The 114714-nt window shown below is 32.7% G+C and overlaps 2 protein-coding genes across 2 annotated transcripts; one reads left to right on the top strand and one right to left on the bottom strand.

The window, feature by feature from the left end:
• Positions 1-7270: 7270 nt before the first annotated feature.
• Positions 7271-17548, bottom strand: MS3_00002915 (uncharacterized protein). Its single transcript, XM_051210570.1, has 6 exons — positions 17456-17548; positions 16634-16817; positions 16370-16590; positions 14063-14290; positions 9569-9760; positions 7271-7702 (listed from the first exon to the last, which is right to left on the bottom strand). The coding sequence occupies exons 2-6, from the start codon at positions 16786-16788 to the stop codon at positions 7368-7370; spliced, it is 1131 nt and encodes a 376-aa protein (XP_051070577.1). The 5' UTR covers positions 16789-16817; positions 17456-17548; the 3' UTR covers positions 7271-7367.
• Positions 17549-53868: 36320 nt separating this feature from the next.
• On the top strand, positions 53869-112332 carry MS3_00002914 (uncharacterized protein). The gene is made up of 5 exons (XM_051210569.1): positions 53869-54052; positions 83209-85023; positions 93175-93293; positions 104291-104531; positions 111755-112332. Exons 1-5 carry the CDS (start codon positions 54004-54006, stop codon positions 112063-112065), a joined length of 2535 nt encoding a protein of 844 aa, XP_051070576.1. The 5' UTR covers positions 53869-54003; the 3' UTR covers positions 112066-112332.
• Positions 112333-114714: the final 2382 nt, after the last annotated feature.

Genomic DNA, 114714 nt, shown 5'->3' with positions numbered 1-114714 from the left:
CAGTTGAAAATAGAAATACTATTTTACTGTCATTCAAGTAAATTGTATTGATAAATAACTCTCCTGGAGTGAACAACAAACTTTGGATGCATCTGACGAGTCCCAAATAGGACGAAACGCTCATCTTTGATTCCACTGATAGCCACTATCCATCAGTGCTTATGGTGGTTGTTACTCAAGGCAATATCGAGGCATCTCGCACAGGATACACATATGCCAATAAGAGACTGATTAATGGCAGTCCTAAACATCAGAGGGAAGATTCAAACAACCAATACAGAAATGAACTGACTATTATACTTTCATTTAATGTTAATATTCATCGACTAAGGTGGTTGGGACATGTATTACGTATACCCAAACCCTGCCAACTTCAACGGACGATGTCGTCTGGTGTGGGAGTATATTGGGAGAAATCTAGGGCTGGCCAGATAAAGCATGACATCAGTCGATGACTGTTGGATTGTGCCATCTTGGTAGATCCTGATTACGTGGCTGTGGTTATAGTAACCAATGGGTGGTGTGGTGTGGTATGACTCAGAATCTGTTTGGATGGTATGGATGCATTCACTTATTACCTCTCCTCAGCCCCTACTTTTCAAACCTATCTTTGTTGATTTCGCTAATCGGTCTTTTCTTCTATGGTCATACTGTCTATGCCTAATCTTCCTAGTTCCAATGTTACTGTTATTGCTTGCACTGCTCTGAGTTTTGTTAAGACGATTTCATCTGCAGTGCTGAGATGGTGTAGAAACGTGGATCGATACATATATGTTCTGGCTTCTATGGTGTACATGATAAACTGAGTGACCAAATGTTTGTATCTAGTTTTATAGAATATAACAATATCGAAATAAATTTTCAGTGGTTTTATTTTTATTGTAAACTGAAAAATGATTTTCATGAGACAGCAGTTGCTGAACCTTATACTTTCTTGTCTTTGTGTTCAGAACCAACTGAATGAAATGATATTGTTTTATGTGCCACACTAGTTATCTAAATCAATAGGGACAAATAATATAGTACTAAGTCCTATATATCGAAATATCAGCAGTAGGTGATCTGTAATATCTATAATTTGCATGGTGAAGTATATTTAACTACATAATCACAAATATAATGAAATGTGTGTTGTGAGTAAGCATGAAGTGCTCATATGGTAAAGTTGATAATTGCTCTGAGGGACTAACACAAGCAGTATACTTTTTGTGTGAAACAATCAGAAATAAAATCATCATCATCAACATCATTTTGTCCCCGCTATTTAATCATTAGTATTACACCATCATGAATCTAATAGGGATAAATTAAATAACACTAAATCTATCTACAGTACTGTATATGTATTTGTTTACCAGCTAATAACTGTCCTTATATAAATTTCGCGTTTATTTATTCAATTAAATTTCGATTCTTGTGGTAAGATATTTTTACAATAATTCTCAAATATAATTCTGTGGCCTAAATAACCCACTATTTTTGTCGTTACCAATGTAGATTACAAAACAAATCGATAGTTACTAAAAATAACTCAATCCAATTACCTACTTTATATAAGTAGTTTGAAGAGAATCGTTTTATTGTTTAGTAAGTTTTGTGCATAAACTTTACACATTAGAAAATTGTTTGCTCTTTAGTGATTAACTCTAGAGAATAATGTTGTTTACAATGCAGTAATGTTCTTGTATTTATAAAGTGGTTATTCAGTTCATTGTTTAAGTGTTTATAAAATGTTTGTTTGTTTTTTCGTTGTTGTTTTAAACAAAGTGACTTGAATGGAACGATAAGTCGATAAAACACTTGATGATTCTACTGATAATGTTTATGTTGCTGAATGCATAAGTGATAAGTAGAATGAATTTCACATGAATCATTTATTAAGCACATATAAAACTGGTTTATACTATAGTGTTTGTTAGAATTTAAGGAATTCTTCAGTTGGAGTGAAGTGAATTTATTATTTCATTTAATTGATGATTATAATTAATAAGAAACATTGGTTTGGATTAAGTTTTTTTTCTGGTTAGCATTTATTTATCGAGTTAGTTTTTACGGGATAAGGTCACTAACCCCATATCAAACTCTCCTCCTTTATTCCGGCTTGGGATTGGCAGTAGCCTTAGAGTGGCTTCAAGAAAAGTTGATATAGAAACATTGAAAAACTATTTTTATGGACTTTATGGGATCATTCAATTTGTATAATTTTTCAATTACACATTAGTATAAATATAGAACTTTCATGTTTTCTAGTGAACATGCTAACATTCATTTATTAAATGGCTTGTATATTCTGATTTAGCCAATGAATAACATAGCTCAACGCCCAGTGAGTACCATTATTCAGTCAGCATCTTATTTTTGAATTCGGTCACAAAATGAATAGTAAACGATTCAGTTAAAGCTTAACTAAACACACCTTAAAAATGAGTTATATCAGTTAAATATTATGAATTGAGCTGTCTCATATATATATATATATGTGACCGAGATCGGCTACCCCAGCGCTTTCATTAAGAAGTACATGTATGATATAATAAAGAGGTCGGAGATTTCGACTGTTCGTAAGAAACCTTTATACATGAAAGTGCAATTCAATGGGGATGTGGCTAGTGACACTCTGAAATATAGGTTAACCAAAGTAATCACCAGGACATTCTACGCAGCCAATCTTGCGTTGACCTTCTCTTGTCGACCAGCGATGTCTACTCAAACGAAGGATAGGTTACCTGAGTTTGCCTCTTCCATGTGCATTTACAAATTCAGCTGCTCCTGTGGAGATAGCTATATAGGGCGTACTACCAGGCAGCTTAACCAACGAATGAGTGAACATCTACCAACTTGGTACATAAAGGGCCAGGTAAAATCTATTCGCAGTTCTATATTGGCACATCTCATTGATAGCGGTCATGCTGTAGATAAATCGAAATCATTTCGAGTTATCTATCGTATACCTCCATCATTTCCCGACGGAGTCCGTTCCCGTCTCCTACATATAGCTGAAGCCATTGGAATTCGTACATATAACCCCAATTTATGTGTACAGAAGAAATACGTGACCTCCCTATGCCTTCCATGGTTGGTTATAACTTAACTAACAATTTTTTCTTATTAAAATTTTATTATTATCATTATTTATTTTATTCTATTTGTGTTATCGTTAACCTTATTTCCACATCCATTATTTGTTTGTAATTTTCCGCCTCTTTGTATTCTTCACTATCTAATTATTTACACACATCTTATTACGTAATGATTTTAATGTTTTGTGATTACTATTCCTAGTCTGTTTACCCATGTTTGACCTTCTATTCCCAACGTTTAACTATTGATAAGAGTTTTGTTATTGTATTTTATTATTCTTACTATTATCAGTTCACCTGTCTTCCTACTATAAACTTGTACTTTTACCTATTATGTGTAGAGACTTATTCCATTTCATTGTGATTATTGACCCATATTGCCTTGATTGGTTTAAAATTTTCGTATAAATATTCATGTATATTAGGGTAAAGCCTGATGACAATCTAATTGAAAACAATTGTTCGCTTATATGTGTTGTTCTAATATAATAATCCATCAAGTTTAATATTTCTATGGTATATTTGAAACAATATTTCATAATACACGATTCCAACGGAGTCGATAATTATTTAGAAAGAGATGAAAAATCCAAATTAGTACAAATTCCTCGAAATACATTCTATTTGCTAAAATTGACAAGACGAAATCGGAATATGTTTGCTACCTACTTTTAAATGTAACAGTAGTATACAAATAAATATTAAAATATATTAAATAAAGATAGATCTATTATTCACTAATCGATCTCGTGTGTGTATATTTTTAGCCTACTATTAGAGTGTTGGTGATGTGTTTATACTCGTGGGCGTTTCTAAGCCCAATCTTAACAGTAAATTGTGAAACAGTCGATGTTGTCTTTAGTCGAGTTGTAATTAATATTAACGGAAACTGTCAACTCGTTATTCGCTAATTTATTTACTTATATATGTGTGACCAGATTGTTCGAAATGTATTGCGCTATTATATCACGTAGTTCTGATAATCGTCGTCTTCTAACATCATTATCGAAGTTTATCAAAGGGATTAACCGTTTTAAATTTATTTACTTACACAAGTTGAAATCATGAGCCAATTGAAGCTAGACTACCATGGAAAACCTGGAAGCACTGGACGGCCGTTTCGTCCTAGTATGGGACTCCTCAGCAGTGCGCATCCACGAACCCGCCCCCCGCGGGATTCGAACCCAATTGGCTCATGATTTCAACTTGTGAAATTTCCAAAAATCTCCACAAAAACCCATTCTGATAATAATAATAATCACCTGCTCACTAGTGACTGACTTCAGGAGACACTCCTGGAGTTCTAGTGAGAAGTCGTTACCAGTGGAGTTCAACCAGGTCTGTTGTGAGATAGGAACTCACTGAAGACAATGGTGTACGGTGGCGCAACTTCGTGGATTGGTTGAAGTAAGACATTAACACCGTTGGATGCCGGCTCAGTGGTCTAGTGGTTAAGTGCTCGCGCGCGAAGCCAGTAGATCCTGGGTTCGGATCCCGCAGGGGGCGGGTTCGTGGATGCGCACTGCTGAGGAGTCCCATACTAGGACGAAACGGCCGTCCAGTGCTTCCAGGTTTTCCATGGTGTTCTAGCTTCAATTGACTCATGATTTCAACTTGTGAAATTTCTAAAAAATCTCCACAAAACCCATTCTGATTATTTACTTACGCCTGTTACCCCTCGTGGAGGAGCATAGGCCACCCATCAGCATTCTTTATATGATCACAGTTATCATAGCTATTTTGTATGTGGCTAGTAGTACATTGAAGGAGTAATGTTACCGGCAGATTGTTTATTTATTATGTCGATTCTAAAGAACTTTCAACCCCTATATAGTTGATAAAATTGTTAATTTTATTGAAATCATGAACCGATTAAAGTTGGACAAAGATAGAAAAACACGTAAGCTCTTTGTAGAGCGTCTCGTGGTATAAAGAAAGTTCTTTGGAGAACGTAGTCATAGCCCTACACAAAAGAGAATCGACCCCAGAATCTCCCGTCCCTCGCAGGAACGCATAACTCTAGATCACTGAGCATAAAACCCATCAGTGTTAATGTTATAATTTAACAATCCCCACAATCACACATTGAAAAATATCACGTTTTAAACAGTGAATAGCGGGGCTTATTCTTGCCAGGCATGAGACTGTTGTCCACGAAAGACAGTAGAAGATCATCGCGGAGTGTCGTGGATTAAGTGAGGTAAGACATTAACACCTGGGTGGCGGATTTGCGATTTAGAAGTTAGGCATAGGTCGTGAGTTTGCGTTTCAAGTTCGGGGTCGTGGATTTGCACTGTTGAGGCGTCTCACATTGGGATAAAACGGACATTCAGTTCTATTAATTTTTCAATGATGGTCTAACTTTGGTTTATGTTTTCAATGAAATTTAACAATCTCTACACTCCCATATCGAAAACTGACAGCGTTAGCAAATTAAATTGATTGTTTCACGGTCTCCCTTGGACAACCATTCAGGAGAGTATCCTGCAATGTAACAGGAAATGAAACGACTACATATGTTTACCTTATTTTTGGGCAATTTCAGAACCATTTATAATTTGGATGACACTTGGAGTCATTCTAATTCATCATTAAAAGGGAAATAACTTCTTTTCATAGCAAATTGTCAGGTGGTAAGATAGATTTACCTGATGGTTTTAGGTGTACGAAGAGATAAACGTTAACGCCTGAATTATACCTTACAGTTCTCAGGATATCGGAGAAATGATGCTTAGTTTGCTTGACATTTTCTTTCTGAATGGTTTATTTAAGAGACCTACCGTCTTCTGAAAGCAGATGGGATAACTTTCTAATGCGACAACTGTGATTCAATGAGACAGTTTCAGCCGCCTTGACTGTACGGAAGAAAACTTGATATCTGTCTTCCAAAGGGTCATTTAGGTGAAATTTGTTTTCTCCTGAAAAGTATCGCCTAGTGGTCGATTTTGTATTATTTTTAAAACGAAAATAATTGATAGAAGTGGCCTTGAATTATTCGAAATTCTTTACCTCTGTAGAAATTAGATTGCTTCTTTGCTGTACAAAGATTTCAAATCGGATTTTTTTGTCAAGTTTATACATGTCTTTAAAACATTACTAGCATATGGTAAAGCAGTCAAGCAAATAATCTAAATGTTAAATGTTTTATACTAGGTAAATGACATGATAAACCTTAGTCGTGTGGAACATATTTTCCTGATACCTAACCACTACTCACTTCATTATGTAATGGTGACTTACGTAGAAGTATGTTATAGGGGAGCTGCGTGCAATCAGGCAGAATTTCAGGATTGGTTCAAGAAATTTACTGTCCACCTAAGCTCCTTTGATTGGTGTTGACCATATTTTTGGGTCATGAAGTGAGTTGTAATAACTAGTAGGAGACTTTAAATGTTATACTTGATAATCGGTGATAGAAAATGACTGTCTATTTGTCATTTTTCTTCTTCCAGATTCCTAATTTTAAAATATTGTTTCCTACATTCTTTACTGAAATTCATCGCATCTGTTTGAACGGTAATGTTTATGTTTGGTCTTTTGTCATCATAAATATTTTTGTTAGCCCGAATCACTTACCGTTCATTTTGTTCATTCTATTTCAATATGTTGATGCGTTGCGATAAAGTGATGCAATCAGACTTTGTTCAAGGTTCCACATTGATAATGACTGATCGCTTACCCTTGTGGGGATAGAAATTGATTTTTAGGTGTCCTCAGGTTATTGACTGTTTGGTTTAGCGGCTTACGATTATAACTAGGCGTTCAAGATTAAGTACCAAAGGTTGATACTAAGAGCCTAAGGTAACTGATTGAGGATTAAGTATCAAGGGTTGGGGATAGAGATTTAGAGTGAGTAAATTTATGTTAAGATTCAGAGTTCAGAATAAGAACCGGTTTAATTTACTTGTTACTTATAACTTGACATTGAAATAAATGATAAGTATACAGGTTTAATATGAGTATTTTTACTTCATGACGGAGAATTTCAATTTTTTACCACTGTTTTGAACGTTCTAAACACTATAGAAAAGTATATTCGCTTTTTTAATGTGATGTAATGTGAAGGTTTTCCAATTGTGAATCCCCCACAAACACAAATATTGTTTTCTGTGTTTGCATTAGTCTGTACTTGTGCATTACTTTAATAGAGTATTATTGTTTAATTTTAAATAAACAGTGACGTTCAATACCTTATTTAGTAGACTGTAATGACATTACAATAAAACACAATTACAAATACCCTTCTTTAACGTATTTATATTTCGTAATAATATGTATGATTTTCTTTTAATTACTAGTAGTAACATGGTTGTGTACAAACTGTAAAAAGCGTTTATCAGCTAAAATTGGAACATGGTTAGATATGGCTAAGTGTATAACTGATGCATTAGGCCATTTATTACAATATTGTAAACTTTGCATATTCACTGTACCATCACCATCTTCATATTCTAACTTTGGTGACTGATTAGGAAATTCTAAGCGAAATAGACTTGGTGGTTTATAAACAAGTCTTTTTATTGTTAATAAACCGGAACTATAGACACAGTATACTTCGGGAATATCTTTAGGATAATCTAGTGTCATAAATTCACGAACACTTTTTCTATGTACTTGATAACCTAATAAATAAATGTAAATAGAAAAAAAACGAATTTTCAGCATGAACTGAAAAGACTGATAATATGGATTTGAGCAGGTTTAATATGATTTGATTGATTATTAATTTTTCAGGAAAACATTTCATCTCTCGTAAATATAATTAAAACGTAAGCATCAAGGTAACCAAAACACATTGTTTTCATCATCATCATCATCATCATCATCATCATCATCATCATCATCATCATCATCATCATCATCATCATCATCATCATCATCATCATCATCATCATCATCATCATCATCATCATCATCATCATCATCATCATCATCATCATCATCATCATCATCATCATCATCATCATCATCATCATCATCATCATCATCATCATCATCATCATCATCATCATCATCATCATCATCATCATCATCATCATCATCATCATCATCATCATCATCATCATCATCATCATCATCATCATCATCATCATCATCATCATCATCATCATCATCATCATCATCATCATCATCATCATCATCATCATCATCATCATCATCATCATCATCATCATCATCATCATCATCATCATCATCATCATCATCATCATCATCATCATCATCATCATCATCATCATCATCATCATCATCATCATCATCATCATCATCATCATCATCATCATCATCATCATCATCATCATCATCATCATCATCATCATCATCATCATCATCATCATCATCATCATCATCATCATCATCATCATCATCATCATCATCATCATCATCATCATCATCATCATCATCATCATCATCATCATCATCATCATCATCATCATCATCATCATCATCATCATCATCATCATCATCATCATCATCATCATCATCCATCATCATCTGGGCTCCTGAATTCTAGTCTAAACTAGAAAGATGGCAGAAATTCCATATCTAGAGCTGAAATATTTTCAAATGTCAAAAATGTATTTTTATGTTTGTTGGTGAACTTGATTTCTTAAGTATTTGGATTCATAAGGACCATTGACGTATCGGCTACCGGGTGAAAATAAAATATCTACATGTGGTTTAGCTAGTTAAATAAAATATGAAGAAACTTTTGATATTTTATTTCCAGATTGTAAATCGTACTTACCTTATCACTTAAAGCTGTTACCCCTCTTGAGGGAAAAACCCCTGACTGAGAATCGTTGACGAACTCTGTCCTGGACTGTTCCTTCAGTCGTTGCTAAGTGCTACTCATAATTTTGATATCTGCCTCTAGATCCTGACAACATGTCTCTTGAGGATTCCAAGTTAATACTTAGTCTGTTATGCAGTTCGGTACTTTCCATAAAATCTGTTCTATTCATTTCCAGAATCTTGTCCTAATTTTTTCCTCATCCGGTAGATGTTATTTGCTGGTTTCTGACATTTGGATATTGTTTAGCCCCTTGTGGGAGCTTTGTCCGATGGTGACGGTATTCTCAGATATTTCATATTGTCGAAGGCGATTTCACAAGTTTATCCTATCTTTTGCATGAGAAATAACTATTTTTAGAAGTGAGAGTGTTCTTCAAGCCCTATGTTCTTGGAGAAAAAGTACTAAATAATCGATCTTGCTGATATGAACAGATAAAGGTATTTCCATAGCCTCCTCTAAATGCTAGTAGTTAGACTTTACTACCTGAACACCCTTATCATAAATATCTTTGACAAGCCCACATGTATAATTCAATATGAGGACAGGGTAGGACGAAACAGTTTGTGAGAAAATGCACCCTAAGGAAAATATGAAGAATATTGACAGTAAAGTTGATGAACGATTGAATTTGTCAGTAGTATAAGTAAAATCTAAAAAACTGTTTAAATAAATATCTTCAATTCGATAAACTTACCTACTGGAAAACCTATATCTTGAAAAAGTGCTGAATAATCATGTGCTGTATAATTTTTATCCGGAGTAGTAATTAATACATTATTACTAGGCCATATTCTTGGATCAGGTATATTGGATATAACAGAAGAGAATGACCGTAGAATAGGTCGAAAACTCAATGGTGTACGATAAAATATACCGAAATTATCGCCTAAATAAAATTAATGAACGAAATTATGACCATAATTAATCTTATAATCAAATATGATTTTAAATGAAAACGTTGACGCAACCTATTACGTAATTAAATTGTATTTCATTCTTGAAATAATGATTATATACAATTTTATTGAAAATTGAGATCCATCAACAATATCATACTAAAGAATAAATATTCTTTACAAACAGATCACTTATATATAATTTAAGATCAAAACATGCATATATAATGAACTCATTTGGTGTGGAAATTTAACTATAATCAGTGTAATATTTACATGAAAGTTATGATGTAATTTGGTAAACAATAAATTACAAAGTAATAATAACTTAAATATTTTTCATCTTGAATTTCCATGTTTACTATAGTTTGTTTTAAAGTTATGGATGGAGTGTTTGTTCATCAAACTATTAACAATTCAATCGGTATTACTTTTCGCAATGAATAAAGAATTAATTCATTTCACTGATTGAAATCATGAGTCAATTGAAGCTAGAACACCATGGAAAACCTGAAAGCACTGGACGGCCTTTTCGTCCTAGTATGGGACTCCTCAGCAATACGCATTCACGACTCCGCCGCGAGATTCTAACCCAGGACCCATCGGTCCCACGTGCGAATGCCTAACATCCAGATCACTAAGCCTACATCCAACAGTGTTAATGTCTTACTTCAACCAATCTACAACACTGAGCAACACATCTACCATTGCTTTCAGTGAGTTGATATCTCACAACAAACCTGGTTGAACTCCACTGGTCACTGCTTCTTACTAGAACTCCAGGAGTATCTCTTGAAGTCAGTCACTAGTGAGCAGATGATTATTATCAGAAGGGTTGGCTGGAGTTAGACATTAACAGCGTTGGATGTGGTCTAGTTGGTTAAGCGCCTGGCGAGAGATTGATAACTCCTGGGTTCGAATCTCGCGAGGGGCGGGATCGTGGATGCGTACTGCTGAGGAGTCCCGTACTAGGACGGAACGGCCGTCCAGTGCTTCCAGGTTTTCCATGGTGGTCTAGCTTCAATAGACTCATGATTTCAATCAGTGAAATTTCTAAAATCTCCACAAAACCCCTTCTGATAATTAATTTACTGTACAAGAATTTTGTGAAATATTCTGATTAATAGATCAACCAAATTTGTACGATGGGGTGGGGGTAATAAGTGAGGCGAGAGGAATGATCTGATTTTGTATAGAAAAAGACAAAGAAAAATAATATTGTCAAAAAGAGCTATTTCAAATACTTTAATTTTTCAGAATCGATTTCATTGAATGACATCCTTGATCCATATGAATTTTATTATAATTAAAATGAAGATTTTACAGTATCTGGTTTCTATTGTAAATATCAACTTACATTGAAAGCTTTTTCTTGAGATTTACCACAGTTGATTATGCTGATCGCTGAGCATTGTTACCATAAACGATATTGACGAGACTATAATTTATGGACGAATCAATCAGGTATAAGATAACAGGTCTCGAAGTTTGGAGCGAAATCCACTCATCCATTTGGCTAAATAGATTCATGGCATTGTAACTGATGTCAGTTCGTCATAAAAATCCTAACCTTAACCATCAACTGTGAATCATAATTTTTTACACAGGTTTATAATCTTCATTTCGTCCTGGTTATTAGGCAGACATTCTCAAGGTCAGTCTGGCGTCACTCAAAGGTCATCCATGAATTATAGACTCACCACGACATTAATTTTCATTATTCATATCAACTATTTGTTTTGATTAGCATTCTGTCAAACATAACTTGGCTAAGTCGCTTACAAAACCATCTATTCATAACATTATAAATGAAATGTCTTGATCCATTCAGATTTAAAAAGAGATAATATACATCATTTTTTACAATTATGATTATTTTATCTTTGTATATACCACGTACCGTACATATCACGTCAATACACTTGATCCAGTTAAATTATAAGTTTTCTTGGACGATGTTTGCATTGTCTGGTAAAGTTTCACATTCTTACGAGTCAGGCCTTCCTATCATATTAGGTCAGGATGTAAGTAGAAACATTTTGTGTTGGCTATGTTATTATATTTCATTGTTCTTGCAACATTAGTAGTCAGTCCTGATGTCTTTCTGACGTAAAAAAGATAGGTCTGGTTGGATATATCAAACCGTTTTGTTGCCAACTCTTAATTATTTGGAATTGTATGGTTGCAGAAAAAGAGCTTAGTGGTCTTGACTGATGCTTCGATTCATTTTAAGAGTAGACTTCTTGGCATAGCCTTACGTTAGATAACCAGTGAAAATTAAAGAACATTGGCAGCAACTTCATCCTTAATAATGTTTATTCAAGACCCATCTTGGAATGCCAAGTTTGATCTTTTAAACAGAGTTGGGATTCAGTCCCCCAGAATTCTGAATGCAATTTTAATGGATTGCAAGTCGATTATCATTCAATGGTGGTTGTGATTTCGATCTCTTAACTGAATATGATCAATAATTAACCTTTAATATAAATTCCGTTTTGTATATCATAGCGCTACAGACAAACATTCACTAACATGTATTTGCATGTTAGATTTTAAAGAATCAGTAACACATTTTTACAAAATAATATTTGGTTAAATGTTTTATATATTCAGTCATTTTATATCACAAGCTGATATAAGCAAAGTATGATAGCAGACACAAACATCTAATGAGGTTATACAACAAAGAAAATCGATCTCGCCAATTCAAATGTATTCATTCTGTATATCTACACTTTTATTGTTGAATTCATTTATTTACTTTTCAACTGAGATCTTTTTGTTTGACTTATTGAGAGTGCAAGACTTTCACGCAGTCTCTATTTTTATGTAATAGACTGATCGTTCTTAAAAAACCTGGGGTTAGTTTTTGGTCGTTCTCATCAACTTTGTCGTGTTGAAGTTATGGCATGAATACTATAAACTCTAGGTTTTACTACGAGCTTCATACTATGAAGTCATCTGGTTTGGATCCAGTTATACACTTTTACTACAGCATTTGATTCAAGGTAGTGTGTGATCTATAATCCAGTATTCCTGACGAATTATTAGTTCACTTATATTCCATGGCTTGTACTTAACATTTCGGCTATATTCTGTCCTCCTAGGTGGATGGTTTAATTAATGAACATTAATTGTTTTTTAACGCTGTTGATATTATCCGAAACGACTGTTAGATCATCTAAATTAGACTAACCTTGCTTGGGGAACACAACACCAAAAAAGGCATCAATTTGAGTTATGAATCTTTTTCATCATTCCATTTGATCTTATTGAAATAGGATTTTTGTCAATTATGAGCTCATAGGTGTTACATAGTGAATTAGTTTCATATATTTAAAGATTATAATAATAATAATTTAAATGATACTATCATCACTAACTGACAGCAGTTCGAAAACTTGTGCAATCTAATCAGCAGTTCCACTGTAGATTGGCATTCCGCATGTATATATTACCTTTTCTGTTATTATCATGAAAAATCAACATTGCCAGTCCTTATTTTAAAAATTTGTTAATTTCCACTTGGCTTCAATAAACATATTTTCATTTTTATTTAGGATTCGAAATTTTCATGACTGATATTTAATTATAATTATTTGTTCTTAATGAAAATACTAGTTAATGGCTTCAGAATAACTGGTTTCTTTCAAAATAATTTCAATAAGTTTGTGTAATTGAAATCTACACTAATTATCGAGAAGATATTGTTACATAGTGAATGCTAATATACAGACAATAATTGTAATAAGACAACAGAGAATTTTCTTAACTGGTATCATGCATTTACAGATGTTCTTCGATTTTTGCTTCCAGGACTAAGTATCTCAATTCTTTGTTGGCTACAGTTGAAAAATGTTCCAAAATAAAAGTGATTATTATCTGTATATATTGATTGTTTAGATCTCTCCATTGGTGTGTTGGGCTACTACAGATCAATCTCTCTTGGTATATGTGCATCCTATGAGGACTGCATCTATATTACCGGTAAATCATAAGCATTTTAAGCAGATACGGATGGCGGCTAGTAGTGCAATAGGGACTCGTCAGATGTATGTACTTGGATCACAGATTTGAAGTGAACGGTAACGGATCTGGGTCATAGAGTGAATATCAAATGTAAGTTTAGGATATATCCAGCTGAAAAGTCCTAAGTAGGATGAGAAGAGGATCTTAAATTTCATTGCCATCAGCCATTCATATTCGCTTAAAATGAGTGGTTATAGTTCGTAAAAATAAGACAAATTTATTCATGAAATTGACCATTCAACTTTAATTAATAATTAACTTACCAGTTATCACGCTTAACAACGCTTTGACAGCTCCACCAAATGGTGCAGACACTGATATATATGATTTTATATATTTCTTTTTCCATGATTTTGTTTGTTTATTAAGAAAATTTAGCGTATACAGTGAACCCATACTATGACCAAGTAAAACCACCGGTCGTCGATTAGCGTTTGTGTAGGTCTCTTCGACCAATAATTTTAATTTATTCATAAAATCGGTATTTTCATCTAGCAATGGTTTTATTTTATTTTGCAAAACAAAATCAAATTTCATAGAAAAACATTTTAGTTATTCGAGAGGGGTTTGTGGATATTTTAGTAATTTAATAGTTGAACTCATGAGTCAATTAAAGTTAGACTACCATGTTAAACCTGGTTCGTAGATGAACACTGCTGAGGAGTCCCATACTAGTACGAAACGGCCGTTCAGTGCTTCCATGGTGGTTTAGCTTCAATTCACTCATGAATTCAACTATTAAATTTAGTGAACTACTTTGTTGAGTAATTTTTAAAAACGATACTATTTCATTTATAAAAGAGAATAATTTCATAATGTACTTAGAAAGAAACCTAATTTGTAAGTTATAAAACATCGGTAGATTCATTCCTTCATTCATTTAAACTGTCATTATTCTCATACCATTGTTGTATATTGTTTCAATATATAGTGCCCGCAATGTCGAGTCACCTAGACTGTTGGCCACATTGCAACATGGTCGGTAGCATTCGATCTACACTAAAAAAGGACTTGACACACATGACATTGATCACCACGCAGTGATCAATCAATTGTGATTACATCTCAGTCCTACAGGAGGTCAGTCGCGGCCAGGATAGCTCAGTGGTAACATCTCTGACTGTGTAGCTGTGTGACACGGGAACGAATCCGCCAGGTAGCACAAGTTACCTCAAGATTACAGGTACACCTTGCTTACGAGTGTCAAGTAGCACGAAATTCGGGTCCAGGGTTTCCTGTTGACTACGTCCAACCACCATCTAATGTTTTTTACACTTTTAATAAAGAGATATTTATGGATGATATATCCTTCTTTCGTTTATTATCTTAATTAATTGATAAAAGTGGGAACTATTTATAAGGTTATTCTTGAATACTTAAATACTGACTATTATTTTTGTTTATCTAATTACAATAATTACAATATTGTCTACTTAGTTAGTTTAAATTATCGCATCAAAATGATAAAATTAATATCAGACAGAACGAGAAAAGTTCATAGACGGTGCTACAATGAATCTTATAACTGAGTAAACTTATGTGTTACGATATTCTTTATTCTACATAAGTGAAAAATTGCAAAAATTCTGTTATTGATTTAAAATATGACAAATTAAAATTATGTAACTGGTACACAGGTGGTGTATGCTACTTATGTTAACAGATATAAGTAGTATGTAACACCAGTCAGAAATGGAATGCATAGTATCAGAAGGCTAACAAGATCGAATCGAAGTAAACAAAAAGAGAAGTAGAACCGAAGCGTGGCATGAAAGAATCGTATACAATATGAATGACAATCGATGGAAGTTTTGCAAATGAACTATTTAATGTATGGTTCTTATATTTTACCAAGATATTCTGTAACTTTGTAATGATCAATAAATTGGTTGTATCCACCTGACTTCTCATTTATTACGTACATACATCCTTTTATTTACTTGTATGTTTTTCAGTAAGTAATATGATACACTTGGGGATCAGTTTAAAATGAATTTAACTAATAATGGGGAATAAAAATTGAAAAAACACTTTAATTATATATATATTATTCATTTCTTAAGAAATTCAATAAACCATGCTTTCCTATTTTGATTTCCTTTGAAAATGTCATTGTTAACTAGTGAGAAACTTTCAAAGAGATTGTATAGGAAATATTATAATATAGTGTTTTTGTTATTATTAAAATCGGGAATGTGCACTCTAGTTCCGAGTTTATTAGTTCAGTGTGTTCATTATAAACTATGAATTTCCATAGTTTAATCCCCTGAGGTAATAATGTCAATATATGACGTTTCCAGTTTTAAAGCTGGTAAAAAAGTGGACATGAACTGCGAAATAAAATGTTTATTTCCGATAGTTTATAAACATTCACTGCACTATAATTAACAAGTTAACTGTTTATCAAGTTTATTTGTTCAGGATCTGCTATTTGATTATGTCTCAACATTTTAATAAGTGGACTATTCAGTTGTGATAGTAAACATCTCCAGTTTGTAATTTTATTTCATAGGACAATGTGCAATACTCAGAATGAATGAGAATAAATCTTCGATTAGATAAGCACTTACATGGTAATCTACGAAAATCATATGGAGCACCACGAAGTGTAAAGTTTTTAACGAAAAATTTATTCTGTAACAAAGAATTCACAAGGCGACCAAAATAATTAAAAAAACGAAAACCATTCGTCTGTAAATATTCAATTGTGTGTGTATCACCCCAACCAGGGAATATAACATTACATGCGTCAGTATTTTCACTATTCAATGTAATCGGATTAAGATATAAACTATTGGTAAATAAAGAATAATTTAATTTAATAATTAAATTACCCGAAATAATGTCGTAATTTTTCGGGAATCATCATATAAAATAGATTAAGCCATATTGGGAATTCATTAGATTTTGGTTGTTTTAGTTGACAATAAGCTTGAGCTCCTCCTAGACCAGGAATTAATATAATTGGATTTGAAATATTCTCATCCATATATTTGAGTAATATATTTTTTGTATGACCTGCAAATTGATAATCAAAAAACAAAGTCTATTTTTGTATTATTATGATTGTTGTTAAATAATTAGTTTTCATGTAAGATAATATTTTTTTCTCGAAATACAAGGAGTAAATGATATGAGAATGGAGATTTGTGGAGATTGTAGTGATTTTAATAGTTAACTTTATGAGTCGATGTACGCTAGACCACTACAGTGAACCTGGAGACTCATCCGAGTCGGATGGAGACAGTTATCCAGCTTAGACAATAGATAGAGTTTGTACAAGGTCATGGATTGATTAAAGTTAGACATTATCACCGTTAGGCGGTTAGCCGTCTAGAGTTTTAACGTTCGCGTGAGAAACTTAAGGTCCTGGGCTTGAGTCTCCTGTGCGTGATTGTGGATGCGCACTGCTGAGGAATCTCATACTAGGACGAAACGTTCATTCAGTGGTTCTAGGTTTTCAATGGTAGTCTAGCTTAGATCCACTGATGAATTAAACCATTAAATAATATAAACACTAAATAAATACAAACTGTAAAAGACAATAATATAAGATTGTAACAAGCATGATTATTCAATAAATTGCTCTTTCATAAACATCAGTATTGCCACCTTAGAACAATACGTTATTATCATTAAACAATACAACAACTTACTAAAATGATAAGAACTAATATAACATGCAATTTGTAATTTAGATTGTTCATCTTTAAAAAAAAGTTTTAGTATTTAGCCATGGTAATTTTTCTTTTATATTTTTTGTCTGAGCATATATCCGAGTTTTCTTTATTTTTTATAGTCGTTAAAACATCTAATCAAACATCATGCGATAGTTTCCAGTTTCATTTTTATTGGTAAACTGTAAATGAATTGATGCTGAATAATAATAATAATAATAATAGTAATAGTAATAATGGATTGCCATTTATTTACTGAATACCTATGACTTATTTCCACATGACATTCAAAGTAGATACAAAAACGTGATTTTAGAGAAAAAGATAGATATTACAAAATCTTCACTAGCCTTCTTTTAACATTTGAGAATTAAGATGTAAAGAAGTGACTGATCTCGTCAAATTAAATGATAACCAATTTTACTGTATATAAGAGGTACAAACAATATATTTCTAATTCGAGTTGGTTAATGACTGGCAATGAAATTGAACACAAACGTTTGGTGCTATCTGTGGCTCATTAGCTTGATGCAGTTTTATCCGAATATTTATGCTCATACTCATACTCTAACTCAGTACATTCAATGAGCTATTGACTCCAGGTAGCAAGTAGCTTGTTTTGAGAATCATTATTCTGTAAAGAATAAGAAATTATAAACTCTTACAAGTAAAATATATATCTTCAACCCTATTTTTAGATCACGGCCAGTAACCAGGTCAAAGAGCTAAATCTCTACATTTGAGTGCGTTTGAGTCTCAGTGGTTGAGACAACAATGACAGGTGAAATGCATTCTGAAACACTAGCTACAAAATGATACAAACTGTCACAGATATATTTTTCATATTTATTACTTATTTCTTAAATTCAACCTGATATAATGTTAGAAATTCAAATTATATGACAAAACATTTAGTAGCAACCTAAAATGTATATCTTCCCTTTGTATTCTTAAAACATAATCCTCCATTTATAATATGTTTTATTATTAAAAGTTTATTGTGGTAATTAGCATCTTGAAATTTCATATTGTTGTGAACGGAAAATCATAAGCTTTCATAAAATGCGAAAAACATACATTTAATGGATTATCTGCACATCTTCTTTCATTTGTCCGTTACATACTTCGAAATTCATTAAAATCAGTCGTTATTCCAATTGTTCTTTGATTCCCTCCCTGTTCTCTTCAATTCAATCTTATGATGGCAGGCATTCTACTCCTGATTGCTGCTACATACTACTCATATCTACCAACATAAGTATTAGACATCATCATGATCAATTTAAAGAGTGAGATAAATATGTATTAACTCAAGTTGTCAAACTATAGTAGCACGACTAGATGTAATTAACAGAATGAATAGTGAAGGAGTTGAAATAATCACATGAGCAACGAGAATTTGAAAGACTAAATATTGAGAACATAGTGCATAAAGACGAAATGTAAAGGTGTGTATTTGAAGAATGAAATGAAAGCACTGTATTATTGCTTGTTCTCTTCATAGCTACATAGAAGTCAACTGGTTTATTTCCCTAAAGTTCTAAAGATAGTTTAAAATTTAAGACATGAACATTTTGTCATTGGTTAATATGGCGTTTAGAATACTAAATCCTAGTAAAGTTTTGATTTATAAAAATGTATCAATAAACTGCAAAAAATCTAAGTAACAGTTCTAGAATATTGAGAAAAATTCAAGGTTAAACCGTAATTAATCTGACAATAAATCAAGAGAACAATCATATCAGTTGTGAGACAAATCTCACCAACAAGAATGGATGAAAGTTAAGCAATATTGTGGATTGTTAGACTTTAGTAATCCTATATCAGTAATCTGAAAGTAAAGCGATGGTCATGTGGTCTGAGGGTTCTGAACTCAATACCTGCTAGAGTTGTGAATTTATATATATGTCTGGTTTTCACTGGTTATTTATACAACGTGAGTCCATAATGTAAATTATGGTATTCAATATTTTACACTAGACGATAGTGGTTCGTTAAAAAGTGGCAAGTAATGAATAGTTCCACAAAAGTCATTTTAATCCAACTAACTAATTTATCACGAAGAACATCACATCTACAATGAATTAAGTATGGCGGTTTTTCTCATGCGACCAGTATAGGCAAATTAACAACATTAACATATTAACACACTTGGATGCCGGCTCAGTGATCTAGTGGTTAAGCGATCGCGCGCGAGACTGATAGGTTCTGGGTTCGAATCTAGTGAGGCGGGATCGTAGGTTCGCAATGCTAAGAACTCCCACAATAGGACGAAACGGCCGTCTAGCGGTTCCAGGTTTTCCATGATGGTTCAGCTTCAATTGACTCATGATCTCAACCATTAAAATTACTATAATATCCACAAAATCCCTTTTGATACAAATATAAAAAAAGCATAATACCGAAAAACACATTCAATCATTATTATTAAATATTCGCATTTTCCAATAACTGGAAAACAACAAAAACGTTTTTACTGATATTTTTCTAATTAACGTTAATAGCTTCATTAAAGCAATGGTAAACTAACAAATATAAACTTTTGAAATTTCACAAGTTGAAATCATGAGTCAATTGAAGCTAGACTACCATGGAAAACCTGGAAGCACTGGACGGCCGTTTCGTCCTAGTATGGGACTCCTCAGCAGTGCGCATCCACGAACCCGCCCCCGCGGGATTCGAACCCAATTGGCTCATGATTTCAACTTGTGAAATTTCCAAAAATCTCCACAAAAACCCATTCTGATAATAATAATAATCACCTGCTCACTAGTGACTGACTTCAGGAGACACTCCTGGAGTTCTAGTGAGAAGTCGTTACCAGTGGAGTTCAACCAGGTCTGTTGTGAGATAGGAACTCACTGAAGACAATGGTGTACGGTGGCGCAACTTCGTGGATTGGTTGAAGTAAGACATTAACACCGTTGGATGCCGGCTCAGTGGTCTAGTGGTTAAGTGCTCGCGCGCGAAGCCAGTAGATCCTGGGTTCGGATCCCGCGGGGGCGGGTTCGTGGATGCGCACTGCTGAGGAGTCCCATACTAGGACGAAACGGCCGTCCAGTGCTTCCAGGTTTTCCATGGTGTTCTAGCTTCAATTGACTCATGATTTCAACTTGTGAAATTTCTAAAAATCTCCACAAAACCCATTCTGATAATAAACTTTTGAGCTTATTATATGATAACTCCATCAAAATTATTCTGTATAAAGTAATTGTAAATTGTCGAGTGAATCAGTATCATTAACTCAGTAACCACATCATTTTGATCGTTAAATCTGAACTTGGTTTGAATGTTCAAAAGGTACGGATTACTGCTATTAAATAAAACATATATGATTTCAAGGATATTTCCAGCAATATATTAGACAATTTAGAAGGACATGGAGTTAGAATACTGAATTTACCTTTCGTTTGAATTAAACGTCTCATAATTTTTAAGGTATCAGTTTTAATAACATGTATATGGTAAAACTTGTTTCATTTCTGATACTATCCAGTGTTGGTAAAACAGAATCTAAGGTTTTCTACATGAAAATCACGCATGTCTTATTACCCACATTGGTGTTAACTAGTTTATTAATTTGAGAATTCACTCTTTAATCGGAATATTTGAACACTGTTTAGTCTGTTGTGTGATGTATATTTCTAAACCAAAGGTAAATGTATGGCGCCGTGAGTATATATATGTATATAACTTCGCCCGGAGTCTCTCCGGGAGCTACTGCCGGTCCCAAGCCCGGATAAAGCAGGAGGGTTGGGCATGGGGTTAGCGAGTCCATCCCGTAGAAAGCTAACCCGCTAAAAAAACGCTTACCAGAAAAAATTATTCAAACTTTTTAAACTCTGCCCTGGGAGTTAGGTCTTCCATTTAGAAGAGTTATGACGCCTCACGGTGAAAAGCGAGCTACTTCGGAAGTCACGAGGCCGATGCCCCTTCTGACAACCAGAGCAACCATTTATTTAGGTACATGGAATACTTGTACACTGTGGGACACGGGCGAGTCTTCCAAACTGCTGCAGGAATTAAGAGATAAAACCTAGAGGTGCTTGGGATATATATATATACTTATAAAACATTTTAGAGGTATGAATTTCTCTAAACTAGATGGCTTAGTCATGAAACTTTTATTATCTTCTTAAACATCATCATCAGGATGTACTTTAAAAAGAGAAATAAGTTATTGGCGTTACTTCAAAATCAATATGTTCTTATAAACTATAAATTTGATAATTGGTTTATACATTTATTATACTATACTGATGTTTCTTCAAAGTTGCTCCTAATAGTCAAGTGATATAAGATGAGTTCATGCCATTCTATTCAAATCTCTTCTCTTAGATCTTTTCAAAAACAATTTTCTGATTGAAATTAGCAATAAATATCTATATATTTTTCAGTAGAATGAATCAGAAAATTGGTTAGTTTCATTGACAACTTTGTATACCAAAATAATTACCGTTCGAAAATAAAAACAAGGTTGTTTGTGTAATTAAACTCATCTTTCTTCTTAAGTAGTATATGTACGTATTGGCGAAACAAAATGTTTTCTATCTTAATAAGTAATAAACTGATTAGTGGAAACAATACTATCAATCTTTTCTAAGGTAGGCATTTGTTGATGAGAAAGAGTAAAATATACAAATCATAAACTCCTCAGCAGTACGTATCCATGATTTTATGATAGAACAAAACGGCCATCTAATGCTTCTAGGTTTTCAATGCTGGTTTAACATTGATTAGCTTATGAATTCAACTATCGAAATTATTACAATCTTCACAAATCCCCATTCGGAAAATTACAAACTATCAACAAAGAAAAACATTTTTTTAATAAATTTAGCTTATAAGATTAGGAGTATTGTTTAAGTAGTCATATGTTGTTATTGTAAAATGAAAAGAAAATTAGTGTTTCCCTTAAAATAAACTCTTGATTCATATAATTTCACATAATCCGACCAATAATTTTTTAAAATTAACGGTGAATGGTCGTGGACTGTTGACATCATGACAACTTACCTATGCTATAATAGACATAATGAATATTAAATGTGCAATATTGTCATTTTAAATGTTCAGTACCAAACAACTGGTCATAAACGTCTCCATGTTTTACAAAATCATATTATATATGTTATGTATTATGTTATTTTACCAATTATTCTCTTGTGCTAAGTTATGGTGTATGCTACTTATGTTACCATATATATTTAGTATGTAATAGCCGTCGGATGAAGAATGCCTGTTATCAGAAGATTGAAATGATGCGAACAGGAAGGAAGGAGCAATCGATATAACAACAACATTAGAGAAATGATGGAGTATATAAGGGACAACACAAAGATATGCAAACCAGGTATTTAATATATGATTTTCATATTTTTCTGAGGAACTGTGTAATTCAAAAAGGAAAACAAATTAATGAAATGATTTTGTTTAAATATGATGATAGAGAAAGATCAAGAAAGGTGTGTAGCGTAATTTTCCCATGTTTAAATGTTTAGTTTAATGGTTGAAATCATGAGTCAACTGAAGCTAGAACTCTATAGAAAACCTGGAAGCACTGGACGGCCGTTTCGTCCTGTTGTGGGAGTCCTCAGCAGTGCGCATTCATGATCCCGCCTCACTAGTGACTGGCTTCAAGAGGTATTTCCTGGAGTTCTAGTGAGAATCAATGACCAGTGGAGTTCAACCGGGTCAGTTGTGAGTTAGTAAATCACTGAAGACAATGGTGGATGTTTCACTCAATTTTGTGAATTAGTTGAAGCTAGACATTAACACCGTTGCATGCCGACCGGTTCAGTGGTCTAATGGTTAGGCGTTCACTCTCGAGACCGGTAGGTCCTGGGTTCAAATCTCGCGAGGCGAGGTTGTGGATGCGCACTGCTTAGGAGTCCCATACTAGGACGAAACAGCCATGCAGTGCTCCCAGGTTTTCCATGGTGGTCTAGTTTCAATTGACTCATGACATGAACTATTAAAATTACTATAATATCCGAAAACCCCTTCATATATTAAAATGTATACTTGAGTACAATAAACTGTAATTACATTCCCTAACAATGTAATATCCTCACTGTATGCCGTTAATTTCAAAATAATTCACTTTTTGTTCATCCCGTAATGAAAATTATGTGAAACATCTAGTAACTGTTGGTGAATTGGCAAGTAAACTAGAACTCCCTCTCTCCTGTTCTTATTATATAAAGAATTAATTCCAGTCACTTCCGAAATCTTTTCACGCATTCTTAAATGTCAAAATGTACTGCAGCAAACTCTTAAAATTTTATCGGCTTGATTTTTGCGGTCATAAAACTTTCCAATTCCTCTCAGTCTAGCTAGGACGGAATTAAATAGTCTACAACAAAACGAATTATGCATCGAATGATGTGGATTTTTAACTCTTGTTGAAATTTTCACCAGCCCAATTAACTACTTTGCATGTGTTTGAGATAATCATTAATAGTGGACACCGCTTGCCGATCAGTAAATCCAAGAAGTCGGAACAAAGAATCGTTTGTTAGGATAACTCTTTTACGCGAATAGTTGTGAACTAATTAACAAAGAGGTATTATAAACCTACTATTTTGAAATTTCATTTTGAACATTGATTCATAGCAGATATACGTTTTTCTGAACTCTTTATCAGACAGAACGGTGAAAACTCAATAATATGCACGAAAACAGAGTAAATAGTGCGACCTAGTTTTTTTAAATTTGACATTGAATGTCCTATAAAAAGTTCTCCCAAACTCTCCTTATTAGTAAATATATAGTAGTGGCGTAATTTCGTGGATTGGTTGAAGTTAGACATTAACACCGTTGGATGCCGGCTCAGTGGTCTAATGTTTAGACGTTCGCGCACGAGACCGATATGTCCTGGGTTCGAATCTCGCGGGTGGTGGGATCTTGGATGCGCACTGCTAATGAGTTTCTTGCTAGGACGAAACAGCCATACAGTGCTCCCAGGTTCTCCATAGTGGTCTAGCTTCAATTGACTCATGATCTCGACTACTGACATTCATAAACAGTACGGCGTTAGTTGTCTGTAAAGTTGATAATGATTGAAGGGAATAACTTATTCTAATGGACCCAGTTCATCTCGAACATAACCAAATATTAAGTTTGCATGGACCAAAATACAAGCAAATGAGTAATCAATGTCCCTTATACACATAGATCTATTAATTTCAGATTAACATAAAATAATAAACCAAAGATTTTATTTTATATCATCTGGTTGTTAATGATGCAACACTGACAGATTAAATAATCAGTGGTAAATCACGACTTTCCAAAATACTCAATTCAAGCGAGAATGTGAGTAAATATCATTCCAAAAAAACCTATGATGTAAAAAATTTCACACCAATTGCCGTCACTTGAACTTAAAATCCTCCTGTCATAATATAAATGGAAGGAAATTCAAAATTCACTCATTGCATAAATTGTACTAGAACACGAAGGACTCCACGTGAGAGAAATATGATTTGTGGTAAATAGTGTTTATTACAGTGAACAGCGAAACCATTTGTGATATTTAACTCAACACTATATTTTGCTTAGGTTTTACACGGAATCTAGAAACAATAACCATCTAACTCAGTAATTTCATCCCGAAACGATAAATTTAAAAACGTCTTTCACGGTTCTGTTTATGACTAATTTCTGTAAGGCATATAGGATTCGAACTAGCCAGCCACCTTGCAGTTTCATCTTATGATGATGATATATACATATCTAACACTGGACATATGAACTTGAATGGAAAACCGATGATATCTCTGGATGTTGCTTCCCTGTTCACCAATGTATATTTTACTGAGACTGTTGATTTTCTATGCCAACAATTACTTGAGAAAAGATTTAAATTTAAATTTAAATTCCAACGTTTGTATTTCACATTGAATCAACATTTCTCATTGTTTACTCTAGTCAATCATGTGTAACATGTGATGTTTGTTTAACTTTCCAAATAAAGTTAATTTCGGAAAATCTTAACATCAAACAAATAACATTAATTCATTGTGGTGAAGGCTTTATTGTAATATTTGTTTGCAGTCAATAAATAATAATAAATTTAGGTAGAAAAATACAATATTGAATGTGCTCATTAGTGACTATGTTGAAGATGGATTTCCTGAAGTTGTAGTGAGAAGCCGTGACCAGTGAAGTTCAATACATGTCAGGTGGAGAGAGTGAACCACGTGAGACAATGTGTGAAGAGTTGTACAAGATCATGGGTCGATCGGAGTTATACGTTGTCACCATCGGATGTCGACTCAGTGGTGTAGATGTTATGCGTCGATGTGGAGAGAGAAGGTCGTGAGTTGGATTCTGGTGTGCAAGATTATGGATGCGCATTGTTGATGAGTCCCGTAATAGGATGAAATATCCTTTTATTACTTCTAATTTTCCAATGGTGATCTAGCTTATATTGACTCATGAATTCAAATGTTTAAATATTCAATGTACCTATTTGTATAATTAAATGAATTATTAAAGAAATAAATATCTGATCAGAAAATATAGGTAATTGATCATGCTCATATGAAATCAATTGTTTCCAAAATACATTTGTACTAAAACACGATTCATCATACCTTATTCATCAGGAATCTTTATACCGGGATGATAACTTCACAGATCGAAGTTGTGATATTCACGTTTTAACCGAGTCTGGATATTGTCTACTGTTCCCGAAAGCCAGTAAAATAAAGTCAGTAAATTGTACATAAATAGAAGTGATACTTAAATAGGAGCGATCGTTTTTGATAAACAAACTGGCACCAATGTACTGAACAAACATATACGGGAATGCTTGTTGTGTCAAAATTGTAAATTTTCTGCTCCTTACAATTTTTCTTAATTGATTGGTTATGTGCTTATTTACACATATAAACTGTTTTACTAATGAGGTTACTCTTATCCAGGTGGTTGAAATCTGAAGAAATTGACTAAGCTCAATCAAAACTGTGCGTGCAATGGTATAGAAGTCATAATATTTAGGTGTTAACGATTGTACATTATGAATTTCTAAAAGAATTTCTACTTAGAAGCGTATAATAATAAAGAATTCAGTGCATACATGATATTTAATGACGTGTTATACATTTTCCATGGTGGTCTAGCTTCAATTGACTCATGAACTCAACTATTAAATTACTACAGTGTTCAGAAAATCTCCTTTCTGATAATAAAATTATCATTGAATCAGTTTATTAACTTCTAAATGTCCATCTAATTAATATACAGTGTAATAGAAGAGTTCAATTTCTATTATGTCGGAAATCAGTAATCTGTTTAATTCAAGTTAATTTAATGTAACAACTGGATTCGGAAGATAACTGTACACATTTAAGAATTCATTTATCACATAAGTAATATGTTCAATATTAACGCGAATCTTTTTGAACACACAGAATAGCTTTCATCTAGAATGAATCACGATGTGAATACTGCCTGGAATGAATGGTTTATATCGAAGAAAATTTTTTTATTAGATAAGCCTTTATATTGTCACGTTTGATAAGTGGGATTTGTGCTTATCACAGGTAATAATCACTCGAACATAAGTAAAGTTTATCGGACTTGCCACTTACCTTACGAATATTTTAAATGGACATATGCAGTTCGTGTTAAATGGATAATAAATATGGTTCAAACAGTCTGTACTGCAAGAGAATTCTTACCAACTGATAAGAAAACAGTACAATTGGATAAAGTCAAATGTTACATAAATTTCAACAATTCATAGTGGACTGTCTGTTAAGATGATGCTAACCGTCCTCCTGATAACAATCTGAAATAGACCAACTTGTAAACGAACATTACTAATCATGAATGAATACTTTGTGTTAATCTGAATACCAGGGTGACCTGAATACAAATTATTATATAGGTCAACTTGATCACATTTATGCCATAAATGAAATGGAATTGGTAAACAACGGCTAATCCTGAAGTGTCCTCACTTGAAGCTCATCGTTGCCGGTAGTTTACACAAATATTACTGAGATCATGAACTGATCGATGTTAAACCACCATTGAATACCTGAGAACAATGGATTTCCATTAGTTAAGTATTATCATATATGATAAGTACGTGTTGTAAATCGTGATCTGATTATTGAATTATTTTATATGAAGTACCGTGATAAGTTCAGTCATTAAAAACAGTAACTTAGTAAAATGAAACTAATAGTTTTAGCAAATATATAATAATTTTTTATTGATTAATTTCTATGATAAACATCAGAAATAGGTTGTACTTATCAGATTTTTACTGTTTTCTCCCAACTATTGATTACATCTAGGTTGTTACGATTAGAAAATCTAGCTTATACTAGTAAATTGTTATAGACTCTTATCTGATATGTGTTAAAAAATTTCTGTATTTCCTACAGTTTTCAACAATAAAGTATCAATATAGATAATGAACAACTCAGACAATGTTATTAGAGATAAAGCATAACAAAATCATTCAGTTAAAATATACTTTGAAACTATAGTTAAAAGGATGAAGTACTACATCTTTAAAATATACATTGCTTGTATCAGGAGATTATAATTTGGAAGAACACAAAGAGTGTATGCACCTGCGCCATTGCAAACGATTTTGAGCCATGTCATTCAGGGTCGCTAACCATCGGTTGCTATCATCTCGCGGTCCCCAACCAGGTAGTCTACATCTACCAACATGACTCAGTTCACTTGTCACTGACTTCATGGACTTGTGCCATGTTTTGGTCTGGCCGCCCCTAGCTTTCTTCCAACCTACTCCTATACCACTGAACATAGCACATCCAGGCAGTCGGTTGTTGGGCATACGTAACACGTCTCCCAGTCATCTCAACTGATGAAGTTTCACTACGTCATCAATTGATTTGCCATCCTTACCTAGTACCCGTTTCCCGACAACTGCGTTACTTACTCGATAGTCCCAGGATATACGAGCAATATTTTGAAGACACCTATGATCAAATACTAGTAACCTACGAATATCCTCTACTCTTACCGGCCATGTTTCACTGCCATAAAGTAGGACGGAACGAACTGCTGCACAGTAAGCACGTCCTTTGGTTGATAGACGGATATCTCGCCTGCGCCATAAATGACGCAAGTTGGTAAAAGCTAGTAGAACCGTCTGCATCCGAGCTAAGATTTCTCAACAGTTTCAACTAAATGTTGTTCAGTAAACAATCTAACACAAATCGACATGTAGTTTGTAATAAGTTCTTTAAGTATCGGATTTATATTCGCGCCAAAACGTAATTGTTTTGACATGTTCTTTTAATTATGTATTCAAAATCAAATACTAACTTACTACGCCTGTTACGCTTCATGGAGGAGTATAGGCCGCTCACTAACATTCTCCATCCAATTCTGTCCTGTGTAATCCTTTCCAGTTCTTTACAATTGCTATTCATCTTTTTCATGTTTCATTCCAATTCTCGGTGCAGTGTATTCTTTGGCCTTCAACTACTACGTTTACCTTCGTAATCCCAAGTAAGCGCTTGCCAAGTGATACAGTTTGATGATTTCCTCAATGTGTGTCCTATCCACTTTCATCGACTTTTCCCAATTTCTTACTCAGATGGAAGCTGATTCGTCTTATCCCATAGTAGGCTGTTACTGATGGTATCCGACCAATACACACTCAGTATCTTACATAGACAATTGTTTACAATTACTTGTATTTCTTTGATGATGGTTGTAGTAGTTGCCAAAGTTTCAACTCCGTATAGTAGAACTATCTTGACTTTCGTATTGAAGATTGTGACTTTGATATTGGTTGACAGTTGTTTTGTGTTCCATATGTTCTCCAAGTGTAGGAATGCTATCCTTGCTTTGAAAATCCTCCCATTTACGTCTTTTTAGATCCCCCACATTCATCGATGATGCTATCCAGATACATGAATGTTTCCACTTGTTCTACATTTTCTCCACCAAGTGTGATAGAGTTGATATTCTGTGTGTTAAATTTTAGCATCTAGCTTGTTCCGTTGTATATGCTGAGGCCTACTGATGCAGAGACTGTTGCTACCCTGTTTGTCTTGACCTGCATTTGTCGGTGTGTATGGAATAGAATAGCCAGGTCATCTGCGAATTTTAAATCGTCTAGTCGCACCCAACCTGTCCATTGTATTCCGTGCTTTCCTTTAGTTGTTGAGGTTTTCATAATCCACTCAACCACCAGAGGGAAGAGAAGGTGTGAGAGTAAGCAGCGTTGTCTAACCCGGTCCTTACTTGGAATGCATCTGTCAGCTGTCCTCCATGCAAGATTTTGCGGTATAGTCCATCGTATGAATTCTAAATGACGTTGACGATCTTCTCAGATAAACCATAGTGTTTAAGAAATTTTCATAATCTCATCTTCTCCTATCCACACTGTCAAATGACATATTAGTCAACGAAATCGATGTATAATGATGAGTACCATTCAATTGATTGTTCAACGATGATTCGTACTGTCACGATTTAGTTGAATGCCGCTGTATTTTAAATAGTATAATTACGTACTTGCTGTCGTCCTGTGTATCTTGTTGTTTCATCCCCTAGTTACCAATGGTTAGTATTCCGAAAAGAGACTACAGTCTATTTTTGACACACTTTATTCGCAAACATGACGTCCTAGTCCTTTTGCTAAAAAAATACTTGTTCCAAATTACTACGTTATATGGATTATCTACCGTTCGAAAACTTTCATAACACTGTAGCTCCCGATTTCTTAGTATACATGTGTTGTTGTCAAACTGCTTATCAAAGACTACTTCGTGCTTACAGGATATTGCTCCAATAACAATGTTATGCTCAGAAATATATACATTACCTTAAATCTTTGTAATTAATCTTCAGCTAAAACAATTCACGATTCACATCTTTCTGAGTAATGCAATCTTATTGGTTTTTACATGTTACATTCCTTTTTCTATCAACTTGACTAATCTTTACATAATTAGGGTTACTTAATTAAAATGATGTTAAGTGTTTTTATTTTTACATTTGAACAATTCATATAATCGTGAATAAAAGTTAAGTGGAAACTTGTAAGTTCTTAAATTTCTGTCAACTTATTTACTTGTAATTACTTACAAGTAGTCAGTATCCAACCTATTCATATCATTACATTCCATCGTTGGATAGTTTCCAATCAATCATTCATTCATTTATCGGTAAGAAAGCTTTTCACTGGAATCACGTTTCATAAATTACAAAAAATTGTTCAATTCATCTTCATTTAAATGGATTTAACACTGATTACATTTAAGTGAGATTGTCTAAGAGATAAACTCGACATTTTGTACAAGACAGAAAAGTTTATAACTTTTAAAACAGTTCAGTGATTGATAGATAAACTGGGAGGGAGAGAGAGATATAGAGATAGAGAGAGAGGAATAAGGAGGGATTATTAAAGAAATGAGAAATAAAAATAACTAAATAATCATTGTTTTATGGACAGATGGATTACAGAAGATATATTGTCCTTTAAAGGTACAGTAATAATCTTCGTAAATGCTAGATAAGTAAATTATTGAACAGCCAGACAAAATGAAACGTTTTGTTTTAATAAATTTCAAATTTCATACGTACAACTTCGCAATGCTTATAACCATTGAAATGAACTGATATTGAAAAGAAAGTGAACTCACTCTCTTTGTTTAAATTTAGAAGTCTAGTAAATAAACAACTAGTAAGGAAGTGTTATTCCACATGAAGAATTAAAATATTATTCTTAATATACATGGTTACTTCAATTATAATGGTACAGTACTCAGTAACAGTGGCAATTCAATGTAAGAAAACTTTAATAAAGAGTTTTGTTAGTGTTTTTCATCATGACAGCTTACGTAATATGAATCAGACTTCTCAAACATTCAGCATAAGTATGTTTGCAATAATGATCGTTGAATAATACTAACATGATTTTATAGTTGGGCAGCAATGAATTAAAATGTATTTCATGTTATTGTAAATATATAATGTTATATTACTGTGTTGTACATTAGTAATAAAGCAATTTGTTAAAAGTGTACAGCTTTTCATAGACGAACAAATACATAACTACAATATTATATTTACAAATCATATTATTGTCAAGGAGTTTACCACTTGTTTGATTACACAATGTTCAATATCTCTACGTTTCATTTGTTAAAAAAGCTATGTATGTTTGGATTGATTGTGATCTCAGTCACAGGAAATCAACTATCGCGTGTTTTGTTTTCTTACAAGATGCATAGTGACTAGATCAGAAACTATTCATCTGCTTTATCTGACATGTGTAGACATGAAAATGTTCTAGGTATGAAAAATTAATAATTATTTCATTTCATATAGTTTCGGTTTAAACTTCCATAGTTTCTAACGGATAACAACTGTACTGAACGTTATACTCTTGATAACTACCAACTGAACGTCAACATTTTAATACTTACGTACTTTCTAGAGTTTGGATCGACAATCTTCATAGGTTTTCGGTGGCTTCCTTAATCTAAGTATACACGAAAATAAACTAGGGGTGAGGCGCGACCATTTGTTATTACTTATAGTAAAATATGCGGACAAATAAAAATATATTTTGTTTGTAAAATCATCAAATTTCAGGTATTTCCCAGAAATACGTTTTCCAGCTTACTTCATGATCAACAGACGAATCTGTATATATCCAATTTTGTCAGTCTGTACAAAAAGTTTACGGTCAGACTACCATTAAAAACCTGGAAACACTGAACAGCCGTTTCGTCCTAATATGGAAATCCTAACAATGCGCAGCCATAATCCTGCACGTACGGCTTGGACCCAGTCTTGCGCGAACACTTGACCGTTAGACCTCTGAGCAGAGATCCAACGGTGTCAATGTCCAACATCAACCAATCCACGATAATCTGCGACCATCTTCCATTGTCTTCTTTGGGTTACTGCCGCACACCCGACACGGCTGGCCACTACTGATCACGGCTTTTCACTACCTCTCGATGCTAGTCATTAGTGAACACATGATAATTTTCAATATAGAGTTGTGGAGATTATTCGATTTCATTGAAATCATGGAATTGTTAATATCAAGCAACAGGTAGCATTTTTAGTTCATAAAAGCAATTTAATTAAAATAATACGATTTCAGGACAAGTAAAAAAAGAATCATGTTAGATAATTTGCAATTGGCCAGCCCATATATTTATATTTTATCCTTGAAGCAATTAGTTGTTATTAAAAAACGAAGTAATACTTAGCTGGACTTTCCCAATTCATTACTCGCATCTATTTGAAAAAAGGTCATTGAGTCAAATAAATTCACGTTACTTGACAAAATTGATTGCTATTAAAGAGGATAATGGTTTCGATTTAATTTGAAAAGTAATGCAAGTTCAATAACTTTATTATCATGATCGTGGTGACTTTTTTTCATACCAAATCGATATAAAATTTCGTTGATCCAAGCGAGGCAACTGACTAATAAACAAAACGCATTTGCATCCAGCCACGACTTGAAGAGAGTTAAGTAACAAAACTTTGGACCCAACTAGTCACTACCCCCAAGAAGAATGCATTGTTCTTGATCAAAAGACAGTATTGATTTATCACTTACAATCGCTGATAAACTAATTCATATAACAAGAAAACTCTATTCAGAGACCCGAACTCAGAGAAGAGGTCTCCACTACATATGTCTAATTGTTTGATTCACTTATTCAACAATACATGCAGTAGCACGTTGGTCAGAAGAATAAAAAGCGTCTCATATAAGAAAATCTTTTAATATTTTATAACAACGAATAGCTTAACAACTATATAGATAGACGTATCACGTACACAGATTATGAACTGAATCTTGTGACAGAGTAATGATTAAGCGTAGGTAGAACAACTACAGACTGCCAATTTACTCGGAAACAGAAACGATTCATGGTCTCGGTCCTAATATATGTACGAGAAAAAGATCAGTCAATAACTTTACTGGCTTTCAGTTCAAGTCATATTCACAGGTGCAGATTGAACTGCTAGGATCCACGTGATAATCGTGATCAGTGGTTGGGGAGCTTAAGTAACATGGATTGCAGTTTATGATCCTGGATCACGTCAACACAATAAATTTTTCTTATACCTTAGATTTTGAGTTTTAAAATTATGTTATTTTTCATACTCCAAGAATATATTTATTTTCACAGTTAATATATATGAGTGACACTTTACTACAAATAAAAAATTAATACTCCTACTAACGCTATTATTATATTTACTACTACTAACATTACAACTAGAAGTAATACTAGTATTATTCATAGTACTGCCAATAGTACTACTACTAGTATTACTGCTAACACTAATACTAGTAACATAAATAATTAATTTCCTAGTACTTCTACTAGCAGTAATACAATTTTTAATTTTACAACTACTACCACTACTAAATCAGTATATTGATTCTAACTCTCCGCAGCCATTCAGTGCAAAAGTTTTCCCAGCCCTGAATCTATTCAGAAGAGCAACCAATATCATCACTTCAGAATATAGGCTTAATGAACAAATGGTACAATAAACATCCTACGATTTAATAATTTTCTTAAGAATATTATTAAAAACATAGTAAAACAAAACTATCCTTATATAAATAATAATTTTAATGAAAGATACTGGATTGATATTATAGATTTACCTTGACAGGAGAAATACAGTGGATCTTGACGTGGACTGAAGCCTTCTTTAAGACGACCAACACTAAGAAAAGCTTTAGTCAGAATAAAAGATAAGATCCCATCTACTTCTATACAGAATTTTGTCTACAGACTAGGTTTTGTCGAGTGTGATGCGTTGTACTTTGGAGAGTCTTCCTGTTAGATCTCGACGTGATAATCGTGTAGAATTGTGAAATTTACAAGTTAAATTAGCAATAGCTGCGCTTTCTATGTCCAATAATCATCAAATCGACATTAAAAATATCAAAATAATTTATAAAGGCTTTTCTAATTATAAAGAAATGGTGAGTAACCGAAGCGTTTCACATAATGCTAAACCCCTCTGCCCTCAATAGGAAAGAAGGTCTCCATATTCATCCAACTAAGACTGTCTAACCAAACAGTTCCAAATTTTGTTCTGATAACCTCCAACCACCAAACTGTCTAATTATTTCTGGGTATTAATAGTTTTTCAACTTGTATTATATTGATGAAAATTATTTTTAAATGATGGTTTAGTGTATATGAGCTTAGTATAAGAATCAAAGTTCTTTAATATATCTAGACCTAAACTAATACATATTTTAACTATCCACTCAAATTGTTTGAAAGAAATTCAGCTGGTAAGTTCGTTGGTAATGTGTTAACAAAGTTGGGTAAGATATACTTGAAATAGATGCATTGCCTAAAAACAGTGAACAGATGATCGTGATAATCATCAACGACTCCATCCATATCGTATATGGGACATGTATTATAAATGACAATGAAATATGGTCGTGAGTTGATCAAATTTAGAAATATAAATCGTTTGATGTCCTATCAGTAGTTAGAGGGTCACGTAGCCTTCACGAGTTTCGTACAGAACAGTTGCCCGCAGTCTTCTAATTTCCAATAGTATTTTTCAACAAAAACAATTCTGCAATAAAAATAAACCACAAGTTCAACAGTCTCCATAATTTCTTGTACCAATAAGGATGAATAATTACTTAATTATAACTAATTTATTTACACTAGGTGCAAAACTAGGCGTGATCACCATTTTGCAATTCGTCGTTCATGGATGAGTAATGGATAGAATAAGGTGATTAAAAATTCAGTTTTTACACATGTAATGAATAACATTTTCTGAAATGGAGAAAAAAAATATGTTTCTAACTCTCATCACATTTATAATGGACGCCACAAAGTTTCCCACAACAAAACCTCATTTATGTATTTAAGTGTTTTTTATTACAAAGAAGTAATTACATAAGCCGGTAAATTAGATGTATAGTTGTTTGCCATAGCAGTTTGATCATATGATATTGTGGATTGTGTTCATACATTAGGTGATCACTTAACTAATGCCAAATTAATCTCAGTTTCATTTATTCATCTGATTCTTAATCGGTGTAAATAAAAATGCACAAAAATCAATTTCGATTTGCTCTTTTTATAAAATATATTGCCATCTACCATCTATCGCTTCTTGCATTGGAGTTAGGCTAATTATGTTCATTTATAACAAATATAATGGATTTTCTTTACGGTGCTTATGAATAGTGGTTGGTGCCTTTGTGAGTAATATAAGTAATTTTTTCTCTATCCACCTATCAATATGTTGGTTGGTTTAAATTAATTTAATAAGTTTAAAGTAAACTATCCGTCTCAATTGGAATATGATAAGCGATTTGTTTTAAATACTTATGACTGGATGATTATACCGAAATAATCCTCTTATGATACTCATTCACTTATAGTGACTGACCACTAGCATTCCATAGTTCGAATAGCGGACATATATAAACCCTCATAAATTATATAAAAACCATATCCGTTGCATAGGCTAATGGCTATTTGAACTCATTAGCTCAGCCGATAACGCGTTGAATTTTAAAGGGATAGGTAATACATTCGTATTTCATTGTGAAAATGAATATCTAACTGAAGAGTCATAAATAAGACAAACAGCTCTTCCTTCATTGTTTTTAATAAACTAAAAATATCCATATAACTTTTAGAACCAGCAGCTTGATTGTACATTTTGTGTTAAGGATATTCTACTGTAACAAACCTTATGGTATGATTTGTAGGTATTATTGTTGCTATTAGATAAGTAGATACGTGATATTTTTGTATAGTCAAGGAACAATTACCAGGGAACAAATCAGTCTAGTCTATTTTTTATCACTGATACAGAAAAACACAAAGTTTTATTTGAAATGTACTGAATATGCAATAAAACTCTCATTAATAATTTAGTCATTTACTTTAGAAATAATACCAATTGAAAGTATATCATATCAAATTCTAATTTATGTCACCAAATAACTCATTTTCAGCTTTTGTTTTAATTCATTAATTATTTCAATATATGTACGATATTCATATAAACAAGCATGATATAAACCGGACAAGTATTTAATGGTGTGTATACACAAACATTCACGAGATCGTACACAATGAGCGCAAATACTCGATTTCATTTAAGTCAGGGTTGAACTTAAGTCAGTAGTAACTGGTGTCAGTTTATACTCATGCACGTATGAATAATAATGAATCACTGTATGAGATTATAAAATATTAACTTATTTTGATCATCAATTTAAAAAAAAATAACTGGTTAATACAATATGATTATGAAAACTATCCTTACTTTTGTTCGAATCTAGGTAAACTTATACTTCTTATGGTGATTCTGTATCCAAGTGTCATTATATATTTACTTATATATTTTCCAACTATTTGAATTTATAACGGTTATCTTTAATTTTCTATACATTAGTTCATCTTCTTACTTCAATAATCAATTCACTATAAAGAGAAAAAAAAGTTAATCTCATTTTGTCAATCAAACTTAATCCAAATAGTTGAAAATGTCAAACTTAGCCAGTTAGATGCATTTCAATTCCTTTTAGAAAATAACAGTAATTCTCAACTTATATTCTTATCATAAATAATCAAAATTAATACTGAATAATACTATTTGAGTAACACAATTGAGGCAGGTTTAAATTTTAAGTGTTTTTATCTATTCGATTTATGATAGGTGAAACCTGTTTTTCCTTAAAGTTTAACAAATGAGCATTACTTAATGTTTAGTGAATAAATTGTTTGTTTTTTTCTAATTATGACGTCTGTTATAATCCTTCTAATATTAATTTAACTTTATCTACTACATCTTCCTTTTCTTAAGATTAATTTGAACTTTGCAGACGGCTCGACTTCATTCATATTGTTATTTTTGAGAAGATAAGCGAGAACTTATTGTCGGTTTATGGTTCTCTAGTTAACATTAACACGCCAACGCTGACTATTGACAATTTCCGTCAGTAGTCTATTCTTTCATTTAATTGCCTTGTAGTATGATTGAGCTCACGTTTAAATTTATCCCCTTGTGTTCTTAATAAGTGATCCTGTACATTTTATCAAAAAATATATCCTTCAAATTTTCTCCATCAAGCGTGGTTTGATTGGTGCACGTTGTGTTGTATCGGAGAATCTTGCTTTTCCGTTTGTATATGTTGAAACTTACTGACTGTTTATTATCTTACCAAGTATCAAATATTTTGAATTTACAATTGGTCATTTAATGTATGGGATGGAGTAAACGATTAATTATTCTGCATGTGAGTCACACACGGTGACAGTGAGTTTCGAAGCCATATCTAAAACTGTCGTTATAAACGGTTGATTTGATTTAATATTTGAATTGTTATTTAATTCAAATGATTTTTTAAATTGACTATCGGTTTAATCAAGAAATAACTTAAATATTTGGTAAGAAATCCATTAATAAATGATTATTTTATTTAGAATATAAACGAAGCAATGAGAACGTAAGACTTTGGGAGCAGTTTTTCAAGGGCTCATTCTTTTGCATTTTCTTCACTGTACGCTTCAAATTAGTTTATCAAGTAGTGTGGAATCTAAAACGTTCAAAAATTAATTTCACTGAACAACAAACTTGCTACCACGAATATTCTAGTTGTGAAGTTATTGAAATTGATTTTTTTGAGTACGTTCTGATTTTCCAATCACTTGAATTTCTGATTATGAATGATGCATATTAGTGTCCTTGCTGATTTTCTGATTAGAGATTTTGGAACAGACAGATTTTGCGTAATTACTTGTTGGCATACACAGTGAATTCGTTGGTGGAAACACTGTTTGTGAGCATTGGTCAAACTTATATTTAATTCTAGATACAACCATATGTTTTTCACTCAACAATATGGGCATTAGGCTATTTGGGTTTAAATTATAGAGTTTTTTCATCAATATGCAAATCTTCCATCTATTGTCTCAAACTCCATTTTCCTTTCATTGCCACCACAATTACTCTCTGTTCCCACTCTCACTGATGATTCGATCTTCTCAATCTTCTGCTACCAGGCATTCCACTTGTGATTGGCGTTATATATATCGACATAAGTAGCATACGCCATAGGGTCACAGTAAATTTATCAATACTTTTCTCATGTAAACTATAACAAATTTCTTTTCTCAGTGGATTATTCGTAAATTGGTAAGAACCGTTTGGCTCAACTAATTTATTTTGATTATCGATTGTGTTGAAAAAAGAAAACAAATTAGTTCAAGCGAGAAAATTTACGGTTCTGAATTTCTTTGATAAATGTGTATGAAATTAAGTTTGAATTTTGTTAAAATATATTGGACTTGTTTATGTAAACTAATATTGACAATTGAAAGTTTAAAGTTTAAACGAGTTTTGTGTCATTTATGTTTGATAAATAAAAAGAGCATAAGATATTTAACAGAGTAAGCATATAGAAATCGCTTACATGAAGAGTAGATATATGTTTGATTAAGCGAAAATTTTAAAAGCTTCTTAAATAACAAATATGATGATGAAACGTTGTTTATGTATACACATATGTCCTTGTTTACAATGTTGTTCTGTTAAGGAAAAGAAAATACTTTTTTTGATAAATTTGATTTCATATACACAAAAATTTGTTCTATAAATAAAATTAATGTTGACTTACTTTTTTTAAAACAGAAACCGAAGCCTATGGAACAATGGGACTTAATAAACATAAGGGAAAAAAGCGAAATCCTGAAATTCAACACGGACAACACCAACCTAGTCACACTTGATGGAGAAGCTCTGGAAGAGATGGAAACTTGCAAGTGCCTGGACAGCATCGTTGATGAATAGGGAGTATCTGATAAAGACGTAAAGGGTGAGATTGGCAAAGTAAGGATAGCATTCCTACGCTTGAAGAGCATATGGAACACAAAACAACTGTCAACCAATATCAAAGTCACAATCTTCAATACGAAAGTCAAGATAGTTCTACTATACGGAGTTGAAACTTTGGCAACTACTACAACCATCATCAAAGAAATACAAGTAATTGTAAACAATTGTCTATGTAAGATACTGAGTGTGTATTGGTCGGATACCATCAGTAACAGCCTACTATGGGATAAGACGAATCAGCTTCCATCTGAGTAAGAAATTGGGAAAAGTCGATGAAAGTGGATAGGACACACATTGAGGAAATCATCAAACTGTATCACTTGGCAAGCGCTTACTTGGGATTACGAAGGTAAACGTAGTAGTTGAAGGCCAAAGAATACACTGCACCGAGAATTGGAATGAAACATGAAAAAGATGAATAGCAATTGTAAAGAACTGGAAAGGATTACACAGGACAGAATTGGATGGAGAATGTTAGTGGACGGTCTATGCTTTTCCACGTTCGGTAATAGGCAAAAGAAAGTAAATAAGTAAGTAGTTTTGTAACAGTATTCAAGAAATATTCAAAAAATGTCACAAGTCAGTCGATTTTTAAAAAAGCTGTTCAATGTAATATGTTGCAAAATCCAAGCCAGTTTATCAGAACATACATAAATATCACTGGATGAATAACATTTAAAGCATGTATTATAACATTTTGACACATAGATCCGAATGTAATACATTCAATACGAGGCATGAATATCCTACGTTTAGTTGCTGAATTGGTTGTAATTGTATACTATTTTGATGTACGTAGCTTGATTTAAACAATTATTCAGTGTTCTCTAATTTCCAGACTTTTATGTATTTTTGTCAGAGCACATAGCCTTGGTTTATAATTTCTTTAGATGTTAACGTTTCGAACATTTGCCCATTCGACCCGTTTTAGATATGAATAATTCAGTCTATCATACTATAGCAAAGTGGTTACTACAAATTTTCAAACTGTTGCACAAAGAAATTGCTAAGCACTATGTCAAGGACTCCATTAACTTTATTGATAGTGTAAAAAAATCGGCTGATCAAAAAAATTCAATAATATGCTTCTTATTCACTTACATTCTCCTACTGAAAACTGTTTATTTCTAGTGGAATAATCTAGAAACCTTAATTATTGTATAGGAAATAAAACAGTTAATGTTTGGATGCACGATGAATGCCCACTTCCCATTCAAGAGTTAATATTATAGAAGATTAGATGGTGTAGCCATAAGGTCACCATTAAAGCTTCTTCTGGCTAACCTTTTTCTTGTAAAACTGGAAAATGAGCCACTTCAAGACAATCAATCATCTAACATCTTACTAGTGCCATGTAGATGATACCTTCATAGTATTAGGAAATGAACATGAGGACAGTTTACTCAATATATTTAATAACATTCATCTATTATATTTGCGCTTGAGGAAAAACAGTGTAATAACATCGTTTCTAGACGTTCAAATAACATGAGGAGTAGATAAAACATTAAAAACATAGATACACAGAAAGTTTACAGTTGGACATTATACTCATTTCTATACAGCTGTATCAATCAGATATAAATGAAGCTTATTAAGAATTCTGACTCATTGTGATAGAATGATTTGCTTTATTGACATTATTGTAGATAAATTAAGTAACATTCTTAACCTACTTAGTAGGGATAGATATCCATCAAAATTGATTAACAAACACCCGAATGCCATGAAACGAGGACCGAAGGTAACTACCTTTCCGAAGAATGTACTGTTCATAGAATTAAAATTTCTAAATGACGCCACTGAGGAAATCGTAATTCAAAGGTTGTAAAATATGATGTAGAAGATATTTACTGCAGCCAAACTGAATGCGGTCTTCGACAACCACTCAATACTGAAAATCGTCAATCAAGACAGACTTTCCCGCCACATCCATGTAAATTTGTCAATTCAACTGCTCCTATCAAGCCAGTTATATGCGATGTAAAATTTGGTAAGCCTGTTATCGAACAGAAGAACACTATTGGTCTTGGTTGAGAAAAGAACAGGTAAGAGTGATTAAGAGTTCTATTCTCATTCACTTAGTGGACGGAGAATTTCAAGTCGACTTGAATAGACCTTTTAAGGTCATCCACCATATTCCATCAAATTTACCATACGATTTACAAGTTCGTCTTTTGCATATTTCTAAAGCTATCAAAATCCATGTTCACGAACCTAACCTTTGCATCCTAAAGAAGTTTGTACTACCACTCTTTCTACCTTACCCATCCATATGAAAGTGGATTTCACCTGAACTTCGATTAAACCCTTTCCTTTTAAAAAATATTCAAACGATTTACGAGTTTTTTCACTTACTTTATTTTATATATTCTCAACATCCATCTCTTGATTACTACAAAGCTACTATAATACAGATCTTTTGTTAATTCTTTTTACATATTATGCAATGTGGCAACTGTTTACCTTTTCAATTAATTACTTTGATTATTATAACCCTTTTTTTCAGTGACTCAATATTATTTTATGATCACTGTGACATCATACAATGATTATTCAACGCACTTACTCGATAAGTATTATTTCATGATTGTAAATCTTACATGTAAATTAGTATATATTGGTGTATATCAGTGTATCGCCTGCGGAAATTTAATTTTTCTGGGTGTGAAATTGTATTTTCGAGTACCCATGTCTACCTCATCCTTAGACCAATCAAGAACCTAGTCCTCAAAATCCAATCAAGAGCTTGCTTTCAAATGAATAAAAACTGCTAACTTCATAGGAGCAGGGTTCCACAAATTTTATTGACTCAGTCATGTCATTCAACTTGTCTATATCAAACAGCGAGGCGAAGAATGTTTCGAGAAATATTTGTTGCTGTTGGATTTCCAACAAGAGTTAACCAAACAATCGATAGTTAACACGAGTTGAGCTTCCTGACATCGCAAAGAGAGAGATTTTTGTATTAATTGTGTACAGATAACAAATTGTCATCGTCAGCATCCAACGACATGTTCATTAAAATGGAGGTATGTTTTTCTAAATATCCTATTGTAATGTTCCGATAAGCATAATGAATGGTAACTTTTGGGATCCATTTATGGACCATTACTATGTGTATATTTTTATCTTATAATTGTTAAATAACCAAACTATTCATATTCATGTCTCTCTAATTATGAGCTTTATTTTGATCTATGAACTATTATTACACGATTTACCACTCTTGAATTATGCCCTGTCTATTAATTACTACCTCCCTCATTCACAGCCACATTAGGCTAATGCTTGTACAAATGTTGTTTCCTATTTAATGGTACGGTGTGGCCTGTCAGGTTGGTATATAAACCCAGTATATTTGAAATAAATGATTCATATCGCAGAGGCTGAGATTGGAGTTCTGGACTTAACAGGCTGGGCTAGGCAGGAAGCAGGATCAATAAGAACTCTAGACTGCTCGTACGTGTTTTGGGCGTCGTCGTTGGTCCGGTTGATGATTCATTGCTTCTTAATTGTCGGTATCGTTACGTTAAAAATTAACAGGGCACACAGACCACAAGTTATAACACCTATATATAATAAATTAAGCAAGTTATTGGTTGTGGATGTCGATCGTTCGTTCATGTTCGTACGGTGAACTAATTGTTGGCCGTAACCAGAGGGTCAATGACTCATAAACATGAGTGACTGCTCGTTGTTCGTGAGTGAAGCCCATGGTTCCGTCGTCTGACAGAAGACCGAACGGACAGCATTCCTCCTTTACTGCTGTCGAGAGCTGCAGCTTTTGTAGTAATCGATTTCGTTCACAAAAATAACGGAAATCGAATCGTTGAACAGGATACCTGCAGTACGAGTCGCCGCATGTTTAGTGTTAACTTAATTGGTGGTTTTGAAACCTTCGCAGGGTACAGCTGTAGCATGATGTAGAAGGTCAGCCGCAGTGCAGTGTCTCTTGTACACGGGATTAAAAGAACATAACTTTCCTGTTTATAGATATCATAGGAATTGACGGCGTCTATAAACCTATTAAGGAAATACCAATCTACCAGTGAGTGACATTGTATGCAACAATGAAGGAGATGCCAGTAGCCTTTAAATGTATGAGTCGAGAGGTATTTGACCTTATCAGAAGGTTTTTAGCCCTCTATGTGATAATACTTTGTGTGATATGTGCGATGAGTACAACATATTTCTGATGATTATCATGAAAATGTAACAATAAAAAATTATCATATATTTGCTAAAAATTAGTGCTAATTTTACAATTTACTTTAATATTTAAAATATGGGATAAATAAATTCTTAAATGTATACGGTTATTTCCCGAGTCTAGTTGCTATATCAGATCAACTTGGGTTCCAAAGATAACTGATTTTGTGGATATGGTAGTAATTTTATAGTTGAAATCATGAGTCAATATAAGCTAGATCACCATTGGAAAATAAGAAGTAATAAAAGGATATTTCATCCTATTACGGGACTCATCAACAATGCGCATCCACAATCTTGCACACCAGAATCCAACTCACGACCTTCTCTCTCCACATCGGCACATAACATCTACACCACTGAGTCGACATCCGATGGTGACAACGTATAACTCCGATCGACCCATGATCTTGTACAACTCTTCACACATTGTCTCACGTGGTTCACTCTCTCCACCTGACATGTATTGAACTTCACTGGTCACGGCTTCTCACTACAACTTCAGGAAATCCATCTTCAACATAGTCACTAATGAGCACATTCAATATTGTATTTTTCTACCTAAATTTATCATTATTTATTGACTGCAAACAAATATTACAATAAAGCCTTCACCACAATGAATTAATGTTATTTGTTTGATGTTAAGATTTTCCGAAATTAACTTTATTTGGAAAGTTAAACAAACATCACATGTTACACATGATTGACTAGAGTAAACAATGAGAAATGTTGATTCAATGTGAAATACAAACGTTGGAATTTAAATTTAAATTTAAATCTTTTCTCAAGTAATTGTTGGCATAGAAAATCAACAGTCTCAGTAAAATATACATTGGTGAACAGGGAAGCAACATCCAGAGATATCATCGGTTTTCCATTCAAGTTCATATGTCCAGTGTTAGATATGTATATATCATCATCATAAGATGAAACTGCAAGGTGGCTGGCTAGTTCGAATCCTATATGCCTTACAGAAATTAGTCATAAACAGAACCGTGAAAGACGTTTTTAAATTTATCGTTTCGGGATGAAATTACTGAGTTAGATGGTTATTGTTTCTAGATTCCGTGTAAAACCTAAGCAAAATATAGTGTTGAGTTAAATATCACAAATGGTTTCGCTGTTCACTGTAATAAACACTATTTACCACAAATCATATTTCTCTCACGTGGAGTCCTTCGTGTTCTAGTACAATTTATGCAATGAGTGAATTTTGAATTTCCTTCCATTTATATTATGACAGGAGGATTTTAAGTTCAAGTGACGGCAATTGGTGTGAAATTTTTTACATCATAGGTTTTTTTGGAATGATATTTACTCACATTCTCGCTTGAATTGAGTATTTTGGAAAGTCGTGATTTACCACTGATTATTTAATCTGTCAGTGTTGCATCATTAACAACCAGATGATATAAAATAAAATCTTTGGTTTATTATTTTATGTTAATCTGAAATTAATAGATCTATGTGTATAAGGGACATTGGTTATTCGTTTGCTTGAATTTTGATCCTTACATTTATATTATGACACGGGGATTTTATGTTCACACCACGGTAATTAGTGTGTAGCTTGATTTATCTTATTTTGATTTTCTGAAATGTATCGATGACATTATGGTGATAACTTTTATCATACACACAAAGTTATGTAACTGGATCCTGTATTTGTTGTATTCTGAAGATATAATTACTTCATCTGGTCAATAAACAGAGAACTGTCATGTTATATGTAGACGAAAATCCTTCAATAACTTAAACATAAATAAATCAACATATTTTATAATGTTTCGTCGATATGCTGAAGCGTAGAGGTGAAGTGGACACGACGTTCTGAATTGTCTTCGATTTAAAATAATTTTTTCACATATGTTGAAACGTATTTGTATTGCCTTTTCATCACAAAATGGACGAACAAATTTCCCATTCATTGAATTATCAAATGTAAAATCTTCGTCTTAGAATTAGTCACCGATTCAAATATCAATCAATTAATTCTAGATGGGCGAAAATTATTCGCTCCAGAGGTATTATCTTAATCCTAAAATGATATTAATCAGTTTAAAATAATAATAATAATGATCAAAAGAAAATGGTTCATTCTATGAGCTGAATCAATGAAAAAATTCGTTTCACAAATTCCTCTATCATGTTCATATGTGCACAGGACTTTTATTTCCAGTCATTTAATTTGAATTCTAATAAATATATTATGTCACATTAATAACAACAAAAGCATTCTGTTTATTTAATATTCTTTGTTTAGTACAATACAGCTTTTTCAGCATATAACATTTCAGTGACTTCTTCTTACTGGTCTTAAACACCACAGTATATATACGTAAATAAGTACATGTATATATATACATAATTAAGTCAAAATTAGTTTAAAGAAAATAAGTTTCTGAATATACAACTCGTTTATCCTGTAGTATATGTGCTAAATACGGTACCATAGAGCTTTAGTTCTTTCCTTTGAGTGCAATAATTCTGTTTTAATACCTCTAGTACTGCCAGAAGATATACAAAAGCAAGAATGTAGGTGGAGTGGATGATTTACGTCCAGTTAAATAATCATTGGCATTATTTTTGCAAGATTTAAAATGTCCATTCACAATCAAACTCATAATGGCCTTAAAAGGCTCACCGTTTATCCTATTATTTGACTACAGCACTCAAATCAACACAGATTTCCACTAAAAATAATTTGGAAATTTATGGAATGATCAATATTAAACAAGAATTTATTAATCATAAAAGCAAGTAATGCGTTCTTCCAGATACATTTAGCCTCTTTATATAACCATCAATAACAATAGAACATGAGACGACAAAATAGAGACCAGAAGTAAAACACACAACAAGATAATTGACTTTTCACCAAGTTTTTATTATAAAATCTATAATATTTCAAATTTTATGCGATGCCTTCATAGTGTTTAGGTATTTCCATATATAAAGCTTAGTCAACAGTTTGATATTTAGCAGGATTTATTATTAGTTCATATAAAATAGATCATTGTTCAATGAAACAAAATCAGATTACTCTTATTCATTCTATAGAAGATAACTATCAGAAATAGTAAATATAATTAGAGTAGGTTATCTATTTCCTTATTTTATTTAAAATAATATTTTACACAGACCTAGTTTACTGGGTCATCTAAGGAAACCATGTGTTCATAATTAATATGAATAATTATGTCATTCAAGTTCGTAAAAGTAATATATATATATATATATATATATATATATATATATATATATCTGTCATATGACACTGAAATTATTACATTTGTTAATCCAACAAAGTGCAAACAATCCTGAGATCATAGAAACCGATTACCAACTATTTTATAGGGCATCATTATATATAGTAGTGATTCTAACTCTTTACTTGATAGAAGTGATTTCTCTTATAACATTGATGAAACTTATGAACATCTAATATGTATGCATCTGTATATTTTTTCAACAGTGGTTAGTTATCATTGATTTTGAACCTAAATGATTTTCGACAGTTTCTTTGTCGTAATATCTTTTCTCAATCAAGTTAATGAATTTAATTTCTTTGTCATTTTCTAGAAGACAGATTAAAAAAGGGAATAGACCAGAAATTTATACACTTTGTCTTGAATTTCACAGTATTCATTATTGTGTAGTTTTCGAAATTACTGTTAGCGTAGTGAACGAATACTTAATGGGGGAAACTAATTTTTATGGTTTAATACTTAATCACACTGTGGTTTAGTATAGTGTGAAAATTATACATCATTTACATATCTTCTTTTAACTGTCTCTTACAGCCTTCATTGTTCCTTCATCCCTGTTGTTATGTTGACTGCCTTCAGTTTTTCTCTCTCTTCTCCTCATTTTTATCTTCTCAAACTTCTGCATATAAACTTTCACTTCCGAATGGTGTTACATGCTACTTATAACTGCAAACATAAGTAGCATATACCACATTAGTACACGAAGTTACCGTGCTTGACAACTATTTAGTTTAAATATATTTACGATTTTAAACATCATTATGATGCTTGCATAATTGAAAATTTAATTGTTTAGAAGTTTGAATAGGCCGCCTTATGAAATTCAGTCAAAACATGGTTTTAACGAAATAACATCACTCAAATAAGTGAATAATTCAGTATTGTACATTCTGATGGCTTAGTATGTTCAATATACTGCATTCTAACACATTTGTCGAATTTATTTTATTCTTTAACAGAACATGCACTAAACAAGCTACACCCATCAATTCACAGTATGGTTTCGTTACACAATATACAGATATTAGTAAAATAACACTTAAGAGAATATGAAAATGATTTGATTTTCAAAACACATTCTGTGATATATTTTCATAATTGAATTTTAGTGGACGTTTTTTGCTGACTCGTTAATAATTAACTAATATTTGTATTATTCATAGGCGATTCTTTGAATATCAAGACCAATTGAAGGGTATATGTATAAATATATACATTTCGAATGATGATCTAGCTTATATAGACTCATGATTTCAAGTACTAGAATTACTACATTCTCTACAAACCCCCAATCTGATATTGACCATGTGTTCACTAGTGACTAGCTGAAGATGGATATTCTGAAGTTATAGTGAGAATCTTTGACCAGTGGAGAGAGTGAACCACCTCAGACAATGGTTGAAGGGTTGTACAAGATTAAAGTTAGACATTGATACTGTCGGATGTCGACTCATTGGTCTGCAGGTTAAGCGTTCGCGCGTGAGGGAGAAGGTCATGAGTTGGATTCTCGTGTGCAAGATTGTGGATGTGCATTGTTGAGGAGCCCCGCAATAAGACGAAATGTCTTTGTATTGTTTCTAGATTTCCAATGGTGATCTAGCTTATGTTGACTCATGAACTCAACTAACAAAGTTTCAAATGGTGTCGAAATTCAAACTTATTTATGTACAGACGTTTTTGATGGAGTTTTGTTCTCTGAGCTGGATGGTTTGTTCGTAGAGCTTTCATCGTTCTTCTGAACGACATCATCAGCAAAAACTTAAGATAGAAGTGAAGCACTCGAATTTCTCCACATGTGGTTCACAGCTTGTTCTGTAAACCTCGATGTTGATTGGTTCTTGTTGACCTTAAACCTGACATTGTTTACTTCTTTGTTTTGTTTGTATCTACCATTGGTACAGCAGCATCTCTCTCGTACCTAACATTTGCTGTTCAGCTTGTGTATAATGGGTTTCGCTTATTCTGAGTACTGCCAATTTGTATCTCATCAGCTTAGTTTTTATTTGACTGGTCCTCCCGGTCTTCTACACTGTCCGAAAATCCCACGTACCTATAAAAATGGTTGCTCTGGTTTCTAGAAGAAGCATCGGTCTCGTGACTTCCGAAGAATCGCAACTTTTCAGTAGGAGTCATAATTCATCCTTCAACTCGGATGGCAGAGTTTAATTTGTTTAATCTGGTTGGCGTTTTTTAGCAAGGTTATTTTCTACGGGATTTAGTTGCCGACCTTATGCCCAACCATCCTCCTTTGCCCGAGGCTTGGGACCGGTAGTAACCTTGGAAGAACTACAGGCAGAGTATTTTTACTAACCACTTCTCATTAATTTTACAAATAACAAAATGATTTTATGTTCACATCCAGTTTTAATTCCTACTTCTACCCTTATGTAACTATTTGTAATAATTAACTGCTTATGTAAATTCACTTTAGTTTTAACCTTAATTTTAATGATCTAAACGTTGTGTTGTGGTGTGTGCTACTTATATCGACATAAGTAGTATATGACGTAACTCGTGAACAGAATGTCTAGCAGTAGAGAGACAAGAGGATCGAACAGTAAAGAATAGGAACAGAATGCAATTTGTATGAAAAAGCAAGAACAATAAAGTCTGAGTCATTATGAGACAACTGATGGACATTTTGCAAATTACGTATTTACTATTCGATTGTTAGATTTTATTAACAAGTCCTGTAGTTTGTGTTAAATACATTCGATTGTCCCCACTGGTGTTCTTGTTCACTACAGTGTAAGTAACTGATTAGTGTTTTGTTAAATTGATCCATCACTGTCTAATTGGTATCGACGTTTTATTCACATATATTGGTGTAGGGTCCTGATGAAGAATTAATTAGAAAGAAATATCTATTGGCTCAACTTGTCTCTTGAATGTCTCAGTGGGAATATTTAATGAATTAATGCTAATGTTTTATTTATTTCCTTTTAGTAATTAATGCAGCGAGATTATTCTATGATGGTCAGTGAGAATTTATACTCAATTATTATTTAAGCAAAAGTTCATCTGACCTGAATACTTTGAAAAACATTCTCACACATAAAAAATACATAGACACATAAATCAGTGCACACACTGAATCTCGGTTGTTAGAACTAAATCAGTAACACGAACAAGACAGGTGTTATACTGATTTATACCTAGTAATCAATAAATAAGAGAACCTTACTTTCGAAGAAAGCCTTTCTCTCTCTAGAGAGCTCAATAATAATATTCCTATTTGTAACGTTGAGTGAAATCCTTTCAGATATCAGAATAAGTAACAGTTTCTTGAGAATAGCGATATTTGATCATGTTTATTCAAGTAATTATTAGATCACAAATTAAAAGGTCTATCCTCCAAAACAGCAGTTAGTTTGATGTGAGTCGGTAATCAGATAAACATACAAATAGATAATCACTATCTAAATTTTTCTAGCAAAAGCCAATGATGATATCAATTGAGAAAAGAGTATATCATGCATACGTTGTAGTAATAATGTTTAATACTAATAAATTTTATGAAAACACCCAGTCACACAACGCTATATAAGTGTTTTTGTCATCGTAACTTATTTGCATGGTATAATAATCTTAGTTGCGTATCAATACTTCATTCATTATGCATAAAACTTTATTTATATAGGAGATTGATATTATTGCTAACAGATTTTCAGAAGTTATTAAACAAACATTTTAGTTGATTTTAACGTTGAAAATTTAAAATAATTATGATCTATAGGTTAGGCGTTCGCGCACGAGACTGAAGGACCTGGATTCTAATCCTGCGGGAGGGATCGTGGATGCGCAGTGCTGAAGAATCTGGTTTGTTTTCTGTTACAGAAGTTTGTTGCTGATAGTGTTTGCCCAACAGGTCTGAAGTATCTTTCTCAGACACTTGTTTACAAATGCTTTTACCTTCTTGATGATGGTTGTAGTATTTTTCCAAGTTTCACTTCCATCCAATACAACTTTTTTATCATTTTTATTAAAAAGTCTGACATTGATGATGTGTGACAGTTGTTTTGAGTGCTTGACTTCCTTCAATTATACTATAGTGTCCAAGAAGGTTTCATAAGTCTCTTCTGTCCACGCTGATAAAGTCACATAAGTTTTATCAAAGCATTCTTATTAATTAATCGAGCTTTTGAATGTTTCATCATATTATATAAACTGATAGACGTTGTATAAAAGTCCTACAGGCATATATAAATTGATACATCCAGACAAACTTGATGTATTAAAATACATTTTATCATTAATATTAGTATTTTAAATACAAAATGTTTAATTATTCAATTCACATTAAACTGTTGTCAATCCTGTCATATTTTAATTAAATGGTTTACGATACGTGCTGAAAATGTCATACACATAAAATGATAAAAGTCTAATGCATATGGCTCTTCATTAAATCGATTTTAAACCTGGTAAATTGTCAGGAGACAACAGTTACCTCACGATTACTGACATACTTTATTGATGGTTAGGAAATAGCACAAAAAATAGATTTGAGGCTTCGTGTCAAACGCTTTCTAATAACAAATGGTTTAAGAATGTGTAATACTGGCTTTTCCGACTACTGTTAAAATTAATTATTTTTGGAGAAAATAATCTCGGTGAATTGTGGTTAAAGTTGTTCATGTTTACTAAAGGAGAAATGCTCATTCAGAAGTTTATTTAATAGTGGAAAGAACGAAGGGAAAAGAAAGATACATTTCTTTTCAATAAGTTGTATGATTTATAATAATAATTAAATGATACTGACCGATACATAATTTACATGTGATTATTAAAATAATGCCATAATAGCATTGGATGCGTACTGCTGAGGAGTCCCATACTAGGACGAGACAGCCATCCAATGCTTTCACGTTTTCCATGGTTGTCTAACTACAATCGACTAATGAATTCAAATATTAAATTGCTATAATTGTAATATGATGTTTGTCAGACTGAATAGTACTTCATAAGAGAATAAGGAAAATATTTTGGTAGATATTAGATTAATAATAGTTAAGTGTGGTTATAAAGGCTAATATTGAAGATTAAGTAATGACTCACAAGTTTTATAAAAAGTTAGGTGAATTAAATTATTTTTTATAACTTCGGTATGACCGTTCTTGATCACAGAGTTAAAGAGATGTAGTGCAGACTTATTTGAGACAACAAAAGTTTGGTTTCTAAATATGGATTCCAATAGCTTCAACAATACGCAAATGACGAATGTATGAATTTGATGGAATATGAAGGATAAAGTTTTATTTAAGGTAATTGTATTTTCAATTGAGACCAGCAATAAAACTGTTAATCTCGCTTTTAATTATCATTTGCTTAACCAGGTGGGATGATGTTCGTCGATATAATTGTAGAACTGTTTGATTGTACCCCATATATAACAGGGTCCACAAGGTCAGTTAGATTGGTAAATGCAAGGGGTTAAAGAGACCTGATGAACTCTATCCAAACGACCGAAATATTTTCATACATTCAGTAGTTTTAATCAACCAGATAAAATGTAGCTCTCGTACATGACATTTAAAACTGACTAATAAAATTAGTGTACACGATGTATTTTACTACGATTTGTTTAATTTGTTTTACGAAAATATTTAATCACAACACATAACCACTTTCATTAAAATCGAGAACCGATCAAGTTAGAAAAGGGACTAAAAATCTAGAAGTACTGAATTTCCATTCCGTACTAACATAGGACTCTTCAGAAGTGTCCCTTGATGGCTCCGCAAAAGACAATGAAACCCGGAAAATTCCGTCTCGAGAGCCAAAGCTTAGCCGGAATTCAACAATGTCAATACATTGAAGTTAGACTCTTAAACCAGTATCCACTGGTTTAATGGTCTGGATGTTAGGCGTCAGGACCCGATACTAAAAGTAAGTTGTCCCACCACATCTTGCATGGCCATGGATGCACACTGCTGAGGAGTCCTATACTAATGACAAAAAGAATGCCATGAAGAACTTTCAGATTTTCATTGGTTATTTAACTCTGATTTGTCCATGATTTCAATGAAATTCAACAATCTCCACAACCTTATATTGACGTTATGACTTATTAACTTTAACTTGTAAATTGAATTATATTAAACAGTCATGTTTAATTAAAAGTCTAATTCGTTTTTTAACAAATTTCCCTACATAATAAATGCGCTACATGTATTCCAGTTATTAACTAGAAACCGTTTTTATTAGGTCACTTTGGTTAATTTGTATTTTCCAGTAAAATTGACTGGACAACAACTAAATGATACTAAGTAATCTGTATTCCCTTTCGTATCAAAACTCAATTGATGATATATTCATACCGTAATTGACGAATATAATGTTTTTATTGAACTATATCGAAATTCACTTATCCAGTATTAGATCCTTTCAAAATGCTGTTATTAATAATAATGATAATGCGCTTTCAGATTCAAGACACTAACACAAATGCAAAATGAAACATGTTGGGTTTTCGTCTACTTTTCCCTTTATCTTCAACTAAGTTTAATGACTTGTTAATCATAAGAAATTCTTCAATCCACCATTTAAACTATATAAAAGAAAAAAATAAATAACGATAAAAATAGGTCATTCTGTTATGTAACTTGGAGAACACAGTAGATTACAAAACTTTTCAAGATTTTTCTTTTTTTTTTGTTTTTTGCTTTTGTCATTTATACTAACGGAGATAAATAAACAAAATTACCATACAAATGATCATAGAATCTGAAAGAAATTAAAGAAACAATCTCGAGAATGATGTATCAATTGTTTGTTGAGCTTAGGAGAATGTAAAGGATAATTCAAATAAGTTTATCAGGGAAAATCTAGGCTTTGTGTGGCTATATATATATATATAATGTCACTCTAGCTTATCTCTTTGCTTATCTAACCTTAAGTCTGCCACCCAATCAGTCAGTTTATAGTAATTATTTCTAACCAATAAGAAATTAGGAGGGATTATGCAAATTATAGGGAATACTTTATATTCTTATATTCTATTCGATTGTTTCAAAATTATACAAAGAGATAGTTTTATATTAAAATAAAACTTGATTTATTGTCTGGGATATTTTTTCTATGTTGAACATTATTTAGTGATGTTAATGAAACAATAAAAGTTTTAGAGAAGATCATTTTCTAAGAAAGAAAAAAGAAATGAGTCATCAACACTCTGAAAAATCTGTGAAGAATGAAGTATTTACTTGTAAGTTATTCTATTGAGCATACTTATCATGAAATATTATTCAATTGTGTTATAATGGTTTGAACTCCGTTCTATTATAGATTGTATCTTCAATGAAAGCAATGTATAATCATGATATGTTAGTGATTAATAGTGATGTATTCACTTACTCACATAACGATAAACTGGCTTACTTAAATTTAAATTTAATAAGATATAGGATAGTTGAAGACAAAATTATGAAAATTGCATGTTCAATATATGTGAATCATCAAACTGACCATCGCTGAGTATTTCATTTCAAATACTATCTTTCATGTGAGGTTGCGATACAGTGCCATGCTGATTGATGATATATGTGGTCAGCTATAGATGAGTAAAATGAAATCCTTAGTGAAAAATATACTGTTATACGTAGTACTAATCCACTAGGTGAACTTAACAATGTTCGAAAATGGTGGATATTGTAGCTTTATCAAACAATAGCTTGATATATTCAATTATATATGTTGAATATTGAAATAAACTGTTCAGTTTGTCACAATAGTTGTATAATAATAGTTTTTCAATTATATTACATATTTTTCAAGTATTAAGTGGTTAGTATATCATATATATGTTAAAGCAACCTATTTATTTTTTAGAAATGATTTCAATATACCTTACTACTTCAAACTAAGGCTTATGGTAACAGCTTGTTTCTTAGTTCTTTCTGCATAGTTCAATTAATCTAGTTCACCAAAGTATTTCGATTTATTCAGAACTCGGTCTTCACTCCATTGATATACATATTAATTGAAAAGAAATGTACAAAGTGATGTACCTTCTATTCTTTATTTAAACAATCTACTATAATTCACATAGCATGGGTTATATGATTTAAAGAATCCTTTCAACTGACAATTACTATGAAACGATTCGTAAAGAATTTTTCAAGAAACAAATGATTGTGATTGTTTTTGATTATTTGATTGTCAACACATTTCTTTTAATTTAGTTAGTATTCTGATCATACTTAATGTTTATGATCTTAATGCCTAAAGTTCCAACCATTATTAAAATGTGTAACTGTAATAGTGAGATAAGTGAGTCGAGGTCAGTTGTATTGTTCATGAGTTCTGATTTCAATTCACAGTTCCCTTTTAATTAACTACGAGAACATTAAAGTATATTATGTATTTTTCATTGATAATAATTTATGTCAATCAAATTTATCAAACAAATATTGTCTTGAAATAGGACAGTTATATCCTGAGTAGTAGTCAAGTATTTTGCAATGCAAAAGTTATGTTTAGTTAGTAGTATGACAAAAAAACAGTAATTCTTTTTTAAGATAAGTCATTGAAATAACTTGGTTTATTGATAAAATTTACGCAACATGATCATTTGAACATTTCACTAGTTAATATGTTTTAACAGCATATGATTTGACACAATCAATGTAAAGGTATACTAATTGAAGAGGTTTAAATTGCTGAGTTACTATTTACTTGGCTAATTATGAAAATTATTGTTTATTTGAATCTTCTCATTGATGTTGAGGACTGCAATTGATAAGTTTTTTGTTGGCATGTATGCATTCTGTACGGATAGCCTCAATATAGCCTTAAATCACAAGCATGGAGACTAGTAGTGTGACGTAACGCGCTTCATAGATTCCACCACTAATCACTATCCATCTTTGCTCATAATGCTTGTAAATGCGACCCAAAACGCACAGTATGCATATATACCAATAAGAGGCTGATCAATTGCAGTGCTAAACATCACTGGGAAGTTACAAATAAAACAATACCAAGTGAATATAAACTTCACCCCATTCCACAAACAAGTGGCTATCAGGACACAGTAGCTAAGTGGATAACGCGATGAAGTTTGAAGCGAACGCAACTGCGTTAGAGTCTCTGAGTGATCATCAACTTCGTAATACAAGTACGTCCAGCCGAAAAGTCTGGAATAGGATGAATCGCACGTCCTGGATTCCAATGGTAGTCACCATCTATCTATTTTGAATTTTGTACTGTTTTCTTTTGAAAACGAATCGTTACTTAATTACAGTTACATACAATTTTTCAATGACATTTATTCATTGAGCTGTTAAAAAATGGTGTCGTTTAATTCCAGTGAATTTACCACAGTTACTGCAAACTTATAAACTCCAGTCATTATAGATTCGTTAAAATTGATTGTTGAAACACACGAAAACTAATCTAAAACAGTTATTCAATTAATTCTAATTTTCAAAAGTTTTCAGTTTCCCTCTCCATCTCTTTCTCTCTCTTTCTCTCTGTTCACACTGAACTTGTTTTTAAACAAACAAAAAAATGTTTCATTTACGTGAATAAAAAGCACATTGTTATTTGTGAAAATGTATTTATCCATAATTGTTACATGCAATTATTTCTTGTTATTATCTATTTCGGTCGAATATCCATAATTCATTAATATAGTTTGCCCAGGCAATTCTAGTTTATCACAATAAATGAAAAATTGAATTATTATTATTATTATTGAGTTATCGGAACGAGATGATTTTACTCATGATTTATGAATCCCATTTATGTTGATTCGTTGATGTTTATTCAACGATAAAATAATTATTCGACAAAAAAAAACAAAAAAAGAGAAAAAAAAGAAAAAAGAGAATAATCAAATATTTCTTGTTTCTATGAAAGTTTGTAATAAAAAATTATTCGAAGTATATAATAATTCATTGTTTAATTCATTTATTTACTTAATTTCATATCGCCCGGTAACATTTCATCTTTGTTCCTTATTATTAATAATAACAATAGTAATTATTATTATTACTATTATTATTGGTAGTAGTATTAGTATCAGTATTGTTATTATTATATTCATATAGTTTATTTCATTCATATAGAAATAATTACAGTCATGATTAGTTGTGTTATACCAAGCGTTTAAAAATCTATTCCATCGGTAAGTCTAATGATTATTAGTATTAATAGCAGGAGTTGTATTATTGAAACAATATTCTAACAAATAAGACAATTAAATGTATGTTGTTGTTCTTGTTTATTTTTATCATAATAACTGAACTAAATTAATGCAATATGCTTTTTAATATATTTCTCCCTAATTATTACCTCCAAGAATAAGTTTGCTCTTTATTTTTTTCCAAGTAATTTGACCAAAGTATATATTCATGAGAGCATCTTTATTTGTTTTATCCATGGTATCGAAATGAGCAACTGATATAAACATTTCACATGAGATAAATTCAGAAATTCTGTTTACGTTTTACAATATTTTGATTTGATTCCATAAAGTCATTACAGTATAAATTGTTTTGTGTGCCACTGCACGTTATACCACTATTGTAATGAACAAAGACTTGGTGGGAATGGTCAATTTGATGTTCAGTACAAAATTACGGAGTTCTTTCGTAGAATGTGAAAAACTATACATCGAATACTTTATTTTCAAATCTTCTATCTTAAAAGGAATGCAAACATAATCATCCTTGAGACACTTTAGGCAAATTTTCAATGTATAGATCACCAGCACCTGCAATGATATGTTTACCCGACTTCTCCGAAGTTATCTAAACCATAGGATAACTTTTGTCAAGACGGTTTCAGTCTTCAACAAGCTTCGGCGAATAAGTAAGGGTTTGATATTGGGCTGTAACGCGGACTACAAGACTGACACTAAATGTTATTTGCTTGAAAGTACGAGCCTGTCTGAATATTGTAATGGTGCCAGTTTTGACAATGAACTGGTCTACTCCCACTAATCCACAGGTGTCTCCATATGGAAAATCTTTAGTCACTTCTACGTAACGACTCATAATTATAATTCGTTGGATGGAACTTGCGTAAAGGTCTTCCTTCCACCCTGGAATTTAGTGTTGATAAAAAATTTATTGTTCAAAACAAAATTACAGAGTTATTTCGCAATATATGAGAAACCATGCATTACATAACTCATTTGCGAATCTTCTATCAATTGTCTCTCACTTTATCGTTCCTTCATTTCTATTACAATTACTCTCTGTTTACATTCTCGTTCTTTATAATTCAATCTTCTCAACCTTCTCCTGTCAGGCATTCCACATCTGATTTGTGTTACCCACAACTTATATCTTTCAACTTAAATGGAATACAACACACTATGACTGTGCACAAACAGATAAAACGTTTGTTTCATTCTTGTCTAGTTAATGTTTTATATTATCAATAAATGCTTACTAACCAAATTCTCAGTTAATTTTAATGCCACTATACTAACTATTACTGTTTTTCAATTTGATTCGATGATCATCATCGACTATAATAATAATAATAATAGTTTTGTTTGTTCGTTTTTATCTAGATAGATTTATCAGTAGAAAGACGGTTATCGCTAGACTGCTTCTTTGTTAACGATTTAGTTTCAAATTCTTTTATATCATTAAGTGTTATCAAGTTTTTTTTGATTTTTAATTTATGGAAACTAATTGAATTTTATTGCATCAATTAAAACAGAAAACTTTTATCTTTGTTAGATTTTTCCCTCTTACTTTTATATTTAAAATGCTCTAAGCTACATTTAATTCAATCTTCATTTAGTTAGAACTTCCATAAACGTAAATGATAATGAGTTTATCTTTTATATAAAGAGATGAAAAGAGAGAGAGAGTGGTTGATAACAATGTTATTTGATAGCAGAACAGTATTTAGGTACAGTGTACCGTTTATGTTGTTTTTCTGAGAAAATACTTCAACCTCTTAATCTAACCTTGATTGACTGATATAGTTGGGATAAAAATCAATTATGTAGTAATAATATTATTAACAGTATTTCCTTGGTAACTGTTATGAACCATACATGAATAATTACTGCAATAATCACATAGCTTTTCCAAAACATACTTGGTTAATGTATGATTATAAATCATTTTAGATCCTTTTAAATGAATCCAATTCACCTGTGTTGTATAAGTCTTATGAAGAAATTAACTCAAATAAACTAACTGACTATTTTTGACTATTTAGTACAGAAGTACATTTCTTCAGACTACGTGGAATGCTTAGTCTGTTGATTTATGCATTACAAATATGTGTATCCATAAAAATAATCTAACAAGGACAGATGTTTACTTCCTTCTGTGAATGAATATTGTATTACCTAAAAAAAAGCGTGATTTTTCCAAATGTTTAACCCACCATATTATCTAGCATGATCATCCAAAAGTGAATGTAAACAGATCATTAATTCCAATGCTGAGTATCTGATTTGTTTCAATCATCTGTTTCATCTAGAATGTTCACTCAATAAAATGTGTTCTGTCCATTATTTGTCAGTTAATTCTCATTGGCACAACCCTAACTAATCTAATATGTTGTTAGATTTATACATAGAAAACAGTGATGATAAAGTAAAGGCTTGGTGCTTTGGTCACTATGGTAATGTATGCTTGGAGTAATATGTAAATAAACATTCAGGACGTTATCATGTTTTATGGTGCCAGATAGTAAATTATTTAGTTTTTTACTAAAACTTACTTACATAATGATTGTTTAAAGATCTATAAGACCTATATCTTGACTATATTTACGAAGAGGTTTCAATTTATTTTACAGTTTAGTATCACGTAAATTTGTATTTAAATCTTAGAATTCATTCTCTTATTAGTTTGGTTACACAGTAATGGTGTCTATTTATGATTAAAATGTTCAAATTAAACAAACGTCCCATGTATAAATAATAATTAAACTAGACGTTTCATTGTTAGACTTTAAAACTGTTTCGTTATTTATGACTTAACTATGCCAAAAATAGTGCCTAATTGTCATTATAACCTCTCTGATAATAATCATCTGCTCACTAGTGACTGACTTCAAGAGATACTCCTGGAGTTCTAGTGAGAAGCAATGGCCAGTGGAGTTCAACCAGGTCTGTTGTGAGATATCAACTCACTGAAGACAATGGTGACGGTGGCGCAATTTCGTGAATTGGTTGAAGTTAAACATTAACACCGTTGGATGCCGACCGGCTCAGTAGTCTAATGGTTTATCGCTCGCGCGAAAGACTGACAGGTCCTAGGTTCGAGTCTCACGGGGTGCAGGATCGTGGATGCGCACTGCTGAGTGTTATGCCTCAAAGGGACTGCCGATTATATGACAGTGACTTATCGATCGGATCAAGGATTCAGAGACTCAATAGCCTATTCTGGTCCGTTGTCCCCAACTCTGCTAACTCGATCAAGAAGTCTGGGTAAGGTGTAGAAAGTGTATTCTACAGACAACAGCAGATAACAAGTCAGGCAGGCAGATCAGATCAAGCATACAAGTCAAGCGTATTTATACAAATATTTACAATCGATATTGTCATGGAAGATTTTTGAACATTAATCAACAATTGACTGCTATTTGAACATTTAATCGATAGTTCATCAATTGACCTATTTGCGCCTTTAATCGATAGTTCATGAATTGACCCCAATAAAAATATCTAACATTTAATCGATTCGATGATCGATAAGATAAAATTTAAAAATATGAGTTTGGGGATCTATCGTCCCCAACACTCCTCCCCCTTTAATAGCGGGCTTTCCTGGGGTCAACCTGCATCCTGACTGTTGCTCGCCGTTCTCGGATAGGCCACCGTCTGTGACGTGTTTCAGCTTGTTGTTGAGGTTTTTCTTTTGGTGGGTTTGCCGGTAAGTTGAATGTGTCTAGCAGGATGTCAAGAGGAATACTTGATTCTGTTGATGGGCAGTCTGGTGCTAACCGTTTGCGTAACTGATTCCGATGGCGTTGCCACCTGTCGCTGCCTACCTCAACTTCGTACATGACTCGACCAATTCTTCTGACCACTCGCGCTTCTGTCCATGGACTATGGGTCGGTCTGTAATCACGGGCAAACACCGGACATCCCACTTCGTACGTGGATCGCTTTTCAAACTTTGTCCGTACTGGTGTCGGTGCATTACTTGGATGCATCAGACTGTGGATCGTTTTCAGTCTTCTTCCCATTAGGATCTCTGCTGGGGACTTTCGCTCCGGCAACATCTCATTTGGTGTTGTTCGATACACGTATAAGAAATTTTGCAATGCGTCTGCTGGCGTCCCCTCCCCTTTTGTTTTAGCCAAGGCTCTTTTGAACGTATCCACAAACCTTTCTGCTTGCCCATTCGACTGCGGGTGGTATGGTGGCGAGCGTAAGTGCTTTATGGCTAGTCGTTGACAGAATGACTGGAATTGGCTTGAGGTAAACTGTGAACCGTTATCAGATACAATGGCATCTGGTATACCATTTCGGGAGAAAATTTCTGTGAGGATCTGTATTGTTTTAGTTGTCGTTGGCGGTATGATAGGGTTGATTTCAGGCCATTTCGAAAGGGCGTCGACTACAACTAGATACATGGTTCCGTTAATCGGGCCTGCAAAGTCGACGTGTATTCTGGACCAAGGATGATCAGGTTGTGGCCATGAAACTGGTGGAACTTTGGCGTTCATTTTTGCCGCTTGCTGACACCGCATACATTTCCCAACCAATTCTGTTATATGTTGATCCATTAGCGGCCAATACGCATGACTCCTGGCTATGGATTTCATTCGTCTAACCCCCGGATGACCAAGGTGGAACTGTTTCAGCACTTTTGCACGAAGGGATTCTGGCACAACCACTCTCTCTCCGAACATCAAGCAGTCGTTCACAATGCATAGAGAATCCCGCCGCTGATACAGCTGTTTTATATCACCATCAAACTTCTTAGTCGGCCAACCGTTGGTGACATAGCTCATAGTCATCCTGATGATGGGGTCGCTCTTAGAAGCATTTTGTATGTCCACTGCAGATACCGGCAAAGTTCGTATTGCGGTCGTCAGATAACATTCGGCGTGGTCTTCCGCTAGCAGAGATGCGATTACCGTGTTTTCCTCAGCCGCCAACTGGTCACTAATGAGCCGTGATAAGGCATCCGCCTGACCGAATTGTTGAGTGCGTCGGTACTGGATTTCGAAATCATACCCCAAGAGTGCTAAAGCCCATCTCTGAAGGCGATTTGCTGAATGAGCTGGAATGCCAGATTTCGACCCGAATATTGCGAGTAAAGGCTTGTGATCTGTGAGAAGCGTGAATCTCCGACCGTACAGGAACTTGTGGAAACGGCGCACAGCAAACACAAGTGCAAGCGCTTCTTTTTCTATCTGGCTGTATTTTTTTCTGCTGGGGTTAGTGTGCGGGCAGCATGCATAACGGCTTTTTCCGATGCATCCGGGAACTGATGGGAGATAACAGCGCCTAGGCCATAGGCGGAAGCGTCTGCAGCTACGATGATCGGCATGGCTGGATCGTAGTGTGTCAACAGCAATTCCGAACTAATAATGGACTTCAGTTTACAAAAGGCAGCGTCACACTGTTTAGTCCAGTTCCAAGAGCTGTTCTTCTGCAGTAAGCTATTCAGTGGGGCGCGAATATCATGCATCGATGGAACGAACGCTGAGTAATAGCTGACAAGTCCCAGGAAGGAACGTAGTGACGAGACATTAGTAGGAGTTGGCATCAGTTTGATAGCTCGGATATTCTCAGGATCCGGCCTGCGGCCGTCGGCATCGAAAATGAACCCCAAGTATTTTACCGACTGCAAATAAAACTGGCATTTCTCTAGGCGTAACCGGAAACCGTTGTCACTGATGCGTTGCAGTACCAATGTCGTGCGTTCTCGTAGCTGTTCTAATGTCGTTGCTACAATTAAAATGTCATCCAAATAAGCCGCGACTCCCGAGATACCTGATAGGATGGTATCCATTAGTTGCTGGAAAATAGATGGTGCAGTTTTGACTCCGAAAGGTAGACGGTTATACTGGAACAAACCACGATGAGTATTGATAGTTAACAGCTCTCTTGATGCTTCATCTACTTCCACTTGCAAATAAGCATCAGCTAGATCCAGCTTAGCGAAAAATCTTCCCCCATTCAGCATGGTAAATAGGTCTGCGGGAACAGGCAGGGGATAATGATGTTGTTCTAGAGCTGCATTGAGACCTGTTGAAAAGTCAGCACATATACGTATCGTGCCGTTGGCCTTCTTAATAACCACAATAGGTGCTGCCCATGCAGAGTAGGAAACGGGAGTGATAACTCCTTGTTGTTGAAGGCGGTTCAACTCTTCATCTACTGTTTGTAATGTTGCATAAGGGACAGGTCTCTTTGGGCGAAAAACAGGCTTAGCCCCAGTTTTCAATCGAAGTGTTGCTTTCATGGCAGAGCAGCGACCCAATCCAGGTCGGAAAATAGTCGAAAACTGCGTCATTAGGTTCCTCGTATAAGCTTCCAAGTCGTGTGGTTGTTGTCGTAGTTGGGGTTGTGATACCAGGTTGCATATGGTATTCAACGGGACATCAGCTAAATTTAAGTGGTCGAACCAATCTAACCCGAGCAAATTTAGGTCAGCTGGCGTTATGTAGCATACCCCAACAAATGCCAAATCACGGAAAGTGACTGTACATTCCATTTGTCCTAGCAGGTGAAGGTAGTTACCACACGCAGTACGAGACTTTTGCGTTGTATGCTGCAAGTTTGGGCTGCCCATTTTGATCCAAGTCTTACGAGAAAGGATAGTGACATCTGATTCTGTATCTATTTGTAATTTAGATGAATGCCCATTAATGTTAACAGTAATAAATTTTCTCTGACTTGGTGATGAGCTTTGACACGAAGATACTAAGCTCAATGAATTGGTGCGGGATCTAGGAAGGGTCTTTTTGGTATTTCTGGATTGACTTGGAGTCTTCTTCGTCAGACAAAAACCATCTTATGACCAATAACCTTACACTTCTTGCATCGATGTTGATTAAATGGGCAGTTTCGAACGTAGTGCCATGCACCATATTGCCAGCAAGGAGCAGGAGGAGTTGCTTTAGTCTGTCGTCTAGAGCTGGAGTGAGATGGACTGGATGAAGCGGGGACGTGTTTGTTTTTGTGAGGTGTCTGTTGCACCGCTCGTACTTCAAATCGGCTAGATCCACCACTCTGGACCATAGAAGTGTCTCGTTGCAGATTGATGAGACGTTGATATTCATTAGCTATATCGTTCAGGGTGAGTTTTGGCTCTTGATCTAAACGACTTAATAGCCTTGTTCGTAAGTCACTGAACTTTTGGTGCTGTAGGCTGCAAATAAGTATCAGGGCCTTAAACTGATCTTCAGTCAAGGACTTTAACCGGAAGCGTTCGCATTCGCGGTTGACGACGCCCACATGCGTAAGAAAATCATCATCTTCGTTCATAGTTAGCTTCAAGCAACGATAACGAGTATTAAACAGTGACGAGTTATCGCCGAAATGTTGGATTAATGTTTGAATTGTGTCTGCAAATGATCGGTCTCGTGGGTTCAACGGCAAGATCAGATTGCAATACTTGTCCAGCTCATTTGCACCCAGTTTACGAAGTAGCAGCCGCACTTTCCAAGCATCATCTTGATTGGCGAAATCAAATTTAAATAGATCTTCATATCGCCTGAACCACATCTCAAAAGTAACATTAGAATCAGGATCGTAATGAAATTCAGCTATGCTATTTGCTATGCCATCTACTGATGGTGCCGTGGTTGAACTAGACGTGCTTGGCTGTAAGGGAGGCGTAACCTTGGTCTCCATTAACATTTGCATCAATTTTAGCTGCTGTTCAAGTAACAGTTCAAGTTTGGCAGGGTCCATAATTCAAAACCACCGTCGCCAATTTGTTATGCTTCGTTATTGCTTGAATGCGATTACTGATGCGTCTTACTCGAACGAACGAAGGATCAATGATTCAGCGACTCGATAGCCTATTCTGGTCCGTTGTCCCCAACTCTGCTAACTCGATCAAGAAGTCTGGGTAAGGTGTAGAAAGTGTATTCTACAGACAACAGCAGATAACAAGTCAGGCAGGCAGATCAGATCAAGCATACAAGTCAAGCGTATTTATACAAATATTTACAATCGATATTGTCATGGAAGATTTTTGAACATTAATCAACAATTGACTGCTATTTGAACATTTAATCGATAGTTCATCAATTGACCTATTTGTACATTTAATCGATAGTTCATCAATTGACCTATTTGCGCCTTTAATCGATAGTTCATGAATTGACCCCAATAAAAATATCTAACATTTAATCGATTCGATGATCGATAAGATAAAATTTAAAAATATGAGTTTGGGGATCTATCGTCCCCAACACTGAGAAGTCCCATGCTAAGACGAAACGGCCTTCCAGTGCTTCCATGTTTTCCATGGTGGTCTAGTTTCAATTGACTCATGATTTCTACCATTGAAATTACTAAAATCTGCACAAAACCCCTTCATTAGCAGACTATTATATCACTTTCAATAATGTTTAACGGTTAGATCGTTACTGTAAAGCCAAAACGCAGCGATATATATATTTGTTCGACATTATCTAGTGGATGTTTTTTCTTTAGTATTAGAACTATTAGAAGTTACCACTGAGAGAATAATCATCAGAAATTTAAATCTAAAATATTGTCAATGAAAATTAGATAATCCGGTTCTATAATAACTGGTTATATTTAACTACATTTATATTTAGAACAATAAAATAATCAGGATAATTTGAGAGATATTAATAAAAATAATGAAAATCACAAAATGTTTATGATGATTGACTGTTATTACTGTAACTTTAATTATGTGTCAAAAAAGGATGTAGCCTTTAAAAGCGTATCTAATCGAATGATGATAATATCTAATGATTTCCTGCATAATACATTAATAATTGCTTTAAATGAAATGTGATATGTCAATAACAAAAATGAAATTTATTAATTATTCTTGTTTTACACTTTGTGTATTTAATCACTTCACGTGATTACATCCGTAATAAAAAAGGACATACCTGAGATATTGATTAGTAACTTTTAGTTTGAAGCTCTAAAAACATATAGCTATTTCAGGTATTCTTCTCAGTAATAGTTATTTAATAAGTATAACTAATGCAGTAAATGTCACCTATGACACTCCATTGTGTTTATCTAACGTAGTTAGTGCTCACCTCATAAGATTTGACACAATAATCATAATCTTTGTATTTAAAACACTTTCGTATTACTTTCATCACTTCTATAACTAACGAACAACGAATCATTTTTTAATTAAATGAATATATGTTTATCCCTATTCGTCTATTGAGATTAAGCATTCACTTAATCTATCACTTGGTAGAGCATAATTTATATTTACTTACATCATGGATCGATTGAAGTCAGACATTAACACCGTTTGATGCCGGTTCATTGGTTTGAAGGCTGGGCGTTCGCGCGTGAGACAGAAGGTTCTTAGTTCGAGTCATTCGTGCAGGATCGTGAACTTTGCACTGGTTAGGATTCCTATGCTAGGACGAAATGGCCGTATAATGCTTCCAGATTTGCAATGGGGGTCTAGTTTATATCGACTCATGAATTCAGCCATTTGATCATTATTATCAACTTCAGATAGCCATTGTTTGAAGGTATTCACTGATAACCTTGCTATTAATACCAATAACACATTGTGCAAATAGCACTTATTTATGATTCATCGTGATATACTGTATGTTCTTCATGAGTAATATTACATATTCTCGGGTGATCATGTTTGATTTAATGATCTTCTATGTATGTATACGTATATAACTGTAAAGCGAATGTACAGCCTGAGCGGAATCACTTTAAAATTAGGAATTTCTACCTATATTTACTGTTTTAATAAAAAACCTCCACATATTACTAGGCTACTTTAATGACCATCATCAAATTACTTAAGCTACTATATGCGCTAACGTCAACAAACAAAAATAATTCCTATTTGTAATAGTAAATTTGGGGATATGTATATTTAGTAAACAAAAACTCAAGCGCGGTAACGCAATTTATTGTTTTGCAAAAAAATTATACAGTGCCCTTGTAATTTATGAAAATCATACATTATATACATGGTTTGCATATCTTCCCTGAGTTGTCTTTCACATACTCCATCATTCTTCCAATCCTGTCGTTATTTCGATAGCTCTCTACTTTTCATTCTGTTTTCTTACTTTAAATCTTCTGCTGGTAAACATTCCACATCCAATTTCTGCTACATACTATATATATGTGTCTACACCACATATATATTGACAAAATCTGTCAAGCGCTTATAAATTTTTTGACGGCTGAATTCATGAGTCAATATAAGCTAGACCCCCATCGAAAACCTGGAAGTATTGAATGGCCATTTTGTTCTAGTATGGGACTTCTCAACAATGCGCATCCACAACTCCGCATACGAGACTCAACCCTTAACCTGTAGATTAATGAGCCGGTATCCAATAGTGTTAATGTCCAACTTCAATTGATCCAGTGCTTCTATGTTTTCAATGATGGTCTAGCTTAGATGGACTCGCGAATTCAACTTTCACGATACTACAATCTCCACAAATCCCATTGCTTATGAATGTGATTACTGTTTCTTCAATTATTAAATTAATTAATGTTCGCAAAAGAATTAGTTTCAATAAGTTAATTTGGACAAATTAAACAGGAACTATGGATTTCAAAATGTCATCAATTCACGTTTATTCAATCAAAAAGGAAAAAAAAGAAAATGATTTAATGGGTTTTTTTCTAAGGTATAAAATAATCAATAAACAGAACTGTTACTAATTGAAGTTAACAGCATTTTTACCTGTCTAATTTTCAACTTTATTAACTGTCACTCTTTACAATGAAAGGGAATTAATGTGAATATTTTTTTAACTTATTATTTCAATAAATTCAATCAAATAAAAGTATGTTAGCCTATGCACTATATACACTTGTAACTTCATTCATTACAGGTTGAATAATACTGTTCATTCTATATTAGTATAAATATTACATTGGTAGGTAAGATGCATTTTAAACGATGGTTAATTATGTTGATTTGATTTAACTCTTAAAATGAGGCTTGATGTAATTTGCGTTTACAATGTGAGAAAACTCATTATATATATATATATATATATATATATATATATATATATATATAATGACCAATGATAGTTGATAAAGATATCCACAATTTATCTTGATACAATTGATATGACATTAGAATAAAGCACTCAGAAATTTAGTCAATTTCTATTGTGCATTCTTGGTGAGCTTTCATTGAATAGATCAGGTATTCATTTACATGTACGTTGGGATAAGTATGTATATTTGTACTTTTATTGCTATTTTCCTATATTTATTTAAGTTATGGTATAGTCTGTTATATTTACAAGAAAATTGTTTGAGTTCTGATTACAGCTTCTAATTTTGGAACAATTTTAGTTGTGATTTGGTCATTAATAAAATAAATGAAAGGAATGTCTGTAAAATTATTTTATCTCAATCACTGTATTTCATGATTCCTTATGCAATAAACCTAGTCAGTTATATTCCGTAAAATGAATGAAATTAACTGAATTCCAGTCAATTCCCCCCTCCATATCTTCAAATAAAATAATGATCGATTGAAATATTTCCACTCAATTATATTGCTAATGGAATATTCAGTGAGTTAACTGTCATTTACACTTCTAGTTAAGTGGATAATTCTGTTCATGAACGAAATTTGATTACTTAAATGATGTTATCCTTATTATAGAATTTTATGATGAGAGTTTTCTCTAACTTTCTGAACAGATAAGTAAAAGGTTTTACATTGTGCTTGTGACTACAGTATGAATAGTTTACATTTAGAATGTCGAAATATTTCATGGGTTATTGAATATGTCTATTCAAATTGAAAGCGGTACATGGTATGTAAATGAAAACTATTTTAATTTTTATGTTATAATCCTCAAAACTACATATTCGTTCATGTTAGTTAGTGAGCCATATTATACTGGCTTACTTGATAATGATAAGTGGTTATACATAAGTCTATTAAAATCACTATATATGCATACTTTATAGATAAAGTACATTTGGCTGAGTTATAGTTTACAGCTTGAATAATGTATCAGTTGACCAAACACAACTGAAGTCATCAAGATCAGTCTCATCAAACGGAATTACTATATTCAAAAAACATCTGTGCGACGATAGTAAATATTCTGCTAATTCCTATAGTTCTTGCTTTTTCTCCGACTTTTCATTCAATGGGCAAGACTGACTAACACATGTCATGATCACCAATATTCAATTGTATATCCGTGTGCACTTATTAAAGAATTCTAAGCCGTCAAAAAGGTTCTCAACTATCCTAGTGGCCAATTTGTAATCTCTCAGTAATTATAACTACTTCTTTAAGCATATCTATCAAATATTGCCTTTGAATATATAATTATCTAATTGGCCGTCTATACTGAATCAACTCTCCAATTATTCACCATTATGTTGATACATACATATAAACTCGTATTATGACTATATAGTTGATCAATATCCGATCTGTAATAGCTGAGTTTTTACTTGTAAAACATATGCATGTGTTTACCTGATCAATTCATGAAAACAAAAGCCGTTGGAAAATTCAGTACAAATTTTAATGTAACGAAAGTAAGTTAAGACTAAGTTCAGCAAAATATAATGTTATTTGTAAAGTGGATTTAGGTTGGACAAAGGAGTTTTCTATAATTAGTCGATGTATGCTGAATTTTCAAAAACAGCCAACCTACATAGTAGTGGATCATTTGTCTACTTTAAGGCCTATTGTAGTGAACAAGAACACATACGGGGACAATCGATTGTGTTTTGAATACAAAATTATAGAACATCTTAGTAAAATCTGAGAATCATACAGTAAATACTTCATTTGCAAAATGTAAATCAATCGTCTCAGACATGATTGTCCCTTCGTTTCCCCACCAAACATTCTTCGTTCTTGTTCTTTTCTCTTTGATCTTCCAAACCTTCTGCTTCAAGGCATTTCACTTTCGATTAATGATATATACTACTTATATTTGTCGATATCAGTAGCAAACATCCTAATATCCAACTGTGACAAAACTTCATTTCACAATAATATCTGATCGGCTTTTTGTCAAAATAAGATTTATCCTGTATGCTATATTTGTTCAAATAAATGTATTATTTTCCCATCATAGTAAATAAACACAATCAATTTAAATCTGTGTCAATAATTTCATGAATACAAAGGATAAGTGTATTATTTCTATGAAAAGCCATTGAAGCCTAATTTACATAATCAGATATAACAAAGCAATTGGGTTTCTTATATAGAATAATGTCAATTGTAAATTCTAACTTGTTATTATTACGAAATTGAATTATTGACAATGATTATTGTTAACAAAATAATCATAATGAATATACAGGAAGTTTCAGTGAGATTTATTCGTTTCTTTTCTTTCTTTTTCTTTCTTTTCTTTTTTCCAAAAATCTGTTGTATGCAGCAATAAAGTGTCTTGTTTTCGTTTTCAAATTAGTAAATTATGTATAATACATTTTATTACGTAACAATCAAGTCTAGATTAAAAATAATCTACTAATTATATATCAAATATTCTCTAATTTTGATGGAGTTTTGTTCTCTGAGCTGAATGGTTTGTTTGTGGAGTTGTCATCGTTCTTCTGAACGACATCATGATCCACCTGAGCCACAAATCTTCTCCATCTCATTCTCTAGTTTATACATAATTATGTTGTTTATTAATCAGTTAATATCAGAAGCGGTTTCGTTATTATAGTCATTTTAATAGTTGAGATTATCAGTCAATTGAAGCTAGACCACCATCAGTTAATAACTGATTAAATAATTTCTAAGAATGAACGTAATTTAAGTACGTTTTGTTCTTATAACATATACATATTCTATATGATACAGATAGATTATGTCAGTTATATATAGGTAAAGAATTTAATAACTTTGTAGGTATTTGTCACTGAAAGCCAAAGTATATAGTTATTGATATTAGTTATATTAACACTTGTATATAACTCAGTTTAACATGTATAACCAATCATTATGAATATTATTTAAATAAGAGTTTGAATGTACTCTGTGAATGAGTATTAATTACAATAAATATACCGGTTGCTTACATTCGTCTAATATAAAACATTCTTTAATTCTTGAAATAAGGTATAATTTATTTAAACGGTACTTTCAACACATTCATTTTAAGTATAATTTCCTACAATATTACGTAATGTTAAGGATGATTTACCGTGACACAAAACATTTTGAGTCGAACACAATATAACTTACTGCTCTCATTATCTAATTAGTTCAAAATTCAACAGATTAAAAACAAAAAGTAATAAAATTGCAGATTAATTATCACTTTTATTCTCTTAAAATGTTGAAATATTTAATTTACTAATGATGTTGGGGAGACCCAGAATATTGCTCATTAAATGCCTAGAGGGGCCCTGAAAGCTCTAGGATACATTTCGTTCAATCAGCATTGAATAGAATTATCTTAGAAATATCTAGAAAGTGAGGAGCCACGTATCACATTTATGATTGAATGACTGCCTATCTTCGTACTACGTTCAGTAGGGTTTTACAACCTTCCAGAAGCTAAAAGTTACTAGAAATGCTATAAATACCCTGAATTTTCTGCACATCAACTAATCGTAGAGTAAAGTGTTCTTTCCACACTTCACGCCTTTTCTCTCGTGTTAAGTATTTTGTGTAGATTTACCCCAGAGTTATTAGAATAACTTAGGAAACCGATTCAAGTGTTCACTCAAGCGATTTATCAAATGACAGTAATAAATAAGTTTGTTTTGATAGAAAGTCGTTAATAATTCTCACTTATCAGGTCAAACAGAACTTTATGTGCTGGTAAATGTTGAAAATTAAGAACAACGTACAAGCATTTTCTATCCTGTTTGAAATGATGACGAAATAGGAAAGGTAATCCAATCACAATTTTTCCCTGATCATAAATGCTTGCATACAGCTTTAAGAAAAAAGTAATTCTAACAGTGGCAAACATTTCTCAAGTCGAATGTAAAGCAATGATGTTAATGATAATTTCCCATACTTAATGAATCAAAAGTAACGGTTTTTCATATTAGTTAAAAATCTATTAGAAGTTAATGGTTTATATTTACTGTGATTTCAGTGCTACTACAGCTTCTGTCAGTCACAAGTATGTTGTATTCACTTAAATACAAATGAACAGAAAATTATATTACACTGACTAGATTTCAATCCTATCTCAGACACATTACTAGCAACGTAATAACTGTTGTCCAAATTAGTGGCTAACTGAGTTTAGTAGCGCAGTGGATAATGCTATTGTGGTTTGAAAATAATGGTGTTGAGTTTGAGTCCCAGTGTGAACATCAACAATGAGATGTAAGTACATCAAAATATAGAGTTGAAATTGTAGCGAAATGGAAATCGTTTATTTTACTGTTAACCATATACCATCCACTTCATAAAAACATTAACATCATTTAACTGTTAAATAGTTCATGTTAAAAGGTTTCTCATGAATTATTTCACTCCCATTTCATGACCAGTTATTTTCTCCACATGATCACTTTTCATTTGTATATATGAAAATTATTTATTTATAATTACTCTAAGTATAAATGGTTATGCAGAGACTATTGGACTTTCGTAATTTACAACGTGGACTGATTTTGGTTGGATAACTACTGGATTCTGGATAAGTATTCTATAGGTTAAATGCCTTGGCTCCATATCCAGTTAGGTTGTGGATATACATTTCTAATGATTTTCATAATCGTTCATTCATTTCATACACTCCTAATCAGCTACGCTAAATTATGAATAGTGAAATAAAACTATGTTAATTAAAGTAAACTAATTATCACTGATATTTTTTTATTAATAATCTGTATCAGAAGGAATTCTGTGGAGATTGTAGTAATTTCAGTAGTTGAGATCATGAGTCAATTGGAGCTAGACCACCATGGACAACCTGGAAGCACTGGACGGCCAATTCGTCCTATTGTGAGACTCCTCAGCAGTGCGCACCCACGACCCCGCCTCGCGGGACTCGAACCCAAGACCTACCAGTCTCACGCCATGCGCCTAACCAACTAGACCACTGAGCCGCTTGGAGCAAGACAAGTTTTTAATGGTGGTCAAATATCAATCGGTTCATAATTTCAATGAAAGGTTTTTATCATCGTTTTAAACAAAGTCATCATAGTCTACTTCAAGTATAATTTACAAATCGGCTTGTTCTAACGATCTTGTAAATAGTTGAGTATCGTGTTATTTCCATGTAGATTTGTATTTGTATAGAATTTTATGTTTTTTTAACTACAAATCATGATGCTTATGTGTGTACATATGATCTTTGAAACTAATGAACTTGAAATACATTTTTGAAGAAATTATATTATCCCCACTTACATTTCGTATTATCGTGCAGAATAACCAATGGTGAAGAAATTTTGCACATATCTATTATTGATTGATCGTTGACTGTAGTAACTAACATCATGTTTGTTTCATCTTTTAATGTTATTTAAAATTGTAACGATCAAGTTGCGAATCGGTAACTAATATGAATGATTCAACTCAATTGTTCTAAATTATGATGTTAGCTATTTGAAAATAGTTGACTATAAACCATCAACTTATTTGCTACTTGTCATAAAGTTGTACTCATAATATTCATAGAACTGATACTCTATTTACGATTCGAATATTCACCAAACAACTTCACAATTTGAAACGTCACCTCTGATCTATTCAAACCATCAATCAAAATCAATACAGATGATTATAGATCTAAATTACTTTATCAATATGGTAATCATTTTCAGAAAAATGTTTTTCCTATAAACAGATTGATATATCTAATTCAATGTAAACATTTAAACAAAACAGAACAATGAGAATTGAAGAATAAAAAAATAAACAAATTTGTTATATTCTAAGTTTAACCAGTATTATACAATCTAAAGTTATATTAGGTATTATGATTAAGAGACAATGCTTCAACATAGATGATTCAATGAATTTATGATAGTTGTATTAAATTTGATAGAAAATTATAAATTGAATGCGTAGTTACAAGTTGAAAAACAAATCTGAGGGTGAAGTTGTAGATCCTACAACATAACAACTTTATAATTCTAATGTAAGAAAACTATGACGCGAATATTAAAGTAAGTAAGCAAGTAAGTAAGTAGGCAGGTAGGTGAGTAAGCAAGTAAGTAACTGCATAATTAATTTACATATTTATTCATTATTTACAAAAAGGAATATGAATAAAAACACTAACAAATATGATTTGTCTATAATTAGAATTATTTGCTTTATTACAAAAGAAGTGAGGTAAAATATGAGCTCTCATAAAAATAAAATCGTATGTTCTTTTTAGCTTATTATAATGTTTGTCTTGTTTTGAACATTCATTTCAACTTCACTGATTTCAAATTTATCAGACCATTTATTTGAATTGTATTGTAGTGAATAAACACTCAAGTGAAGAAGCCCAATTTGTTAAGTGGTGAATTATAGAGTTGTTTAGTAAACTGTGAGAAATCATACATTAAATACTTCAATTGTAAATTCTTCATCAATTGTCCTTTACATCCTTCATGATTCTTTAGTTCAATCTTATTAACCTTCTGATTGGTGTTTCATACTAATTATATCGAAAGACATAAATAGCATGCACCACAGTGTTATTTGAAAATCTATTTTCTACATGCGTTGTACTTTAGATTTTCATTGAGAATCTTTATTACAAATCCCGCCTAAAAAGATTTCGGTAAGCCGGGAACTCCCATGTAAACATGTAGAAAAAAATGAACAAAGAAAAGGACATTCATTTTTGTTTGGTTTTTTATCATGGTTCTACACTGAGCTAAACTTATCAAATATTTTATGATTTTAAAAGTTGAGATCATGAGTCATTTGAAGCTAGACCACAATTGATAACATGGAAGCACTGGACGTCGGTTTTCGTTCCAGCATGGGACTGCACAGAAGTGCGCACCCACGACATCGCCTCGCGAGATTCGAACCCACGACCTATCGGTCTCACGTGAGAGTGCTTAACCTCCAGACCACTAAGCTGGCATCCAACCGTGTTAATGTCTAACTTCAACCAATCTACAGAATTGAGCGACACATCCACCATTGTCTTCAGTGAGTTACTATCTCACAAAACACCTGGTTGACCTCCATTGGTCACTACTTCTCACTAGAACTCCAGGAAATACCTCTTGAAGCCAGTCCCACATTAGGACTTACATTAGGTTGTAGCGTCACGGTTGACTCTGATCACCACTACAAGAAGGTTGCGTACCAGATATCAGAAGGCGATTGGAGGTTGTAGCGAGAGTTATTTGTTGGTGATCCCGTGGTATCGAAAGAATACTGAGATCGTGCCAAAGAAGTACAAGCGGAACCACTGAGCAAACGCAAGTGCGTGCAAGGTCACAATCAACGGAAGAAAGTATGTCTTTAGTACAGTTAAACAAACAAGTACAGTAAAACAATCACTGGTACAATTGGTTATAATAATAATTGCTTCCATTAAACCAATCGCTTCTCCTGATAAAAGGTCACTACAAGGTTTTCCATGGTGGTCTAGGTTCAATCGACTCATGATCTCAACTATTAAAATTACTATAGTATCCACAAGACCCCTTCTGATATCAAATATTTTATGAGTTTTATTTTTATCAGCCTCTAAACCACTTACCTCAATTCTTAATTTTATTAAATAATAACCAGGATTATTTACTACCTTATCCACCACATCTAATAGCTTTGTTAGTCATTCACAATTATTTTCATTAACTTTTAAGTTTCTAAAATTACTACATAATACACCGCCACTTGACTAGTATATTTCATTATTATTATTATTATTATTATTATTATTATTATTATCAAACATATATCAATATATATATATATAGGGTTGTGGAGATTGCTGAATTTTTATTGAGATCATGAACCGATCAATGTTAGATAACTACTGAGATCCGTGGAGCACTGAACGGCCGTTTCGTCGCAGTATAGAATTCTTTAACTGTGAGCATCCACGATCCTGTTCAGGGCGCTCGAAACCATGACCTTAGGTCTCATGCAAACGCTTAACTTCGAGACTAATAAGCCTAAATCCAACGGTTTTAACGTCTGACTTCAACCAATATATACATATATCTATATAGAAAGAGAGCCATGATAAAAAGGCTAACTGGAGAGAACTATTTATTTCATCTTTTCCTTTTTTTTCCAAGTGTCTAGATGTGAATGTCTGACTTATCGAGATTAATTCTGAACATGAAGTTTACATTTCTGTGTTTCTCCCCGAAATTCATCTAGATATGTGTAATAAATTACGAATTTCATATTTAAAAACAGAGCAAATATACTTAGTATAAGAAACAGTATATGCAATAAATTACTGCACTTTATTAGGATGAGATGAAATATTAGATAACATTTTAATTCGACAAACCATTCTCTTGCATTAGTTGCATTTTATATTCTATGAGTGTTTTTAAAAATTAGGCATAAATTCCATATTCATATTTTTACTATTTTTGGTCGTATAAGGATTTGTGTTGATTAACCACTGTATAATAAAATTATAAATTATGGACGACCTTTGAGCGATCCTGAAGTGACTTTGAGAATGTCCATCTACTTACAAGGACTAAATGAGGGTTATAAACCACTGTGAGTAATTTGAATTAACATTTACAGTTTATGGTTCGGGTTATGAACTAAGTTTAGAGTTTTCATGATGAACTGATATCAGATAAAATGCCAAGACGCTATTAAACCAAATGGTTGAATGAATTTCACGTCAAAATTCAAGACTATTTATCTTATATCTAATTGGTTTGTCCATAAATTGTAGTCTCGCGCATTAAATTTCAGCGACTTTGATTAAAACGTTGCCGCATTTTCTTGTTGGAGATTGAATAACATTTTTTATCTTGTAGCTTGTATCATACACATCATAGTGCTCCCTGTTTTAAGAATCGATTTTCACTGGTTTTTAAAAGATGTATACGATACTTAAATTCACTTGGTGTTGTTTTACTTGTATCTTCCCATTGTTATTTAGGACTGCTATTGATCAGTCTTATGTTGGCATAAGTGCATCCTGTGTGGACTGCCTCGATAAAGCTTTAAATCACAAGCTTTTTAAGTAAAGATGGATATTGGCTAGCGGTGGAATACAGGACACGCGTTTCGTCATGTTTGGGACTCGTCAGCTGGATGTACCTCCAACTCAGAGTTGATGTTCACTCCGGGACTCGACTGGATAACGCGATGGCATTTGAAGTGAATGGTACTGGGTTCGAGTCTCAGAGTGAACATCAACTGTGAGATGCAGGTTCATTCGGCTGGTGAGCCCCAAATAGGACGAAACGCGCTTCCTGTATTTCACTGCCAGCCATTATCTATCATCGCTTGAATACGATACTGTTTTTGCGTTGCCAAGTTTTATTTACATCCAACTTTAAAGAAATATTCGATGAGAAGTCTAATTTTGGTATACAGTTTTCTAGACTAACTGGTTAGTTAAAATAAAATAAAGTAAAAAAAGTGTTGTACTCAGTTTACTTTCATTAAATAATGCCTTATAAAATCTCAATTAATTTATTGATAACAAATTGAGAATTCTAACTTTCAATTCATGTTCATAACTGCCCACCTTTCTTGTATTTTATGTAAATTATCTAAGTTTAACAATATTTATTTGCCACAAAATGAATAATTAATTTCCTATCTATTTTTTGTTTTACTTTTTACATAAAAGCTCTTTATTTGATACAGTATGTCAAATAACAATCTAACATTAAAAGAGCTAATCCGTGTTGGGTAGGGACAGGTATCTACCTCAGTACAATGGAAGATGGTCGAGCAATTTTGTGGATTGGTTGAGGTTATACATTAACACCATCGGATGCTGGCTCAGGGGTTTAGAGGTTAAGCGTTAGCAAGCGAGACTGAAGGCCCTGGGTTTGAATCCCGCGAGTGGGATCATGAATGTGCTCTGCTGAGGACTCCCACAATAGGTCGAAACGGCCATGCAGTGGTTCCAGGTTTTCATTTGTGGTTTAATATCAGGCGGTTCATGATCTCAATCAAAAAATTAAAAGAAGAGTTCGTTAACTGAAATTAGCAACCAGATTGTATGTGAAAAAAACTATGGATAAAATTCTTTAGCGTCTGTTGAAAAAGATTACATCCAAAACGATAAACAGATTAATGTTATAAAATTGTTTCAGTTTCTGCTTGTCACTCGTATGAAATCTTTATGATACACATTTCATTCATAATCATTTGACTTATTCAGCTATTATTAGGGCTCAATTAATATATACAGGAAGATGAAAAAAACTGAAATTGTACGAAACTTTAGAACTAAATACACAATGGATATACTTGGCGTTAACATCTATTATTAGGTAGAAATACTAATCGACTTATGACAGATGATCTTGACTAAGTATATAATGTAAATTGTTCATCATAATGTACATCCTTTTATCAAATTTACATTTTTTTGACTAAACATGTAGTAACGTTTCAGTATTGTTGGTGGAAAAATTAAACAATATTTTTCCCTTGTTTGCCAAATAACAAATATAAAGCTGTAAATCAATTTTCCTGCTTCTCGTTAAAACTTAAAACAAAACGGATCTTAAAGCGTTGATATCTCTATACTTATTCAATACATCATCTTTTGTAGTATATTGTTGATCATATTGCATAAGAAACGTATTGAAATTATTGGTATTGACTGAGTAATTGTTGCTTATAAGAAGTGTATAACCAAAGTTGAGCATCCCTATCCTAAAGATTGTTTTCATGTTTATTTACCTAAATATACACAATTTTCTGTTTTAAAATCTATATGATGCAGTTCAATCAGTGATAAAATCATATAATTTTAAGAAAAAGCAGCATTTCCTTTTTCTATACTCCAAATTCATGTCATAAAAGAATACTCTAGTGAAATTCATTTAATACATTTATGATGTCATTAACTATTATTCAACTTTCATATACCTTAGTAACTATTTTCCACTTAGCAACAAATAGCCTTAGATATTTTGAACAATTTAAAATGTACTAAAGAAATAATTTTACACAAACACGAAATTAACAACATACACATTTGAAAAAATGAACAAAAAAAACAGTTTTATAAAACATGGAATAGTTTTGTTGCAATGACACTATAACTTATATTAGAGTATAATAAAGTTTATGTTTACCAAACAGTTATAAATTTTAATTATGATGAAAGTGAAGTGTTTTTTTTTATTTTCAACAATATTTTCTTCCATCTTATCTGTTACTGAGTTTGTCATTTAATAAAAGTTTTTTTTGTTTTTCTTTTTTGTTTTTAAATTATGAGAAACTCTTGTTGAACTGGCTATTCAACTATAAATCAAATGTGGTAGATTTGTCTCTAGGGTGTTGATATATGAGTTTTTTGCTGTTTTTATTTTTATCTTTTTTTAAAATCTTTTTTTATCACCATGATTTGATTTATCTTTAATATATTTTATGTGAAGTATACGTTTTTTTTGTGATTACTACTAACAGAGTATAAGTAGGTTGAGTCAATCTTGAAAATATTTCTCTCATGATAAATAGATGAAGATGGTAGATATTTTCTCAGCAGTGTGCATCTACGGTCCCACCCCCCGCGGGATTCGAACCGAGGACCTATCAGTCTCGCGCGTGAGCGCTTAACCATTAGACTACTGAGCTGGCATCCAACAGTGTTAATGTCTAACTTCAATGACCATCCAGTGCTTCCAGGTATTCCATGGTGGTCTAGGTTCAACTGACTCATGATTTTAACAATTGAAATTACTAAAATCTCCACGAAACCCCTTCTGATAATAGATATTTTGTTAAAATATTTAAGTTTTTTTGAGATCACAATGTATATTTAAATGCATTAGCATTTGATAAAGTTTGTTTAACAGATATTTTGGATTCATCTGTATGAATATTCATTTCCTTGTTACTGGTGTTAATGACTACAAATAATCAGTTTTTATTGGGATATACATGTATCCTGAGTGGGTTGTCTCGAAAGTTCCATTTAGTCTTAAAAATTTACATCAAAGTCTGATAGTGTCTAGGAGTTAAATCCGGATCTTGTTTCCTCTTATTTAATTCGATGGATGTACCGGAATTCATGTGTTGATGTTAACATTAAATCCTATTGTTATACAACTATATAACTTTGTTAGGAATTAGGATTGAAAACATCAGTTGCAAAGTTCGACTTTCCATTTGAAATAACTCATGCGTAGCTTAGATTTTCCATAATAACACAATAATATATTTGTAATATCTTAGAGAATCGGAAATTGAATTTCTGACGTTTCACGATTGAATTATGTTATTTCTTCTCTGAAGATGCAGGTTATACTAAGTCGCGAAAAATCAGAAATAATGAAAACCTCAAAAGGATGGGGATTCATCTATATTTTCCTATTTCATGTAGTGGCAAATATATAGTTGAAGATTCTCGTAACGAGACTGTTGCTTCGTCAAAGTATGATAAATAATTGATTACAAACCCTGTTTTACAATACATTTTCTGGTGAGATATCTGTCATAATTTTTCGAAAATAATCCAGTTTTTTAATGAGAGTAACTAAATAATTATTCACCAGAAAATATGTGCAATATTCCATAATGTCAGTGAGATGTCTAGTACCTCTAACAATACTCAAGACCACTGACTGATGTTAACAGTTTTGCATTTTAACTGCTTTATAAGAAATTTAAGTTTGAACACACTACTTATTAGACAGTAACAAATACAATTACATATTCATAGATAAACTTTAGTCAGAACATCAGTAACTGTATGATTTTCTTCAAAATACACTCAATCTACAATTTCAAGCGACTAAATTAAGGTCTGAATTCAAATCACCTGCTTACCACTGAACAGGAAGATACAAAAGACACAAGCCATTTGTCATCGATTTATGAATAGGATGCATCTCATTGTAATCGCAGAATGAATAAGATAAATCGCACAGAAAATATCAGTTTCATCAAGATTGAAGAAATGTCTTGTTAGCCACTAACAATTAACATAAAACTTTATCCGTAATTTATAGCTACTCGTGGGTGAGAATATTCAAACAAGTAAAAATACGATATTTATATGATTGTTCTCCAGCTTTAATCATCAAAGATTATCCAGTACAGTAATATGAAGTTGTTTTTTGTTTTGGTTAAAATATGTAAAGTCAATAAATAAACTCTAGGTAGCCAATTTTCGATGCAAATTTTCTCTTCGATCAATGTTTTTCTTTAAAAAAAGGAACAATCTTCTGTTTTATTTTATCATAATTGGTTTTTATCACTGATGATAAAGTCTAGACAAATATATCATTTAACATAGCTAATTGATATTAGTTTAAGAACCTTTTAGAACCATGGAGGATTGATTTACCCTTTCAGGGTCTTTATTGATAATACTATTGTTTTAAATTAGATCCTCATCAAACTTTACTCTGATATACATTAATATTTATATGCATTTATAAAATTATTAAACTAGTTACGGTAGTTTATCAGTCAGGGATAACAGTAGAATAGATAAACACAAATAAACATAATAAGTAAAAAGTAAAAACTGATAGTGTGACGACAGTGTACTAATTGTAGTAAGAACAATCAAGGCTTAAATCAATGTTCAATGCAGCCAACATAAGTCAATCGTTCTCCAGCCCATCTATGGTGATTCTTAAACTAAATGATATATTACTTGGTTTTGCCACATCCATGCGTATCTACAAATTCAGCAGCTACTCTGGAGAACGATACGTTGAGCGTATAACCAGGCTACTGAGCCAACGAGTTAATGAACACCACTCTGCGTGCTTGGTAAAGGGTACCGACACAACATTTTTCAGTTCTGTTCCATAACACTTGGTCAGTGCTTGTCATGTAGTAGATAGAAATAGGTCATGTAAAGTGATTTATCGTATTTCTACTAGTTTCCTTCCTTCACTTCTTATACATACCAGAAGCTATGGGGTTTCGAGCTAACAATCCAAGTCTTTGTATTCGTAGGAAATCTGTAACATTTTTATCTCTTAATTGGCCGAATCAGCCTTAAAAAAGATTATATTTATTATTATTTTCCATACTCCTTTTTCGTTTATTTTTATTCACTCCCCCTTTTTTTCAAATACACACTTCACTGTTCAATTATCTGAATACTTCTTATTACGCGATCTTATGATTTCTAATGTGCATTATTTCAGTGTCTATATTTTTCCTATTATTAAACAATGATTCAAGCCTTTATTGTTCTTGTCACAATTAGTACATCTGTCATCACATTGTACTCTTATTATGTATATTTATGCTAATTTATTTCCCTGTTATCACTGACTCATAAACTACCTTAATTGGTTTAGTAATTTCATAAATGCATATAAATATTACTGCAGATTAGAGTAAAGCCTGTTGATGATCTAATTGAAAACAATGCCATTCGATCCTATATGTTGTTTTAATTCACAATATGGGACTTTTTAAAAATTTACAACCATAAATGAGATTAACCCTTAAATCGAGGTATTTTCACCTAAACATTACATTGAGCGTATATATATATCGGCTTGTCGTTTGACACAAGTTAATTAAACATTAAGATTCTCCTGATAGCGATCTTGAATTAACTCACTAAATTTCGCATACTTTTTGGAAGATTAATATTTTTATTTTATTTCACAGACCGAACTTATTTAAACACCCACTAAAAACTTCAAAACACTGAATACTTACTTCATTCTAGGATGAGATTTATCAGAGCAGCCTATACACTACTATAGATCTAACCCACAACCCTTGGGTCTCTCAATGACCGCTAATTTTATTTAAATAACTGGTTCAGCAGTCAATGGTTTTCATGTCTAACTTTATTCAGTTCACAGTTTCTCATTCTCAAAGCAATTTTGTTGTGAATAACTTTAAAAAAAACACCAAAACTTGTGGATTATACATATCTATTCAGTTAATGTAAGTAATCCTAAGTTTCTCATCAATTTCACATATAATTACATAGGATTGGAATATATATATATATATATTTATTTAAATGGTCAATTAATGGCCAATCAAAATCAACCTTTCAAATAACCAATTTATATGTTACTTTTAAAATGAGATTATTATATTACTTATTCTATTTTGAAAAGAAGAACTCACTATTGACTTTGCTTCCAATTTCCCTATTCTTATTTTAAATTAGCCATAAGAAAAAACTCACCAACTTATAAGAATAAAAGATTTTATTTAAATACGAATTCTGATTTGTATGAAAACAATTGTTATGCACCGAAAGCAAAATCATCAACAGCGGCATTAACTTCGTCGACTTCATCAACTCCATTACTACAAAGAAAACAATCGCCAATATTTGATAATTCACCAATTATCATAGATCATAATCATAAGTCTATAAGAGATTTGAAGTATACCACTGAGAATAGAAGAAAAGAGTATAGATCACCAGCAAATATACATCATCAATCTAGTGGAATTCATGATTTTATACATTTAAGTTTACCTGTATCTGAACCAATTTTTACATCAGATGAATCTTATTCATCATCATCTCTACCGGTAACACCATTACCTACAACTATATGTACAACAGAGAGATATCGATCAAATTTGAATAATATTTTGCGAGCATCAAGTTTTGATAGTCGCTTTACAAATGAATTAAATGACAATAATAATATTCATTCTAATTATCCATTAAAAGCAAATTTATACAAACAAACTGAATTAAAATCGTTGTGTAAACATATGGCAAATTGTAATAATAATGATAATGATAATTCCAATAAAAATCATTCAATAACATCAGTTATAAAACGCAGTTATTTGACTATTACACCGTCGATAGAGATTAGTTTAGTTAATGATGAACATATGAATAATGATGTTGATATTGATAGTAATAATAATAATAATCATGACGATGATGAACGCAACGTTTTTAAGAGACAACAAGATAAATCTATTTCAGAACTTCCACTATATCCTAAAACATCAAGAGATCGACTAAAATCAAATCGTTTGCTGACGCACAATAATCGATCCACTTCATTACATATCGATGTAAACAACACTGATGATAATAATGATATGTGCCATCAACGTTATTTGGATGATAATAATTCTACTAATCGCATACGAGCTCGAGCATTGTCCAGCCAACAATTACATGCACACAATAATTTGGACATTACACTAGAAGCGAATACATACAATCTTGCTAATAACAGTAACTGTAGTTACAACAATAGTAGTAGTAGCAGACGTGGTAAATTAGTAAGACAATCACGTTCATTCCAGAATCCTGTTGATCCAATAAATAATAACAATGACAACATAGATTATTCATCAACTGCTGCTCTTTACAATAAAAATAAATCTAATCATGTGAATACATCAACCATTGGTAATGTTATGGATGAGTTTGATTATTTTTGTCATATAGCTAATGTTCCTAGAGATCAAGAGAAAAAACGATCTACCATAAAAACATCACTACATCCTACATTATCCACTTCCAATATTCGAAGTCATTCAATGCGTGAAACCAGTTTAGAGAGACAAAAATGTATCATTGATTGTGGTGCCAACAATAGTGGAAGTATATCAGACACAAAAGGCATGAAATCGAGTAAAACAAGTTATTTAAAACCTCCTGGTAAAGGTCAACTTAGAAGAGCTAGTACCGAAGAAGATCCGTTAAATAAGTCATCATTATATAAACGTCCTGTGACAGCAACATTAAGCTATACTTCAATGACTAATAGTTATTCAAATCTATGTTTAACTCCACCAAAATCTATACCATCTGTTCCTTATGCAATGGATGATATTAATAATCCAAGTAGTCCATTAGGTGTACCGTTATCATTAGATTCAGTGTTTGCTGACGAACCAGGACTAACATTTTATCAAGTACAAGTTTTAGGTGTATCCGGTGTTGGTAAAACTTCATTATGTCAACAGTTGGCAGCATTAGTACATGAAAATTCACCAAGTTGTAAGTAGATTTATTTTATAAAAATTTACTAACATAAATATTTATGCAGCATTATAATGATCTTTGAAACTTATTCTATATATACCATTAACTACTTTTCTCACATTGTTAACCAGAAATAAATGGCAGAATATTTATTTATATTAAACTTTGGAAGTATAGTTTTCAGTTAACTTACCATAGCAAAAATAATGATTTGATGTGTGTAAACAAAATTATGAAAAGTCATTAACTTTTTCATGTTTTGAATGATGAACTGACCTTGGTTAAACCAACATTGAAGTACAGGAAGGAATTAATAACTGTTTCATCCTAGTGTGCGACGCTTCACCAGTGGTCGCCCGTGACACCACGCCATCTAGGATCAAGCTCAGGTCCCTCAGAAATGTTTAATCTCTAGATACCAGAGCCGGCATCAAATGTAAAAATTTAACCAGTTCGCGATATCGGGTGGCCATCATTAGTTTTTAATCATCAACAAGGGCTTATTTCGAGCAAATACCGTTTGTTTTGTTTAGTTCATCTTTAAATAATGACTGTCTTAATATTATAGAACTATTATATTTTAGAAGAAGAAATTGATGATCAAAGTTCATAATTCATATCATTAACTGGTTTTAGTAAGACAATAATTGAAGGCCAAACACAGCTCGACAGCTGTCATGGATCAAGCCTTAAACCTTCAGACCAAGCAGTAGCCACATAACCTTTATACTACTCAGCTGTAACCCAATGATTTACAATTTTATTTTGATTAACTCGAAACATTGGACAACAATTTAACAGAATTGAGGATTCCTATACTACTACCAGCCCCTACTGATTTTCGGTCGTTCTCTAACAAAGGCCATCTCGTGATGTAAACCATAATACTTAACAATCTTTAGGATTTACCTGTAGTGCTAATATACGTCGAGGTAAATTACTGTAATAACTATGGTATTTATTTATTGACAGGCTGGATAAAATGTGAGCTACAAGCAAAAACAATATCTGAAAAATTATTCATGATTGAAAGTAATATAAGAAACATAAACAGTTTACGTTTATGGCTGTTATTCTTAACAATATTTGCTGGATATTTTACTCATAAAATCATTTTATTTTATGTTGTTAAGTAGAAATAGTAAACTTGAAGGTTAATTACATTTTTCAATTATTAAAGACGACGAAGGACTGGACTTTTATAGGGGTCTTCAGCAGTGCATGTTAACGAAACCATAAAAGTTTTAACTCTGGACCTTAAGACCTTTTAGCGAACGCTTAAGCTCCAGAAGACTATGTTGGTATATAAGAGTTCACGTCACTAACTTTAGTTGATGAACAATATTGCGCTAACATCACCAACTGATATTAATGATATTCGTCTCATTTCCGACCGGGTTAGACTTTATTGCTGATTACTTCATAAAATTTATGGAATGATTTTTGAAAGTTACTCACAGATAGGTACATGATAATCACTATTACATCACATTTTTGTTTAGAATTGAATAAATTAAATGTAAACGTAGGACTCAAGTATATGTACTTAACAATTCTAAACTATCAGCGTTTCATCATTCTACTTACTGTTCTTATTCAGTGGTATACAATATATCGTTTTTTGAATAGGCAAAATGATAAATAATTAACAATTTATGTTAAAATTAATAATTACTGATATGATACCATAGTTACAATCCCATGTTGGTAAATTTTACGGAATCCATGTTTTAAAAGTAGAAATCAACAGAAAAACAAAGTCACCATGGAGATTTTTTGTTTAAACTGAGTAAATGACGATAAAGTGATGTAGTCATTAGATTAGTGAATAGCTGAGTGGTATTTAAACGACACAATGGTAGCTTACTATGTTATATATATATATATATTGTTTATTTAATTTACCCTTTCTGACCTTATAGATTATTTATCCATTGATGTAAATTGTTCATATATACCATTTCAGTGCATTGACGCAAAATATTATCATTAAAATAAAATGAAGATCTCGTTAAGAGCAAGCCGAATCACTGAGTTAAGAAAAATCACACATCTGTAAAATATGAAAAAAGTACATTAAAAACACTATTTGCGCATGTTCCTTGAAGTGTCCCTTACAAACTTTATCGTCCTTCAGTCCCCGTTGATATTTTGATTACCTTCTGTTTTCCTTCCATTCCTCTTCATTTTCTTCTTCTATCCGTATGAATTCTACCTTCGATTCCTGATATATACTACTTATATCTGTCTGTACTAATAGATCACACCAAATTATTAGTGAGCAAAATCAATTAGACTAATGTGTGATATCTTAACATGATTGAAAAATTGTTTAATACAGAGCTATTTTGGGGAGTCCTGCTTAAATTCAATAAATATAATTTTTGGTTAATTCGCTAAACAAAATCTGACCACACTCTGTAGTGAAACATTAGTTATTTTCAGCTTCAATGTTTGAAACTTCTACGGCTATAATTTTCTTTTCAATGTCTTACATACACAGAGCACTAATTAATTGTGAAACTATCCGTCTAAATTAATGCGGAAACTTTTATAAGGTTAAATACTGAATATGCTATCTGATATATTTAGATTAGCTAACTGAGCCATTACTCATAATAAGATTATGACGTTGTTATAAGCAGGTAAACAAAAACTCATCTTGAGTGTTATGTGGTTATGAACATAGTCTCTATATTATGTATATATTTAATAGAGTAAAAGCATAAAACTATTTGGAACTTACCATTACTGGGCGGCCTGCTTGAGCATCTGGGCTACCTGTTCCTGCCATCTAGATATTTCAACACGTTATCTGTTTTTGTTTATTTTAATATATCATTATGTTTATTAATCGCATGATCTATTCTCCTGCGTTTCTGAAAAGTGTACAACCTTTCGTTGTCAAAGTTACAAAAAACTCAATAAGAGCCAATGTGGTTGCTGACAATATACAGCAAAAAGAATGCACATTATTCAGATGTTCATTTACTGAACTGCTAACATCTAACTGGCGATCATTCGGTATTTATCGCCAGAACCGACCAAGAAGAAAGAAACGGAAACTTGTTGGAATACTTTACGCTGAGAATTCTATATTATACCAAAAATATAAAATTAAATAAAGCTGATGATAATAATAATAATAAGTAATAATCGTATTCCAAATATAACATTTAACTTACTTCCTAAATACGAGTCCAATTGCTTGGCTTTAAGTCATACTTCTTTGAACGAATGTTATGGACGGTAACTGCCCACTCAAACCATGCTAATTGGCGCAGGATAAACGCCATTAATCTAATGATCAAGAAATTTAATCATTAGAGCTTTTTTTTCTAATGCAAGTAAACTTGAAGTATTTGTCAGACAATAAAATAACTATCAAAAAATTCATAACCGTTACAGGTGGACTATATATAAATAATTTTATAGCCATACAATCAAAAATTCACTAAAGTAAGGAAATATTCGCCATCGGTCTATTCTCAAAGTAAAACACTATGTCTATGAATGTGATACTATGTATATTGAACGATCGATACTGAAATGTTCAATCTTCCATTTCCTGTTGTTATAAACAATCCATTTAATGAATTTTACTAGTCACTAAAACATTTAATTAGATTAACTACTAAATTATTGAAGCTATTTAAAGAACGAATATCCTGATACATGAACATTATAACAGATTTAGCGAATGTTTTGTAAAATTAAATAAAACTTAAAGAAGAGGTTATTAAAGATTAACAGATGTTTCTAATGCTTGCATTATATAAATTGTAGAAAGCATTTGTTAAAGTGATAAACCAACGAATTATTTATTGTTATATTCCATGTTTTAACAAACTACGAGTGAATGCTTTGATTCACTATTGGGCAGTATTACTACTTATGAGTATTGGATAAAAAGATTTGTCAAGAAATGATAAAAATCCTTAACATTATTATAATCGACTAAATAGTCTTCAAAATGATAAATTATACCTGTATAGTTAATCGATTGTACGACTTAAGCCATAACATAAAAATCTAATGATATTCACTAATAAGTTGTTGCCTACTTCTTACTACTAAATCATGTAAGTTGAAAAACAGCTGAAAACAAAACAGTAGGAACTGAATATCTGTTTCATTCTAACCTAGAACTCATCTGAACTGTCAACTCATGAACGTAATCAATTAGATTTATACTTTGACTAACTGTTAGTGTGCTAACTTTAAATTCATCAGTTTACAACAGTTAAAATTAAGAATAGATTTGAACCTATACAATTTAAGAATTATCATAAGGGGTTTTGTGGAGATTTTAGAAATTTTCACTGATTGAAATCATGAATCAATTGAAGCTAGAACACCATGGAAAATCTGGAAGTACTGGACGGCCGTCTCGTCCTAGTATGGGACTCCTCAGCAGTGCGCATCCACGATCCCGCACCACGCGAGGCTCGAACCCAGGACCTACTGGCTTCGCGCGCGAGCACTTAACCACTAGACCACTGAGCCGGCATCCAACGGTGTTAATGTCTAACTTCAACCAATCCACGAAGTTGCGCCACCGTACACCATTGTCTTCAGTGAGTTCCTATCTCACAACAGACCTGGTTGAACTCCACTGGTAACGGCTTCTCACTAGAACTTCGGGAGTTTTTCCTGAAGTCAGTCACTAGTGAGCAGTTGATTCATTTAGTTTATTCCATATTTATGCGAATCACATTTACTGCTAGTAAATGATGGTTTTTGTTTTTAGTAGTTCACTTGTGATGATGATAAAGATCCCTTATTAAAATTGAAGATCTTATTTTTTATATTGTTGGGTGTATGGTTTGAATAATTTACTTTTAGCATTAATTAAATGAAACAAATGCATTCACTGAGGTATAATTTTAGGTTTGAGTATACAATCCATCTTTCATGCAGTTATATTAAATAAAGCATAAGTCTGTGTTATCAACCGCCCCATTTTCAGTTAATATAATTTTAATTAAATCACACAAAATCAGTATTTCAGTAAATTATCAGAATGAACACTATCACATAGTCTTAGTTACATTCAGCTAGCAAATACTAAATAAGAGGAAATACAAGTTTCGAATACTACTGCCAAACATTATGAGACCATGATAAAAACTTGTGACCAAGTGGGAATGTCGAGACAATCCACTCAGCAGGTATATATCCCAACAGAGATTGATCATTTGCAATCCTCAACATCAACAAAAGGAGAATAAAAACCTGAAGAAATAATAATCAGTATGTGTTTTTATTACCTATTTGATGAACATACATTCACATGCAGAGTTTCTTCAAGTTTGTTACATATGGAAGGCATCTGTTAATTTGGAATAGATATTTTTAATAAATCCCGTTATATATGAAAAGATATTAACCACTGACTATGAATAATTTGTTAGTAAGAAATTAAGTAATGCCAAATCAATGTGCCATACAGTGTTAGCATTAGCTTCAAGATGAAGGTACATTACAATCACCACATTAAATATTATATAAACAATTAACCAAGTTTGAGAAATTTGTCCATAGTTCATTGTATACCTTTACTCCCATAGTATTATTTGATTATTTTTCACAATTTATATAGGTATCAAATAAGACCACTGTATTTCTGTCAAACTGGATTATGATAATTTGGATTTATTGTAAGTTTACATTGATTAATCACTAGCTAATGATTAATGTCATGTTGGTCGAACCCTTTAACACTAATCCAGTGGCATTCATTAGGATCAGATAAACATGATATCGTTTAATATTCAGTGATCAATCAGTGTAAATATTTTAGTTTTAAATGATGATCGGTTACGAACTCAATAGTTTAGTGGCATTGTCTCAGAATATATCACTGATTTATACTAATAAGAATATGACCGACCATGAGGTGTATCAACTTTTACAACGTAATGAATACACGTTTATAACAATATCCAGCTAGTATATAACCTTACATTCGATTACATTCAGTCATTTATTATCAAAAATCAATAGCATTCTCTTTTTTTAATTTTATCATGTCCACATTAAAATTATATTGTTTCTTCGATTCCCTTTAACTATCATTTTTAATAAAACATCAATAAAAGTTACTAGTTGAAGTTTTGTTATCCCATCAAATTATTTATTCAACTTTCAATCAATCTCTTTCCCTTGAGGAGTTCTTCACTTGCGAAGAAGAATTTTCTAATTAAAAATTTCAACAACAGTTATCAGTGAACTTAAGTAAAAGGAATATTTGACAGTTCTACTGATATTAGTATCTTGCTAAATTTATTCAGATATATATATAAGTTTATTATTATTAATAACTGCTTTATTCAATGTTAAATTTTTCGGTACAATATGGAATTCTCAGCACAAAGTATTTCAACAAGTTTCCTTTTCTTGTTTTTTGATCGATCCTGACGATAAATACTGAGTGATCCCAAGTTAAATGTTATCAGTTCTGAAATCGGTATCTGAATAATGTTCATCCTTTTCAATGTATATTGTCAGCCACCACAATATCTTTGATTGCACTTTTTGTAACTTGTATAGCGAAAGATCGTAAAGTTTTCATAGACGCACAAAAAAAGAAACAAATAATTTGTTGAAATATCCATATGGCAGGAACGTGTAGCCCAGATATTCAAGAAGGCCGCCAAAGATATATAAAATATACTGCTCTTCACTACTTTGTATATGACTCTATAAATGGCTTTAGATATAATACTGTAGTTAATTGCATTATTTCTGACTGTTCATATAACCAAATAATCGAGCTTACCTGATGTAAATTACTCTTTTTTACTTTTAAGGTGATTGACAATATTTACAATTCATAAGGGGAATGGCAAAGGTGTTGTTTTTTTTCTGAGCCAGGTGATCTAAACATCAGTATAAGCTGTTAACCCTTTATTTGGAAAATTTCATGAACTTTCTTTTAAACTGATTACTGATAATGAAGTTGTTCAAAGACTATGGAAGACTTCATCTGGTTCGCAGAAGATTACATCTTCAAAGTCTTTTTACCCTATTAATATCGTCCATCTCAACTAATACTCAATTTAAACGTAATTATGATTAGACTAATGTTTAAAGATAGTTCTTTAATGGGAAAATTTAAAATGTAGTCTAAAACTATCGTAATGGTAAATATTTAAACATTGGGAGGGATTATGAAAGTATCCTAGCTTTATGATTTTTTGGAGAAATTATTAATAATCGATGAAAATATTAATCGATATGATATGTATATGGGTTATCATTCTTAAATTAAGCATTGAGTGTTACTTATCAACGTGAATGGCAACTTAAAATCATTAGAAGATTCTAGGATGATAATTGTTTATTGTTTAAAGGTTGGTGTAGATAACACCTTTCAATTTAAAGATAAGTTCATTACACCTTGTGAAGGCAGTTCACATGATTACTACTGACTGAGTAAAAGTTTGTGATAAGGTAACACCTGAATCAACAAACTCGAGTGAAGTTCGTTAGGGTTGCACTCTAGCCCTCTTTTTATTTGATTTCCTCAAAGATGAACATACTTTCTTCGTCCTACTTTCCAGAGATCTACCCCCTTACTAAAAATTAAAATCCCCAAATGGGATAGTCTTATTCAGTGAAAATAATGTCAGAAATTATAGTCTCCTGAAAGTCTTGAGTAGAAATATTGGCATGTTTTGGCGTTTACCTCCCTTCAAATCCCAAATGTTGCTTAATCAACACCAAGATCAATCAACAGAGACTGATAAATTGCAGTTCCTAACACCTACAATGGGAAAGTAGGAAACCTTAAAATCTAAAAAACGCTGATATTCAGATTTTTTCGTCAAAGTTTCTTCATTATTCCTCCTAATACATTTAATGTTATGCAAAGTATACGTATTATACTATTATTGCTTGGCTTTTATAAACGATTCTAACTTACTAGTATAGAATCATGCGGTTGAGGATTGCTTATCAATTTTTGCTTTAATATTCAATAACTCAGATAAATAAGACGATAACCTAAACCAGATTATACATCAGACAGTATACGTAATAAACTCTGTTTAGCTTCATACAATTTTACCTAACTATTAGCTCTTCTATGAAAATAAATTGAATTTTAAATAAAACTAATAATAATTATTATATCCATTTCCACTTTTTATTCCATTGGAATAGGTGATTCTGATGAAATGGATAACAAATTAGATGTTTATTCAATAACTACTGCTCTATGGGGTTCAGTATATACAGTGAATTTTGTAGATACTTCAGCAGAGAACTGTGAAAAAAATCTTGTAAGCGTGTATTTATAAAATTAACTAATAACTGATTTTTCAACATTCTTCCACTTAATTATATTGTTTTAATAATAAATTTTACTTTCAGAAGGGATTTTGTGGAGATTTTTAGAAATTTCATTAGTTGAAATCATGAGTCAATTGAAGCTAGACCACTATGGAAAACCTGGAAGCACTGGACTGATAGGTCCTGTGTTCGAATCTCGCGGGGTGCGGGATCGTGGATGCGCACTGCTAAGGAGTCCCATACTAGGACGAGACGGCCGTCCAGTACTTTCAGATTTTCCATGGTGGTCTAGCTTCAATTGATTCATGATTTCAACTATTGAAATTTTACCTTATTAAAATTATAAATGAAGAATGACAGTATTTCTAACTGTATGTAGATTAGTTATATATTATAAACCCATGTTCAAGCTATTTGAATTTTTTTTCAATATGGTCGGAATTCAAAGCTTATGAGGTGAACGAGGTTGGTGGTACACAGTTTAAATGAGCTTGACAATTTACTGATGAAATATTCTTCTTGAATTTTATTTTAATGATGTTGACTACAATAGAAATAAAAGCCTCATGATTAAGTTATCCAGGTTGATGAAATGAGCATCCACAATGTGTTTCTATACATAATCCTGTTTTATTATTCATATTCATGCGTTGAATACATCTCTTATATACAAATAGTTTGGAGGTATCATGAAATCATCATATTTAATTTTCTGATCACTGAAATACAGACTAAAGGTTCTTTCCATTTAACAACTATTTTCAAAAAAAATATTTACTCAATGTAGACACAGTTGGTATTTGTTCTGTTATCAGTAAATGAAGACTGAAATTATAAACTTAGAATTGTTAACATAGTGGAAACCATATTCCCTCGGTCTAAAGCCATTGGTTTAGTTTTCTAGAAACATTTCAACACAATTTAACTACTTATGATACATTTATTTCTAATATTTTAAAAAGAAGGATAAAAAACCAAGTTATATATGAAATGGTGTTAGGCATGAAATGAAAGCCTATATAACGAGGGTAAAATTATTCAGGGAATTTCGCTTTCCGTAAGCTATGAAACTTTCACTATCTATTCAGATAACATTGTCAATATGAGATGTTTCAAAAACGACTTGATCTTCAAATCAAAGATAAAAATCACTTCAATTTCAAGCTATTTCTCACTTGTAGAGAGGTTCTTATCATTTAGGTTTTTAAGTACATCTCGAAAAACAAATAGAAGGTTCATAATTAACGCAACTATTTCAGAAAGAAGAGCGTAACCGAGATCTCCTTCCTAAGCTACAAATCTTCTCAGTCATCGGAAACGATGTATTTTGCATATTATGTGCAGAATTTATTTGTATAAAACAAAAAAGGCGTTCATATGCTTTTAATTTTCTTGACTGTATTTATGGACTTCATATCATTATTTTTTAAAAGTAAGATCACACAAGTCTGAAATCCAACAGTGCATTCTCATGTCGACTAAAATATATACGTAATTGTTGACACTCAAAGATATGCAAAATAAAAGAGAATAACAATTTACTTGGATCTTCCAATTGATGTTTAGCACTGAAATTGATCAGTCTCTCATTGACATATGTGCATACTGTACGGATTGCCTCGATATTGCCTATGCCAGGACGAAACGGTCGTCCAGTGCTTCCAGGTTTTTTCATGGTTGTCTACCTTTAAATGACTCATAAACTCCACCATTAAATTACTAAAATCTCTACAAAACCCATTTCTAATAATTGTAAAATTGTCAAAAACTCCAGATGTCGTAGTATTCAGATTAACCAAGAACCATTGAAGACAACTATTTAATTTTAATCTGTCAACCTATTCGAAAAACGTCAATCGAAAATATGGTCAGCGGTCGATACTATAAGACATTTGACTTTAAGGTTAGGAGAAATTAAGATACTAGGGCGTATAAAAGTAACTATTAACAAATAAGGCTACCAAAACAAACCTATTTAACGATTGTGGAACAACTAGGAAGCTTACTTCTACTCAAAGTAAACTCTAATACTACTGTTTAGAACGATGATAAAACCTTTTCAATCAAGCCATCTACGTTGAATTATTCAAAAACACAAGAAACATCCACTTGTGTTGTTAACATTTTCTTCCATTACTTCACTTTAGGTATTTTATAATAATGTAGCGAACAAGGCCACGAGTGGGGACAATCGAATGTCACAATTGATTGATCACTGGGCGGTGATCAATCTCATGCTTGTCTAGTCCCTATTAGTGCAGATCGAATGCTATCGATCATGTTGCAATGTGGCCACCAGTCTAGGTGACTCGACACTGCGGACACTATGTATTGAGATTAGATGGTGGTTGGAGGTAGTCAACAGGAAACCCTGGACCCGGGTTTCGTGCTACTTGGCACTCGTCAGCAAGGTGTACCTGTAATCTTGAGGGAACTGGTGCTCCCTGGCGGATTCGATCTCGTGTCACCCAGCTTCACAGTCAGAGACGTTACCACTGAGCTATCCGAGCCGGGTCCAGGGTTTCCTGTTGACTACCTCCAACCACCATCTAATCTCAATACATAGTGCCCGCAGTGTCGAGTCACCTAGACTGGTGGCCACATTGCAACATGATCGATAGCATTCGATCTGCACTAATAGGGACTAGACAAGCATGAGATTGATCACCACCCAGTGATCAATCAATTGTGATTACATCTCAGTCCTACAGGAGGTTAGTCACGGCTCGGATAGCTCAGTGGTAACGTCTCTGACTGTGAAGCTGGGTGACACGAGATCGAATCCGCCAGGGAGCACCAGTTCCCTCAAGATTACAGGTACACCTTGCTGACGAGTGCCAAGTAGCACGAAACCCGGGTCCAGGGTTTCCTGTTGACTACCTCCAACCACCATCTAACAATCGAATGTATTTGTCACGAAACTACAAAGCATTTCAACAAAATCTGAGAACCATGTAGTAAATCGTTAATTTGCAAAATATTAATCCATCGTCTCAAACTTGACTGTTCCTTTTGTAAATATCAGTCCGTCATCTCAGATTTCATTGTTCACGCATTTTCATACGAATTGCGTTCCGTTCCCGTTCTTTCTTTATCGATCTTCTACTGAAATACATTCTATGCCTGACCACCGTGATATACTACTTATGTGGATATAAGTAACCTACACCACAGTATCACTTAACTTAATCAAGCTTTTATTATTGATTATTTTAATTAATTAACGTTAAAACACAATTGAAATTATCCAGAGAAAAAATATAGATCGATTCTTTAAATTATTTTATTTAATATTTCTATCATCATTTATTCTTTAGAATGTTTACCATGTTTCTTTTTAACTCATTTAACAAACTGTATGCAATAACTAAAATAGGTATCCCTTAATAGAATAAGAATAAAACCTGAGTTATTTATCATGTTTAATCAAATTGTTATTCACTCGTCAACAACCCAATTACGGTTATTTATTTTGATCATTTATTGCATATAAGAATTAAAGTCTTTCAGTACGGTATTGTTAAAAATATTTCATGAGAAATAAGTTCATTAAGAAGTTAAAGCTGATTAGATAGGAAATATATGATCGATTTTCCTTTAATCAATAAGGCATTACCGTAAAATCAAAGTAGATATGTTTAGATTCACTTACGTATTGGTTGCTTGAATATTCCCATGAGGTTTATCACTGCAATTGATCAGTCTATTATTGGCATATGTGCATACTGTGAGGATTGCCTCGATAATGTCTTAATTTACAAGCATTCTAACCAAACATAGATAGCGGTTAGCAGTGAAATGGAGAACACACGTTTCGTCCTATTTGAGACTCAGAAGTTGGATGTACCTACATCTCATAATGGCTGCTCACTCTGGGATTCGAACTCAGTACCGTTCTCTTCAAACCCCATGGCGTTATCCACTCAGCTACTGAGTCCTGATAGCCACTTGTTTGTGCAATGGGGTGAAGTTAATATTCACTTGTGTATTGGTTGCTTGAATCTTCCCATTGATGTTTAGCATTGCAATTGATCAGTCTATCATTGGCATATGTGCATTCTGTGCGTATTGCATCGATATCACCTTAATTCACAAGCATGATAAGCTGAGATGATGGTGGCTAGTGGTAGAGTCCAAGATATGCATTTATGTTTATTTTACAGGATTTACTTTTAAAAATAATTGTCATTTAATAAAGCTAAAGTTCGGAGGACTTTTTATTTCAGAGAAATTTTCTGAAAGTGAACGAAATGGGACATTATGATTCTACTTCAATCGCTTTCAGATAAGATCAAACATTATAATTATTTGAAAACCGACAATATATTTAATGTATATTACCATACAACGAAGCATTAAACTATTGAACATTAATTACATCCATTAGTAACTCATCAATAAAATCAAAGTATTCATATTTGCTCATTTTATAAGTTTGGTCACTAGATGTAACATTTTATTGAACAACTCACTGAATTAAATTGAGTTGTTTAATTAAATATATGGAATAAGCATCAGGGAAATTCTATACTTGCTGGTTAATTACTGCTATTTGATAATTCGTAATTATTTAGCATGATCAGTAACGTATTCTTTGTTCATTTCTGCTGAAGTGTGAGTAGTAACATTAGTAATACTGATATTGTAGAGTGACTTTGTTCGTAAACTGTTTCTTTTTTATCTAAATAAATAAAAATATCTTTTTAAATGAGGATATTTCTTAAGATCCTATCCAAACCAGAAGGAGTGACAGTGAAGTTCAGAGTTGAGTTAGTAAATCTTTTGTCCTAATTTGGACCTAGTAGCAGTCGGTGTAAATAAATCTTATATCTTGCGGCTATGGTCTACTTATCAAAACACTGGCTTTGCATTTGACTATCTACATTTCCAACTTCAGTTATTGTGTGACCGGTTAAATGGAGTCATTCCGTGGATAAACCAATCATCATCAATGAAATTAGATTATTTATGTTCTCTATCTTAAATCGTCTAAAGTTTGAAGTATGAAATATCAGATGTCAAGCCGGTACCAATCGAGTTATCTGGATTTACTGTGTCTTATCCATGGGAAGTTTATTCCTAACCATTACCGACTAGTCCCACACTAAGACATAACAATTATCCAGTATCCCCTAAACTCAAATGATACCCTAAATCAATTGAATTATATGCTTTTAGTAAGAAAACTAAATGAAATTTACTTTACAAAAACTTTCTATCTCATTTCGTTTTTTGTTAGAATAGGAAATAAATCAAGGTAGGAAAATAAATTAATCAATAAAATAGAATTGATTTGTTTATCGCTGATGAAAATGATTATCATTCCTGATAACTTATCTTCTTGTAGAAAGAGGGAAAAAGTTGGCTTACTATTTAGTTCATTTTATGTTATTTATTATTATTATTTTAATCTTATTTGCATAAATATCTAAATGTTTCATTGTAATAGTAAAGAGAGAATTAGAGTAGGTGTGAAAATCATGTTTTCACTTAATTAGGTCATTGAGTTAAAATTCTGGTTATATTGAATAAGATACAATATATATAGATAGTTAAACAGATTATCAGTCAAATAGAATAATTAAAATGAAAAAGCAAAAAAAAAGTTATTAGCTTATTTTATACATGAATGATAGTTGACACGAATGTTGATTATTCAAAACAAAACAAACAAAAAAAAGTGTCTTCAAATAAGTCAACAGAAAATTTTGGGAAGAAAAAAAAAGAAAAACTTGACATAAAATGACCTTAAATAACCTCATAGGAACTAGTAAACATTTACTCATTTTAAATATATATATATATATATATATATATATATATATACGAAGTTTTATTTTCATTTATTTTAATTATGCAGATGTTCGGTTGATTTTACACAGTAGAAATTAGTTTAGTTTACGGGCTTATTTTTAATTGGATATTACTATCAACATGAAAAATCATTGAAACTTTCAGATGAAACTAATCCTTTACAAATATTTAAAATAAATATTAATTACTAGCATAGGGTTTGTGGAGATTATTAAGTTTTTGATTGAGATCATGAACCGATTGATGTTAGACCACCACAATTGAAGGCCTGGAAGCACTGGACGGCCGTTTCGTCCTATTATGGGACTCCTCAGCAGTGCGCATCCACGATCCTGCTCACGGGATTCGAACCCAGGGCCTTCGGTCTCGCGCGCGAACGCTTAACTAACTGGACCACTGAGCCGGCATCCAATAGTGATAGTTTCTAACATCAACCTATACTAGTAATCAACATGTGCTCACTAGTGACTAGCTTCGTGAGGGAATTCTCGGAGTTCTAGTGAGAAGCCGTGACCAGTGGAGCTAATCCATGTCGGGTAGAGACAGGTATCTACCTCAGTACAACGGAAGTTGGTCGCGCAATTTCGTGGATTGGTTGATGTTAGAAACTATCACCATTGGATGCCGGCTCAGTGGTCCAGTTAGTTAAGCGTTCGCGCGCGAGACCGAAGGCCCTGGGTTCGAATCCCGTGAGCAGGATCGTGGATGCGCACTGCTGAGGAGTCCCATAATAGGACGAAACGGCCGTCCAGTGCTTCCAGGCCTTCAATTGTGGTGGTCTAACATCAATCGGTTCATGATCTCAATCAAAAATAAATATTAATTGTATACACACGAATAACTAACTTAAAAATCAATTGTTGAACTATATGAAGAACTGTTTAAGATGTGGGCTAATGGAATTTGATTGAATAATCTAGCGGTAACGATTCCTGTTTATCTCGATTTCGAAGCCTTGTCGAATATTGGGTATAAGCCTTTAAACATTTTCGTACTGGAAAAAAAAAGCAGTTGTCTAGTACTCCTAATTTTTAGGGGGTCCTTGTTCAATCAATGGAGAAAACAAAAGTCGATGAAAATATTTTTCACTTATGTGTAAAATTTTAGAAATAAAGTAAATATATATATTAAGACTATAGTAACTAAAATGCTGTAATTGAAAATAATATTTAAGACGAACTGATTCCAACTAAATGATCGTCTTTAAACAGCTTTCTCAATCGAATTTTCCTCTTTTTATTAATTTGTAAACTATAATTAATATAAAGAAGGAGTTGGATCATCATGTTTATCAAAGAAAAGATTATATAAGTGCAAGTTATTAACTGAGGTTGAACATGTGAACCATTTGACCTTGATTTAATAAAAGTGAACTCATTATGAAACTTTTAAGTTTTTTTTATTGAATATGATACGGGATTATAGTTACTCATCATTGAAAGGTTCCATACTTAGATGATATAGCTTTTCATTAACTAACATCTCACTCTGCATTTTTAAATTAATCAAACTTATTCATGGTGAATCTTTCACCAAATATGTTGTCGATTGTTACCCAGTCTTCTGTTATGTAACAACCACGAAGGGTTTGAACATTTGATGTGTAATAATGGGGCATTCTACAGAATTCATTTTATTGTAATTCTCGCAGTAATTTCACCATAGGTTTAGTTGGTATAAAACTACTATGTCAGTTAACCATAATATATCTAATGGTGACTACTTTCAATAAATGAGCTACACTATTGATAGCCCTTAGTTCACATAGAAATGAGTTTTTATTTACTACACAAGTATTGCATCAATCAATTCTAATGATCTTATTTATAGTCGGTTATCATCCCAGAATGTGTTATCTTTATATGCCTATTCAATTTTGTTCATTGTTTTATTCAGTTGACGTTTGGAGTTGTGACTGACTGACTGACTGACTGACTGACCTTTTACGTATCAGTGTTAAAGTACCTATTGATTAAAGGTTAGCCTTAATGATACTTTTATAAACATTTTTCTGATATCTTTAGAATTTCCTAATGAACAATGAATAAAATACCACTGAAAATAAAAACATGTATATACATATAACATTATCTGCAACTGAATCTTACTACCCTTACATTACCATTAAACAGTAATTGAGTAAATTATATATATCAGTATTTATATATAAAATTACAAATATTATTATTATTAGACAACAAAAATTGACTAGAATTCATCCTATCGTTCATATATTATCATTTAACATCTAATACATCTTGCCTAAATTATAAAAACATTGTTAGTATAAGGGATGATTACAATTTATGGGATATAAAATTGACTCTATTCTAAGTAAAGATGAATATTAAATAACTTTAATGTAAATCATATACATTAGTTATTCATACCGTAATACAATTAAATATAGATGGGATATTAAAAAGTACATATACCTATTAATAATATACATATATCTGGATTGAAGAGTATCAGTTGAAGAAAATGCAAATGACTGCATTATTCTTCAGTATTAAGCTGGATTCTCTAATATATCAAATCACTCAAAACAATGGTTACATTTAAGCCAGTGTAATGTATTATGTTAAATAATAGAATTTGTCACTGTTGTAAATGCAAAATTTAATTTTGGTAACTGGTCAGTCGAATTCTGAACAACATACGAGGTGATACATTTCAAAAAGTGCCGATCAGTTACATATTTAAGCAAAGATGGATAGTAGCTATCAGTGAAATCTTCATCGAACATACTTATAACCCTTTTTCCAAGCTGAACACTATATTATGATGTAGAATAACAGCAGCATCTAAGATATTTCTTTTTGCATTTGTGAGCAAACTGATATGTATCAATATGGTCTTCCAAGGCAGATCGACGTGGGAGTAGCAATAGTTTTCCCATTGTTTCAGGAAGAGTTGAAGTTATTACTATGGGTCTAGGTTTTGCATCCCTATAGCCTGCTATTTTTCTGGCGTTGAGATTATTTTTATCTTTTTCCACATTTTCAGCATGAGATTAATTGAGAATGATTAATTGAAGATGCTCGTGAACGGACAACACAGAAAGGCAGAACATTTTTTAAAAAGGAGGTTTGGGATTTTATCAGGTCCTAAACAGTGGGACGAATTAAGTGACTGGAAACATTTTTCGGCATCAGTTTCAGTGAAAATCGAGACATAGCTGTCGTTCAAACTTGTAGATATAAGAAGCATGACACCAGATGACTGATTTACAAAACCTTATTTGAGTCACAAGCATTCAGCTAGTTATTGTGCACTAATACGTCTACCACCTGTAAACACTTTAAATAGTTTATGTATTCGTGAAGTGTTTCAACAAGATAGAGGTTTCTGAGCAAACACCAAGTTCAGACGTCCAATCTCCTGTTTTATGAAACCATTTAGTTTCCGAACTTCAATGGATTTTTTCTCTCTGTATATTTTTTCGCTTACTCTACTTAACCGTTTTAGTTGTGAAGATGTAAGTCGATCAAACTTACAAAAGTGATTTCAATGAGACAAAAAATGTCAAAACAGAATTTAAGATAACAAGTGACGACATCAACAGCGCTTCGCAACTAGTCATTTCCAAATAATCCCCAGTTTGTCGTACGAAAAATGTTCTTCAGATTCTGAATTTGTTTTCTTCTGAGTAATTCTTGTATTTATCTTTCTTTGTCTGACGTGAGAGTGTGCTCTTTCCAAGATTGTCATATACTTTAGGTAGAACACGAATGGTCAGAACTAGAGAAATGAGCACATTTACGGGCCATATGTATTCCTATATCATTGATGAAAATCAAGTGTAAATGGGCATTCGAACAAGTGGATAATACACTATATTTTGGTGACCTAGTGACGAAAGAAAGCCACAATCATATGAATTAAAATCGCCACATCAATTGAAAGTGAACCGTGAAGGCCAGTAACAGCAAAATCGCTGAATTCACCAACGAAAACAGTTAGTGCAGATGTTGTGCTGTCTCGAGATACATAGATGTTGGTAACATAAACATAATTGTTTTTCTTCAAGTCTTTTGGAAGGCATCTTAAATTTAAACAGTCAATAAATTTATTTGAAAATTATATCGGCACCAGTACACAGTTACAAATATAGTCACATCGCCTACACTTTATTATTACCTGGTCGATCCTGTCGATAAATATCGAAACCACGTAGCAGTGATACTAAACAATTGTTGTGTAAATCACTTAGCCAGAATTATTGATTTGTGGTTACACCATAATTACGACATATATCTGAACTTAGTGGGAAGTGAAGATAGTCCACTTTGCCAATTAGTGATCGGGAGTTAAAAGTTAGCAGTTTGGGAATCGATACATGATTAATTTTCATTCCCTTCAATGTATATCACCAGCCACTTTGATGATGTCTCTGACTATACTTTTTTGTAATTTGTACAGCGGATGGTTGTAAACGTTTCGTAGACGCGCCTGAATAGTTTATGCAATTAAGAGACATAATGATGTGTTGAAACAAACAAAAAACAGATAACTTGTTGCAATATTTAGATGGCAGGAACAGGTAACCCAGATAATCAGATAAACCGACATTTTGTATATCTCACTTTAATCCCACGGTAATTCTGACACAGACCATTACTTAATAAGATTAATCAAATTCATTCACCGAAATGTTGAGGCAACAAATGTTATAAAGAATGATTTATCTCTCTTAAGATAAGCTCTACAGGAATGCTAACACAATCTTGATTGATAACTCAATAACAAAGTTAACAAAAAGTGATTATAGATAATTTTTAGTTCGATTTAAATATTACTAGTTTAACTATTTAATAGTCATAAATGATTAATAGTTTCTGCACTTAGCTTCACATACTTCAGACCACTTTAGGAAACTACTGAAGTCTTCAAACGGATGTTTAAAAGTCATGATTTTAACGGTCAAATAACTAAATAATGTCCTATTATGGTTTTAGTGATTTTTGTTAAGTCTGTGTCGCAAACTACTATTTGAACTCAACAAATATCACAAATCGAACCTTTGTGACTAATAGACATTGGTAAGTTTAAATAATTTCTTGGAAAAAGATGTAGAATTTTTAAAAATGGTTTAATTCATCTACAAAGCTTGGTCATTTCATTTTGTTTGACCATCTTTTTCATTATTTTTCTCACTTATTTCCTAAAGGAAGTTCAAATACGTGATTGTATTGATGCATTCCTTGTTGTTTATGCTATTGATGATCAAAATAGTTTTGAAGCAGCTAGATTAATCGTTAATGCACTGACACCATTGAATGATACAAGACAATGCCCAACGTTGTCATCATCAAAAGCGATGAATAGTCCGATGACAGCTGTACCCGGACTAATCTATCTTGTTGGTAATAAATCAGATTTAGTCAGAGGTAGACAAGTATCTATAGAAGGTAAGTGATTATTGATGTCATTTACTGTAAGCTCTGGTATATCATTCTAATAATGGCATTATATTCATTTTTATATTGTTTGTTTGGATCTTCTCATTGATGTCTAGGACTGATCAATCTGTTATTATCATACGTACGTACTGTGCGTATTGCCTTGATGTTGCCTTAATTCACAAGCACTATAAGCAAAGATGGTTAGCGGATAGCAGTGAAATCTCACAATTGATGTTCACCCTGGGACTCGAACCCAGTATCGTTCTTTGTTTGGCTACAAAAAAATGAATTAAAACGTCACCCTATTGCACAAACTAGTGGCTATCTGAACCTAGTAACTAGACGGGTGACGCGATAACGTTTGAAGCAACCCGAGTCATGCTAGAGTCCCGGGGCTAACATCAACTCTGGTATGGTTGCACATCCGACTGACGAATCCCAACTAGGACGAAACATGCATACTGAATTCCACTCCTAGCCACCATCCATTTCTGCTTATAATAACACCATAGTTTTTTTAAATTCTAGATTATGAGTGTTGTCAAAATATTGAATTTCTTAATTATCTATTCAACTGTAACAAAATAAAAATCCATTATATCTACTTTGTTCATTTTACAAAAACACTTTCATAATGTTGAAATAATTGGAATTCTTACTGAATATTTCTTTAGAAACATTTCAGATTCATAGTACATAAATATCGATTGCTTTGTTAAATCCCTATAATTGCTGAACAACTTTTTAACAATCATGTAGGATATAATGCAGTTATAGTCTTCTTTTCATAGAGCTATCAAATAAACTCGTATTATTTACCAGTGAGTTTTGTGAGTAGTTCAGTATAAAGCAGTGGGTTTTTTAGGTTATACTGTAATAATGGAACGATCCTTTCTCTTTTCGTTTATGTATCGAAATATGCGGATATTAACAATGTCCTGGATGATTTACCGAATTGACATCGTTAAGTATAGTACACAATATGCATATCTTAATCATATTTGAGTAAGAGTATGAGGAAATCTATTGTTCCAATACATGATACTTTACTTGGGGTAACATGTCAAATAGGAATTATCAAAGAATAGGCCATGAATTATTTATATTCAGGAATTCATAGTATACATTTTCACTACAAGGAAAAATCTATTCATTTAACTTTCACTCTAACCAGTAAGCTATGTTTTGATGGTCACCAAATTAAGATAAATTTGATGTACAGAGTAGTAGGCATCTTCAAATGCAGCTTACTTGCTAATTTACGCCTGTTACTCCTCATGGAGAAGCATAGGCTACACACCAGGATTCTCTATCAAACTCTGTCCTCAGCAATCCTTTCCAGTTGTTTCCAATTGTTATTCATTCTTTTGATGTCTTTTTTCAATCATCGACGCAATATGTTCAACTGCAAACATTCAGTCAAAAGTACTTGAAGAAAGTTTTTTTATTTGCAAGTACAATCAGGCAATATTTGCAACTTTGATTAGGTACCTGTACTTATGTTACATCGATAGAAAATAGTTTATTAGCATTTATGATTAAGTAGTGATGACTTTTCAGTTGCAAAGTTTTATGGTTCAAATATGCAATTATTTCTTTTATAAATCGATAAGATATTATTTACTGATTCAAAAGAAAAAGCTATTACGTGTTGAGTCTTTTAAAATTCTAGTACTGTAATATTAATAAAAACTGAACTGAAATACTATAAAATTGGCTGCAGCCTGTTCCATCATTGATATAAGGATGGGAATAGATGAGAAGTTTGTTTATTTAATGGTTGTATAAACACTAATTACTAGTTGAGAAACGAGTTCAATTTAAGTGTTGTGTAAACGAAAGTGACTTGTAACTATCATGTGTATCTTCGGCGCTGAATTACCGTTAGTCGGCTTCTCAAGTTATCAGTGGTACAACATTGCAGTAGAAGTATCTCTACTGGGTTCTACGAGTTCACTATCTTACCGTATGTGTGTTTAATCATCGGTGTTCCGAAGGGAAAATTAGCTATCCATAGCAACATTGTAAGTAAAGCTGCTTGCTGGAAAAATGTATTAGGTGCATTGCTGGTGTTGTTCGAATTAATCCTTCCATCTTTAAACACCAGCTTTAGTAACTTGAACTTACGCTTCAAATTAAACCAAATTTCGCGACACTAGAGCTGGGTGAAAAAGTAGCGGCGAACTAGTCATATTATGGTATAGTGTCATGAAATGGCAAATAGTTGGAGTAAATGAGTTTTCGTTTGTTCCTGGCAACTCCTTAGGAATAGTCTCAAAGATAATAGCTCAGTGGGCTCAAGGATTACCAAAAATGACTCAAAACCATACTCAGTAAAAATTCCTTTCCATTACATTCCCCGTAAACATCAAAACGAATCTTCTATTAAGTAGAATCCACCACAATTGTATACACAGTGAAACTATATTCCCCAATGCATATTATTTTCCATATAATATTGTCACTATTTAATATTGAAGGTTTCTTGGCACTCTACTGTATCAACCACATTTTTCTATTATTAATAATACAATCACCAATGAATAAATAAGTCTTGTTTGTATAAAGTTAATTCGAAACAAGAGTTAATCACTTTAGAAGAAGTAGACTGAATTAGATCAATTACAACTCAGTAAATGTTTTATATTAACCAAAAAGTTAATTAGGTATAAGCTGTTGAAAAAAAACCTAAATTAGGTCTCATTTCTTATATAAAAATTTTTTTTATTTTTTTTTGTTTACGTTTAGTTGTGTTTTAGGATTAGCAAACTAATATACCATCTTGAATGTTGATCAGAATTCACAAAGAATATCTTTCATATATATATAAAGGAAGGAATAATAATGATTAAAATATAATAAATAACCAAATCAATAATTCAAGTGCTTTATGGAAATTGCTTAATGTTTCTAATCTACTTTCAAATCTCACAGCAAGTACTTAACCTTTGAACTAATGAGTTGATATCTGATGGTCTACATGAGTAACTTTAATCAATTAGCGATACTGAACAACCATCGTTAAAAACTATTGGTGGGTAACTACTACGAGAAATGGTCATGAGCTTTATAAACAAAGGTGGATAACGGCTAACAGTGGAATCCAGAACGCGTTTTGCGTGCTATTCGGGACTCGTTAGCTGGATGTATTTGTATCCCAGGGTTGATGTTCACTCCGGGACTCGAACTCAGTACCGCTCGCTTCAAATGCCGTTGCGTTATTCACTTAGCTATTCATCTTTGCTTATAAAGCTTGTGACCTAAGACAATATCGAGGCAATCCAAACAGGATGTAATATGCCAACAAGAGACTGATCAACTGCAGTGCTAAACATCAGTGGGAAGATACAACCAAACAACACCGAGTGAATTTACATCAGTCATGGTTTCTCATTAGAAACCAAAGAATTAACTATTGAAATTAGTCGCTAATGAGCATATGACAAATGCAGATGTAAATAGATTGTGAAGATTGTGGAATTTGTATAGTTCATATCACATCTTCATGAAGAAATAACTGTCCAGTGATTCCTGGTTTTCAATAGTTGTCTAAGTAATGTTCATCAGTATTATAACTTATAAACAATCAAATTTTTATTTGTTAACCAGTAAGGCATTATGATTTTTAATGACCGTCAACGTGAAATACTAAATTAATGATGACAGTTATCAATTTCCAACTATTTAACTGTAACTAGAAATCACTAGCGCTTATGTAAATTATCTACTTAAAACATGAGTTCATTAATCTGTGACCGTTTACCGTCAAGTAATATTACATTATATAACCCGTAAATCACAATGTACCTTATCACAAATTTGATATTCTACCGACTTCACCTGGTACTAGAATATGAACACGTCAATATCGTACTTTTGTTTCGATATGGGCATTTTTAAACGTCTTACAAGTACCAACTATATGAGACTGATATCAGAAGGTTTTTGTGGGTATTATAGTCATTTCAATGGTTGAGATTATGAGTCACTTGAAGGTAGACCACCATGGGTCTATTGTGAGATAGTTACTCACTGAAGACATTAGTGGATGTGTCGCCCGATTTCGTGGATTGGTTGAAGTTAGACATTAACACCGTTAGATGCCGGCTCAGTGGTCTAATGATTAAGAGCTCGCGCGCGAAACTGATGGGTCCTAGGGTCCAATCCCGCGAGGCAATGTCGTGGATGCGCACCGCTGAGGAGTCCCACAATTGGACGAAACGGCCGTCCAGTGCTTCCAGGTTATATGAGACTGGTTTTCAAGTGTCTATTAAATTTTATGTTCATTATGTGGTGTATTCTAGGATGATCTGTACTTTATGAAAAATCTAGATTATTTAGTTTAGCTTGTTAGTTCACAAATCTCTGTTATCTTATAAGTTATTTGAAGTTCTTTTGGTATAATTATTTATTGTTTACTGAATCATGGTAATATGAACTAGACAACTTTTTAAGACTTGACAATAATATTGTTGTGAACGAGAATACAAGTGGAGACAATCAACTGTGTTTAAATATAAAATTACATCACATCTTCATAAAATATGTTAACCATACATTGAATACTGCATTTGTAAACTTCCATCATTTATCCTTCATATTCCATATAATTCTTTCAGTTCATAATTCCTTTCTATTTTTTTTCCTTCTATTCTACATAATTTGATCTTCTTAACCTTCTATTGCCAGATATTCTATTGTCGACTACATGTTACTTATGTCAGTTATCTTAAATTATCACAGAAAAATAAAAATCATCTATCACAATCAACAACAACTAAGTAGTAACCAATATGTTTAAATTAATTTCCATATTATATCAGTAATTTTAATGTTTTTTTTAATCATAGAAAAATTTCTAAACCAAAAAAATAAAGAAAGAAAAAAGAAGAGAGAGAAAACATATAAACTGACAAGAAAATCTATCGAAATTATTCAATTCAATTTCGATCATTTTTTCTTGTTGGTGTGTTTCTTTTATTGTTTCTTTTTTCTTGTTACATTGATTGTTATATTTTTTTTAAAATTAGTTGTTACTAAATAGCGTGCTTATTTATTATTTAACCGCTTAGTGATAAACATTAAAAAGGAATAGAAAATAAGTACATTGTATTTTTAATAGTGAATCATATAAAACTAAGATTGATTAAATTGTTTATCTCCATTTCCTATTAAGAATAAAGAAGAAATAAAATCATTTAAGTTAAATAAGAAATTAAATAATAAATTAAAACAAAACCAAAAAAGATAGTTTACATTTATGATAATAATTTGCTTCAACTTACTTGGTATTGCTTTACTGGTAACTTCCTATTGATGTTTAGCACTGCAATTGATCAGTCTGTTATTGGCATATGTGTGTCCTGTGCGGTTTGTCTCGATATTGCCTTAATTCACAAGCATGATAACTTAAGATGGATGTTATGAAAGCTAAAGTAAAATAAGTAGCGATTAGGACAAAATAGATAAAAAATGTTATGTATGTATGAATATATACATATATCTTAATAGACTTATATATGTATATGAATATTCATTGTAAGTTACTTCGTGTTACTATCATGAATTTAGTTCTTCCTTACTCTGTAAGATAATACAATTTTCAGTTTTCAGTAATCTCTTGATTGTTTTTCTATTTGAATCCCACGAAAACAAATAGTTACACTGTGGATTACATTATATTAACGATAAGCATGTTATAAATTTCCAAACGTTTTTTCTAAAACAACACCGTGATGAAAGAAAAAATAAGATCAGATATTAAAGAAGAACGTGCTGATGATGAGTTAACGATCGATTGATTTGGTATAAATTGTTGTAACTGTACTTCAAAGAATGCGAAATATCCTATATTTGTATGACAGGAAATTAAGACATTTTTATTTATATCTGGAAGCCTACAAATTTTTAATATATTCTCTAATGGATAGCAACAAAGTTAATCATGAAATGTTGCACTATAACTCCTCCTGTACTCTTTCTAGGATTATTGCCAGTTCCATGTCCGCAAAAAACGAGGAGGATTAAGTACTTGATAAACAACCACATCTCAAAGAAAGCGAACCTACTAAAATAGTGTGAACCAGAAAATATCATTTAATTCATTTAAACTGTAGCTTGGGATTTGAAAAATCTTTATTCTTCGGGGGTCACGATGCCGATGTCCAAGCCAAGGCACAAATCGAACACATAAACAAACAAAGGTGTGAAGTGGAGCATCAGAGGTGACAAATGGAAGATCTAGCAACGTCAGCGAAAAAAGCTGCAAGAGAAGGAAATATGTAATTACTATACGATACAACGAACTAACAGGGAAATATAGTAAACCAGAACAACCAGTCAAGAACAAAGAAGGCAAGTCACTGAGATTCAAGAGCAATGAAACAGGTGGGTAAAGCACCTTAAAGAACTTTTGGATAGACAAGCCTCATTGGACGTACTGGACATCTAAGCAACACACACAGACTTTTCTATAGATGTCACTCCACCAACAACCGGAGAAATCAAGAGTGAGAAAGCAGCAGGACCAGACAGTATACCAGCAGGGGCACTAAATTTAGGCATAGAGGTAACTGTAAAGGTGCTCCACATTCTATTCATAAAGATTTGGGAAGATGAACAAATGTCGTCAGATTGTAAAAGATAATATCTCACCAAAATGCCAAAGAAAGATCTCAGCAAGTGTGTAAACTACAGTAGCATCACAAGAAAATTGCACTTCAAAAATAATATCAAATGTGAAGTACTATGAAGTATACACTAATTATTTGATACTAGAATTTTTCTCACTATACTATAATCCAGTTCTACACAAACGTTAAATGATGACTATATTCTCTTCTCCTTATCAAAAATTTTATCACATGGATTATTTTAAGACATCAGTTTCATTATTTTATTATTATAAAGAAATTCACAGTTTAGTTAGGATCCCAGCTTTGAGGAGTAATGCAAAACAAGAAGATGGAATTTGGTCGTAATGAATATCTAGTCTATATAGTTTGATTTCAGAGGGCTTAACTGGCAAACAGTGATAATATATTCTAATTATTTACCGTATTATCCACCGTAGACACCCTAAGATGCTAATAATCTTTAAAAACCTGGAAATGAGACCTAATGATAAATGTAAAGAGTAAAGTTTGCAAGAATTAAATATGAGATTTTTAATAAAGTGATTTTCTAAATTTATTATTTCACCTTTTACTGGATTTTTTCCTATATAACAGAAGGTCGTCATTTAGCCTCAATACATGGAGCGAAATTCATTGAAGTTTCTGCATCGTTGAATCATATGGTTGCAGACCTTTTTGTATTACTAATTGGTCATCTGCATGAAAGTGAACAACGTGGCAGAGATCCTCGTCTACCTGCTGAAAGAAGAGTTAATCCATTACAATCAAATCCATTGACAAGTTCATCAAAGTCGATAATAAACTCCAACGTAGTTAATACTTCTAAAATATTAACTGTTACCAAAGCGAATTTTAGTAAATTTCTAAAAAAACATTTTAAACGTGTTAGTCAAGTCAATGACTAACTGTGTTAACTATATGAATTTAATTCTATCACAGACTTTTGGTATTTTCGAGTTTGACTACTTACATGTAGCTAAAGTAAATTGAACAAAATTCCAAAAAAGCAGTTTTCAATTTGTAATGGTTAGTTTTCCTTCCGATATAGTTAATTGCAACCGGAACTCAAGCTTCTCGATAGAATAAACAAAATATTTTAGATTAGACTAATCTATTACTAGTTGCATAATTCGTTAGATAAAATATAAGACTTTTTCATTAGCTACTGTTTTTTATAATTATCACCTTGGTATTTTGATCTACCTTCATAACTAAGGAATTCCAGTATAGTACTTAGCCCTTATACATCCGTCGTCAAAAGCTTTCATTAAATGATTTATACACATTTTTTCAGTCCATAAACTATTCACATCTTCATTTTTTATACTTACTTACAAGATTCTTGGCTTAGTACGGTACGCTGTTCCAACTGTGTTAAGGTTGATTAAGCCTTATCCGGGGAAGTCGGTCGGCTTTTCTGGATGAGTTTCCATTCCTCAGGGCTCGCAAACTCACCACATGGATGTGATCTAGTGAGGAAACTGTTACTCCTAGGCCTTGGGGCGCGGGCATCGCAGCAGGGTAAAGTACAGTCTGCATGTGTACAGGTAACAAATAATTTTTCACTCATACATCCCTTGACACACACAGGTATGTTCACCCATCTGAGAAAGTAGATGGTCACCACTCCCTTCAAATGTGTCCGTTACAGTCGACTTTCACGCACATATTACATGCATGTCACTGGTACAGAAGTTTTCGTTCCTGAACCTTATGACCTACACATAAGCACAAGCACTCTTTCAGGAAAGTCGATAATCACCTCGTTCGGGTACTTGCTGCCATATTTTTATTCTGTCTTTGACCCGAAGAATTTGGCCGCTGGTTTTATCATACAAAAGGCGGATATTTCAGCTTGCGTTCCTTGTGCTAACCCACGCGCGCACTCATTGGATATTCCCACATACATATTTCACATAAGCTGAAACTCGTGCAATCCATATGCATAAGCATACACATTGGATAGCCTGAAAAACGTGAACCAGTCAATCCGGTTTACAGATAATTGGTGAATTAGTCTGATATCTGCCGGCCGCCCAAGTTAGCTATCAAGGTTTCCCTTACTACCAAGTGACCTTAGGTTGGATTCTGCTACCGAAGTCGGTGACACACGGCGTTCCCAGCCGGTCGCCCATACAAATACTGACGGAGTCCAACATTGCTTAACTTATGCGGTCGAACAAGAACCGCTTTTTTGAACAAAGTATGATCGCCGAAAAAATATCTGCACCAGATAGACAAAATGAAAAATTGGTTGAATTATTTTAATAATAACAGTAATAATAATAACCTATTCTTGAACAGTAATAAGTTTCCTGAGGCATGCATGCTGTGATATTTGTATTCATTGGGAATTCCTTTTTACTCGATTGGGCGCTTTATGAGAATTCCAACTGTAATATGTTCAGTTTCGACTACCTTAATCCACCTGACTTAAATCGCGTCATTTCAGGAATTCTTAGTTAAAACATCAATTTGAACACTTTTAATTATAATACTGATATCTCATTGGAGCCTGAGATTGCACATTTGGATATACATTCATATTCTGAGGTTTGTCACTGCATGTAAAGCTTTGAAATCAGGAGTATAACCAAAAGATACGATAAAGATGACAAAATTGTGGATTATTTTCTTACGTTCATAGGAAAGGATGTTTACAACGTACTGAGAAATTTGACATTTCCAGATAAACCTATTTTACTTTCCTACGAAACTCTCAGAGAACTACTATTAAGTTGTATAATGTGTACAAATTTCGAATGCCGTGAAAGAGCAAAATCTCATGAAACAATTCTTCAGAATAACCAGGAGGTTAGGGAGTTTATCATCAAATTGCAGAAACAAGCCACCAAATGTAACTTTGAAGGTCATCTTCATGTCCAGCTGCATGACTGTTTAATTGCAGGAATTAACCTATCAAATCTGGAAAGAGGGCTTATACAAATGCTGAAGTGTTCCTTCCAAGATGCTAGGGCTACATGTATTAATTACGAGATTGCATGAAACTGATTTTCAGGTATCAAGAATTCTACTACATTACCTAGTTGTCCTAATCCCATTTGTACTCAAGACCAATCGAATAGGCATTTAATTAACGACAATGTCCGATCTCAGGAAAACATGGAAAACAAGTTACTGAAGAATTACAAAGCAGTAAACAAAGGTGAGCACAAGTTCGGTATATGTTTGTCATGAATTAAACTTCGTTCGAGCAACTTTTTCGCATTTCATCATGCTATATGCTTGAAGTGTGGCAAAATGGGACACATCGAAACGAATTGTAAAACTAGTGTTTGTCTTGCCGTCGTATGAACCTCTCAAGGAATTACTACATGGTCATTTACAGTGTGCTAGCTTTGAATACAGAGAGAGATGGAAGTTTCATAAAATGATAGGCTGCAGAAACAGGCTGCAAAGTGCAATTTTGGTGGTCAATAGGAAGCTGAAATTCGTGATCGATTGACTGGTGGTATAAATATTCCAAATTTAACGAGAGAAATAATTCAAAATCCCAAATGTTCAATTCCAAGAAATGAAGCACTGAATGAACT

Source organism: Schistosoma haematobium, chromosome ZW (genome assembly GCF_000699445.3).
Source record: "Schistosoma haematobium chromosome ZW, whole genome shotgun sequence".
In the NCBI taxonomy this organism is placed as follows: Eukaryota; Metazoa; Platyhelminthes; class Trematoda; order Strigeidida; family Schistosomatidae; genus Schistosoma; species Schistosoma haematobium.
The sequence above is the reverse complement of the archived record's forward strand: the minus strand, read 5'-3'. Positions and strand labels throughout refer to the sequence as shown.

Coding starts and splice junctions, on each gene's coding strand:
- MS3_00002915 (XM_051210570.1), bottom strand. CDS start 16,788: ATGGATGAGAATATTTCAAATCCAATTATATTAATTCCTGGTCTAGGA. Junction 9,761..14,062: donor GTTGTTAAGCGTGATAACTG/GTAAGTTAATTA, acceptor AATTTTATTTAG/GCGATAATTTCGGTATATTT. Junction 7,703..9,568: donor AGATATAGGTTTTCCAGTAG/GTAAGTTTATCG, acceptor TTTATTTATTAG/GTTATCAAGTACATAGAAAA.
- MS3_00002914 (XM_051210569.1), top strand. CDS start 54,004: ATGAGTCATCAACACTCTGAAAAATCTGTGAAGAATGAAGTATTTACT. Junction 54,053..83,208: donor GAAGAATGAAGTATTTACTT/GTAAGTTATTCT, acceptor ATTTTAAATTAG/CCATAAGAAAAAACTCACCA. Junction 93,294..104,290: donor AGAACTGTGAAAAAAATCTT/GTAAGCGTGTAT, acceptor TATTTCCTAAAG/GAAGTTCAAATACGTGATTG.